This window comes from Pleurodeles waltl, chromosome 1_2 (assembly GCF_031143425.1).
Source record: "Pleurodeles waltl isolate 20211129_DDA chromosome 1_2, aPleWal1.hap1.20221129, whole genome shotgun sequence".
NCBI lineage: Eukaryota > Metazoa > Chordata > Amphibia > Caudata > Salamandridae > Pleurodeles > Pleurodeles waltl.
The window spans coordinates 1,294,326,664-1,294,437,540 of NC_090437.1; the positions used below are offsets into that span (position 1 = coordinate 1,294,326,664).

Sequence of the window (110,877 nt, forward strand, 5' to 3'; positions counted from 1 at the left end):
CACCTGTCTCACACCCGACACCAGTTACACAGGCTGCTACCAGCCTGGACACCTGTCTCACACATGACACCAGTCACACAGGCTGCTACCGGCTCAGCCACCTGTCTCACACCCGACACCAGTCACACAGGCTGCTACCAGCCCAGCCACCTGTCTCACACAACCGACACCAGTTACACAGGCTGCTACCAGCCTGGACACCTGTCTCACACCCAACAGCAGTCACACAGGCTGCTACCAGCCCGGACACCTGTCTCACACATGACACCAGTCACACAGGCTGCTACCGGCCCGGGCGCCTATCTCACCCCTGACAACAGTCACACAGGCTGCTACCGACCCCAGCACCTCACTCACACCTGACACCAGTCACACAGGCTGCTACCAGCCCGGACACGCGCCTCACACCGACAGTAGTCACACAGGCTGCTACGAGCCCGGACACCTGTCTCACCCCTGACAACAGTCACACAGGCTGCTACCGGCCCCAGCACCTGACTCACACCCAACACCAGTCACACAGGCTGATACTAGCCCGGACACCTGTCTCACACCCGACACCAGTTACACAGGCTGCTACCAGCACGGACACCTATCTCACACCGACACCAGTCACACAGGCTGCTACCAGTCCGGACACCTAGCTCACACCGACACCAGTCACACAGGCTGCTACCAGCCCAGGCACCTACCTCACCCCTGACAACAGTCACACAGGCTGCTACCGGCCCAGACACCTGTCTCACACCCGACACCAGTCACACAGGCTGCTACCAGCCCGACACCTGTCTCACACCTGACAGCAGTCACACAGGCTGCTACCAGCCCAGACACCTGTCTCACACCCGACACCAGTCACACAGGCTGCTACCAGCCCGACACCTGTCTCACACCTGACAGCAGTCACACAGGTTGCTACCAGCCCGGGCACCTAGCTCACACCGACACCAGTCACACAGGCTGCTACCAGCCCGGGCACCTATCTCACCCCTGACAACAGTCACACAGGCTGCTACTGGCCCAGACACCTGTCTCACACCCGACACCAGTCACACAGGCTGCTACCAGCCCGACACCTGTCTCACACCTGACACCAGTCACACAGGCTGGTACCAGCCCGGACACCTTTCTCACACCTGACACCAGTCACACAGGGTGCTGCCAGCCCCGACACCTATCTCACACCTGACACCAGTCACACAGGGTGCTACCAGCCCGGACACCTTTCTCACACCCGACACCAGTCATATAGGCTACTACCAGGCCAGACACCTGTCTCACACCCAACACAGTTACACAGGCGGCTACCAGCCCAGACACCTTTCTCACACTCGAAAGCAGTCACACAGGCTGCTACCAGCCCAGACACCTATCTCACACCCAACACCAGTTACACAGGCTGCTACCAGCCCGGACACCTGTCTCACACTGACACCAGTCACACAGGTTGCTACCAGCCCCGACACCTGTCTCACACCGACAGCAGTCAAACAGGCTGCTACCAGCCCGGGCACCTATCTCACACCGACACCAGTCACACAGGCTGCCACCAGCCCCGACACCTGTCTCACACCGACAGCAGTCAAACAGGCTGCTACCAGCCCGGGCACCTATCTCACACCGACACCAGTCTCACAGGCTGCTACCAGCCCCGACACCTGTCTCACACCGACAGCACTCAAACAGGCTGCTACCAGCCCGGACACCTGTCTCACACCCGACAGCAGTCACACAGGCTATTACCAGCCTGACACCTATCTCACACCTGACAGCAGTCACACAGGCTGCTACCAGCCCAGACACCTGTCTCACACCTGACACCAGTCACATAGGCTGCTACCTGCACGGACACCTGTCTCACACCTGACCCTAGTCACACAGGCTGCTACCAGCCCGGGCACCTATCTCATCCCTGACAGCAGTCACACAGGCTACTACCGGCCCGGACACCTGTCTAACACCTGACATCAGTTACACAGGCTGCTACCGGCCCGGACACCTGTCTCACACCCGATACCCGTCATACATGCTACTACCGGGCCAGACACCTGTCTCACACCAGGCATCAATCACACAGGTTGCTACCGGGCTGGATACCTGTCTCACACCCGACATCAGTCACATAGGCTGCTTCGGGCCCGGACACCTGTCTCACACCTGACACCAACAACACAAGCTGCTACCAGCCTGGACACACTTGACACCAGTCACAGAGGCTGCACCAGCCCAGTACAGACACAGGCTGAGGTACACTACTTTAAAGCATGCATCATTCACAAACGAAGGTGTTGTCCTCGGGTGCCCCTGGCTTCACCCAGTGTCTCCAGGTTGCCCCACATTAGATGAGAGTATACCCTCCTGTTCTGCGTTTTCCTTTACATTCTGGTAGTTTCACTTTTTAAACACAGAACTGTAAGCACCACAATGCACGGGGGACCTCAGGGCTGGATGAGCTGATATTCCAGAAAGAAGGAAGCTCAATTTTCAATTTTAAAAAGGGTCTCTCTGCCCCTGATAACACAATTGGAACAAAGTTAATACTTTTTATTGGTAATTTGCCTGGTTCCATAAGACAAATAATGCTGTCTTCATTTCCAAAGGTATTAATTTATTTAGAGCTGTACGTGCTTCATTGAAAATGAATGTATGCTCAACATGAGGTTATCTCTTAGGAGGAACGTGTTCTGATTTTTCATCAAAGGTTGGGGTGATGGGCATTAGCTTCAAAGTAGCAAAATGGAGATAACTATAGCATAAAAGTGATGTCATTAAAGCAGACAATGCAAAGGGAGAAAAGCTCCATTGTCAATGTGTTTTAAGATGCACTCCTGTCCACAACATTTTCAAAGATTACAACCCTCCCAGTTGGAACTGGTCCATATTGCTCTAATTGGGCAATTTGCCACGCTTCCAAAAAACTCCTTCAAAGGAGATCCCTCTAGTTCCATATGTTAGATGTATGCACTATCAGTTTTGGCCAGTGTTACTGGTCTGATGAGCTTTAAACTACACAATTTCACCCAAAAAACTTCTATAAAACCTGTTGAGGGGAGATTTACCTCCCTAAAGAGATTTTCAAATCATCACATGGCTCCATGCAGTGCTTAATTTGTAAAAGAATAGTTTTGTCCAGAAGCCTGTGAAAGATCGGTGTGCAAGGCTGGGTTGCATTTTTGTTTTGAATCATTAATTTAATCATTTTAATAATGAAGCAACAACAGTAGCTAATGCCAAACAAGTGGGTCCGTGTCAACATGAACAAGAAACATCAGCAGGGGCACACCTGTAAAATGAACAATGAGGGAGAACAATTTTCCCCAAACAATCCCACTGCCAATACAAAAGAGATACTAAGGGAGGGGGGAAGGTTTAGGGGCAGGAGGACACGTGGTGGTGGGACAAGAAGCTGGGAATCAACTAACCCAGTGGTTCCCAACCTTTTGACTTCTGTTTACCCCCACTTTATCAATACTGGAACCCGGGGACCCCCACTGAATTATTATTGGAATCCGGGGACCCCCTACTGAGTCATAACTGAAAGCTGGGGACCTAATCTGTTAATATTATTTAATTTTCTAAGCAGTCACAGACCCCCTGAGGAGGCTTTGTGGACCCCCAGGGGCCCCCGGACCACAGGTTGGGAGCCACTGACCTAACCCACTAGCCATCTTCTCCAGAACACCCAATAACAGCAGTGGAGCCGTACAGCAATCAGAGCAGTGGCGTGACACTAGTCCCAGGAACGTCAATTCACCAAAATGCCAGGGGAAGCAGAAGTGACATCACATGCCCTTTGAACTTCACTTTCTCTCTCACACACAGACACACAATTGCATTTAAAGTCACTCGCTCTACATAATATTATCAGCAAGCATGCACACAACATACATTTAAAAGCGTTTTATTACCTCACCTGCCACGGAAGGGCATGGTCCATCTAATTGTACTTCATTTTTATTACACTAATAGTGAATAATGTAACATTATTTATGATTAATGTAATAAGAAAAATGTCGAAAACAAAAAGAGTGGAACCCCAACTGATGTCTGAGGTGCCCCTGGCACTGACTTTGCCACCTCTGAGGCCAGGGGTCTCAAAGGCAGTGCCAGGGGTTGCAAGGGGCAAGTTTGGTGTTGCAGTTGCGACCCCTGGCGACCCCTAAATGACGTCCATGATTAGTCCCCGCAGCCCCCACGGTGCAGGAGGGGCCCTGAGCTCTAGGGGCCCCCCTCAGCACAGCTGACACTAGCTTGAGAGCTCCTGACTCGGTTGGGAGTGTGGGCGGGTGGTGGCGGTCCTTCCATGTACTTTTCGTGAGGGGTTGGGGGCTCAGGTTCTATTATGCCACTGGATCAGAGCATACAGTCACACATTCAACCATTACAATGCTTAGATGTTCAGACATGCAGATGCCAGACCCATCCAGAGCTCACCCAGAAGTGGTATAATGAGACACGAAGCAAGGCAGGGCACGTCATCGCAGAGCACAGCAGTGATTGGCTGGGAGATGCAAGTAGGGCTACGACGATTATCATCCGGAGCAGCACGGGAGCCACACCTAGGGACTCCAAAGTTAGGGTGACCAGATTTTGTGGAGCAAAAACCGGGACTGACCAGAAATAAAAGAAGGACTAAAGACTTCACTCTCACTTTTTTATCTGGCCTGTCCCGTTTTTTGCGTGACTTTGTGAATCTGCACCTATACATGTGTGTGTGTGTGTGTGTGTATATGTATATATACGCATATATATATACACACACACACACACACTTACAAGACTACATATAGAGTTAGCTATGGCTTGACCTCCCACTCTGCACCCACAACCCTCCCCCACCCACCGCTCTCTGCTCCCCACTTGTCTCTCTGCTAGGAGCAGACAGGGGCCTGTGTTGCCTGACAGCAACAGATAAATTACTTTAATTATTTTATACTTTGTAGACGCCTTTAACTTGTGCTTCCCTAGATGATCTGATCTTTGTCCTAAAAACCGGGACATTTATTTAATAATCTGACCTTTGTCCAAAAAAACGGGACATTTATTTAAAATAAAGAGAAGTGTCGGGACACCGGGACAGTCCTCTAAAAACCGGGACTGTCCCGGGAAATCCGGGACATCTGATCACCCTACCCCAAGTGGGGCACCACTGCAACCACTGCTGTTCACCTCATTCCACATAAGAGAGATCCCCAAAGCTCAAGGAGGGGGTGTAATAATGGAGGTTCTATGAGAACCTGAAGACCTGGTTGTTTTAATGTGTAGGCTTGCCTCATCCTAGTTGGTCCAGCGTTGGGAAACCCTTGGGTGTAGCTGCGCGATCCACTACATGCAATATTAATAATATCACCCCTGAACCATAGCTGTCTCCAGGGAAGGGAATCAGACGAGATACGAATGGAAAAAGATGAAACTGCGAGCCAGCGGGTGTGATACACCACTCTCTTATACGTCTCAAGATTATCATTGAGCATGTGCCTTCTTTACTGGTGAAGTGCTTCTCAATGCATTTCTAGTAACCACTCCAGACCCTTGGCAGTCGTGGGTTGGCACCACTGGTGGAGTACGCACACCTTGGCCACCGCCTCAGAAGCAGTGAGCCAGAAGTGACTGCATGAATCAATGTCAGGGATGTTAGACCTGTTGTGCAGGAGTTCCAGGTGAGACAATGGAACCAGTGGCAGGGAGCTGTATCTACGTACAATATCCCAAACTCATGTCCAGTAAATCAAAGAATCAGGATTTATAAAGCACAGCAAACCACCTGTGAGGGTCTCAAGGCTCAATAGGGCTGCAGAGCCCTGCAGGGCCTCAGGATGTGATAAATGTCACAATGAGGGTTCCCGCAAGCCCAGCTCTGATCATGTGGTATGAAATGTGCCCTATGAAACTTACGTGGGGACCAATCACCATCCCTCGCTTCTGCAAAACCACCGCCGGAGGACGATCTTTCACCTGCACTGCAGCAAAGAGCTGGAACAATCTCTCCCTGCACCTCAGACAAAGCCCGTCCCTCACCATCTTCAGGAAGAACCTCAAGAAGTCGCTCTTCGGATGAGGCCCCTCCCAGCGCCTTGAGACCTCACGGGTGAGTAGCCGTGGTTTATAAACACTGATTGATTTATTGATTGGCTGAGGACCGTGAAGTAAAGGAACTTTGGGGTTCTCTCACAAATTTATCATGGTCGAGAAGCAGCTTGGTCCAGTCTTCTGGCGAGTCATCCTTACCTAATGGCATCTGCCACAGCAGCCAGGTCTCCGTGAGCGAGGGATTGGAATGCAAAGCTTGGATTGTGACCCAATGTAGCCCTCACAGCATTCTCTTAAAACGGCTCCAGAGCTGCAAACATTGATGGATGGGGGAAACAGGCGACACCACCAGTGGGATCCTCGGGGTACTCCGAAGGCTGTGTCCCAGCTTCCTAAACTTCCAATGTTTACTGGAGGGAAGGCCAAATTCTTCTCTTGGTTGCAAGAAGGATTTCAGAACGCCATCATGTAATATTGATCTAAATATCCTATCTCTGCTCTTCTGCAAGATGCTCCATAGAATGGCTTATTAGCGATACATAGTCGATGTTATATCCTAAACGTGCAATGGAGTGGAGAAAAGGGGGTGCACCCAAAAGCTTATGTGCCAAGCACTACGCCAAAGGGTCACGTTGAGGAGGCTGCATGCCTTTGTTCCACCTCAGGCCTCTTTAATTCACCAAGAGGCATCCATGCCTCTTTATCTCACTCTGGCAGGTTCCTTTGTAATTGCTGCTGGATCTCTTTGTCCCTGTGTTTCTGTCTCACTCTTCCTTCATTATTCTCCCTTTTGTATTTTTTTCTCTCTTGTTACGGATGAAAGTATGATGATCTAAATAAGTCCGGGCTCACTGAGCACTTTTTATATAAGTTTGTGGCTCTGGTGCTTAACTTGAGCCGGTGGTTTCCAGTGGGGGGCACCGGCACTTATTTTTGAGGGCCTGCAGTTAGGTTTCTGCGTCAGGCATTTACTGGAAACAAAAGACACATATGGGAAAGGCGGAGGAAGAGAAAAACGAAAAAGCGTCACAAAGGGAGAAAGCTGCAAGATTTGGCTGAAGGGGCAGGGAGTGGCTGTACATGGATTAAAGAGGCTCAAAATGGCTTCAGGATTACGCTGCTTCAGTATTCTGTGTTCGCACATTTAATTGCAGCAGTCGCGTGTTTCAGCAGAGAGCTTAGGGCACCGGCACAGAAAGAGGAGGATACACTTGTAGGTGGCCAACAGTGGTTGTGGGTCTGTAGAGATGGGTGACTGTCCCAATCTCTCTCTAGCACCCTACACCAGGATTATGCTGTGAAGGCTCCTACACTAAAATCCCATCTCTACAAGATGCCAGCCACAAATCTGAGGAACTGGCCAAGACTACAGTTCCCATGTCCCCTTGCGCCGCCAGCACGCCGACGCCGTGCGCGCACAGTTGCCATGGGGATATCAAACAACATGGCCTCCCGCTGCCCGCGGCAGGTAGCTGCACCTGTCGCGTAACCCTGGCACCCGCGGAGGAGGGCTGCTTTCATGTACCTTTGCTGCTTCGCGCCCCGTGTTAGGTGTTTGTGTAGATCAGGGATATAATTCTTAAACTCGGCGCGTAAGGCACTCTAGCGGACTTCAGCCCCCCGCACTCCAGGATGTCAGCACAGTTCGACGAGGAGACTCTGCACGATCTGTACGCCTGGGTCGACGACATCCCCCTGTCGCGACCGAAGAAGAGCATCGCCAGGGACTTCAGCGACGGAGGTGGGTATAACTGACTATAAACTGCCTGGTGCTGAAAAACACGCTGTTTTCAGTGAGATGGGAAATATAAAATATTACATTTTAAATGCTGCTTCACAGTTTTAATTTCTGAAGATGTGGACCTCTCTGTTTGTCAGATGTCCAGAACTATGAAACTGTCTTTTAGCACTACTTAAATATATATTAATTGTTGCACAGCAGCCTCTCGATTTGAGGTGCGTTTACCTGATGCACCAGCCTGCCAGGTATATACATACAGGTGATGTGCAGTTTCTCCGCCCTCCTTTTATGCCTGTGAATTGTGAAGTTATAAAGAAATAACTGGTGGGGAGATCTGTTTACACCATTGTTGAATGCAGAGTAACTTAACACTGTTGTTGCAACGACCGTGTGTGTACTTGAATTCACTGTTATTGTCTGCTCGGAGATCGATATGTCCTCAGTGCTGTATTCAAGAGGGTACTAGAAACTTTTGAAAAATAAATGGTGTATATATATACATATGTGCTTTAGAAGCTGTAAGTAGTGTCAGGCAGGATGTCAAGTTGGCATGAAAGTACTTTGACAACCTTACATACCCCAGGGCCCTGCTTTGAATAGGGGCCCAGTGCCTGAAACTCAGAGCACTCCTGCAGAGTGGAACTTGATACACTGAACGCACCTGCCGAGGTAAGCCAAGAGAGGAAGGGCCAGTGATACTTTGGGTCTGTGGGGACTTTTTGGCCAGATCTACCCTCTAAGGTACCTCGTTGGAGTAATACGTTGGATGTGTAGGACAATTCAGGTAACAGCATAATTAGAGGCTAAACAACATTAAAGTCTAAGCCAAGTTTTAATAAAAAATTGATAAAATGTACTTATTGATAGAAAATAAAGAAAACATGTTCTGTGGGATAATTATCCATTTGCCGGTGTGGGCTAGCTACATAACATAATGTCCAAAAGGCGCATTAGAAAGTCTCTCAAGTGTAACAAGTCCCTAACCAGTTACATAGGAGTCTTCATTGCAAATAGACTTTTATTGAAAGTGTCCACTAGGGGCCACCTGCACACCAAGATAAATCCGCAGAGGCGGGAGTGGCTGGGGTGAAGTCAGTTACCTTGGTAGATGCATGAGGTTTTCTCTGAGGAGATGCTTCATGCTTTCCAGGCACTGGCAACTGTCCCGAGGTGGCTCTGATGATGTCATCCCACTTGCATAGAGCTCCTGGTATACCCACGGACTGTGCATTCGTTCGAAAAACCTTACCTAACTCCCCAAGATTGGGAATGCTAGGACTCTTTCTGTGTTTGAGACCACAAGGCAAGAACTTTTAGGTGCAGGCAGTTCCGGCTTTAGGGCAATGCGACTGGTGTGGCCTCACTGAGCACTGACCTGGGAGGGGTCGGGGTTCTGTGTTGAGCAATATCTTTCAATTTTAAAACACCTGCTGCAGAGTTCCTTGTGTATTCAGCTTTCAGGCAGTAAGAAAAATATCAAGAGAACTCTTGTAATTAATGTACCTGCTTGAGAGGGATTGGGGTTTTGTCCAGTGGCAGTTTTGATTTGCCATAAAGTAGCACAGAGGGTTATTGTGCCTGCCACAAAGAACAGATCTGTATTTAATGTGGATAGCTGAGTGGACTAGTAAAGCCAGCCCTTACCAGCGCTTTAAAACAAATTAAATGTATGTAAGAGAGGGGATATGGAGGGATGAGGGGCACTTTTGATGAGTGATAGTAAGGTAATCCGAGGAGGAGGTGATGGGCAAAAAAGTTTGTCACACCGGGTGCCACAAGAACAAAAGCCAGCCCTGGGTGCCGGGGCTCCACACTCCGAGATGTAGCCTCACTTAGACAAGTGACATGTAACATTTTCCAAACATGTGTCTTCATTTAGGCTTATAAACAGTCCCAAGCCATGGACACAACTGTACCTCAGAGCCAAATGAGGAGGCTGAAGAAGTGAAGATTTGGACTGTCACTGGTGTATTGGTCTTACATAAGTGAGAGTTGATTGTAGTCCCATTGGCGGACAATTACACGAGAATTCCTTTTAGTGGGTGTGTGAAGAAGACCCTAGCTGGCTCTCTGGAACCACTCTGAAGTCACACAACATATATAAACAGGTAGGAAAGACATCCATAAAAGGCCTGGCAGCTGTTATACGTATTACGCGTGTTGCAGAAACAGTGACTAATGTCAGAAACCCACCCTGCGATACTCATGCAGTATCTCATGTGGGGATCCCAAGGCTACCCTCTCTTCTGCTTCCTAAAACTTTCTTAAACTTCAGCATATCCCTGGTCTAGGAGAAAGGGGAGGATAAACTTGTGGGTGGCCAACAGTGGCTGTGGCTCTGTAGAGATGGGTGACTGTCCCAATCTCTCTCTAGCACCCTACATCAGAATTGGTCTGTGAAGGCTACTACACTAAGATCCCATCTCTACAAGATGCCAGCCACAAATCTGAGGAACTGGCCAAGACCTATCTAGTACCACCTACATAGGACAAGAGTAGGAGACTGACTAGTACACCCACCTGCATGGCTGGAAGATGTGTTGTGGCCCAGCATACCAACCCATCTAGGTACAGTCTCCTCATCAGCTGTGGTCCGCTCTGTCACTTGGAGTCATTGGGGGACCCATTGCTTAAGGAGGAAAAATAGCTAGTGGTTCACTCTGGATATAATGTCCAACTGACCAGCTTCGTGGCGTTGTCAGTGATCTGCCCCATCCCAAGGGGATCCTTCCCTACAAGCGCCATCTCCTCAGCGCTCCCATGTAGGGTTCAAAGCACTCACCTCCTAAGAGGCCATCACACACTCTATCACACCTCAATCAAGTGACTCGATCTCTCAGAATATTTGGGCCTAGATAGACTACAGAGGGCATCTCCAGCTACCTGTAAATAGTTTTTCTGTGTGCAGCCCAGCATACTAAATTTGTAACTTTTGCTTGGTTCAAATGCTATATGCATCACAAAATTGAAAAACATGTATTTAAGACAGATATGCGTGTATTTTCAGAACTCATAAGCTGGCATTTGGAGAAAAGGTTGAATTTCCAAAATAAACATAAATCTCGTAATTGAGCGATAAATCACGCAGCACTGGGGGAGACTTGTTACTCATATTGATATATTGATGACAGGGGCATTGCAGCTATTGGTGTTGTATATTATCAATGTAGAGGCATTCCCAATTAAAAAAACATTTGACTTTACTGCTGGCAACCTTGCTTGATGCTCTGAGGGAATCGCTGCCAATACTTGCTTGGGGTGGCCACTAATGTAAACTTGTCTGGTGTGTTGACCATTACAACACCAATAATATTGGTAGCTCGGGATGACTTTCATTCAACATAAGTAGCTCTTATTACAGAAAAGGTTGCAGACCCCTGAACTACAGACATGCTAATACAATCCACCTGGTTAATCACACGCTTACTCTGTGCACACTGTTAGCCAACTCGGCCCAATGGACCAGCCTGCTCTCTTGGTGCTACAGCCTGCCTTCTTGGCGCTAGGGTCCTGGAGCCTGCAGTCCTCCCACCCGTAGAAGGAGCCCAGCACAGGCGTGCACTCAGAGCGCTTAGAGGGGCGAAGCTTGGTCAGTAAGATTGTGGGGGTGTGAGCTTCAGAGTTCCCTACAATCGCATTGGCATAGAATGTTAAAATACATTATACAGCAAGCTGGGCTCATGAGAGGGGCTTAAGAGGCAGTGGAAAAGAAGTGGAATGTGGACTGGTCAGAGTGTTAGGAGAGAAACACAATATTTTGTAAAATAATCAACATTTTCGAGTATTTTTAAAATAGAGTGTAATAAAGTGTATGTGTTTTTTTAGTGTGTGCATGCAAAAATCGCAGGTGAAATCCGGCAGGCACATCACCATACCCGATGAAAAGCTACCGAATCGAACTATTCATCAGAAAATATTTTTATGAGGGGGTATAACACCCCAAGCACTCCCCGAAGCTACGCCCCTGAGCTTTTAGCCCATTTGCATGCCTTACTCTCTACACTTTTTAGCATATGTAATGTTACTTCCTATCACTCTTGCATAGTTCAGCGAGAGAAACCGGTTTTGTAAATTATTTCTTCAGATACTCAGTCACTTTTTAAATTTTTTTAATTTTTTTTAAAATATTGTTAGTTATTACTATCTGGTGGTCCAGAATGCTGCAGCCATTTTGGTAGCTAGAAAGTATATTTGACACAGCATGCAGGGCTGGCGCTAGGAGGAACCATGTGGGCAGCTGCCCAGGGTCCCGTCCACAACTAAGGGGCCCCCCATTACCTTTCAAGAGACTTCAGTGTTACGAGGCCCCCAGCAAGCAGCCAAGGTGCAGTGCTGCAAGGCCCAGCGGAGGGAGAGAGGGGACCCCCTCCCCTGGGCCTGGTTTCCATGGGCTGAAAGAGCTTCAGAAATCTAATAACTGCATCTGCATGACAACAGTGGTTAGATGGGCACTTGAAGTGCCCTTAGGTGTGAAGTGAGCCCTGTCCCTGCCTGAATGTAAAGCAGGGTGTCCTGCAGGGCTCACAACAAAAGAAAGACCCTTGTCCTATCACCTGGGATGCATGAAAGGGACACAGCCATCATCAATATAAAAAAAAAAACATTTCTTTAACGTAGAGAAGTGTTATACCTTAGTGCATGGTATTATATCACTGCATGGCAGTGTATTTAGTAAAAATGAGAGTTGTTAAACACAAATTGAGTACACTGCTGGCCCTGCCCTGATAATAATGGTATTAGTTAGCTAAAAGGAGGGTCACAGGAATTATGTGGCAAGAAAAGACCTAATTAGGCAGTAGAGTTTACTACATTATGTGGCAAGAAAAGGCAAATTATGTGTCAATATGGGGCACATTTTGTGATAGTATTACTTCATTATTTTGTCAGTCACCCTAATACAGCTATAAGCAACAGAAAGATGGCCAGTTAACTTTTGGGACGGGCTTTCCACTGTGCAGCAGGAAGTGCTGTGTTTTAGTAACATCTGTGCTAGAAACGAAATTATTGTTTTGTTAAAAGCTGCAGTTTATGCAGCAGATTGCTTATGTGGCAAATGCGACAAATCCAGGAAAACGCAGTGACCACAAAATCAAATAATGCAAGTGGTCCTGACTAAGTGGCATGTCAGGGTTCATGTGTACCCTATGTGTGGGCTAGATTCTTATTAAATATGCAGGAAAAGGATAGTCTATCACATCAAATACAAGAGGTGCTGTACAGCACACACCCTGACTGCGCATATGTGAATGTGCTATGATGTGTGCAGCCGCAGCCTGTCCTTTAGGGTGGAGGGTGTAGGAGGCTGGACTGGCTTGTAGTGAGTACCAAGGGGTACTTACACCTTGCACCAGGCCCAGGTATCCCTTATTAGTGTATAGGGTGTCTAGCAGCTTAGGCTGATAGATAATGGTAGCTTAGCAGAGCAGCTTAGGCTGAACTAGGAGACGTGTGAAGCTCCTACAGTACCACTAGTGTCACTTGCACAATATCATAAGAAAACACAATACACAGATATACTAAAAATAAAGGTACTTTATTTTTATGACAATATGCCAAAGTATCTTAGAGTGTACCCTCAGTATGAGGATAGCAAATATACACAAGATATATGTACACAATACCAAAAATATGCAGTATAGTCTTAGAAAACAGTGCAAACAATGTATAGTTACAATAGGATGCAATGGGGACACATAGGGATAGGGGCAACACAAACCATATACTCCAAAAGTGGAATGCGAACCACGAATGGACCCCAAACCTATGTGACCTTGTAGAATGTCGCTGGGACTGTAAGAAAACAGTGAGGGTTAGAAAAATAGCCCACCCCAAGACCCTGAAAAGTGAGTGCAAAGTGCACTGAAGTTCCCCAAAGAGCACAGAAGTCGTGATAGGGGAATTCTGCAGGAAAGACACAAACCAGCAATGCAACAACGATGGATTTCCAAACGAGGGTACCTGTGGAACAAGGGGACCAAGTCCAAAAGTCACAAGCAAGTCGGAGATGTGCAGATGCCCAGGAAATGCCAGCTGTGGGTGCAAAGAAGCTGCTACTAGGCAGTAGAAGCTGAGGATTCTGCAGGAACGACAAGGGCTAGAAACTTCCCCTTTGGAGGATGGATGTCCCACGTCGTGAAGAGTCGTGCAGAAGTGTTTTGCCGCCGAAAGACCGCCAACAAGCCTTGCTAGCTGCAAATCGTGCGGTTAGGGTTTTTGGATGCTGCTAGGGACCAGGATGTCGCCAATTGCGTCTGGGGACAGAGGGGGCATCGAGCAAGACAAGGAGCCCTCTCAGAAGCAGGCAGCACCCGCAGAAGTGCCGGAACAGGCACTACGAAGAGGAGTGAAACGGTGCTCACCCGAAGTTGCACAAAGGAGTCCCACGCCGCCGGAGGACAACTTAGAAAGTCGTGCAATGCAGGTTAGAGTGCCGTGGACCCAGGCTTGGCTGTGCACAAAGGATTTCCGCCAGAAGTGCACAGAGGCCGGAATAGCTGCAAAAGACGCGGTTCCCAGCAATGCAGTCTGGCGTGGGGAGGCAAGGACTTACCTCCACCAAACTTGGACTGAAGAGTCACTGGACTGTGGGAGTCACTTGGACAGAGTTGCTGGATTCAAGGGACCTCGCTCGTCGTGCTGAGAGGAGACCCAGGGGACCGGTGATGCAGTTTTTTGGTGCCTGCGGTAGCAGGGGTAAGATTCCGTCGACCCACGGGAGATTTCTTCGGAGCTTCTAGTGCAGAGAGGAGGCAGACTACCCCCACAGCATGCACCACCAGGAAAACAGTCGAGAAGGCAGCAGGATCAGCGTTACAGAGTTGCAGTAGTCGTCTTTGCTACTTTGTTGCAGTTTTGCAGGCTTACAGCGCGGTCAGCAGTCGATTCCTTGGCAGAAGGTGAAGAGAGAGATGCAGAGGAACACTGATGAGCTCTTGCATTCGTTATCTAAGGAATTCCCCAAAGCAGAGACCCTAAATAGCCAGAAAAGAGGGTTTGGCTACTTAGGAGAGAGGATAGGCTAGCAACACCTGAAGGAGCCTATCAGAAGGAGTCTCTGACGTCACCTGCTGGCCCTGGCCACACAGAGCAGTCCAGTGTGCCAGCAGCACCTCTGTTTCCAAGATGGCAGAGGTCTGGAGCACACTGGAGGAGCTCTGGGCACCTCCCTGGGGAGGTGCAGGTCAGGGGAGTGGTCACTCCCCTTTTCCTTTGTCCAGTTTCGCGCCAGAGCAGGGCTGAGGGGTCCCTGAACCGGTGAAGACTGGCTTATGCAGAAATGGGCACCATCTGTGCCCATGAAAGCATTTCCAGAGGCTGGGGGAGGCTACTCCTCCCCTGCCTTAACACCTTTTTCCAAAGGGAGAGGGTGTAACACCCTCTCTCTGAGGAAGTCCTTTGTTCTGCCATCCTGGGCCAAGCCTGGCTGGACCCCAGGAGGGCAGAAACCTGTTTGAGGGGTTGGCAGCAGCAGCAGCTGCAGTGAAACCCCTGAAAAGGCAGTTTGGCAGTACCAGGGTCTGTGCTACAGACCCGTGGGATCATGGGATTGTGCCAACAATGCCAGGATGGCATAGAGGGGGCAATTCCATGATCTTAGACATGTTACATGGCCATATTCGGAGTTACCATTGTGAAGCTACACATAGGTAGTGACCTATGTGTAGTGCACGCGTGTAATGGTGTCCCCGCACTCACAAAGTCCGGGGAATTTGCCCTGAACTATGTGGGAGCACCTTGGCTAGTGCCAGGGTGCCCACACACTAAGTAACTTGGCACCTAACCTTTACCAGGTAAAGGTTAGACATATAGGTGACTTATAAGTTACTTAAGTGCAGTGACAATGGCTGTGAAATAATGTGTGCATTATTTCACTCAGGCTGCAGTGGCAGGCCTGTGTAAGAATTGTCAGAGCTCCCTATGGGTGGCAAAAGAAATGCTGCAGCCCATAGGGATCTCCTGGTACCCCAATACCCTGGGTACCTCAGTACCATATACTAGGGAATTATAAGGGTGTTCCAGTATGCCAATGTGAATTGGTGAAATTGGTCACTAGCCTGTTAGTGACAATTTGGAAAGAAATGATAGAGCATAACCACTGAGGTTCTGGATAGCAGAGCCTCAGTGAGACAGTTAGTCATAACACAGGTAACACTTTCAGGCACACTTATGAGCACTGGGGCCCTGGCTGGCAGGGTCCTAGTGACACATACAACTAAAACAACATATATACAGTGAAAAATGGGGGTAACATGCCAGGCAAGATGGTACTTTCCTACAGAGGGGCCATGCCCCCGCACCTTTTGCCTCTCAAGAAGAGTGTCTGCCAGACTGAGCATAGGTCAGCCTGACAGACACTCTTCATGTTCAGATCAGGCAGCCAGGAGCAAGACATGCGCGATTTGCGCAGACTCCTGGCTGCCTGAGCTGAAGAGGTCACAGCACCTATGGGCGTGACCTCCTCAGCTCAGCAAGGGTGCCTTGAGGCCCTTCCCCTCGGTGACGAGGGGAAGCATCATCGATTGACTTCAAAGTGGGCGCTTCAGGTTTAAGTACTGAAGCGCCCAGGGCGAGTGTCAATCAGTGACACCATGTCACCGAGTGGGGAGGGGTCAGAAGTCTTACTGGCCCCATCCCACTCGGTGACAAAGTTGGGACAGCTGCCTTTCCTCATTGGCTGATCTAAGGTCAGCCAGTGAGGGAAGGCAGCAGTCCCAACCCTCCTGGGACCTCCGAGCTGAAGCTAAGTGTGTGTGTTTTTTAAATGAATGTTTGCTGCGTGCGTGTGAAAGCTCAGCCCATTTTGGGATTACGGTTCCAAGAGGACATTGAGCTGAGCAGATCTAGGCCTCTGATTTGAGTTTTTACTGGCTTGCCAACCTATAATTGCATGCAAAAGATATTAAAGTTAGGAGATGCAGAATCCATACAAAAATGTAAAAAAAATATTCAGTGTGTGTGAGTCTGGAAGGAGAGAGAGGAATGTAAAGGAACAGTACAGCTAAAATAATGTAAGAGATTAGGGAGAGAAGAGTAGGAAACAGCAGCATATGAAGGCAAGATGTGAATGTAAGAGAGGCAGAACCAGCAAGAAGAGGCTGGGGAAAAGACAGAGATAGATGTAAAGAAGGGAGAACTAGCAAAAAAGTTGAGGCAAGAGAAGGTGAGAGGCTGGGTGGAAACTAAAAAGAAAGGAGTAGAGGTTTGAGTGGAAAGATGGTTGTAAGAGTGGCAGAATCTGAGAGAGAAGGTAAAATGCTTGGTCAGATATAAGGGAACAAGAGATAATGCAGAGGTGAAGTGGCTATAAGAGGGGTCTTAAGCAGAAAGAGTAGGTAATAGGTTGGGCAAGAGATGGGGAGAAAAGTAAAGGATGGATGGGAGAGTTGGATGTAAGTGGGCAGAATCAACAAAATAAAGTATAAGGCTGGAGAAGTGATAACAAATGTTGTAGATCCAGTATATACTGCTAAGGTCGTTAAGCCTTCTGCCGAAGTTTACAATTACATATATCTTTATTTTCCAGTAACTACATGTAAAAAAAAATCAGTCTTAGTTTTGATATGCTGTAACGTCCTTCAAGAAGTGTTCTGATCTTGAGCCATCCTCGATGTGTCTGCTGTCGTTGTAGTCCATTACCCCTCTTGACCTCTGTATTAAATCTCACTCCCAGTGGGACCTTTTCCTGCTCATGTTTTGACCGGAGATCTAGAGATCGTGACTCTTGTCCTGAACTGCCTTTGCCATATCTTGCTTGCCTCTTCCTATGTTCCTACCAATGTAAAAACTAAACAAGCTCTGGTTGTTCCTCTACTCAAAAAACCTTCAACAGGCTCAAAACCCCCTGCATCTTCTGACATCATATACATTCCTGTAATAGGAAAAAGGCAAAAGTATATTATGAGATCTTTACTTGGGTCAGAGGCTATAGGTGATTAAGTGGCAGCATCAGTGGATGATACAGCTGTTTACGATTGCTGTTTCAGAACTGACTTTTTCATTTGGTTAAGAGTTACTCCTTTTGGAAACCTGTCTCTCCAAAGGTGGCTATAATGAGCAGTCAAAGCTTTGTTCGGGAGCTGATAAAGGTATTGGACCTCAAATAGAGTATGTCATATTAATCATACCTGATTGCCACCTTATCCAGCCAGCCTAGCTATGCGTTTAAAAATAATGAGTTATAGCCGGTGGTTGTGGAATGTGTTCTGTGACTAATAGATCCCCAAATACCCAACAAACATCTTACAATATCTCTTGCAAGACATAAGTGCTGTGAGGCCCATGGAAGGGGCTAGGCTCAGGTAGGAAAGGCAGGGAATCTACAATCAACCAATGGGCCTATGGCTACGGCCAGCTGGTGGAATTTTATTTTTTATTAATGTGAATAAACTGGCTCCTTGCGAGGCTGGCTTAGTCTTCGTTACACAACCCAAAAGGCTGCTGCAGCCTTAAAGTTGGTATGTGCAGTCAGTCTGACTGTGCTCACATGGCCAGCCAGTGCGTTGTCATCTGCAGAAGGACAATGGTGCCAACTAGGCAATCATAGTATTGGGCCTCTTCCCACAAGAAATAATCCCAAATCTCTGGGCGTGACAGCAGGGCCTGGGGAAATGGCTGCTTTTCAGAAGCACAGTTAGAATTGGCCTCATGTTGGAGATGAGGGGAAGGAGGGAGTATACAAGAGATGGGGCTGTGGGGGAAGAGGGCAGCTGGGAAGCAAGGGGGAATTCCATAGAGTACATCACTGCTCATGGAATGATCTGCCAAATACTGAACCTATGCAAGTAGGTAGCCAGTAGGTTCAGGGAGGCAGATTTTGCATTGGCAGTTGAAAGAGCATAAGTGTTTGGTTAAGTACTTGGGGAGTGACTGGAGCAACTTGTGGATGATGGAAATGGTCTTGCAAGGGTCTTTCATTCAATTATCTGTTTAACCAAGATGCCATGGATTTTCCTAAAGGCAGGCGCAATGTGGTCATTACTTCCTAAGCTAAATATGAGTTGAGCAGCGTGGTTCTAGTCCGTTTGCAACTAAGTGTCCTCTCAAATATTAAGGACATGTAGCTTATTTTTTTAAGTGGAAGCCTCTGGTACTACTTAAGTGTAATTTTACAAGTAATGCACCATCTCCCCCAACCTATCTATTGCACATTGGTGCATTTCCTTTTCATACAGCCGTAAACTGCTCAGAATGTACTGTAGGGTCCTTTTTGTTTTGTAGCTTTAATGTATCTCTTTAGTGACTGGCTCCCAGTATAGCTTTGGCAGTCTCTTTTCCCCCGGCCACAAACTGTTTTCCCTTTTCATCATCTCTTCTGTGTATCTTTGTTAGTTCATCTCTTTGCATCTCTTACAAATGGAGTTTGAGACTAATTGCTGTGTTTAGGCGCTCAGTGTGCAGATGTAGTCCAGCCTTAAGTGGTTCTGCCTGCCAATATACTAACCACCTCTTGTCCTAAGTTTGACCATGTCCTAATCTGGAAACAATTAGTGAACACTGTAGCAATCATATCGGTTTCAGAGAGACCTAGACCTAGCTTCTTTCAGCCACTTATATTAACGTGGTGTATTTCCACATAATACGGCTTTAAAATATAAATACTTATTTTATTAGGATTAATATTTATATTTTAGCCATTTTAGTAATATCCGCAGTAGGTAAGTAGTTTCTTACAAAGCTGCTTCAACAATTCCAGAACATTGATGTTCGATTCATGGCCCTTCTTGTGATGCCACATCTTTGAGGGGCCTCGCATGTTCCTATTGTGCCCGGGGCCCCAGAAACCATAGGACCGGCCCTGACAGCATGTCTGGTACTCATAAATCACCTCTCTGGCTGCCAGGATAACCAAATGACCTTCCAGACACTGTTTTCATCCATGGAGACACCCCCTCCTTCCCTGTCGATGCTCTACACTTCTGAACGTTTCCTCCGCTCACCAACTGGGTTCTTCTCCAGGTCCCACAGACAAAGTACAGGCCAAGAGCGGGAAAACACCTCCTGGTCCAACGCAATCATGCATCCTGTGCCCTGTAAGTATCTGCCCTGAACCTCACCACCTCTGCTCATGGACGTCAGTTCACCGAAGTGCCAGGGGTGGCGGAAGTGACATCACATGCCCTTTGATCTCCACTTGCACTCACACACACACACAAATTCACACTTACACACACTCTCTCACATTAACACACTCTCACCTGCAAGCATGCACACAACATACACTTAAAAGCATTTTTTACTTACCTCGGCTGCCAGGGAAGGGCTTATTCCAGCTAACTGTACTCCATTTTTAATACACTAATCGTGAATAATGTTTTTTGTTACCTATTTATTAGTGTGATAAACGATTGACAGAAAACAACGACAGTGGAGCCCCAACTGGCGTCCTTAAGGACCAGCTGCCCCTGTGTTCCTGGCACTGAATTTGCCACCTTTAGCCCGGGGGTCGCAGAGGGCGCGCCAGGGGCCTCAGGTGACCGCTACATGACGTCCATGCCTATGCTCACGCTTCTCCAGAGGTGAAAGTTCAGAAGCTGTTGTTCTACACAGCACATGAATAAGAGATGGGAGACGCATCTCAGGTCACTACAGATGGCTGCACGGATACCGCTTGTGCACAGGGAGGGGTCTGGGCATCCTCTGGGCCCGTGGGGACTGACGTTTGCTGCTTCCCTTGCTGTGTTCATGACTGAGTGAGGTGCCCAGGGCTCCACTGCATTCTTCACCTAGTACCAGCACATCAAAGTTGCAACCGCACTCCGCAGTACTTGGTTCACTGATCCGTCTGAGAAGGAAGATTACAGCACCCCAGTGCCCTCTGCACGCCCTTCAACTTTATTAGGGCATAGATGGCATGAGCCAGCTCTCCCATCACCATTATACACATGTATTGGCACGCTGAGAGACCACTGCATCATTTCTACTGCTTACACTATCTGCCTAATTCGAGGTTTTGTAACATGCCAGCATGTATAATCTTCTATGACGTGCCAGCCTGCCATCTTCTGTAACGTGCCAGCCTGCCATCTTCTGTAACATGCCAGCATGTATAATCTTCTATGACGTACCAGCCTGCCGTCCTTTGTAACGTGCCAGCCTGCCATCTTCTGTAACGTGCCAGCATGCCAACTTCTCTAACAGGCTAGCCTGGCATTTTCTGTAAAATGCCAGCATGCCATCTTCTGTATCATGCAGGCATGCCATCTTCAGTAACATGCCAGCATGCGATCATTTCTAACGGGCCCGCATGCCATCTTCTGTAACTTGCCAGCATGCCATCTTCTTTAACGTGCTAGCATGCCATCTTCTGTAACGTGCCAGCATGCCATCTTCTGTAACGTGCCAGCATGCCATCTTCTTTAACGTGCCAGCCTGCCATCTTCTGTAACGGGCCAGCCTACTATCTTCTGGGTACTTCACATAGATAATTACGTACGCCAGTCATTCCCACCACTAAGATGGTCTACACCACACCGAGGTGACAGAGGGGACCTGATCATTGTCTTTGCACTGGTAACACACACAGGCTCCCACCACCCCTAATGAATTCCTGAGTGCCCCCAAACACCTGCATGACCAAAAAAGTATACAAAAAAGTGATGGGTGAAATGCTTGAATTAATCTCAGCCACTGCTCATTAATCGGGCCGAATCCCAGTCCATCATTATTTTGCACACCATGCCGCCTCAGTTTGATGTAAGTCCCTAAATTGCCAAGAATTTACCCAGATATGGGTACCTTACTCAGTGTGCCACTGGAACTATACTACGCCTGACTGAAAAGCCCCAATCAGGACAAAACTGGTATTGGATTGCTTATGTTCTATATCGGAGAGGACCTGGCTTGTCAGTCTTGGCTGGACTGTACCTCCTGGAGCAGGGTCAAGACTGATTTGCATATTGCTGTGTCTAATCTGAGATGGTGTGGTGGGCAAAGGAACAATGAGTGGGATTGGTCACCCGAGTGAGTGCCAGTGGTTAGACTTATTGCAAGCATCTTCCCATCACCGTTTGTGTGTGTACCTGCATGACCAAAAGCCACAATAGCTTTAATGCTAGTATGGTTGGTTCTGGGTTTCAGTAAGTGTAATCCTGAAGGAAGAGATGCTTTGCTACTGTAATCTCATTTAGGTGCTTGATTAACGCTCTCCTGACAGCATTACTATTGCTGAAGGATGTAGAACTACTTCTACAGGTCTCCTCAAGGGCAAGCCGGGAAACGAAATAGGCCCGGGCACCAAAATAAAAGTGCCCTCCATTAGTGAGCCAGCTAGCTAAAATCAGGGCAGTTTTGAACTTGTAAAGACAAGCTGTTTAGTTGGTTTGCAAGATATGAGAGACTGCATATGTTTGTGCTCGCTGCAGGCTAGAGGTGGACTAGCCAATGAAAGCTCAAGCCAGATGCCTCGCTCTTGCTGAGATCGAGGTCTTTTCGGAAGCTTGAGCCCAAAACGAGCTCAGGTTTCAAGGCGGATGATGTGGTATAGTGGCTACAGCTTCTGACCTTGCAACATGGGGCATGAGGCACAAATCCTGCCCTCAGGCCAGGATCCTGTGAAACCTCCAAATCTCAAAAAGAAAACAAGCATTTGCAATGCAATAGGTCTCGCACATTTCGAACAAGTTGATTTCCATCTTTTGACAACAGAGCCCACGAGCAAAAACAAAAACAGATTGGAAACTGATAAAAGATGACTTAACAAAATCAAATAAAGTTAGCTTTAAAGAAAACTTTGCAATTTTGTTTGTCCTGTTGGGCACGTTTTTGCCAGTCACAAGCCTTCTGTTTGCGGGGCACTGGAAGTTAGAGCAAAATAGAACCTCGATCACGTCGGGAGAGGCGGCTGGGCACTAATTAAGTTGAATCAATTAGTGCTTGATCCCTGCTCCACACAGAGGAATGAAAATTATGCCAGGCATACCTTGACAAATTACAAGGCTGTAAAGAAGAGTGCCATGCAGGTGAACAAACGGTCAGCGACAGGCGGGCTCCAAGCCCTTTACTAAACACAGTGTCTCCCAAGCACTCGCAGGCTCGACCCTAAAAAGGTGTAATGTAGTCTATCTGTTGTCAAGTCCTCATGCCTTTGGCCAAGGATTGTGATATGCATAACTACAAAAAATGCAGATTTAGCTTATCACACATGCTCTGACCTGATATGCCAACAATTAAACACCTTTGGTTTGAGAAAGAGATATTCATCTAGTGGCTGAATATCACATTGTGAAAATGGAAAATCTAGGATGAATCCCAGCTTCGTTGCTTGACCAAATTGTGTGATCCTGGCCAAATACTTTATTTCACCATGTCTCCTTTTTGTTTATTATTGTATATGTGTGAGTTCAGGATATGTGCTATACAAAAAACCTCTTGTGGTTGATTAAATAGTCTATAATGTTTCTCAAATCATAATAAGAATTTAGGTCACATATAAGGTGCACATGATAACTAACTTGTTTCTTAGTTCACAAAGAATATTATCGTCAGGGTGAGGAGACTGAGGGGGCAGGAATGTTTCCTACTTCATGTTTAAAAGTCCTTTGCTAATAAATACAACTCAGTGCAAAGATACAGTCTGATGTACTAAGGTGAAGCGTAAAGAAATAATTTGTTTTGAAGTTGAAAGACACCTTATCAAAATATAACATGATGTTTGTTACCAAATGTTCTCAAGGCTCGGCTCATGCATGGGTCCTTCGAGCCACAGCAGATCTTTGGCTCAGCTCTGGCTCGGCTCTCCCTGTTAATTTGTTGATTTGTCAAGGCAATGCTTGTGGTATTATCAGGGAAATCAGCAGTAAAACTGGCCCAACAGATGATAACACAGACCCACAAACAGCCATGAAAGCAGCCACACACTGACCTGTCAGACTAGCCCTTCTAGCTCTGCCAGATTGCCCTATAAGCCAGTCCAACCCTGGTCTTCTCAAAGGAAGGCAAACAGGTTTCAGATTTAGGAGATGTGGAAAAGTCCAAGTGTTTGTTATTTTGCTCCAGAGTGGCGTGCAACCCTTGATATCAGATACATTGAAGTCCACAGGTACTAGGAAGGTTCTCAAGTGTTTCTGTTGCAATATGGATTTCTTTGCAGACCTCTGAACTTGGAGCACCTTAAAAAGAGATGGGGATCTCATTGGTTTACTTTTTTACTGGCTACCATTGGCATATAGTCAAAGTGGTTTGGTTTAGTCACTCTATAGATGTATGTGATTGATTCATTCATGGATATATTAGGACTACAAAGGTAAATTTACTCATCTATTATCCCATCCATACGTGCACAATCGCTTCATGCACAAGACCTTAATTTATTTTTGTTAAACAAAGACATTATGGTGCTAGGCGTTGGCGTAGTATCAAATAAAATATCTCCATAGGAGGAATAGGTTAGTAGCAGGGCTTAAAGCTGGGCGGGTCCTTTGGGGTTTCAGATCTGGCAGAAATTAAAAAATTACATTGAAATGGGTCCTTATCAGGCCCTATGTTCATGTCCTTAACTTTAATGGCAAAAACACTGATAGATTTCTGAAGGACTGTAAAATAAATGTTAGGGTAATCCATGTCAGCTATACCATCCCTTTCTAGATTTAACTTGTTTTACTTTCTTGGAAAATGGCCCTCTCCAAAGGGCCACCTCCAAACCTTTTTGCCTTCCTCCTCCTCTTTTTCTCACCTTATTCTAGCTGGTTTTGGCACTTTTTGCGCACTTTACCACTGCTGACCAGTGCTAAAGTGTTTGCGCTCTCTCCCCTAAACATGGCAATATTGGCTCATATCCAACTGGCATATTTAATTTACTGATAAGTCCCTATTAAAGTGCACTAAATGTGCCCAGGGCCTTCAAATCAAATGCTACTAGTGGGGCTGCAGCACTCGTTGTGCCATCCACATTAGTAACCCCTTGACCATGTCTCAGGCCTGCTATTTTAGGGCCTGTGTGTGCAGTTCTTCACTCCCACTCCCACTTGGTATTTAAAACTACTTGCCAAGCTGTACCCATCCATTCTATTACATATGTCACTGCTAGGAAAGGCCCTTGGTAACTCACAGGGCAAAGTGCTCTGTAAGTAAAAGGCATGATAAGTACTTTTATGTGTGATATGTCCTGGTAATGAAAAACTCCTAAAGTCGTATTCCAGTACTGGAGGCCTGCTCCTATCGTAGGCCAGCAGTGGAAATTACTTATAATACCTTTAGGCTGTAATTCTGAGAGCAGTAGCTTTGTCTTGTTTCATATAATTAGAATGGTAATGATAAATCCTGTTTCCTGGTAGAGTCGGATATTTTAGAATTGGCACTTTTGGAAAGTGGGCATTTCTCTCCTCTTACTGGTCTCTGTGCCTAAAAGCCTGTCTCCAGTACACGTCTGGACTGGTCTGGGTGACAGCTACATCTGTGTATTCTGTCCAGGCAGCCATAACACTGGAAAGTCAACTGCATCTGCATACTGATGGGTCTTCCTGGGCAGGGAGGACAGGAGGGGTCCATGCTTACACCTCAAAGGTGTCCACACAAAGGACTGATTACCCCCCCACAGATAGCTTGGCAGACAGGAATGGACTGAAAGGAATACTGGTGCACTTCAAAACCACTCTTTGAAGTCTCCCCAACTTCGAAGGCACATTTGGGCATAAGTACTGGGTCCCTGACCCCGTCAAATTAAACACTTCTGGATCTTGTCCTGCTCAATGTCTCAACTGGACTGATTTGCTTGTTGCACTGCTGCCTGCTGTTCGCTGACTCAGTTGAAGGAGAGCTGGACTCTACCTTCCCTCCAAGTGATCTCTAAGGGTCTGCTGGCTTGCCGCCTGTTTCCAGAAGTCTCGGGGACACAGAAGACTTCTTGCAATTTGGTTGGTGCTGCTAGACTCTGCTATATGTAGTATAAATAAAATCCTGGAAAAAATTGTAATCCAACTTATGTCTTTTCTTGAGAATGGCAATATACTGCATTTCCGACAATCTGGTTTTAGGCCTAATCGTTCAACTGAATCGACAATTCTCGAGGTCTCAGACTCTATTAAAATGACTTTGGACTCAGGAAACAATGCAGTGCTGATATTGTTAGACTTATCCGCTTCATTTGATACCATCTCACGTGCCATCTTACTGCAACGGATCCAGAATGTCGGAATTTCCGATAATGCTTTAACTTGGTTAAAATATCTCTTGACTAACAGAAGACAATCAGTATCACTTGGACATTTTTTTCTCCAGAAAAAAAGATTAGAATGGGTGTGCCTCAAGGTTCTTCTTTAAGTCCTGCTTTGTTTAACATTTATATAACCCCACTTATGTTTCTAATTGCCTCTCATGGAATTGACACTATGGCATATGCCGATGACACTCAATTAATCTTGTCTCTGGATAAAAACTCATCAAAAAAAGATATTTACTTGCAGATTCTTAGCTGATCTTTTTCGATGGATGCAAGACAACCATCTCAAATGTTACTCTGAAAAATGGAAATACTTTTGTTTGGGAAGGCTGATTGTTTTCCCCCATACAGCGGTGGCCTCCTCCCCTCAGCCACTATAAGTGTTGCAAAACATCTGAGGGTCAAATTTGCTACTGACTTTCTTTTATGCCAAAAGCCCTGGCTGCTGCACAGATGTGTTTTAGAAACCTCCTTCTTGCCGACTAAAATCTTGTGGCAGAAAGTCTTTCGCAGTTCTAGGGTCTAAAGCATGGAACCTTCTTCCTCATAGCATGTGTTTCATTGAAGCTGAAACAAACTTTAAAAAGGAACTAAAAACTTGCTTATTTCAAGTTCCGGACTCACTGTGTCATTTATGATTTAGGGTCACCTGTTTACTGTTAGAAATTGGGTCTCTAGTTGGCAGAGGTATACACCACTGTCCAAGTAGAGACCACAATCCTAGTCACGGTAAGTCACAACACAACATAAATTATCCTGTGGCCATCCTCAGGTAGCTTGGCACAGAGCAGGGAGGCTTAACTGAGACGGTAATATGTAAAGTATTTGTGCAATAACTCATTTAGTAACACAGTGAAAACACCACAAAAATACGCCACACAGGTTTAGAAGAATAGATAATATTTATCTGAATAAAAATAATGTCAAAACGATGAAAATCCAATGTACACAAGCAAAGTTATGAATACTTAAAGATTGAACGCCACTAAAGTGCTTGGAAACACAAAAGCTCCAACTGGGGCTATCACAGCATCGGTGACAAAGTCATTCCCAATAGTCTGACGCAACAGGCGCCAGTCATGAAGTCGCATGGACCCCCAGACTCAGTACCTTTTGAAAACAAAGAAACAAAGACGTAGCATGGAGTTGTGGAGGTGATGCATCGCTGGAGCCGGTGCGGTGTCAGTCTCTTACAGCATCCGGGAAGGTGAGGCGAAGGTTCCACAATGTGAGGCAGGGGAGGCGGGGCATCGGTTCCATCTGGTTGCAGGGGGAGCTGGTGAGGCGTCGGTGGTGAGGCGTTGATTCCTTGTGACCCAGAGGGGTTGATAGATCCAGTCAGTCAAGACGTGATGTTTTGACTTCACAATGTTGCAATCACATTGCGGGACGTCAGCAGCGGTGTGGCGACATCAGACTTGCGGTGCAGGCCGTGGTCTTTGCATGCAGCAAGGACCATGGAGCCAGAGCAGGCAGCCTTGTGGTGTCGGGCATCGGTGCTGGAGTCGCTGAAGACAGTACAGAGGTGGCTGAAGTCGGAGAACTAGCTAGAAGCTAGTAGATGAAGTCTTTGTTGGCCCAGAGACTTCAGAACAGGAGGCAAGCTCAATCCAAGCCCTTGGAGGGCACTTTTGGGGAAGGCAGAGTCCTTCCAACAAAATCAGAGGGCAGCAGGGCAATAAGCAGAGTCGCAGTCCTTCTCAGCAAAGCAGTCCAGATGAGTCCTTTGGCAGCCAGGCAGTTCCTCTGACAGAGTCCAGGTGTAGATCCAGAAGTGTCTGCTTTAGTGGAGTCATAGACCCAGTATATATACCCAAAAGTGCCTTTGAGGTGAGGGAAACTTCAGAGAGTGGTTTTCAAGTGCACAAGTTCCTCTTTCAGCCTAGTCCTATCTGTCAGGATCCCTGTGGGGGGTTATCAGTCCTTTGTGTGAGGGCAGGCCACTGGCATTTGAAGTGTAAGAGAGAACCCCTACACCCTTCCTGCCCAGGGAGACCTATTCAGTATGCAGATGAATGCAGATGTGACTGAGTGTCCTGTGTTCATGGCTGTCTGGGTGGAATGCACAAGGGGAGCTGTCCACAAGCACAGACCAGATGTGGATTGGAGACAGGCTGTAAGACACAAATGGCAGTAAGTGCAGAGAGAGAAATGCCCACTTTCTAAAAGTGTCATTTCTAAAATAGTAATATAAAATCCAACTTCACCAGTAAGCAGGATTTTCTATTACCATTCTGGCCATACTAAACATGACAGGGCTACTCCTTCCTGATCAGAATCCACCACTTAAAAGTATATGAGAGGCAGTTCTAATGCTAGTCTATGAGAGGAGCAGGCCTCAAAGTAGTGGAAAAGGCATTGGTGAATTTTTCACTATCAGGACATGTAAAATGCATAAATATATGTCCTGCCTTTTACGTACAGCCCTATGAGTTACCTAGTGCCTCCTTTAGGGGTGACTTATATGTGGAAAAGGGGAGTTTAATGCTTGGTGAGTACTTTTAAATGCCAATTTGAAGTGGCAGTGAAACTACTCACACAGGCCTTGCAATGGCAGGCCTGAAACATGGTTAAGGGGCCACTTATGTGGGTAGTACAATCAGTGCTGCAGGCCACTAGTAGCATTTGATTTACAGGCCCGGGGCACATGTAGTCCACTTTACTAGGGACTTGCGAGTAAATTAAATATGCCAATTGGGTAGGAACCAATGTTACCATGTTTACGGGAGAGAGCACATGCACTTTAGCTCTGGTCAGCAGTGGTAAAGTGGGCAGAGCCCTAAAACCAGGAAAAACAGTGTCAGAAACAAGGAGGGAGAAAGGCAAAAAAGTTGGGGGATGACCACCATAAGGCAATCAGGTCTAACATTTACCTTTCTGGATCAGTAGTGCTTTTTAGCATAGCCCCAGGATACTCCTTGGAGTGACAGTTGTGCTTTACAAATACTCATCATTCATTCATTCACCTGTAAGTTCTACCCTTGTCTGAGGTGCCCTCCCCAGTTCTGGGCCTCAAAAGAGGGTCCTGCTGTTGTTTTGCTACAAAATCAACACATTGTCACGATTGCGTTGATCAGAACCGACAGTGTCCTTCTCTGACGAAGTTCACATCTGGAGACACCCCGGCATGGCTCAACGATGACGCAGAACCCGACTGCGAAACTTGACTTCAACGTATCAACCCACCTGCATCGGAACCAACACATCATCCTCACTGCGTGGAGAAGATCGAGAAATCTAGTTGCTTGCGACCAGGAAAGGTACTTTGTTCATCGTGGCCTGCGTGGGTCCTTTAGCCAACTAGTGCTCCATTGCAGTTGGCCAGAATTTTGACTTTGCCCTGGTCCAGTGCGACCTAAAGTAACCTTTTTTAGCGCTACTTGCTTTCAAGTACTTTACTGCAATTATTTCTTCAAAATTCAGCATTTCAAATTTTACACATGGGAGTTTTGTCATTTTGGTCTTGTTTTGTTCAGGATATATATAATCTATTTTCTAACCTGGTTTAGAGTCTGTTTGTGGTGTATTTACTGTGTTGTTGTATGAGTTATTACGCAAATACTTTACACATTGTCTTCTAAGTAAAGCCTGCCTGCCTGCCTGCTCTGTGCCAGGCTACCATAGGGAGAGCACAGGATAATTTAGGATTGCGTTGTGACTTGCCCTGACTAGGTTTGGGGCCAGATGTATGTCCATTTCGTTTTGCGAGCCTCTAATTGCGACTTTTTGCGAGTTGCCTTTAGAGACTCGCAAAATGAAATGTACAAATGTGTCTCAGACACAATTAGTGATTCCCAATGGGGTTTCAAAGACCTACCTCATCAATACTCATGAGGCAGGTCGCAATTTGCGACCCCATTGGGAATGGCCTCACTCACAGGGATGGTGGCCTGCTGGGGACAGCAGAGCACCATGTCTGTGACTGCTTCTAAATAAAGCAGTTCTTTTTTTAAATGCAGCCTCTTTTCCTTAAAGGAAAACGGGACGCATTTCAAACAGAAAAATGTAAAGTTTTCATTTCATTTTTTCAGAGTAGGCAGTGGTCCGTGGGACCACTACCTGCTCTTAAAAAATATTTACGCTTACATTCACAAAGGGAAAGGGGACCCTTGGGACCCCTTCCTGTTTGTGAATGGGTTACCACCAACTTGGAGTTGGTGGTAACTGCAAATGTTTTGCAACCGCATTCACAGTCTCAAAACATTCCTACATACCAATGCAGTTTGGTGTAAGGAAGGGACACCCTAAACACGCCCCTTCCTAATACTGAATCGCAAAAGAAAATGCGATTCAGTAAACAAGTTACCAAGTCGAATTTTGATTTGGTACATAGGAAAAAAAAAAAAATTCCTGTCGCAAACATCTGGTCAGTGGTTCTTACTTGCACAGGGTGCATACCTCTGCCAACTAGAGACACAATTTGTAGCATACTTATTGCCTGATTTAGATATTGGTGGATGGGTTACTCCATCACAACGGTGACGAATATCCATTCCACTGAAATCTAAATCCCATAGGAAATAATGGAATTTAGATTTCAGCGGACGGGATATTGGTCACCTTTGTGACGAAGTAACCTGTCCGCCAATATCTAAATCAGGCCCTTAATCTTGCATTTCCTAGGAGTGCATGGTTTTTCCAGGATGTTGTGTTTCTGTACTTTTGTTGCACAGTAGATTACTCTTGAATAGTTGGTGATGGGAACTGTCACATCCAGGTGTCTGGATGAGTTCAGGTTGTTGGTAGGTGTGTATGACAGGCATGATTGATCGCTCTGAAGCTGAAGGCAGTCCCAGTTTCTTACACTGCCTGTCAGGCCAGTCCTTGGCCTCTTTGCAAATCATAGATCAATGGTTATGTGTTCCAATTGTACTTGCAACTTTTAGCAAAAATGAGAGAAGGAGGGACACAGCTGTCAAAATATTGACAGGGGGAAAGTAAAAACTAATTGCAGTGCTTACAGGAAAGTGGGTGTGTCTATGAGGCAATGGCAAAAAGGGATGCAAGGAACTGCATCCAGGAGAGAGTGAAAAGAGAGTGCTGAAGAGGAAAGAAATGAGGTGTGAGATATGCAGGTGGAGTTTTCAGAAAGATGTGGGGAAAAAAGAGTTTAGGTATCTAACAAGAAGACTGCAGAGGAACGTGGTGTGAAGGGAAGAAGAGGAGCGAAGACCACGACCCCTTCCGCAGGCCTCAGTAATGTTTAACTAACCGTCTCATATTTTATTATTTTCAAACTTTAAACATTTTCAGTTCTAATTATTCACAAGAAAAACATTATTACTCATTTACCTTATAAAGATTACAAGCATCGAAAAAGCCAATGGATCTGGCTTGTTTGAGGTGAATGTCTGTTGTTGTCTTATATGCCTGGATGCAATAACAGAAACCTCACTGAAGGGTATCAAAATACTGGTTGGTTGGCACGCTATGGGAAGCACAGGATTGTAATGTACATGTTTTAGGCACACCTTAAATTACACAGGCCATGCCTCTTGGAAAGGACTCCTTGTTGAGTTGTGCAGGCCACACCCTTTTAAAGATCCCTCTCTTTTTTCATCCCACTTAAATCCCTGGTTGCCTGCCTGATAGTCACATGAGATGGGAGGAGATGGGCTAATGCCTGCAGCAACCTCCTAAAACCACTGTTGAGATCCTGCAGAGGTGCGAATGTACCTGTGGCGAGAAGGAAGGTAGCAAAAGAGGCCAGAAGTGACAGGTAAGACGGCATGGGAAGGGAGAGAACAAAGGCAGATACAAGAGCATCCCTAAGGAATGGTAGAAATTGTTTTTTTCATATGAATTCCCTGGTGTTAAAAAGGCCGATAAAAGGGAGACGAGGTTCATGTCGGCCTCCTCAATGACAAAAAAGAAGAAGCTGGGTACCGGGTACTGGGTACTGATACAGACCCAGATATGGTCCATAACACATCAGTTTCGGTTTTGTAGTGCTGTGAATAGGTAGGTGTAACTATCATCTAATGTACTAGTGCTCATCAGCCAGAGGAGGAGGCAATGCTGAGCCCCCCATTGGGATGCTAAGCTATAACCTACAGGATACACACAGGCCTGAGCAGCAAGTGCTGAACCCACTGAGCTATCTCTCTCTCCCCTACCTTCAGTTGTGAGAATACGAGCAGGAAGGCTTCATGAAGAGAGGTAGGAGGAAAGGTCAGCAGCTGGAGGTTCACCTGGCATATCATGTTGCAGCCTCCTGGAGTTGGCCACTGTGGCCCTTTTTGTTTACTAGCCACAGCTCTTAGTTGTGTTTTCACACCAATGACCTCCCTACTTACCCGCGCTCATATATTTGAAGCATTCTCTTTCAAAGCCCTCACAACCATCTTAGGTTCCAACCTTTCTAGGGGTGGGCTTGTCCTGTCTCGTCACGTTCTAATGTTATTTCTACCCCCCCTTTAATTTTTCCATCAGTGTGGGTTACTCCATCTTCTGTAGTTCCCTATTCCCTCCCTGCTTTGGTGAGATGGCCAGACACATGTAAGTAACCACTATAGTGTGGAAAAGTCCACTTTAATGAAACGGGTCCATGTGACAAAACATCTCCCAAACCACGGCAACTGCCTTACAGGCTCAACACATGGCCTCACTCTACATCAACCTACATCTAACACCAAGAACAACTTCTCCCTTCACGTTTAAACTCCTTTTTTGACTCTTCCTTAGCATCTTATTTCTAACACTCCGCGGTCAAACATGCCACCAATCTATGTAGTAACTTCATTAACTGCAGTTCCATGCCCCTAAAGGACAAGTGCACTCCATCCTCCCTGAAATGCTGCTTTTCTTCAAAATGGATCTCTGCAAGACGCACCTTGCCTTTCCTGCAAACATTGATCATTCTTTTATTTACTTTTCATTGCATACCATCAGTTGTGGGCTGTTAAATGCTTCCCTCCACACTTGTCTGGGAGTCAACGTTCTCTGGATCACTCCAGTACCTGCCATGCACGTCAATTCACCCATACGCCAGGGGTAACGGAAGTGACATCACATGCCCTTTGGCCTTCACTTTCACTCACACACACATGCTTACGCATACACACTCGTACATAAGCACACACTCACCCGCAAGCACCATACAATATACATTTAAAAAGCAATTTTTACACTTACCTCAGCTGCCAGGGAATATGGCCCCTATGTGCTGTTAACTTCATTGAACACCAGTCTGGTGAGCTTTTTAATGTGCCCCAATTAAGAACCTGAGGCCATATAATGATCCCATTTTCTGCACTGCAGTGTGTCTGCACGATTATTAATCCATCATACAGCCAGTGTTTAATTTGGGTGGGTTGCACCAGTGCTTATTTTGGGGGCCAGCACTTATTGTTTTGCATCAGGCATTTTCTGTGAGCAAAAGACACTAATGGGAAAAATGGAGGAAGAGGAATATGAAAAGTGCCACAAAGGGAGAAAGCAGAAAGCTGCAAGACTGAGCTAAAGGGGCAGGGAGTGGCCTGAGATGGTTTCAGGATTACGCTGCCCTAGTATTCTGTGCTCCCACATTTAATTGTAGCAGCCGCGTGTTTCAAAGAAAAGCTTTGGGCACTGGCAAATCTTTATTTACAAATTAACCACTGCCTTAATCTCCCCCATATTACCAGGGCCAGACTGGAAACCCAAAGCAGCCCAGACAAATTTTATCAGACCAGCTCCCATAGCGGGCATAGCAAGTGAGCAGACAGTGGGGCTTTGGAGGTTCTCTCCCCCAACAAGAAAATTTGGGAAGAAATGGCAAAAGCGGTGAATTCTACAACACATATTTCATTATATATTCAATTGTATTAGTTTTTAAAGCAGAGTAAATGATCACCTTACAGTGCATCAGCTTACAGCAATATTTACTGGGGCTCTTCCTTGATTCCCTCGCCACACCCCTCCAACAGTGCCTGTCATTTCTCCATAGCTCCTCTCTCACATTTATTTCAATTGTGTTATAGTGCCTCTCTTACCAGCGTAGGGGTTTGGGGCACTTTACATCTTACACACACTCGGGGACAGTGAATCATACATATGTATATCACTGTATAGAAAATGCTTCTTAAGACAAACATTAGTACAAGCTGTAGGATTTGTGTCATCCATACTGGTTGGCATTTTTTAACAGTGCTTGGTCGTACACAAAATAACTTAGGATTCATAACGTAACACTGTGGTTTGGGTTAACTTTACTAATAACACATTTCTACCCAAACAAACATTTTTTAAATCAAAATTAGGATCATTAAAGACTGGGGAAAAAACATAACTTACTAACCTGTAGTTTGCATACAGCTCTTTGCTTTGATGGTGGTTCATACCTCACTGCGCTAGATTATGATTGTAACTTTTGAACTGCGCAGTAACAAAAGGATCTCTGTGACAAAAGCAGTATCCCACTGCAAAGAAGATACTGTTTTGTGATCTGCATAGTACACGTTCTTTGCAGCAGGCATATTAACCCTTCGCGCTACCTTAGATGAGTCAAAACTGCCACTAGAAAACCTCATCTCCCTCCATCAGGTACATTAATCACCAGTTATCTTGACACTTTTATTGTTGCCTGAAAACTGTTGGATATACAAGGAACTCTGCAGTGCTTTTAAAAGTGCAGCACTGGTACAAAGCGACCCCTCAGTAACAAAAGCAGCCCTTCATTCACCCTTCCAGCCTTCCGGGAAAATGCCCGATGCCCGGTGTGGCCAGTCAGGGCTTGCATATTTCTGATCTCTTCTGAACAACCTCTCTCACTCGCCTCGGATGCAGCTCCTATATGAAGCGAATGGGTTCCAAAATTAATCGTTGGTAAGCCTAATTTCCTCAAAACAAATCTGAACATATACAGAATCTGACAACTTGTCAACAGCAACCTATTTTCATGAAAAAAAAACTTCCTGACATCCACCTATCCAGCTCCCCACACAATCTTGCCGTCTTTTCACAGGGCAATTGATCCCCCACTGGCTATCTTGCCATGCACATCTATGTACCCAGATCTCTCTGATCTCTGTTACTCTTCAATAACCATACCTGTACACCATTTCTCGACACCTTCATCTGCTGCATGAGTAAACCTCCTTCCAGCCTCCCTTCCAGCAATTCCTAAAACCTGAAAAATCCCAATAATTAACCCAGACCTCCTGCCAGTCCCTGTCCTCCTGGTCCTTGGCCTATATCACTAACATGAAAAGCCTGAGGGGAGTCGGAGGCTCCTACTGTTGTCGCTCCACCGACCCCCACTGGCTGCTGGGAAAGCTTGATTTCAGTCCCTTTTATCTGTGGTCAATATGTGTAAATATTCTGTGGTCAAAGGCTGTGCAGTAAACAGTCAGGGATTACGTGGGCTTAGACTCCCTATAGCCCAAAAAACGACTCTCACTGGGGCAGCAGCCAAACAGCAAACACAGAGTATACCTCCTATACCTTTCTGTAATTGCTATGTGTAAAGAATGATCAATAGAACAATCTGTTGGTTCTGTTCAGGGTGGGTAAATGGACTAGACCCAGCAGGACATCAGAAGTAGAAAAACGTAAACAAACCAAGGCCCATATTTATGGGCTTTGTGGCGCAGGGGAGCGCAGCAAATCATGTTGCTGCATTGCCCTGTGTCACAGGGAAAGGGCAGAAATGCGCTGTATTTATCCAATAGGGCGCATTACTGTCCTTTCCCCCAGCGTTGGAGCCCTTCTGGCTGCCTAGGGCCAACGCAGGCACCCTTGCACCATTGTGCAAGGGTGCAGGTTGCGTTGCATGCAGGATTGATTTTGTGCAGGAGGGGGCACCTTCATGCGCAAAACAATTCTGAGAGGCTTTTTTCCCCTTCTATGTGTGCTACAGAATGCAGCACACACAGAAAGAGGAAAAAAAACAAGGTGTAATTTTCCTCGTTACATGTCTGCTGGGGAGGTGTATCTTTTTGGCACATTCACAAGATTTCAAGTTCTCATAAATCTGGGAATGCATCAAAATCCATGGATGTTGCATAGGAACGAACACCCATGAAAATGCCTCGCTGACGCAGAGTAACACAACGTGGTGATTTGCACTGCGTAACATTACTCAAGATTTATGAAGCCACGCAGGGCCACGCAAGGTGGCCTTGTGTGGCTTCATAAATCTCACTTAAGGTTTGCGCCGCTCTTGCACCACATTTCGTGCTGCAAGAGTAACGCAAACCAGGCCATAAATATTTGTTCTGCTTTTCTTTGGCTGATTGGGCTTCTCTTTTAAAAAAAAAAAAGGAGTGGGAGGAGCCTGGGCAGCCTTCTGTGAACCAGCTGCTTCAGACGAGGGTGAAGGAGCATCACTGAAGAATCAAGCTGCTTATCCACCCATTCGTTCGAATGGGCGATTGTTACTGCTCCCTGCGCTGACCGGTGCTTCACCACAGCACACCGGGGGTACGTTGAGAGCTGGCAGCCACAGAAGGCTCCCTTTGTTGTCCTGTAATATTGGATATAGCTTCCAAAAGGGAGCATTAGAATTGGCCTACCATCTCACCAACTTCCACTCTAGGTGACAATAGGTGTCGATTACCAGACACTGGTCCTCATTTTATCACTTTCAGAGGAATGAAATCCTAAATTTGTCCTGTAATGGTCGAACTGAATCCCTGGAGCTCACGTGTCAGTCTTTGCAGCTGGTGCATAATCTACTGAGCTATTTTAGCATGTTTAGTATTTCTGCCCTGCAGGATACACTTTGTACAATACATTTCCTTAATCTAGCACTCATGCCTCCAGATGGCCGCTTCGCAGCGCTGGTGGAATAATATGGATTTAGAGACACATGGTGGACGGGTGTGAAAGAGAGTGTGTGGACTCGAGTTACGCAAATGGATGTGGTTTAACAGTTGTGAGAAGGGGCATGGGCGCCACATTATTCTTGTGATATAATGCTGAAGGGCACATGCCTGGCACAGTAATCCAGTATTTGAACAACTAGAATTCATGTGTCACAGAACGGATGTGAAAAGTTCTATTTTAGCAATTAGCTCCAAATCCTTTATTTTAATTTTTTTTCACTATGCAGCATAACTTCAGTTCAGAAATTAGCAGGAATTAACACAATGCCATATATGCATGTGCTACATAAACTGTTGATTCATTCACAGTCTATATACCCTATTGTTGCCGGATAACTCCATGTCTGAAAGTTACACCATGAAAGAGCACACGCCAAGCACTACATAGAGCATCATGTAAACGATAATATGATTAGATCCCATATTTTCCTAATTAAGTTATTCTCTCATCAAAAGAAGGGCCTGTTTATGAAATTATAAAACAAAATAATCCTGTCCTCAAGTGTTAGAACACACCATTAAATACCCCACACCTGTAACAAAGCATCTTTGCTTATTCTTTAAGCCCCGCCTCCTTTAGAGACCGCCCACCCCATCATTTTAGGTTCTTTGGTCTCACACAGGATGTGTTGAGACTCCCTACTGATGTTATGGGTTTCTAGCCACAATCCCAGCTATGGTATCTTCCTCTTCTCTTTGAGAGACCCCCTCAGCCTCCTTGGCTGTGGAGTCACTCCTGAAGATGCCTGGAGCGGGAAGGACAGGGACATCCAGCTTGCTTACTCACTCTATCTCTGTAAAGGCTAATATGGGCATGTATTATGTATAATTATTCATGTGTTCATTATTGCGCCACAGCGCGCCCTTAAACAGATGGGTCAGGCGCAAACATGAACAGTGCGCCAGATTACAAAGAATGCCCTGCCCACGCGGCAGCCATGAACTCGGGCCGTACTGAGGGCAGCTCATTCAGTGAGATATGCAGCCGCTGCTTTAATCAACCGCTCCGTGTTTCACTGTGCAGGAGGCTCCCGTCTGCCATTTAGAAAGGGGACACAGATCCCCTGCAGGCAGGTGCAGTGACTGACTGCACCTGCTTGAAGGTGGATGCCTAGAGGTCCATGGGACCACCTATGTCCCCTTCAAGGGGCCGCTTTTGGGGAGGGGGGGCATTGTCAGTGCACCTCCTGATGGCTTCTTTGCCTCTGCACCCAAATTTATAATTTTCCACAGGCGCAAAGGCAAAGAGATTTCCACGAGGCTACGCCCCCATGCAAATGAGGGAGTGCCCCCTCAAGATAGCGCTTGCACTACTTGTGCACCAGCATAAACAGTATTACAGAAGGGGCCTCAGACGCTTGTAATACCAAAGTGCCCTGGGGGCACACAAAGCGGGACGCACAGGCCCATTGCACCCCCAGGTCACTTGTGTAATACAGTCCCAGTGTACTGTTAACGTCATTGAACACCACTCTGGCAAGTTTTTGGATGTGCCATAATTAAGGACCTGCACCCGTGTCATGATCCCATTCTCTGCACTGCCCCGACGCGGAAGGGGCCTGCATGTTAATTTTCCCATCATACAACGCATACATTAGTTAAAAAAATCTCCTAATCAGTACATGTGCCACTGACAACACCGCTTGGAAACATGGCGGGCCATAATATGGCACATGACGCTATTTCTTCCATATTACTTTTTAGGTCTTTCCATAAATCGTTCACAAACCTATGGTGTGTCACTGTACCTGTGACAGTAATTTCAGGGATCAGAAATAATGTGGATTTCTATGCATGAATTAGCGTAGTAAATTCTGAATTTTAGTTCTGGCTGAGGAGATCTGCAGCTGTTGCTGTCAGAATAATTCATGTGCAACTCTGAATAAAAGTACATATGTACTAGCAGCAAGAGATGTTTGTTCCGGAATTCTGATTGGTGTTCATTATCATCTTAAAATTATCATTGCTGTCACAGAATCCATGTTGCCACATTAGAATATGTCTCGATATCATTTCATTGGTACTGAAGAATGTGCATTCAGAGTTCTTGGAACACTGCTGTGTGTCTGGCTGTGTTACCCAATATTCTACTTCCTAGGTCCACCAACCCAGTATACAGAACCTCATCACATGGATATAAACCCAACCACACTGCCATGCGCGAGGCTCTGGTACCCGGTGTCTACTTGCTAGGTGCACCAACCCAGTACACTGCACTTCATCACGTGGATATAAACCCAACCACACTGCCATGCGCGAGGCTCTGGTACCCGGTGTCTACTTGCTAGGTGCACCAACCCAGTACACTGCACTTCATCACGTGGATATAAACCCACCACACTGTCATGCGCGAGGCTCTGGTACCCAGTGTCTACTTCCTAGGTGCACCAACCCAGTACACTGCACTTCCTCACATGGATATAAACCCACCACACTGCCATGCGCGAGGCTCTGGTACCCGGTGTCTACTTGCTAGGTGCACCAACCCAGTACACTGCACTTCATCACGTGGATATAAACCCACCACACTGTCATGCGCGAGGCTCTGGTACCCAGTGTCTACTTCCTAGGTGCACCAACCCAATGCACTGCACTTCATCACATGGATATAAACCCACCACACTGTCGTGCGCGAGGCCCTGGTACCCGGTGTCTACTTCCTAGGTGTACCAACCCAGTACACTGCACTTCATCACATGGATATAAACCCAACCACACTGCCATGCGCGAGGCTCTGGTACCAGGTGTCTACTTCCTAGGTGCACCAACCCAGTACACTGCTCTTCATCACATGGATATAAACCCAACCACACTGCCGTGCGCGAGGCTCTGGTACCCAGTGTCTACTTCCTAGGTGCACCAACCCAATGCACTGCACTTCATCACATGGATATAAACCCACCACACTGCCGTGCGCGAGGCTCTGGTACCCGGTGTCTACTTCCTAGGTGCACCAACCCAATGCACTGCACTTCATCACATGGATATAAACCCACCACACTGCCGTGCGCGAGGCTCTGGTACCAGGTGTCTACTTCCTAGGTGCACCAACCCAATGCACTGCACTTCATCACATGGATATAAACCCACCACACTGTTGTGCGCGAGGCTCTGGTGCCCGGTGTCTACTTCCTAGGTGCACCAACCCAATGCACTGCACTTCATCACATGGATATAAACCCACCACACTGTTGTGCGCGAGGCCCTGGTACCCGGTGTCTACTTCCTAGGTGCACCAACCCAGTACACTGCACTTCATCACATGGATATAAACCCACCACACTGCCATGCGCGAGGCTCTGGTACCCAGTGTCTACTTCCTAGGTGCACCAACCCAGTACACTGCACTTCATCACATGGATATAAACCCAACCACACTGCCATGCGCGAGGCTCTGGTACCAGGTGTCTACTTCCTAGGTGCACCAACCCAATGCACTGCACTTCATCACATGGATATAAACCCACCACACTGCCATGCGCGAGGCTCTGGTACCCAGTGTCTACTTCCTAGGTGCACCAACCCAGTACACTGCACTTCATCACGTGGATATAAACCCACCACACTGCCATGCGCGAGGCTCTGGTACCCAGTGTCTACTTCCTAGGTGCACCAACCCAGTACACTGCACTTCATCACATGGATATAAACCCAACCACACTGCCATGCGCGAGGCTCTGGTACCCGGTGTCTACTTGCTAGGTGCACCAACCCAGTACACTGCACTTCATCACATGGATATAAACCCAACCACACTGCCATGCGCGAGGCTCTGGTACCAGGTGTCTACTTCCTAGGTGCACCAACCCAATGCACTGCACTTCATCACATGGATATAAACCCACCACACTGTTGTGCGCGAGGCTCTGGTACCAGGTGTCTACTTCCTAGGTGCACCAACCCAGTACACTGCACTTCATCACATGGATATGAACCCACCACACTGTCATGCGCGAGGCTCTGGTGCCCGGTGTCTACTTCCTAGGTACACCAACCCAGTGCACTGCACTTCATCACATGGATGTAAACCCACCCCACTGCCATGCGCGAGGCTCCGGTACCCAGTGTCTACTTCCTAGGTACACTAACCCAGTACACTGCATTTGATCACATGCATACCACCCGCCACACTGCCATGTATGAAACTTTTTTTTTTTTACCTAGTGCTGATGTCCTAGGTATACTAACCCAGTTCACTGCACTGTATCACATGGACATTAAGTTATCACACTGACGTGTATTTGTAGTCCACCACATTGCACTTCCTCCGGCCTTAGGACTTTAAATAACCACATTGCACTGCCTGGATGGGACACTAACCCAACACACTGCAACTTAGTAATATTCACCCTCTGCCCTTCACTAGACCCTAGGGAAACTAATCCACCAGAGAACACTGTATGCTAGAGACACTCAACCACCATTGTCTACTGCATCCTAAGGTCACTTACTGACTACGCAGCTCTTTTCCCAGAGACTCCAATCCAGTGCATTCCACAGACAAACTTCACATCACTCTTTCATGGTACAGCATAATCATGTACCACAAATCACACTTCACCACACAAATGAGATATGAATAAACAAATGTGCACTGCAGACTAGGGCCACAAAACACTGCAATGCTTTGTACGTTAGGGCCTCTCACACACAGTATTGGCTGAACTGTACTGGACTGCCCCACACTGGACTACACACAAGATACACTAACCCACCACACACACTGCCCTGTCCAAAACAATGCACTTCACTCCAAGAACACTATCCCACCATCAGAGCTCCCCAGTAAATGGACCCACTTTCCTGCATCAATAGAACTTCCCATGCCATAGCTCTGCATCCTAAGGACACAACCTAAACATTTACACTTGCAGTGTATCCAGTGGACACTAACCCATCAAACTGTATCTTTGGAATGCTTCCCCAGAGGCACTATGGTACCAAATAGCAATACATTCTAGGGGCATTAATGAACTGCAGTGCGCCAAGCGGACTCTATTCCACTGCGCTCTCAGAACAGTGAGCACACGCGGTGCACTGCAATCTAGGCATAGTACCCCACAGTGCACTGCTTCCTAAGGGCACTAACATATCACACTGTAGTGCATTCTGGGAGCAACACCTATGGCACTGAACTACATCCAAGGGGCAGTAACACACTGTAGGAGGCTGGCCTGGTTTGTAGTGGTACCAAGGGGTACTTACACCTTGCACCAGGCCCAGTTATCCCTTATTAGTGTATAGGGTGTCTAGCAACATAGGCTGATAGATAATGGTAGCTTAGCAGAGCAGCTTAGGCTGAACTAGGAGACGAGTGAAGCTCCTACAGTACCACTAGTGTCATATGCACAATATCATAAGAAAACACAATACACAGATATACTAAAAATAAAGGTACTTTATTTTTATGACAATATGCCAAAGTATCTCAGAGTGTACCCTCAGTATGAGGATAGCAAATATACACAAGATATATGTACACAATACCAAAATATGCAGTAATAGTATTAGAAAACAGTGCAAACAATGTATAGTTACAATAGGATGCAATGGGGACACATAGGGATAGGGGCAACACAAACCATATACTCCAAAAGTAGAATGCGAACCACGAATGGACCCCAAACCTATGTGACCTTGTAGAGGGTCGCTGGGACTATTAGAAAATAGTAAGGGTTAGAAAAATAGCCCACCCCAAGACCCTGAAAAGTGAGTGCAAAGTGCACTAAAGTTCCCCAAAGGACATAGAAGTCGTGATAGGGGAATTCTGCAGGAAAGACACAAACCAGCAATGCAACAACGATGGATTTCCAGTCGAGGGTACCTGTGGAACAAGGGGACCAAGTCCAAAAGTCACAAGCAAGTCGGAGATGGGCAGATGCCCAGGAAAAGAAGCTGCTACTGGACATTAGAAGCTGAAGGTTCTGCAGGAACGACAAGGGCTAGAGACTTCCCCTTTGGAGGATGGATCCCCCACGCCGTGGAGAGTCGTGCAGAAGTGTTTTCCTGAAGAAAGACCGCCAACAAGCCTTGCTAGCTGCAAATCGTGCGGTTAGGGTTTTTGGATGCTGCTGTGGCCCAGGAGGGACCAGGATGTCGCCAATTGCGTCTGGGGACAGAGGGGGCGTCGAGCAAGACAAGGAGCCCTCTCAGAAGCAGGCAGCACCCGCAGAAGTGCCAGAACAGGCACTACGAAGTGGAGTGAAACAGTGCTCACCCGAAGTTGCACAAAGGAGTCCCACGCCGCCGGAGGACAACTTAGGAGGTCGTGCAATGCAGGTTAGAGTGCCGTGGACCCAGGCTGGACTGTTCACAAAGGATTTCCGCCGGAAGTGCACGGAGGCCGGAGTAGCTGCAAAAGTCGCGGTTCCCAGCAATGCAGTCTGGCGTGGGGAGGCAAGGACTTACCTCCACCAAACTTGGACTGAAGAGTCACTGGACTGTGGGAGTCACTTGGACAGAGTTGCTGGATTCAAGGGACCTCGCTCGTCGTGCTGAGAGGAGACCCAGGGTACCGGTGATGCAGTTCTTTGGTGCCTGTGGTTGCAGGAGGACGATTCCGTCGACCCACGGGAGATTTCTTCGGAGCTTCTAGTGCAGAGAGGAGGCAGACTACCCCCACAGCATGCACCACCAGGAAAACAGTCGAGAAGGCGGCAGGATCAGCGTTACAGAGTTGCAGTAGTCGTCTTTGCTACTTTATTGCAGTTTTGCAGGCTGCCAGCGCGGTCAGCAGTCGATTCCTTGGCAGAAGGTGAAGAGAGAGATGCAGAGGAACTCGGATGAGCTCTTGCATTCGTTATCTGAGGAATCCCCAGAGACAGAGACCCTAAATAGCCAGAAAAGAGGGTTTGGCTACCTAGGAGGGAGGATAGGCTAGCAACACCTGAAGGAGCCTATCAGAAGGAGTCTCTGACGTCACCTGCTGGCACTGGCCACTCAGAGCAGTCCAGTGTGCCAGCAGCACCTCTGTTTCCAAGATGGCAGAGGTCTGGAGCACACTGGAGGAGCTCTGGGCACCTCCCAGGGGAGGTACAGGTCAGGGGAGTGGTCACTCCCCTTTCCTTTGTCCAGTTTCGCGCCAGAGCAGGGCTAAGGGGTCCCTGAACCGGTGTAGACTGGCTTATGCAGAAATGGGCACCATGTGTGCCCATGAAAGCATTTCCAGAGGCTGGGGGAGGCTACTCCTCCCCTGCCTTCACACCATTTTCCAAAGGGAGAGGGTGTAACACCCTCTCTCAGAGGAAGTCCTTTGTTCTGCCATCCTGGGCCAAGCCTGGCTGGACCCCAGGAGGGCAGAAACCTGTCTGAGGGGTTGGCAGCAGCAGCAGCTGCAGTGAAACCCGGAAAGGCAGTTTGGCAGTACCAGGGTCTGTGCTACAGACCACTGGGGTCATGGGATTGCGCCAACTATGCCAGGATGGCATAGAGGGGGAAATTCCATGATCATAGACATGTTACATGGCTATATTCGGAGTTACCATTGTGAAGCTACATATAGGTAGTGACCTATATGTAGTGCACGCGTGTAATGGTGTCCCCGCACTCACAAAGTCCGGGGAATTGGCCCTGAACAATGTGGGGGCACCTTGGCTAGTGCCAGGGTGCCCACACACTAAGTAACTTTGCACCTAACCTTTACCAGGTAAAGGTTAGACATATAGGTGACTTATAAGTTACTTAAGTGCAGTGTAAAATGGCTGTGAAATAACGTGGACGTTATTTCACTCAGGCTGCAGTGGCAAGCCTGTGTAAGAATTGTCAGAGCTCCCTATGGGTGGCAAAAGAAATGCTGCAGCCCATAGGGATCTCCTGGAACCCCAATACCCTGGGTACCTCAGTACCATATACTAGGGAATTATAAGGGTGTTCCAATAAGCCAATGTAAATTGGTAAAATTGGTCAGTAGCCTGTTAGTGACAATTTGGAAAGAAATGAGAGAGCATAACCACTGAGGTTCTGGTTAGCAGAGCCTCAGTGAGACAGTTAGTCATAACACAGGTAACACATTCAGGCACACTTATGAGCACTGGGACCCTGGCTGGCAGGGTCCCAGTGACACATACAACTAAAACAACATATATACAGTGAAACATGGGGGTAACATGCCAGGCAAGATGGTACTTTCCTACACACACCACTTCACTGAGGGACATTCACTCACCACACTGCACCCTATCCTAAGGATGTTACCCCTACCATGATTCACTACGTCATAGGAACACCACTCCACCACAAGGCATTACATGTCAGATATACCACCCACCATACTATACTGAATCCTAGGGACACATACCAATTGCACTCAACTGTATTGTAGTGACACTGAGATACTACATTGCATCAGACCCTAAAGACACCGACACACCTTAGTCTACTGTATCACAGGAGTACTACGCAACCACCAGGTACTGGCCATTAATGGTGACTAATTGACCACGTCACGCTGCACTTAAGGGAGTGTAAGCTATCGCTTTGCACTGCATTCTGAGGCACAAACTCACCACAGTGCAATGCACTGCAGGACAGTGGTTGGTAACCATGTGACTTCTGTGGACCTCAACTTAACTCGTACTGGAATCCGGGAATCCCAACTGCATTATGATCAGAGTCCAGGCACCCCCTTAGGGAGTCATTATTGGAATCTGGGGAGCCCGGCCTAAGCAGTTTGGATGAGTTGAACAACAAAACAATACACAAAAATACAGAAGCAAGCATTCATCAAACAAATATACAAATTATGAAATTTTGTATTAAACTCACAAACACATATGACATTTTTTACATTTTAATCATTTAGGGAAGGCTGGAGCTTTTCTAAATTCAACTGCGGTCACCTCCCCTGTCGTCCTGTTTACGTGGCACCAAATATTTGTATGAAGTCTTTCATATGGGACTCTGAGTTTACGAAAAATAGAACACACTTACATGATTTGCAGATATAACTTCTATTTATTTAGCTAGATTAGAATACACTTCAATGCCATTCAGCTTCGAGCACAGTGCTTGGATTATGGGGTACTGTGAAGCAGATACACACCATGCCAGAGTACCTGTTTATTGTAGAAAGATGCTGTTACTCTTCAATTAGAAGTACTGCACCTCTGATGGAAAGTGCTGGTTTTCTCCTTTTCAAATCAATGAACAGCGTGTACTCAGTACCCCAGAGTAACTGCCCACTCAAAGCACCGCTGTGGCCTGCACCATATCAATGTAGCAAGAACAAACATATTTAAAAACTAATGTTTTCAAACTACATTCCCTCCATTTGACTACTTTCCTGATATTCCCATGCGTGCTATGTTATTACACAGCAGGGCATGAATGCATGTTCTCGATAAAAAGGTAGTAGGCGGACTATATAAAGTAAGCTTAGATTGAAATTAATTATTACAAGCATATTTCATACTTTATTCCTTACTGAAGGAAAAAAAATGAATTATCTGTTTTGTTCCTTCTAGTTGTAAGTACTATGCATCTTACCTATATATAAAATTATTCTTAAGGACGAAAATATCAGCATTTACACCACAAGTACCACAGATTCAGATTAAACTCTGTGTCCATGAAATAAAACAAAAAAAACAAAATACTTGATTCTGTCTCTTTCACACATTCAAAGTGCATCACTCTTGTACAAAAGGCATATCTGCTGGCATTGCCAGTGCTTGTTTACATAGCAGCACCACACGTGGGACCCTGACTTCAAGCGGCTGAAAGCAGCAATGGCTGCATCTTCTTGTTACTAAACCCTGGAAGAGTGTACAGTGCCAGCCTCCTGGGATGAGTGAAACCCACTCTTCTGCAGTTTAACCAGTTCTGCAATGTTCCTCCGGGATACTTCTGGCTCAGTCTTAGCATTACACAATATTTGCAGTTTGTCCTCTTAAGTAAGAAAATACTTAATTAGGAAAATTCATTTTGCAATTATTTCTCACACTCAATAAGTGATCGCAAGTGTACAGAGTTGCCAACTGTCTGTAAAACCTTTGGGATGTAGTGTCTACGAACTACTATATCAATATACAGAAACTAGCCACAAAAAGCGTATAAAGCAAAGTTAATGAAAACAGAAGCCTTTTAAGATCCATTAGAAAGACGACGTTCCTGTGCCAGTATCCTTCGGGCCAGCATTGCTGGAGGTCCCTTAAGTGCCAGGGACTACTAAGAGAAAGTGGGATTCTTGAGGCAGAAAATATTATCACTTTAAGTCATTTGTTATAGGCGAGCACAAAGCGCTCCGTCCATTCTGTAATCTCTCTTTGGGCTTCAAACCACGCCCATGCCACGTCAGCCCCTTACATTGGTTCGTGGGCTTGCCTTTTAAAATCCGCTTGCTTTCATTTGTGAAAGGCATGCATACGTCATGCCTTTTCCGGTGTTTAGCCCAGCTACACAGCACCAGTAAACTACTGAAAACATTCGAGGCTCGATGTTTTCAGCCTGGAGTCCGGACTACTTTATCTGTTTATTTTCCACGCAGCGCGATGGCGCTGTGTTTTTTTGCTTTACAACGCTAATAGCTCTAACTCGAACAAATGCGAGACCCGTTGCATTGAAATTGCTTGTTTTGTTTGTGATTGCCGAGGGATCAGCAGCTTCCCCAGCAATAACGTTTAAAAAAAACAAACAAGCACTGACAAAAACTAAAAGCTGGCAGCCAGTGCCAGATCTACTGACCTTGGATGCCAGCCACTAATCTCTCACTTTAGAATTGACTGGATGTGTTTCAGAATCAGGTTGAATTATGATACCCATCATTTAAAAACAATGGTTGTTTTGATAAATTAAAAAAACATTTCTAGTTCTTTTTATATCTGGCGTTAGCCATGACATGTTGTTTTCCAAAACATTTCCTATGAAAATGCACACATAAGGGAGGGGGCCCTGCAGTAAGCCCTTTTCACTCATTGGTCTTCCGCCCAACACAGCATACAGCATGGAACAATGGGTCTGCCCACTTCATCCATCGGTTCCCCTTTGTGTCAGTGACAGCATTGGCCCTAAGCACAGTGTCGTCATCCACACAAAAATAGTTCCTTTCCGTGCTAGCATCTGGCAGACCACTGAGTTCTTTTCGCAAACAAGCATTCTTTGCCTTTTTAAACATTTTTGAAACACTTTGAGAGCACAGCAGCTGCCCCAGACACTCATCCAGGCCCCACAGCTGGTAGCAGTGTGGCACATCGCTCTGTACTGCAGGTGGCAGCCATCTTCATTCAAGCAGAGATTGCTGCCCTTGTGTGCCCATGCATATACATGTGCCGGCACAGGCAGCTCTCTTTCAATGCTTTACCCAACCCATTCATATGGAATAAACTTTGGCAAAGCCATTTGCTCGGCAGCCAACGCCAGACCTACTAGCTTTGGCAATGTTTGTTTTGAAGTGTAAGCATAACAAAATATTTGTGTGGTTGATAACATGTGTGAAACCTGATCCTATTTATGTGGTGCTGTGTGTGTGTGGTTTACCTGGACATATTGCGTGCCTTTGGATTTTTTTTAAATATTATATATATTTTTTTTTTTAAAGAGATGATCCAGACCAAGAGGAGAACATGAATAATAACTATCTTCGAGGAACATGTGACCAATGTAACACACAAAAAGACCACAAATGAGATAGTATGTGCAGGCCAATACCATGAAGCACTGAACCAACAGATGTATACTGTTCCCCAACTCATTTTAATGACCTCATGAGGTGAGGATAACAGGCTTAGTGGAACCAATGGGATTCATACCTGTGACTATGTGATCAAACATTGATTACTGCAGTGGATGCATTAGTGCACTGAGCAACCAAACTGGGCTTAGTGGCTCACACCCTCCACTTCAGAACTACCTCTTCCTGTTTAGCCAATATCTCTAGGCCTGGGCGAAGTTCGCAGAGCTACACAGGACTCCGCAAAGTGCTGAAAAAACTCTGCCATGCTACGCGGAGTTCCGCAAGCAGCTGAGTTTGACTAAGTTGCGCTGATTTTCAGTACTAGAAGTTTGTCTTGCACTGTAAAATCAGCACAAATGGCACCAAGCTGGGCACCAGAGGGCGCTACCTTCTTTCTGCTGCTCGAGTAGATTTTCTTCTCAAGCGCAGCTTCCTCAACGTGAGCAGCAGCTTTCTCATTTCGAGCGTTTGCAGCCTACCGAGAATGCTCGCATTCAGAAATCTCGCTCACCAGCTTAGCGATTTCTTTTTCTCACCAACTTAACATTGGCGAGCGAGAGAAAAAACTCAGCTCTGCATCACTTCACAGAGTTTTTCGGAACTCAGAACACAGAGTGGGGAAAACTCCACGAACTCCGCCAGCGGAGCAGAATTCTTCGCCCACCCCTAAATATCTATTAAATTCTCGGTTCACATTCATGGTTTTTCAAAGTCCTACTGCCTCTGTACCAGTGCTTAATTTGTGCTTGTTCTTTCCGGTGCTGAGCACCGTCACTTATTCCCGAGGGCCGGCGCTTAGTTTTCTGTCTCAAGCGTTAACTGCGAGCAAAAGACACGTGGGAAAGACGGAGGGAGAGAAAAACTAAAAAGCATCAGAAAGGGGAAAAGCAGGAAGCTGACAGAGTGAGCTGAAGGGGCAAGGAGTGGTTATAATTGGACTGAAGATGCCCGAGGTGGCTTCAGGATTACGCTGCCTCAGTATTATGTGCTCGCACTTTTAATTGCAGCAGCCGCGTGTTTAACAGGAGAGCTTTGAGCACCGGCACCTTTTTATTTACAAATAAATCACTGCTCTGTACTTTATCTTTTGGCCTCATCTATTGGAATTCCAGCTCTTAGTTGGTGTTACTTGGTCCTTAGTATAATTCCATTTATCACGAACATTGTCTGTATCAGGACAGGCATAATACTTTATTGACAAAGATCCTGAGGTAATGTACTACCCGTGAGATACTCGACATCACATTTGTGGTCTTTTTGCCTCTTACTTGATCTGCTCCCCAATCTCATGCCTGCTCTTACTGAACTGAAATCAGTTTCAACCTGGCCTTATGATAGCAAAGAATTATTTAGTATGCATCCCTTCTAAATCTGATATTCCTTTATAGCTAGCACCCCCTAGTATCTAATGGCACACAAGGAGCCTCAAGCGTAGCTTGGAACACACCTCTCCAATGAGTAGCTCACGAGCTGCTTGTAGCTTTCCAACTACCTGCAAGCAGCTCTCCTGTGTGCAGTGCAGCCTAATAATTTAGAAGCTTTTGTTTGCTTGAATTAATATATGTAGTCCAAAGTTAAAAAGTGTGCATTTAATATGAAAAAATGTGCATTGTCAGAGCCCAAAATCACAAAAATATATTTAAAGTTGATATTTGAATAATAAATCTTGCAACACTAGGAGATTTACTACCAATAGTAGACCTTGGTGCCAGGGGGCATTGCAGATGTGGCTCTTATGTATTACGCTTGTAGAGGCATTCCAAACTGACTAAGCTTTTGTTTATATTACTGCTGCCAACCTTACACTGGGGTGACCACGGCTGGTAATCTTGTATGGGTGGCCACTACTGTAATCTTGTCTAATGTGTCCAACACTAATATTAGTAGCTGAAAAGGTTGGAGATCCCTGGCTTAAAACCATTGCTGGTGCCAGCAGACATGGAACGTTTGCCATTTCCATTTATAGGAATTAAAAATGTACTGTTATCCTGAGCGAGGCTGAATCATGATTGCATAGGTTACTCTCAGTCAAAATAACATTGTCTGGTCAGTTTCATAGATTTCTTTACATGCAATTTAAAATCATCTCGAATCTTCATCAAAATGTTGTACCTTAGCTTCCATTATTTCTAAAACGTACAGCCATTTCTTTTACTAAAAACTTAATTTCAAGTACAGAACTGATAGTAAATCATTTACAGGTGTAAAGGCTCTTTCTCAGTTACTATCCTGATATCAGAAACATCTTTGTACATAATGTTCAAAATCTCCAACATGTTCATCTCCAGAACTTTGCTTCTTCAAAAATATCCTTCCCTGTAGGAGAGAAACACCCTTCCGAGCTCAATATGGCCCAGCACGTTGTGCATAGTTTCCTACCTATTAATTAATTATTTCAGTTTTTGTGGCATCCACTGCCCTGTTGTTGTAAGCACATTTTTGTGGCCTTGTTAATTTGCTATAAAATCTTAAAGACTGTCCTTCCCCCTAAAATATCCCTCTCTAAGCAGGCTAAATACCTTGAGACCATTCCCAGACCAGCTCTGCCTAGTCATCCACCTGCAAACATGTTTATTTCATAGGTATCACACATCCTGTTTTGAAGAATGTTTAAATGTCTATCTCTACAAAGACTCCCACCTGTCAACAGGTTTCTCCTATTTTTGTGCCAAAACCTGCACTAATGTTGTTAATAATACATTTTAGATATTGTTCCTATATGCATTAACAACTAAATATTTCTGTGGTAATGTTTATGCGGGGAATTAGCCAAAGAACATATATGGCTTCCAATAACAGGTTTCCTAGTTTGAGATTGGCTTGTGATCTCATCGATCAAGAAAGACAGATTGTGAGTAAATATCCCCCCCTCGTTTTTAGGTCGAGCGTAAGCGTTCAACCTCATGTATACTTTTAGTATACTTCTTATGGCTTCATTTGTTGGTTGCAGTGTCCTTTGAAAATTCTTGCTCGCTAGTGGTCAGTTCTGCCTTTTTCTCCCTCCTTTTTCTGTTTCAGAGCAGTGACCAATTACTGTATTATTCCACTTTGGTTTCTTTATCTGTTGCTGTGACAGACTATTTTTGTTATTTCTTTGGTGCTCCCCTTTCACTGTGGGTGTTTTAGGCTGGTAGCTGCCTGCGTTTTATTGCAGCATTCCGTTCCTCCCATCTTCTCCCATGTCGCTGACATTTGTTTTGGCTTTATTCCAGTGCTGACCTCGTTTACCTCTGGCTCCTAAAATAAGCTTATTTTACAAAAGAAACACACAGTCGTTTAGTTCACTGCTCATGAAAGCCACAATATGCCCTTTCTGGTTGAATGTAGCTAAACCTAGAAGCAATGATGTGAAACTTGCTTAGCCTCGCATCACATCTCGAGTCTCTCTTTCCACGGCCCCTCCCTGCCAGCACTCAGGACATCGCACACAAGGCATTGCTTATCTCCTTTTCTGGGGCCATAAATCTTCTCAGGCTGCTCTGCTTGTTGAAATGCGGGGTAAGGATGCTTGCAAGACTTTTCATTCTGTTAAAATAAAAATAAAATACTTTTCCAGCCTTATTTTCCAATTCCTGTTCAGACGTTTACAGAGGTAATGCAGTCATCTTCTCGTCTCTCCTCAATGGCTTGTGATTTCTGATGTCAGTAGCTGCCAGTGACCATCAAAACATGGCAGGAAAAGATTAAATTATGAGACAGGGTTGACCAATTTATGTGGCAATTAAAGTCCAGTTCTGAATTTACAATATCAATAGCTCTAACTCAAGAAAATGCGAGACCTATTGCATTGCAAATGCTTGTTCTTATTCTCATCTGTCCTTTTATTCTAGTTCAGATGCCCGTACAGAATGAGTATAAAGACCTTTCAGCTTGTAGCCACAGTCATCCATATTGCTACAACTTTTTGTTTTCATTTCAGTGCTGGCTGCAGAGGTTGTGAAACATTACTTTCCAAAACTTGTGGAAATGCACAATTATGTTCCTGCCAACTCCATGCAACAGAAACTCAGCAACTGGACCATTCTCAACAGGTAAACACAAGGAACAGGCTGATTTTGTTGCCATAATAAGAAAATAACATGCCTACATTTGTAAAGTCTGATACTTTAAAGGACCCCGTGGGTGGGAAGCAGAGTTGGGCCTGTGAAACACAGATGACTTGCTGTTTAAAACTTCTCGCTGCTGACACGTGGCCCCATGTCCACACTTTGAGTTTTTAGGCAACAGCTCTGTGCATTCTGGGATGTGTAGTTTTGCTTTTATCAAAGTAGGAATAGGCCAGCACCCTCATGCCAAGTACTATTAGCTTAGTAAACAAAGTGAGACTGAAGGCTCAATGGATTAATGCAACCACTTGAGGGATCATTGATTGACCCAGAGGTCACGGTTTCAAATTCCAGTTGGCCCATTCCGCCTTTGATCCTTCAGATTCTTATTAAAATTAATACTAGTGACTTAATTAACTATGAACTTATGTTATCTTTCAACAGCACCTAGGTAACCCTTTGGGGTGAACAGTTCCTTTACAAATGCACTTGTTATTGTTGATTGGTTGAAGGTGTCACACGTGACATATAAAAGATTTTTGAAAGTAACATGTGGGGCTCCCGAGACTCGATATTGGTCAGTGAGAAACCTTTATTTTCTTAAGGGTGTGTTAAGCCAATATCCTGCTTCTGTGATGACAGTCCCTAGGTATGACCCCGGATCCCACACCTTTTACATTTCTAGGTAGAAATATTCGACATTACCCGACCTGCTCAACACCAAGCCTATTTCCAGTTTGTCCAGGCTATACATTAAAGCATCCACCATTATGTAGAACGTCTCTTGTGCCGCATTGAGATACACTATAATATGGTGGCCGGTAGTCTTGCCCTCCCTAAGATGGCTGCACTTGGTGGGTTTTTTAATCTCCTTCTGCTCTGACCAAGCATCACCCAGCACTGTTGAGTATTGTCAGAGGGTATCTGGTTGAAACAAGGCAGGCCTGCAGCTCCCATGCGCATCCTCACAGTCTTGCTTCACTCTCCATAAGTCATTAATATTGTTCTTCACAAACCCAAAATGGCCACAAATTTATAGAACCGGTATAACCTTCTCAAACGATTTTAAAAGTTTATATACTTAAATACCTAGCTGACTCTTTCCACTACTGTGATTTAAAAATTCTGCAATAGGCCAGTCAGGAAGCCACGCTCGCAGGGAACAGAACAGGTTAATGATGTGAAGCCTTAGGAAGAGATTACTAAACATTTAAAGGTCCAGGCATTAACAAAAGGTTTAGAGGGCATTATTGTCACTAATTGACCCCTAGTGCACCGATTGGAAGTCATTACTTTGATGGTTGCCAGTTATCACATGATATTATCCATAGAATATTCAGGAATTCTACAGTAAATTATATTGGATTTATACTTGAGCATATTTAAAGTATAACAAGAGACTCACAAGGCCAACATTCTTATTAAATTAACTAAATTCCACATGGAAAAGAATTCTAGGGGTTCTCTCTGTCTCTGCTGCCAATATTGAATAGTAAAGCAAACAATATGGGCTAATTTCTTATGTATTGCTGGATACAGGTCAAGGCCAGTACTGGGAAATAGCTGGTTCACCCATCTCAGTGATATTGGCAATCAATTACTTCCTGGTTCTTCTTTATAAAGTGGTAACACCCAATGCCTTGGTGCATCTGACTACTCATAGTACTTCAACTACTGGAATAACGTTGGCCATTTGCAGGAAAGTTTTAAGCCGACTGAACTTCTCCGTCCCAGATGACGTAGTCCGGAAGGTGGCCCAGTGCTCGCCTGGGGTGGTGGAGCTCGTGCTGAAGACCCTGAGACAGAAAATTGAGGAGAAACAGAAGCAGAGCAAAGAGACGGGAGACACTCCTCGGGTGAGTAGTACCTCCAGGTACATTGGGCATACCTATGTCACCTACAGTCACCTACAGCTTAGAAATAGTTATGGTTTTCTGAATTGCCAGAGTCTTGCTGTTAATGTAAAATATTCTATCTTTGGTAAATATGGTTTCAAAGTAGCATCCCAGCCATCCGAGGTGCATATTGAAATGTAAATAGTGTAGCCATTAGGCAGACAAGGAAACACACAAGGCATCTACAAAATCTCAATAATGTGTGCAAGATATGCACACAAAATCAGTGGAGAACTACACCCTCAGGACAAGATAATACAATCTAATTAGGGGTATGAACATGTGGACAAGTATTGGAGATGGGGGGGTCACATGGTCTAGTTCCCCATGGGAACGCTGTATTTTTTGGCCAATTCACCACTAAGCTAGAATCAACCAAACGCACCAATGTGCCACCCAAAAGGGTGCCATATTCAGTATATAAAAAAATGTGTCACAACAGAGAGGGCTTGATGCACCTCTTGGTCTTGCCAACACAAGCTGTTAAGACACAGAGAGTTCCACTTTGAAATTCAATCTTACAGTCAAATTTGCTTAGGAGTGTCAGCACCAAGAGTCACGCAACATTAAAGCATTATTTGATGCAAGCAAGTGATATCCATTTGCAATGAGGAGGTGGTCCTTAGAGGACTGGGGACCACTTGCAGCTTGGGTTTGAAAGTAAGACGCACGTGGATGAGGTAGAGAACTCTAACCCTCCACCTCTCCTGTACCGCTAGTGATGCACAGAACCTGAGCCACTGTATTGAGGACTTTGGTCCTAAGCATGCCCTAGCATGTGCCATCTGGAGCAGGCACAGCAGGCAGCTAGTTTTTCTGGAACCATTTCATAATGATGGTGGCCCCCCAGTGGTGCCAGCTCACTGAAATCAAATATGGCTGTGAGTACACTGAACCTCACGAGAAGGCCTCCTCCCCCCAAGACATTTTTGTAACAACTTGTTATGCAATTGTATTTATATAGCGCATACTACCCCTGATGAGGCATTGAAGTGCTTTGCAGCAAGTAGCACGCTACTCCGGAACACAAAAAGGATTAGTGGTGGATTTGTATAGGGAAATATGTCATTCATTTCAGTAGTGTACATGTGAGTCTGTTATTTTGATTGGATATGGTTTTGTAGCAAACAATTCTAAATATATTGGGGACATTATACTCATGAGGAAAATATTTGGTGTGGCAGCTGATGGGCATGTACACATGCTCCATTGAATTGGCATCTGGGTACTAATCAATCAATAGAGAAGCCTCTGGGTGAGCGAGGTCTTTATTACTTTTCTCAACATATACCAGACTGTTTTTTTTTTCTGTCCTCATTCACCTCAGACTCCAAGCCAACACCATACCTTGACCTTTCGCATCCTCTTGTATGCGGAGATGACCTATGCCAGGGAGGCCGATTCTCTCTCACTCAGCCTTCTCTTAGAAAACGTGGCTGGAGAGTGGGAAAAGGCGTATAATGATTGGACTTCGTCTTTCATCCATATCTGATCCTTACTGACACCCTTGATTTCTCCTCCACTTCACCAGGGGTGCCCACAGTTTCTCCTTTTTCTTTTGTGACCCTCCCACATCTATATCGATTCTTGACGTGCGAAAAAGAGTATTAAGCCACTCTGTGTGCAAAGCAGGGAACACTGCCACACACTTTTGACAAATTTCTCTTCTAGCCAGTAGGATAGAGTAAAAAAAGCAGGTTCCTCCTGTCTCTACTCCTCAGTTCGGATTCCTGTGATTGCCAGAGTATAATCAAGGGGAGACTTACCATGATTTCTCGCCTTAATATACTCAAGAGGGTTTTACACATGTCTTCCCAGAAAGAATAAACAGCTGGGTAATCCATAAACATGTGAATATCAGTTGCACTCTGCATTCCACATTTAGCACATTCTACCCCTCCTCCTTTCTTCATTCTGGAGAGCTTGTCCGGAGATATATAAGTTCTATGTTTGGAGAATAGATGATTTTTTCTTAACAGAGCGGGATTTGTTACTTCAAAGTGCACATTGAAGCTTTCCACCACACTTGTACCCGTTCCCGGGGCATGTTATCTCCCTAAAGAGTTTCTGCAGGTTTAAAATCACTGTCCAATACCTCCAAGATTTCCCAGTACCAAACTGATACCTTCTTTGGACTAGAGCATTCTCCAAGTAATTTATCTTCCATGGGGTTCGCTGATCCCAAATTCACTCGAGTGCTCTGTGACCAGCCTTCCAACTAAATATACTTCAATCTGGACAGGCTCCCCCCTGTTTTATCCTTTAGCTCTTCGAAGGAGAGTAGGGGTCCTTCCCTAAAAAGGTCCCAACCAAGATTCTATGCCAGCCTTCCTGATTGGCACATCTAATACATCATTTAAACACTCCAGAGTTCCCAGTGATTCTCAGATGGGGGCATTTTGGCTGTAGCAGATAGCCTTCGCTGCTGATCTTAACTGATACCAACTCTTAGTGAGATTACACAGTAACTTCAATTTTACCTTTTTGAAGAATTTTGGATCTCCAAATTTGTATAGAAAATGCTTTGCTACCCCTTTCACAGTGCCTACCATAGCCTTAAACATACCACCAATTGCTGTGGAGCCTGGGGAGGCAAAGAGCATCTTCGGGTTTTTAAGTTGAAATGTCATGTGTAATATTGAAAATCCGTCAGCGCGAAGCCTCCCTTCTCTCTCCTCCTACGCAGCTTTTTCTAGGAAATCCTGGGGTCCTTATATGCCCATACAAAAGAATTTATAGCTTGCTGAAATGTATCTAAGTATCCTTTGTTCATTTGGAGTGGGATGGCTTTGTGAAGGAACTTCAACTTAGGCAAGATCACCATCTTAACCAGGTTGACTCTTCCCAATATTGTACCTATCCTTGCATTAACTTATTGCAATCACCCAAAAGTTTTTTTGGTTCATCGCTGAGAGTTGCTCAATATCCTGTGTGATCATTATACCTAGGTATCTCATTTCACTTTCTTTGCCTTTATTCCTTCTTCTGATTCCAGGACATTATCTGTCTTCCCAGCATTCACATAATATCCAGACACTCTGCCAAAGTTCTCTGCTACACCCAATAGTGCGGGGAGAGCTATTGATAGGTCAGCAGTGTACACCAAAAGGTCATCCGCATACAAGGCTACATTTTTCGCCCATCCGTTACACCTAAAAGGAGATGTTGTGGGATCCTGCCTTATTTTCCTAGCAAAAGGTTCTATATACAGATTAAACAATAGGGAACAGCCTTGCCTAGTACCTCTGGTTATCATAAAGGGCTTTGTAAGGTTTCCATTCACCAATACCCTTGCAGAGGGAGCATTATAAATCTGCCCAGTAGCCCTACAGAATTTTTCACCTACATTGCCGAATCTCAGAATCGTATTTAGATACTGCCAATTGACTCTGTCAAAGGCCTTCATTGCATCCAAAGTTATAACAGCTAGAGGGGCTTCGTGAGTAGTAGCCAAATTTATTGCCCCAACCAAGTTGAAGGTCAATTCATATAAAAATCTTCCTCTGATAAAACCTTTCTGGTCTGGATGTATCAGACCGATCACCACTCCATTTAATCTATCCGCCAGTATTTTAGCAAATAATTTGTCATCATTGTATAACAATGATATAGGCCTATATGATTCACACTTAACTGGGCCCTTGCCTGGCTTCAGAATCAATGTAATGGTTGCCTCATTTCAAGAGGTCGGTGTAGGGTCCCGTTCCCAAGGATCCCTACAAACAATTCTGACATGGCTGGTATTATCGCCTCCCCCAGGACCGTATAAAACTCCACTGGGATGCCATCTGGACCTGCAGCTTTCCCTCCCTTACTTCCCTTCAGAGCTGCACCTATTTCCCCTGAAGAAATTGGGTTGTTCAAATAGATCTGTTCCTCTTGTGTCCTTCCCTAACCAGGTTCCTACCTCTTCCTCCCCTACCTCTAACTCTTCTGTATAGAGTTGGGTAAAGAACTTCTGAAAAGCATTCTCTATACCCTCGCTGCTTGTTGTCGTTTCCCCCGGCTGGTCTAGCTCGATTTCTTTAATATGATTCTGCACTTGGTCTCTCTTGCTCTTCCAGGCTAACAATTTCCCTACACTTTCCCCATACTCAAAATGAGCCAATTTACTTGCCCCCATCTCTTTGTAATTCTAGCCTGTAATACATCCTTAAACTGCTGCCTCAGATGTCTCAACCTATTGGTCAAAACCTTATTTTCCTCCCCCTCTGTATTCATTGTTAGTTGATTCTTGCACCTTAACATATCTTGTTCTAAGTGACATATTTCATTCCTCTATTGTTTACTTCTATAACTAGCAAGGCTCGTGAATTTTCCTTGTATAACCGCTTTGAATGTGTCCCATACCACAAACGCAGGAGCAGACCCCAGATTGATCTTAAAAAACTTCTCTGCCTCTACACGTAGTTGAGAGACAACCTCATTATCTAACAATAGCGTTCGGTCTAATATCCATCTCCTGCGTCCTGTATCCTGAGCTAGACTGATTCTTAGTACTACAGCTGCGTGATCTGATAGGTGAGTTGGCAGGTAGGCTATATCCTCTACTGAGTCACACAACATCCAATCTACTAGGAAATAGTCTATATGTGAGGCACCGTACTTTTTATTGCTATAGGAAAAACCCTGTTTCACACTGGCTTTCTGCCTCCATAGATCACACAATCCTAGATTCCTCATCATCCCCCTCAGATATCGCTGAGATTTTGGGGTACCTATTTTTGTTGACCTGTCCAATTTGTCATCTAAAAGCATTTTAAAGTCCCCCGCCATTATGATTGGATCAGGAAAATCCAATAGCTTAAAGAACATCATTCTGAGTGGCTCTATATCATCACAGTCAGGGCCATAGAACCTTACCAACGTGGTCCTCCTACCGCTTATCTGTAACTTAACTATAATCCATCTTCCTCCTTTATCTGATTTCATCACCAATATCACTGCATTGACCTGTTGTTTAATCAGGATTGGCACTCCCTTAGTATTAAAGTTATGCTCGATGCAGACACAATGTTGGACCCACTTTTGTGTCTTTAACAACTCTGTACATTCAGCTCTAGTTAGGTGAGTTTCTTGCAGGATTAATAGTTGTGCTGGAGAGTCCCTCCAGTACTGTAGGATCCTATCTCTTTTCCCTTTAGTTCTCAGACCATTAACATTCCATGACATGATCTGAATTGCTCCACTCCTGGTCCCCTGACACCCACCACCGATATTATCCGTCTGTCACGGTTGATAAGAAGCTAACTGAGGTATATGAGATTTTTTTCTGATTTTCTCCCACATGCTCCCCTCCATCGTGACCCCCCTACCCTTCCCTTGGAGAACCCCCCCCCGCATAGTGGGCTGATGTTAGACCAATTTTACAGTGCCCGTGGATTTCCCAGGCATATCCATCCTTACACCGTCTGATCCTTTAATTTTTCTCGACACCCCCACCCGTGATAACCTCCAGCAGCTCATCCGCTGCTTTAATATCTCTTATATTGTACATCCTGTTATTATACATTACTCGGAGGGCGGCCTTAAGTTGTGCTGAAGCGCCTAGCTTTTTGAATTCTTCCAAACGCCTCCCTAACTCCCACGTTTTGTTTATGGTTACCCTGTACAAGTCCGATCTGATCTCGATTGAGAAATCTTCCCCTCTGATTTTTTTCAGTTTTAGTGCCTTTGTCAATATTTTTTCTTTCCACACATATGTTTGAAAATGTATCAAGATTTTCCTGGGCTTTTTACTGTTGGGGTTTCTCTTAAAAGGATCTCTGTGGATCCTCTGAATGTCGCTTGCAATCTCTCCTTTACTTTCCTCCAACAAAACAGCTGACTTAATAAGAGACCGCATATGATTTAAGGTTTTCCCCTTCCACTCCTTCCGGGACATTTAGAATTCTCAAATTATTTCTCCTCGAGTTGTTCTCCAACTGTTCCAGTTTATTTTGTACGTCCTGCTGTTTCCTTTCAGTAATTACATTTCTTCTTTATATATCCTCAGTGTCTCTTTCATAGCTCCAACAGACTCTTCAATGACCTGGGTTCTTATCGTCAGGAGGTCAGACTTCTTCTCCAGTACCTCACAGGTTTCTCTTATCTCCCCTTGATTTATTTCAGAGGTTACAAAGCCCCTTTTAATATCATTGGAACGAGCAAGGATCATCGTCTCCATTGAAGTATTTAGAACAGATCCAGAGTGGGGTATATTTTTAGACATTTCTGTAGCCTGGTCAGGGGCTAGCGACTCTGGTGCCCCTGGGAAGATTCCTTTAGAAGGGGCGTACACTTCGCTACTCAGCTGCATAGGAGCGGCCCCTGCCGCCCCCACTCTGTTCCTCGGGACCACCTGGTTTTGCGTGGAGTATCTGGAGACTACATCCTACTTCACTCTCCCCCATCTCCTTCTCTCCCTCCATTCCTTTGTAAGATAAGATCCCTCACTTCCTGTTCTTTCTCCATTAACCTGGGGGAAGTACCCGTTGCTACCAGTCTTACCTTGAAATAAGACCTCAATGAGGGGTAATTTTGGGTTTAATTTTAGTAACAGGACTTCTCTGTTTTTTGGTTACTTTACAGAATATACTCTTGTTATCTCCTTCACTTCTAGCCTTGCTTGTCCCCTGCTACTTCTCGGCAAATCTCCATTAGTTATATCAATTCTTTCCTACCTTTCCACATCGGTCTCCTTCCTCCGTTCTGGGGGGCCGAACCACAACCCCCCCTTTTCGATGCCTTACCGTCTTGTCAGCCACTTCTGTCGCATTCCTCACCTCCTCCACTTCTCCTACCATCTTCCTGGACACATTGGCACTCGCGCTTGTGCTGATTCTGCCACTGTTCCCCCGGAGGGGAACATGAGCTCTAGGGTGGCTCGACACCAGTGTGTGGCTCTGCCAGGCCTGTCGGAGCCCCTCAAATACATGCCCCGGCCCCGCGAAGCGTGCCAACACATCATCCCCACAAGCTATCGCGGGGTGTTGCCACCTTATCGCCATCTGTGAAACCCAGGTAAGCGCTCTAGCTTGCTGCTGCTGCTTCGCAGCCCGCCATGTTCTCCCTCCCCATTCTATGCAGGCCTGTTTTAAATTATAAAAATATATATTTTACTAATCGCAAACAAATGTACTAAAAGATCACAATATTCTGCAGCATCCAGAAAGGAGAATTCCTGTGATGTTCCAGCAAACTCTCTAACACCTGGAACATTTTGTGCCCCACCAGAATTCTTCAAGGAAAATGTTTAAGAGCTGAAATGCTCAAATTGTGCCACTTGAACATTGAGTCACAGTATTGCCCATCAAAACACAGGCCGGGGGAATCATAAGGAATGCTGTGGCAGGACAATGCTGCTGTCTGACATACATAGCACTCAGATGACATAATGCTCCATAGAGGTGCTGTGCAATTGAGTGATGCCCATCAAAAGACTGTGCCAGGGAACAAAGGCCTTCAAAACATTGGACAAATACCATGGGCGCTGATGATTATTTTTATGGATAATCTATATAGTGTATATTGTGCAAAAGAATAAAGCACTCTCCGGTCACAACAAAGTATCCCGTCCGCCGTATTAAGATCTCCATAGGCTATTATGGGAACGTAGTATGGCGGACAGGATATCTATCACATTTGTGCCAGAGGAACCCCCTCGGCCAAACTCTAAATCAGGCCCTAAGTCTACCGCTGATCTCAGAAGACGCCTTCTGTACAGTTCAGACCACACCGTATGCTAGATTCGTCCTGTTGCCATTATCTGTGTGGGCTCAGATGACCATCTCAGTCTTTGCAAGGTTCTGCACTATGAGGGTCTGATTTATCGTCACTATTATTATTGTTCTTCTTCTTCTTGTTGCTATTATCATCATTATTAATTTGCTTTACTACACAACAATGTCTGCTTTTGATAATATCCCGACACATGGAGAGCTCTGCCATAAAAACAGACTGTGGGCTTGATTTAGATACTGGCGGATGAGTTGCTCCGTCACAATGGTGATGGATACCCCGTACCCCGAAATCTAAATCCCATAAGATATAATAGGATTTAGATTTCAGCGGACGTGATATACGTCACTATTGTGACGGAGTAATCCATCAGCTAATAGCTACATCAGGCCCTTAACTAAAACTATGGTAAAATGAATGCCATGTTCCACTATGAAACCTTTTATTACTAATATCCGTTCCCACTCCGAAATGGCCAGCTCCCTGTAACTCCGCTGTGTAATCACATCAGTTTGCAAAAGCCACACCTAGTCAGAGCTGTTCTTCTCCGGACAATACAAGAATACACTCAGGCGTCAGCTGGGATTATACACAAGTGAACACCAAGAATGGCTGAGAATGTTCTCCTTGTTACCACCAAGACTTACTCGAAGATGAAAACCTACAGTTTTACTCAGAAGCTCTTTACATTGTCCTTACTCAGGGTTCCTAGATTTGACCATAAACAGGTATTCTCATAACTCCTTCACATACAACTGTTCTGCTCCTGACAATACACAGATTCACTCAGAGTTCTGATCTTTTTATATCCCGACTCACTCAGGGGTGACCAGCTCCTGATCATACACAGGTTCTGCTCCTGATAATACACAGATTAACTCAGAGCTCTGATCTTTTTATATCCCGACTCACTCAGGCGTGACCAGCTCTTGGTCATACATAGGTTCTGCTCCTTATAGTATAGAGAATAACTCAGAGCTCTGATCTTTTATATCCTGACTCACTCAGAGCTGGCCAGTTTCTGATCATACACAGGTTCTTCTCCTGATAGTATACTGAATACCTCAAAGCTCTGATCTTTTATATCCCGACTGACTCAGAGCTGGGCAGTTCCTGATCATACACAGGTGCTGTTCTTTACAGCATACAGATTAACTCAGAGCTCTTATCTTTTATATCCCGACTCACTCAGGGCTTGCCAGGTCCTGATCATACACAAGTTCTGCTCCTGATAGTATACAGATTACCTCAGAGATCTGATCTTTTGTATCCGACTCACTCAGAGTTGGCCAGCTCCTGATCATACACAGGTTCTGCCCATGATAGTATACAGATTAACTCAGAGCTTTGATTTTTTATATCCCGACTCGCTCAGAGCTGGCCAGCTCCTGATCATACACTGGTTCTGCCCCTGATAGTATCCAGATTCACTCACAGCTAAACTGAGATTCATTCCAGACTCTCTCTCTCAAAGCTCTGTTGCAAATAGTACTATGACTCCTAATATTAAGCCTTACTCATAACTGCATTGCACCTGACAATACACAGATTTACTCAAAGCTCATTATATTGTCCCTAAGTACTAAAAGCTTGTTGTTTTCTGGTAACGCACAGGTACACTCAGAGCTCTTGACAATACTCATGCCTACCTAAAACATGCTGTGCTGCACATAATACAGTGACTCATTCAGAGCTCTTATCATATCTAGACTGAGCAGGGAATTACTACTCATGATAGTATCACATTCTTTCATTTGGAACTGGATCTCCCCATCATTAAACTCAAAACCATACAGCTACATATAAAACCTGAGTTTGGTACAGCTCAGATGAGGATGGTTAAACATAACAATTCCTGCTAGGAGGCGGGGATACAGTGATGGGTGAAAAGTGTGAAGATTCCACAATAAGGTGATTTTATTGAATTGTTAGCTTAGTTTCAAAAAATGATTTAAGGATTTATATATTCTGTTTGAATTTGTATGTTGTTTTCACTAGTGATTGTGATAACTGTGTATTCATTAAATTAAAATACACGTCTTTCTAATGTCAGATCAACTCAATCCCTAGGCCATTATAGAGATTTATATTTATTATTTAGTTATTTATGATCTCTTTCAGAAGAATATTATAATTCTGAGAAGTATAAATTGATAAATACAGATATGGTGATGTAAGAAGCATAGGGTTTTAAATTGAATACCCTTTTCCATCTTAAGCTAATGTAGTTTCCTTCTGAGGTCAGACCAGTGGTTGAATTTTCCTAGCCCGTTACCAGTCATACCCCTGCGTTCTGTACCACCTGTATTTTTGCTGGTAGTCTTTGACAGCCCTCAGATTTAAAGAGTTGGTGTCACCCAACCTGGCACTCACAAGTGAGCCTAGAAACATAGGTCTTACTGGTGGTGCAATAAAGTGAATTGCACCTTATTGCGCATTCAGGTGTCCCACCACCCACACATCCAGATTCAGAGAAATCACCACCTCTACTGTACAGGATTTTAAAATAAGTCTTTTTAAAAACAGGTAGTCCCGCATCCATTGTATCCGTAGTTGGAAGCCATTTTCAGACCAGGATCCTCACCAGCAAAGTCGCTGGCTTCAGCACAATGACTCCTAATGACCTCTCAGTACCCACATTCTTGAATCAATGTTTAACTAGATAGACCAAGGGCCAACAGAGCTTCATATGTCTCTGTTTAAATCTTCTTTACTAGGAAGTGCAAAAACAGGAAAACCAAAGAATTTGGCAAACTAAATACTACACCTGTTTTTTGTTTTTTTTGCAGGATCCAGGCCAAACTGTGGAAGAGAACAATCATGTAGATTCAGGTGACGTGGGATTACCTCCTCTGTGTATGTGGATGGCCTTGTAATTGAGCCCACCTGGGGCCTGATAACAAGTTGTCAGGGACTCTCCTGGGCGATTCTTGGTGGGCAGAATTATCGACAGCTGCCAGCGTCTCTGCATGGAATTCCTGCAGTTATGAGTTAGACCCCCTCTGAATGGGGAGTAATCATGAAGATGTGAAATTAACAGGCACAATTCCACATAGTATTCCCTATTCCCGGTGGTTCAACACAGACATTTACCACTTACTAAATGTCTGCAATCACTCCTGGGGGAAGGGAGTGACAGATGAGTGGAGGAGTGGAGCAGAGAATGGTGTTTGGTAGAATTCATTCAGAGCCACCAGCCTACTAAAATGATAAACCTGCATGTTGCCCCTTCGCACCCTAAGCGCCACGCCCAAACATAAGATCATTCATTACGCCCCGTATGGGGCTATGTGGCTTTAAGAGTATTGTCAATGAGATTGTGCCTACGTGGGACACAGGTCTGTGCTGAGCATGAGGGACCAGAGAAGCGCTCTTGTATTAGTATTGAGGCGTTGTGATGGATAAAAGAATGTGAGAGAGACACCCAGGTTTATCATTATAGTAGGCTAGTGTGTATGAATTAGCTTTGTAGATCTGATTGTGATTGTGATTTCCTTCTTTCAGGTAGCTTCCTCTGTGGGTTGCTACTGATGGGTGCCCACCTTGAGCACTTATGTTGGTGACAGTGGAGTTTTCATGGGCTCTACATGAGACAGTTTTTGTTTCCTGGTATGGAGCTTATACAGTGCAGATTTCAATATAATGTCATCTTCAGCACTGTATCTGAATATATTACGGTCAATGGTTATAAAATAGTTTTTTTTTTTCTATAGGTTCTTCCCCGAAACAAAAAAACAATGCTCCAACCAGCAATGCACAGCCTCCCGTGAAAAGTGAACCTGCCAGGTAAGCTCTCACCACCACAGAAATAAATTGAGATACTTAAAAGCTTTTGGGGTAAAAACCTAACATGGTGCAATATGGCTCCTTTGTTGAGACAAGCATGAAGAAGCGAACATTAGGCTTATGTTGTGTGGTATCGCGATCATGTACAGTGTTATGTCACGGAGTGAATGCCGATAACAAAGTTCTCCTTTCTAAAGCCTTCTGGTGCTGTCAGAAAACACCATGGGACAGGTGGCAGGTGGTAAGATGGTCCTGGAGAAGAGCCTGGGCTTAGCACCCTTCCCGAGATGCAGCAAATTCCATTACAACTGGATCTGCTGAGATCAGTTATTTTGTTCTTCACAACTTTGTGTCATGCCAGATCAGTTTGACTGGTACTTTGGCATATCCCACAATGCACACCACCAAGCCTACATTTGAGGCTACCGAAATGTCAAAACATATCATTTTAATATGTTATTTTGTGCTGGTTTACTGAAAGATGTTCTGAGATGGAGTGTGAGGTGAGGTATGCAATGTATAGTTCTTTTCATTTAGTTTACTCTTAAATGTCCCTCGTTGTGACCTTTTTTCTGTCCCGGAAGTAATCACATTAACATGGGATATTCACTACATCCCATTCCATTTCAAAACATGCCAGCATTTTTACTGTGTGTGGAATGATACAGACTTACACAACGGATCCTCTTTTGTATTGCGTTTTAACTCTTTGTCTTAAATAAGGACCAGAATTTGAACATATTTAATTATCTGTATTGGATAACCTTAGCTATTCTCTTCTCAGTTCTTTGTACGGGATGAACCTTCATCCATATAACTCATTCTTTGTTATAATTAGCATTAATCAAAGCCTTTCAGATATCCATAAAATTCTTTCCATCAAAGGACAATCTGTTGGGGAGCAAAATCTGACCTCAGCCATTTTGTAGGCTAATTTCCTCAACTCTCTTCATGTAAAACATAAGAACAAGCACAGAGGGACATATTGAAGCAAGCTTCCGCTCCTGTTCTATACAGGAGACTCGGGAAGGGTCTTCTCCATTGACATCCAACTATTATTGCTGGCTTGTGAAGCAATCAGCTTTCAGATTATATTAATTTACTTATTTCGTGGTATATCGCTATCAAGAAATGTCTGTTGTAAGATGCTGCGCCAAGTTTGACAAAGTGGGTACAACGATATGACACTGCAGCATTTCCTAAAATTGTAAATCGTGCTCTCCTGTTGGTAACCTCCTTCGCTAGGGTTGATAGTCTTAGAAAGAGTGACCCCTGAGAAGGTCCCAGACCCAGGACAGGGACATGCTAGACATCTGAAATAGCCTGCTTCTAGCATCCATCTGGGGATGGGTCAAGTCTTGAGGCATTCAATACCCTGCCTTTGCCCTGTTGCGACGCCTTGCTCCGGGGTGCCCGAAACAGAGCCCACAATCTACCAAAACACTCTAATGGACTAAGTCAATTATTTCACTAAGTTAACGAAAGGTGCCCCATTGCTAAGGAAATGTTTAAACCCAAGTTTGACGGGATGTTTTGTCTTCCACCATGCCCTATCTCAAGTGGAAGGGCTTCTTAAGAGTTAATATTACTAACAACAAGAGAGAGGACGAACAAAAACACAAACCACGTGGACTTTTGAGATACAGTCGTGAATATCTTTATATGCTTACTGTAAATTTGACAAATAAAGACATTGAAAAAAGTGCATATTTTTTGTTTTCCAGCTCCAAATTCCATTCCAGCCCCGGCCTTCCCTGTAGAAAAAATAAAATGGTCACTGTAATCTCACCAACCCAACTCGCCCTCTTCTTTAGAGATCCACCTGCCAAAGCGGCAGATTCTATGACTCTCCTTCATTTCTCCAGGTCATTCTGAATTTCCTGTTGGTCACTCCCCGCAAGCAACACTATTTTCTGTCATCATCCTTCTCCTTCACGCACTTCATCCCAAATTATATTGTATTCTGTTCTTTAGAGCCATGTGTGTTAATTTTCATGTGGTGCAGAACTCTTACCCTCCATTGGACACTCCCATTCCTTGGCCCCTGTGATCCAGCTCTGGTTCTTTTGTTAACTCTCTGCCTTATATACCGGTGGCATCAGCCCTACCTATGATTTGTCCTTTGGCATCTCTACACATTCCTACTTCTGGTGACCTTGACTGTTTCATGTTCTGGTCTCATGAAGTTGAATCCTTGGTTGGTTCCTTATTGTCACCCTCAGAAGAAATAATGAGTAAAGAGTTAAGTTAATAAAATACACATACAAATCTCAATGTTACATCAGTCCCAACAAACTCAAAAAACTCACCATCCAGTTTTTGTTTTTGTTTTTTAAAGAAATAGTATTTATTCATAGATAGAAATCTAAAGAATCAAAAAAAAAAAAAGCAAAAGATCCTAGCACTTTCTGTGGCTGTGATACAACCCAACCCAACAGAACATGTAATACTTACATAGCATACTCAAAGACACAGAGCCGATGACCAGTGTTGTCTTATGTAGAAATGTTGAGAACAATAATGGGCATATTTATGAGAGGGATTGCGTTGCTCTTACACCACACAATGTGGGGCATGCGCGACGCAAGCCCAAAATGCAATTTATGAAGCCACGCCAGCCCACCTTTTATGACCCTGAGTGGCTTCATAAATCTAGAGTAAAGCAACACAGTGCAAATTGCTGTGTTACATTACTCTGCTCCAGGGAGGTATTCCATGGGTATTAGGTGGGTGTTCACACGCAGCATCCATGGACTTCGACGCATTCCCAGACTCACCAAAAGTGGTAGACCTAGGAATGCGCCAAAATGCTTCCCAAGTGAGGCGTAACAAGAAGAAATATCTTTATTTCTCCTTGTTACTTCCTCCTTCCATGTGTACTGCATTCTGCAGCACACATAGAAAGAGGAATATGCTGCAGGGGATTGTGTTTGTGCAGGAAGATACCACTTCCTGCACAAACACAATCCCCCTTACAACGGAGGCACCCTTGCACCATGGTGTAAGGGCATTCATGTGTTGGCATTACGCTGCCAAAACGGCACCTGTGCAGGAACAAAGGTAGGGATGCGTTATATTCTTTTAAATATGGCGCATTCCTGCCCTTTCCCTGTGACGCAGTGCAGCAGGGTGACTTGCTGTGCTGTACTGCACCACTTGGCCATAAATATGGCCCTAACAAGGCTCTCTCTTACTACTAACAGTCAATGGGGCAGCCCTGGTTTGCCTTCTGCCCTGATTACTCAGTGATCATGGAACAAGGTTGGGCAATTCAGCAGCCAAGTTTGCTGCCAATGTAGTACAATGGTGCACAAATCAAAGCTATCCAAAATGAGGTGGGGAAATCATGGGTGTGGTATATGCAGGATATACCCTGCTTTATAGCAGATGTCCCACATCCACCACACTGTAAATAATGCATTTCTGGAACCCTAAGGTCAAGAGAGAAAATTCTAACTATTCTAGTATCCGGGCAACTGGCTATAGCCAGCAGGTCTATCCTACGACATAGAGTGAGCATGGAAACATCTGCAGCCATCCGGGGCTGGAAAGGAATATATTCAAGCTAGAATCGGGGGCTCGGGATGGTGCAAAGCCACTGTTCAAACAAGTTACATATTCTCTCTGTAGGTTCCTGAAACGCTGGTCATGTAGAAGCTCTTGTGTTGGTTCTGGCCACCTGAGTACTAAGGGCATTGTGACTTACTCCTTCATGGAAACACAAAGTGTTAGGCCATGTTCTTTATCCTCCTGGTCCTGGGTCAGCTCCTTTCGTCACATAAGTACTCATTGCTTACTCTTCTTCCAGGCCAGCCTACAGCAAGAGGTCTTCTCCAGAGTTCTAGGCTTGAGGGTATGAGTGGCAAGCAGAGCCCTATTTCTGGAAATATCTCTCTGGCTGAGCTGCAGAATTTCTTTCCAAAGTCCTGAGGAAATTCAGTCACTGACTGGATGATACCAGCATTTATGCAGGATTGGGGGTGTTCAATGAAAACCTAAGATTTCTGCAAATTTGAAAGACTTCTTCAAAAGGCCCAAGTGCATCTTGACAGTTTTCCTGGGGGGCACAGGGAACAAAAGGGGAGGCTTTGTGGATTAGCTTTTGTGAGGCAAATCTAGTCCTGTCTGAAACTTTCAGAGATGAACTCTGAGGAACCCCTTCCAGGTGAATGGGAGTCACCACCTTAGAACATCTAACTAGTGAATGCTTTTTATCTCAATTTTGTTTATTCTGATTTCAGTGTAGTATTTAATAGATCATTAATCATTTTCCTTGTCTCTATTGCTTTTGATCTCATTTGCACCCTGCTGTCCTCCTCTTTTGGCTAATTTCATCTTTATCATCCTGTACAAACACTGTATCTCACTTGCCCTCCTCCAACCTTCTGCCACCATTTTAGAAGTTCATTTAGTTATTGTTGTCATTTATATTTACTGCACTATTTCAGACACAAATGTAACACTGTATCATCTATATGAACTTCTCGAGCATCCTTCTGGGTCCAGAATGTTTTATTGTTTTTGTTTTTTGTCTATACTTGGCACTTTTAATCCTTGAACTGCGTATAAGGAAGCAGTGAACCTGGTAAGATATGTAGGTAGAAATGATATAATGTTCATGTTCAGCTCTTGGGGCCTTATGGTACTGAATATGATATGGTTATTGTTATCCAGTTTGCAGCCTCTGACAATCAGGTCAAGCACAGATTTCTGGAGTGGAGTGGAGTGGAGTTAGTCCACTGCACTACTAGATCCGGTCAGGTATTGTAAGACTCGTATGGCACATATGTGATATCAGTTTCCTGAGTAACTGCATTGTAATATGTCTGTAATGCAGACGTGAAATGGGTGTTTTTGTAATATATGATAGGGCCTGGGTTAGATTTCGGCGGACGGGCGGTCTCTGCAGACCCACACTGACAGGAACTTCAAAGCTTTGCCAACTTATCACTGCAGCGCGTGTGTCACTCTCTGCTCCAATGAGAGCAGAGAGCACAGCTCTGGTGTGTACGAGGGCGGGAGGGCATGTTGGTTGTAAGGGTGAGGGGCAGGCAGCAGGTTTCTTTTTTTTTTTATTTGGATGGCTGAAGAATTGAAGAGAAGGTGATGTGGGTGGTGCCCCCAAGTGTTTCTATTCAATTTGAACAGAAACAGAGAAGACAATTGTAGCAGGTGGTAGGGTGGGTGACCAGAGGCCAAGTATTACTTTTTGTAATATTTGTGAGAATAAGTGAGAATAATGCAAATGCTGAGGGCAGTGTGGGGCACCAGGAACCTTTTTTTTTTAAATATGGGTGGTAGTGGGAAGGAATGACCAGAAGGTGGTCCGGGCAGTGGGGAGTTAGAGGGAGGGTTGCAAGACACCAGATTTAACAAGGGGCAGGTACCAGACGCAGGTGAGCCTTGCACTGGATGTCCTCATGACTCCTCCACTCCTGCACAGTTAATGTCTTCAGGGGAAGAGTATACAACAGGACCATACATAACATACAATTATAGATGAGCAAAAAGTGAAGTACGGGGATGTTTTTTTATCTTGGAGTCCTTAGTGACATCCTTTGCTCTCATTGTCTATTTGGTGTCACACAGTACCCCTTAGTAAGAAACAATTGTAATGGCAAAGACTGCCCCCGAAGGGGGCCTCAGGGGCCAGTGCAATAACAACCGCCGGGGACCCATAAAATCCAGTTTTGGCTGCCACTGCGTGCCAAACAGTGGGGGAGGCGCCCCACTTCCCTCAGGTTACAAAAAGCACGTCAATGTTGCCGAAAAAAACCCGGGCCAATCAGGGCCCAAGCAAGGTTTTGAACCCCCCATGGGGGGCATCACTGCACCCCGGGTGGGGAGGAGGAAGGGAGTTAAAGAGGACAGCGCTGCCCCTGCATAAGGTACTCTTGTAGGGCAGGGGGCAGCACACAGGAGTTATCGAGAAGAGAAGCTTCGCCCAATCTCCCCTGAGGCAGCACAGTGCACGAGGAGACTGCAGCGCTCCCCTGCCCAGCATTTCTGCAAGTCCTTCACAGTTGTTTGGTTTTCTCAACCCACCCTTTTTGGGAACCAGCTGTGTCGCTGCCGCGACTTGGTGGAAAAAAGGAAACACAGACTCGGCCCACCCTTGAGAGGTACTCCGAGGAACTGGAGGGGTAGGCCTCACCAACTCAACCCGTTGCCGGCAGAGGACCGCTGCATTGTGTGGCGATGAGACTGTGCGGCCAACCGCACGCCAACTCCCCTTGTAGCAGCAACTGGCACTGGCATGAGCAGCTCTCCACTGAGGCCGGGAAAAAGGACAAAGGTGGAGACCTGACCCCACCCACCAGGCAAGAGGTGAGCCCCCTTAAGGGGAGAGGCTACAGCACATGCAGTGGTTGAAGGGTTACGTTTGTCGGTAAAGGAGGCACGCAGGCAGGGCGGTGTGCCCGATAAAAAGCCTCTTCCCCGGGCATGCCTTACTGCAGGGTGAGTAGGCTGCTGGGAAGAGAGAGCGGACCAATGCACTCACAGCCCATGACTGCCGGGTGGCATGGCACAAAATTGGACAGACAAGGTAGCGAGTTGAGCATAACAGCAGTAACAGGCTACCCCTCCTCGCAATTGGAGAAAAAAAACACCCCAAAAACTTATTACCCCAAAAAAGCAGCATGTATGGTGGCCTCAGCAACTAAAAGGTGTCATTACTACGACAAGCAAATGTCAGTACTTGAGTGATATATGACAGAGATGATTTATGACCTGTCATATATGATTTATGAGGTGAATGACATAACATAGAGAACATACAAGTTAATAAATCTATGTCCAAGAATTCCTACGAGAAAAAACACAAACACACGGCTGGTGTATTTTTATTCGCAAATATATATGTGAGATGTGTAGTACTTGAAGTGAGCCAAGTGCAGGGGCTATTCATTTACCCATCTAAGGGCCAGGTTTAAAAGGCACTAGCGCCACTGATGCATCACTTTTTGCAACGCTCCGGTGACACTAAGTACTGCTCCATATTTACAAGGAGGTGTAAAGCCATTTTTTGTGGCTTTATGCCTCCTTCTAAATATGGGCCCCTCTGACACAGTTTTCTGCATCAGAGGGGCGTGCAATGGGTGTTGCTGTGGGTGTTGTACCGTAACACCCATTGATTTTGAAGCTGCCCCAGATTCACAAGAAAATGTAAATCTGAGGCAGCGCCAAATTCTAACGCCACCCAAGGGGTGGGGTTAGCATGGCGCAACGAGGAGGAATACTTTTATTCCTCCTCGTTTTTTGCGTTTCTCTGTGTGGTGGATTCTACTGCACACATAGAAGAAGCAAAATGCCATGGATGATTGTTTATGTGCAGGAAGGGACTCCTTCCTGCACATAAACAATCACACCTCTCAACGCAGACACCCTTGCACTATGGTGCAAGGATGCCTGCATTGGTGCAGGCTGCTTAACTTAGCACCGATGCAGGGGTGCGCTGTATTCTTGTAAATATGGCACATCCCCGCATTTCAAAACTGGAGCAGCGCGGTGCTGCTTATTTTGACGCAGCACCACGCTGCGCCAGTTTCTTGTAAATATGGCCCTAAATTTCTATATGCCTAGTGCAGTACAGGCATGTCAGTCAAAACTGTATGTGTGTATTTTGATGTGAACCAGCCACCGTACATCTTTGTGAATCTGCTTCTAGTGGAGCACACCACCTTTAACAGTATTTTTTTTCACCCGCACACCACAGCACGACCAAAGGCCAGCACGGGTACGCGCAGGCGATGAACGGCGACACCAGCTTCCGCATTCAGCTCGCAGAGAAAGAGCAGGCCCTGCTGGCGTCACAGGAATCCCTGCAGGTGCGCACTGCCCTTTCTTGTTTTCACATTACGAACAAAATACAAGATTTGCTGCTGGATTCTACTGTACTGATATGTGAACCATGCACTTGTGTGAGATAATGTGCAAACAAACTATGTTATTTCGACATAAAAAAGTATTTTACTTAAGAATGTGCAAACTGAACAAGTATCAAACAAAGTTGTGAAACTTTTCAAGCCTGGCTTAAGTGTATTTACATTCCACTTACCTACTCATGCTGAAGACAGAAAAAGGCACTTGGGTAAAGCAGGTGTAAGAGGAATGTAAATAAACCACACACTGAATTTATAGGTTTGGAAAGCAGGGGACCTCTTCCCAGGCCCATATTCCTCTATTATATCTGTAGCATAGCGCTTCGTTTCACCTGCTCAACTGCGCTGCTTTAAGCGCTGAAAAACTGTAAAAAAAAAATCGGTTATTGCTTCATTTTTTTAATTCTTTTGAAGTTATTGTTTTTAGTCTAACTCTTTTTATTGAGCATCTCTGCATAAAGATTAATGCAGTTGTATAAAGAATTGAAATAAATGGAACATTATCAAGAGATTAGAAAGAACAGGAAAATGCTCAGAGTGTTTACGCACTATAAAGTTCTCCATTACGAGTTGGCCGGATACCAACCACGTCACTACATAGACCCCCTTTAACCCTTCCTTACTCGGAAGGGTTGTAGTGCCGAACGCTGATGTAATTTACTCAGTTTCCACCATCTCTTTTGGGAGTTTGCTCCATGTATTCACTGCCCTCCTTGTGAAAACATATCTATGTGTCTGGTGCTTACTAGTCTGGAGAGAAAACAAGAGCTATTTGTGTCATCGCTCACAGGGGACTCCAGGCGCTAACAACTGCTTTGGTATAAACTGCTGGAATGGAAGGCCATTTGTTTTTGATGGGAACAGCACGGTGCTGGAGGTGAAGAATGCTGTGTTTGAAAACCTCCCCATAAAATCTTCAAATAAACAGAGACGTTTTAAGGCATTGGTGAAGTAGGCCCGGGGCCCCAGCCTTTGAGGGGGCCCCCGATAGAGCCAGCTCTGCTCTGCAGAGAGACTTGCCCTGATGACCTTGAATAGTTCTTAGATTGTTAAACATGCTGTTTTCCTTTAATGTATTTTTAATGTAAGTTATGTCCGAGAGTCTCTTATAGACATTTTGCAGAGAAATGTGTTTAGGCTTCATGCACCAACCATAAAAAAGTTTCTTTTAGATGAGAATAGGACCTCACATATGAGAAATAGGACGAGGTAACAGATTATATGCAGTCATATTACTAAACTGCTGCTGTGTTGCAATATTACAAACATATGTCACTGTCCCTGAATATAAGATGTAAACACATTTAGGATATGGACAAGTGTACCTGTGCGCCGTTAGTGACCGGGCCAAAGAGGGCATGAAAGAGCTGTAGTTAGATCATAAATTCAAAGCTGTTCCAAACTGGGGTCCCTAAAATACATTTGGCACCAGGGCCCCAAAATCCTTAAGATGCCCCTGTTAATAAATTATATTGCACGGCCCAGCTGAACGTTGCCAAAATGAGACCGCGTAGCAAAGGACCCCTTGCTCTGGCGCCTAAGGCTCACGCAGATACCACACTGGTTTAATCGTGCTGGCAGTGAAGATGTCCCACCTAGTCGATTCCATGATCGCCAGTTCACCAGAATGCCAGGGGTAGCAGAAGTGCCATCACCCATCATCTGACACCCCCAATCATAATACAGGATTGACCCCTTGTCCCGCCCTCAGACCCTAAACAGCCTCTTATTGGCTGCTTAGGTCTAGGCAACAGCAAAGAGCAGCAACTGCAGAAAATTGATGGGGAATGTTAAAGTCCCTTTGTAATTAGGTCGAGCGCGCAAGCACTTTGACCTGTTGTAAATATTGTGGGCTTTTAACCACGCCCACCGCACGCCCATCACTTTCACTCGTTCCTGGGCTTGCCTTTCAAAAATACTTTGTTATCTTTGGTAAATTGCTTTACTTTTGTCCCTACTTGGAGCGGTTTTGTTACCACCTTGCAGACTGCCCCTGTTACATGGACAATTGCACGATTGCCGATATGTTTGACTCCGAGCAAACTTCTTTTTCTTTTAGTGTCTTGCCTTTGCGCTCATGCTTATGGCGGCCATGGCGCTTTGAATCGGTCATTTATGTCAATTGTTTTACTTTTCATTTCCAATTTAAGTGGCAAGAAAAGTCCAGTTAGGAATTTACAACGCTAATAGCTCTAACTCGAGCAAACGCGAGACCCATTGCATTGCAAATGCTTGTTTTTGTTCTGTTGGTGCCTTCATGACCCCGATCATGGCTAGCAAGGGCACTAAACCAGAAGGAGCAGTCCCGGAATGACAACCACTGTTGATTCATTCCTTTGATTTAAAAAAGTAATGCCATTGAACCGGGTGATTGCAATGCCTCTTACGAACAGGAACAGAAGGCTGAAAAGTTCCAATAAGAAATGCCAAATAACTGAGCATCGTCAAAGCCAATAAGTCGGGCTTCTCCAATCATCTCAGTTGTCTCTCTATGCCTGGCTCTGAATTGAGAACACTGTCCTGTCCAGGCGCGGAACACCCATTGAAAGGGCTTATGTAGAGGAGTGCTGGTGGTCAGTCAGAATTAGATAATGGTTTTCTGCAGCAGTATTGTGTTTTAATAAAAAAAAAACACTTTAACTGATGCATTTCAGTGCCAATATATTTTGTGTTGGATTCTATACCAATCATTCCCTTAACTTGTATGGAAAACTTTGTTTTACCTGAATGACAGTGACTATTATAAAGTGCTCTGATACACCTCCATGTCTGGTTCACTCTATAAAAACCTGCAGCCATAAATAAATGACCAAGTAGAATTATGTAATGCATGATACATTGTTGCCCTGTCAGAATATGTTTCTCATCAATGTTGGTCTGTTAAAGAACATTTGCATGCTATACTATGTTTTTCTAAAATGAGTATTGGTTCTTTCCTGGACCTTTATTACATATAGGCCCTCATTCTGACCTTGGCGGGCGGCGGAGGCCGCCCGCCAAAGTCCCGCCGTCAGGTTACCGTTCCGCGGTCGAAAGACCGCGGCGGTAATTCTGACTTTCCCGCTGGGCTGGCGGGCGGTCTCCTTCAGACCGCCAGCCAGCCCAGCGGGAAAGAGGCTTCCACGATGAAGCCGGCTCGGAATCGAGCCGGCGGAGTGGAAGCTGTGCGACGGGTGCAGTTGCACCCGTCGCGTATTTCACTGTCTGCGCAGCAGACAGTGAAATACATTTAGGGGCCCTCTTACGGGGGCCCCTGCAATGCCCATGCCAGTGGCATGGGCACTGCAGGGGCCCCCAGGGGCCCCGCGACCCCCCCTACCGCCATCCGGATCTCGGCGGTCCGACCGCCGGGATCTGGATGGCGGTAGGGGGGGTCAGAATCCCCGCGGCGGTGCAGCAAGCTGCGCCGCCGCGGAGGATTCAATGGGGCCGCGGTACACTGGCGGGACCCCGCCAGTGGTGCCGGTCCGACCACGGCTTTACCGCCGCGGTCGGAATCCCCATTGAAGCACCGCCGGCTTGTCGGCGGTGCTCCCGCGGTCCTCCGCCCTGGCGGTCAAAGACCGCCAGGGTCAGAATGAGGGCCATAGTGCCCTAAGGGCACAGCCTGGGCACTTTGGCATTTCACAAGTGGCAGCAGAGACGTCTCACTATGCCTCACTGTGCCTCTGTGACGGCGCTGTACTACGGACTTGTGTGCAGAGACAAACATGCCCTTAGGAGGGGCACTAACAGTGTTCCACAAAGAGGTGGCACACTCTTGTGCGCAGAGACAAACATGCCCTTAGGAGGCGCACTAACAGTGTTCTACAAAGAGGTGGCACACTCTTGTGCGCAGAGACAATCATGCCCTTAGGAGGCGCACTAACCGTGTTCTACAAAGAGGTGGCACACTCTCAGTGCCTCAGACACACCTGTTAAAAGGTGCACCGTGGCGCACACAGGGACAGTGCCCTATGTATAATACAGGCCTGGTCCATTTTCTTGTATCTTTAGTTGCCTTCTTTAAATGTGATGTTGTGTGGATATTGTATGGATGCACAGTTCATTAAACTCAGCTCACGCTACATATACTCGGGCCGCTACACCCACTGGTCTCAAAGGACTTCACCCCCCTCCTGTGTCATAGGCTGGGCTACTCCAAGTTCAAAAGAAAGAGACACAGAGAATTGGGACTGCAGTTGGCAGAGCTGGCAGAGCTGGAGTTGAGGCCTCAAAGTCAGCCATGTTCAGAATGTGTTTTCTGGGTTTCCAAAGGGCCTTTGCAAGTTAATGAGCCTTTGCTTCATTTTATTTACTTTCCCTGCACCTTAGATTCCTTGCTCTCCCACCCTAATAAGTCCACTTGCAAGGTAGTCATCAAGGACTTGAAGTGTGGAGGGGAAATGTGGAGGTCCTTTCAGCCCCTGTGGACAATACTCTGTGGAGACCGTGTTGCTGGCAGTGTGGTATTTGTTGTAATCCTAAGTGGGTGTATTTTAGTGTCCTTAGTGGCTGACAAGACAAGTGGTTTTCTCTTGGCTTGGTACATAGCGCCTAGTGGTGTGATGGATGAGGAGGTGTGAGAGACAGCCATGCACGTCTCGGAGTGCAGGGTTAGGGGTACAAGCATAATACCCGATAGAGGGTACACGGAGAAGGGCAAAGGGCCTAAGGGTACTGGATTCAAGGTGGAGGGTCAAGTGTTCTGGGCTAAGGCTGCATGGTTATGGGGAGAGGGAAAAGGGAATATCATTCAGGGCTAGGGCTACAATGCTAAGGGAGCATGGTTATGGAGATAGGGTGACGGCTACAAGGCTATGGGCACAGGGTTAATACAGGGTAATGGTTCAGGGCTAATTGTACAACATTAAGGGCCATGTGTAGCAGGGTAATAGTACAGGCTAGAGGATACATGGATGAGGGTACACAGTTCAGAGTAGCTGTTATAATTTGTTAGAGTTGTTAACTTTAGACGTGCATCTTGTTATTTGAATTGAATATTTAGTGTATTCTGTACCACTTGCAACGTTCCGCATCTCCCCTAATAAGTGTTAAATGGTACATTCGCATGAAGCTTGATTTAGAATGTTGATCACACTGACAGTGGATAAGCCTGAGGAGAGTGGATGGCTGAGTAAAGAAGATTTCTGATGGATACAACTACCTGTGGATTCCTCACCTTATGAATTAGTCCTCGCGTCAGCATCCAACGGAAAGTCTTCTTCCTAGCTGTCCACGTCGACGAGGACGTCATAATGGCACGGCTCCACGTGACTCCGTCTGACGTCAACGTGCCAATAAGAGGTCCTCATCGGCATACTGACGTCAGTTTCCTTTTTTCCGTGCCTTCGACGCCAACCGTTTTTCTTCCTGGCTCGTTGATAACTGTAGCGCTTTTTGGTGGTTACAATGTCGCCTCCAAAAAAGTCCGGTTTCAAGCCGTGTAGAGAATGCGGGGGTCGGATGTCGGTGACCGACCCCCATTTGGATTGTATTTGGTGCCTTAGTTCGGAGCATGATGTGGAAGGATGCTCTTCGTGCCAGAGCATGAATCCAAAAGCTCTGAAAGAGCGTGAAGCAAAGCTTTTCTTGGCTAGGTAGCTAGTGTATCCACCAGAAAAAGCGTTACCGAAGGTAAGTAACTTGTTCGTCTTCCTCATATTTCTCACTCATTTATAATTACAACACTGGCACAAGATCAGTGAAAGAGGGCACTGCCAGCCATCTCCCTTTTTCATACTCCGTTTCCTACAACATCTCGTATTCATATGTTAATTGAAATAACTTTTACTGACGAAAACGGAGCCTCACCTTCAAATAAATCTTCTGCCAGCTCGCGCTATACTTCCGACGCATCAACCCAGCCTCCGATGGGGGTGGTTTTGCATGTGGCGGTTGCAGAGCAAAACGGTGCTGCTGTCATCGGTGGACCAACATCTTCCAACCGGCACTGTGGTTCGGAAGTACGCTGCAGGCCCATGTTAGCGGTGGACCAGCATCTTCTAGCTCAGGGGTCTTCAAACTGGGGCCTCAAGGGATCCCGGGGAGAGGAGGGGGCAGGCCCTGGCCAAAAAAAGCTTAAAGCTTTGTTTTAAGCAGTGAAATAATGAGCGGCAGTAAACCGCTCTGTAAAAGGCCGTCACTAACATGTTTTGTCCTTTAAATCCTAGCTGGGTGTATGCCTTGAAAGGAAAGGGGCTACAATATTCTACAAACCCCCCACCGTCATTTCTAATAATCACGCTGTGGAAACTTTACATGTTAGTAAGGCCTGTATTTGATTGCATTTTCAAAAACGATAATAGAACTTATCTGCAATGTTTAAATAAGTCTAGACATATTTAACCATTGCCAACTTAATAGAATAATTGTGAAAATGTTCCGGAGGGGGGGGTCTAATGATTTTTTTTCCCCCACTGGGGGGCGCAGCACTAAAAAGTTTGAGGACCACTGTTCTAGCCGATATTGTAGTTCGGAAGTACACCACAGGCAAGCAGAGTTTGTATTGCAGCCATGAATGAACCCACATCCGGCGTATGAAATCTCCACCGTAGGGCACCCTGCACCCCGGACACTGTGAACCAGTATATTCCAGTTGGAATGTCTTCCTTAAAATACTTTCCCTGAAAATCTGTGTCACGAATTAGAGAACCATTCTCATAGACCCAGCCATGTGCATTAGGGAGCACTCTACATGAGTATCTGCGCATCAGGAGGGAGACTCCTAGTCAGGTAACTTTCATTTGTCAGCCATAATCTTAGGATTTGGTGACATTGCTCCAACAGCATTACTCTTGAATTGCTCTGAAGTTATCATTGTAATTAACACTGCAGAGACTATCAACTTCTCCCCTTAATCCACTTAAGTGTTAAACAGCTCAGGGTTTATAGACACTGGGTATAGCACAAACCTTTGGCAAAGTCAACTTTTTATTATGGTGACACACACACCATTATTTATAGTGTGTTAACAGTTGGGAAAGTTACAGGTGACACACAGCATTACTTATAGTGTGTTACCATTTGGGAAAGTTACAGGTGACACACACACCTTATATTCATAAACAAGATTCTTGCAAGATTTAACACATTGATAGCAATTAAGAGACTGTGTATTTGATTATATATTGTTAAATAGGATTTGAAAAGTACTGTCATTAATTAAGTGTGCGTATTGTTAATTAGTATTTGAATAGTACAGCCTTTAGTTAAATTAGGAATTCTTCCCCTTCTTGTAGAGCTTGTAGGTACAATTCAGTACAAACATGGCTGCAGGGAGCATGAATCAGCCTCCTTCCTTCTTAAGTGAAATATGGGACCCTGAAATACATTGGAAGGATTGGGTGAAGTTATTTGAATCTTATTTAATAACAATAGGAGGCAAGGAGTTCAGTGCTGTGTGCTAACAGTACATACTGTTGCCCGATTTGGGTGTCCATGGTCGTAAAATCTATGAAACATTAATTGAAACAGATGTTCAAGGGGAAGATAAACAAGGGGAATATGATGTCTGCAAAGTCACTTTTCTAAAACTAGAGGCTCATTTAGAGACAAAATAATGTAGTCTTAGACCTACATACATTTTTAATAGAACACAAGGAAAACAGGAAACTATTACAAATTGCATTGCAACGCTAAGAGGTTTGATGAAATTATGCAATAGGAGAGGATATTTCCCTGTGTATATAGGGATGGGGAAAATATGCAAGTAAACATTGTTAAAAATGCAGAAGCAGACGATGATCACAAAAAATATGTTTTTCAAATAACTGACACAGAAGTGAATGGTCAAGTGAATTATTGCAAATGCGAAGTATATGTAAATGGCAATTCAGTGGATATGTTTGCCTATTTATATTCCCCTTTCAGATTGTTGAATCAGAAAGAGTTTGATAAAATATTGAAGAAAAACATGTGTTTACTAGAAAAATCAGACATATCTCATGATAGGCAATGAGCCACGACCTCAAATTTAGGCCATTGGTACCACTCAGGGGGAATGCGTTCTAACATGATTTTTTTGCAAGGTATGAATGCCAAGAGATGCAAAATATGTGATAGCAAGTCATCACTCTTTGCCTTTCATCTGATATTATTGGATTAGCAACCATAGACGAAATAAAATAATGACTTTGATATTTTTGATAAATAGCATACACATTCATCATAATATGTGGAAAAATGAATCTAATTCCACAAGATTGGTTACATTCAATATAATTATGATTATTAATTGTAATGATAACAATATAGTCCTTAAACAAGAACAATAAAACTTCAGTGTATTCCTCATATATTGATATAGATTATATGCATAGTTTTCACTTACAATTTCAAATAATAATAGTTGTCCCATCTTATATAGGCAATGTATGTCATGAGTGAACATAAACACAATTTTATCATTCACATTCGTTGTCATCATCTTCAGAATAGGTGTCATCATTCTCTGCGTCTGTTTGATTTTAATAGGCAGGTAGTCTCCACATGTCCGTGTATTTGAGGTCATTTAGACAGCAGACACATGTTGGCAGTTTGCAGGTCCTAATGCAGCTGCAAGCTAGTAGATCTAACACAGCCTGAGGGGCTGGCTGCCCCTCCATCCAGTACACAACCAGTTGCTCTGCTTCCTCGTGTTTTTCCAACTTTCCACCCTCTCCCAATTGAACTAGGTGTCTGAGCATCATTCAGAAGAAGTCTCTTGCTTATAGTGGCTTGATAACTCACGCATTCAGCATGTCTCTTCAGACAGTCCCTCCATGGTGGAAGTTGATGACTGTCTATCTCACCCTTCTTTGTGCAGAATAGGTGATATCTCAGGTCATTCACATGATGAACCGAATATTTTGGTGCATACAGCAAGCCCAGAAATTGCTCCACTTTGTCCATAGTTCTTCAGAGAGATCCCATGAGACCTATCATAGGTCGACAAATATTTTCACCAAGAATTGAAGCTATTTCCCAATGTCAAGGACTTATAAGCGTAGTTTAGTACCACATTTTAGAAACAATTTAGCCATGTTTCTTTCACGGAATCCCAAACACATAATTAACATATCGGTGTCATCTGAGCTTATCATTACTGCCTCATAAACCTCAGCAGTGTGTGCAACATGCCGCAACAAACAACCATCTGCCTCTTTGTGTGTACTTTTGAAATTGGGCACTTCCTGGTTCCCTTGAGATGTGATTTTGTAGCATTTATCTTCATAGTTCGTGAACAGTGTTTTAATCTCACGTTGTACAAAATACGCTGGTTTCTTCCATTTGTAAAGAAATGCGATGAGTTGTTTTATTCCTTACGTGGCTTAGGAATTTCTTCCATTATCTGGGAAGGTGAGATGCTGTGTAACTGGTGCCCGGGTTCTTCCCCTCTGATTGTCCTTTCGCTGTTCTTAATAGATGTCTCATTGTACGTATCAAACACAACGTCGACTCTTTGGCTCCTATTTCATTCCAGCAAAGCAATGGACAAGACAGACATAGCCACCTCACCAGAGTTTGATTCCTCTCCTTTTACTCTCTGAACAAGAACCATAATCAGCCTGGCTGAATTTCCAGGTATTTCCTCAGCAGGGGTAACGTTTCTTTGCAAGTATGTTGCTAAAACAGCTCTGTTTGTCTTTCGCAACAGACCTTCTGGAGTTGCTAAAGCCCATGGTAAAGGTCCTAAAGGATGAGAGAGTACATCCGCCATTTGAAGGTTCAGAATCTGTGCCATCACAATGATTCGACCAAATAATGCCTTGTCTGCCTTCATGCTGATTGTCTTGCCATTGCTGTTTACTGCCTTCGTCTTGGACATGTTAGTTTTTAGTTTGCTCATTTACATTGGGTCAAGAAACTTCTTTATCAGTATTTATTCTCAAGTTGCTCAAGTTTGAAGTCCATATAGCACTGTTCACCTATTTTATGCACCTTCCTTATGTCGGATACAATGGCCCTCATTATGTACATGGCGGGATGCCCCGCCGCCAACCGTGCCGGTGGTTAACAAATGACCGCCAGTGTCGGCAGTCCGCATCCCGCCAAATAATGACGCATGGTGCCTCACCGCCAGTGATGGCAGTGAGGCCCGCCATGCGCCATGTTGGCGGTCGTTGGCGGGGGTGGATGCTGCTCCACCCTCACCGCCAAGTCACTTCCTACACCCCCACACCTATAATGAGGCAGTTATAGCTGTGGCGGTGTATGGAGAGACGGCGATGGTGGCGGAGCAACATCCAAGGAGCCCTTTCCCTCCTGAAGCAGCGCGGCGGAAAAGGTAAGTGCTGTCCAAGAGGGAAGGGGGAGGGAGGTGTGTGTGAGTGCATGGGGGTGTGCGAGGGTGTCTTTGGGGGGGTGTCTGTCTGAGTGCATATATGCATGTGTGCATGTCCGTGAATGGGTGAATGTGGATGTGGGGGTTTGGGGAGGCCTGTATGTAGGGGTGGGGGATGATGAGGGTCAGGGTGGGGGCCCTGCATGGGGTTTGGGGAAGGAGGGATGAGGGGGTCGATTTTCAGGGTTTGGGGGGTGGGGCTGTTATAGGGGTTGGGGGCGTGGGTAGGGATTGTGGAAATGGGGGGGAGGGGCCAGGCATGTCACATACAGGTGACAGGAATGATTATTCCTGTCACCTGTATGCTTTCCGCCAGGGATTACCTGGCAGGTAACTCGCCAGAGAATCCTTGGCAGAAATGGGATCATAATCCCACCGGCTGTCATGCCTCCACCGCCGGGCCGAATGTGCTTAGTCGGTCCGGCAGTGCACTGTGGCCCGGCGGTGCTTTGCAGACAGTTCACTACAATGTTCAGAATTTGGCGGTCTGGACCGCCATGCCGTTGGCAGTAATGACCACCAGCGTGGCTGGCCAGACCACCATGTTCATAATGAGGGCCAATGTCTTGAGATGCCTTTTTTGCCATCGAGACATTATTGAGATCATGTGACAAATGGATTCATCCAGCTTCGAATCAGACTAACAGCTCTCATAACAGTATTTTTGTATTTTTCAATTCTTGACTTGTATGGGTCTGTGTAAGATCTGATCTGTTGTTATCAACCATTTCCCTTATCTGACCCAAAAAGGCGCTTCTGTGTTAAGCCATCATATAATATCTTTTCACAGTATGCGCCTTGAGGTTTAACCTTGTCGGACCACCCGGTGTCTGTGCGTCTTTCTTGACTGTTACCTCTATTGCATGATCTTCCGGAATGCATCCAAACGGATTAACATCTGACAGCTGAACTGAAGAACATCTGTTGATGGTGTATCTCTGGATGTTTCACTGCAAGTAACGTCATTTCTGCATAGTATATAGGAAGATATCTAGTGTAGTTCATCCTGTCATACGCAAAACACCATGGGATCACAGAGCATATGGTGTTAGGATGTAAATGCCAATTTCCTTCTCGAGCAGCATGCAGCACATCCAGCAGGACATTTTTAACAATATCCACATACGACATCCAAAATGCAGAGAGATCTCCATTGTAATGACAAAGGTGTTCCAGGAATACATCCCAACGCTGTTTTACTTCAGCAAAAGCAGCATTCTGCAGGTGGTCCTCTAATCTCTGTTAGCATAAGTCTTTTGCAAAGTCATTAACATCCACAACAAAGGAGTAGACTGCCTGAATGTTCTCTCTGTAATTCTTCTCCACCCAGGGGGTAAATTCCAACCACGCCAGTCTCCACATAGCATAATACACGCACCTGTGTACTTGAACTGCACGATTGTACATACAGCCTTCTAGTACTGATGATATTGATGGGTTATATGTCGGAACCAAAAGTGCTTCAAGCAAAAACAGCCCCAGCCCAACTTACCTCCTCCTTCACTGCGTCGACTCCAACTCCCTTCTTCTGTACCTTAACCACGCATGTACGTGGTTCAGACATGCGTGGTTAACGTACGAAAACCAGGAAGTCGTGGAAAACGAAACTGTTGTTTCACTTTAGTTTTTCACGACTTCGTGGTTTCGGAGTCGTTGTTCCGGGTGTTTCCCGATATTGATCCTTCTGCTATCATGTCTGCTTCAATGCAACGGTCGGGAAGGCCAGGGTCTTGAAAGCGTTTTCCAAGAATGGACATGGCATTGCAAGTGATGTGAATAGTACCCATTCGAAGAATGATTCTATTGTACATTGCTTAATGCTTCCACACAATCTCAGTTGCTTTTGCGTAGAGAGCTTGATCCATGACCATTACAATTTTCGCCAAAATGCAGTGATTTCCTTATCAGATCTGACTGTTTCAAAATTTCAGAAACAGATGTCAACTCAGGTGCAGGGGCATTAATGGTGGGCAAGTAGCCAATAGAATCCTGTGATACACTACCTAGGTCTTTAGTACTGATGTTAAATCCTGTCCAAGTTGGTATTATCTGTGCGAGGCTCGCTTCTTGTCTTGTAACAACTTAGATTCTTTTGTGCAAGCTTCAATTGGGCAACACATCCTGGCATGACTTCAGTACTTGACATCAGTGGCTGAGGCCCAACTCATTCACCAGAAACATACATAAACGATTCTTCAGTATTTGTGGTGGTCAGTGTTCTTTGCTTTTGTTTCTCAATGCTTGGTAGAGGAGCTTTAAAAGGTTGTGGTCCAAACAACTTGGGCTGCATAGCTATACTGTTGACTCAATGAGTTGTTCACTTACCATTAAGGGTATTTTCAAGCCTATCAATGTTATCTAATGCTAAATTAGTGAAGACATGAGGCTGAATGTCGGCTGGAAGAACAATTTGCTCATTTAAGGTAGCAGCAAGTTTCTGAAGACACAAGGCGGTATCATTTTTTTCCAGTTGTGAGTCTAAAATCTCATGACCAATTCTGTTTAAAGTGTGGCTGATTTCAACATTGCCTGTCATCGTTTTTACAGCGTATGGGATCAACAATTGCTTGGGGGGTTTCTACTGGCCGTCTGTGACTGCATATATAATGTCCTGACTGAATGATTGTATAAGTCAGGTGACTCTTTTGGACTGCTTTGTGTTTTCTGGATCTCTAGTCTGAAGTCCTAATAATAACCGTTTAATGTAACCACGCACTGTAAATGAATCATTATCAACATCTGATGGATGATATGGCCATGGTGTTGATGTCAAGTTGGTTTTAATCATTGCTCTTATGTGCGATGATGTTTGATCAATGATCTTGTTCATGTCTGTTGCCTTAACCTTTAAAACGGATAATTCTCTTTTCAAACTCTGGTTTTCTCTTACAACGTCCTGTAGCATGACACTATCAGGTTATGTTATGTTATGTTATAACTACTTATATAGCGCTTAAAACTGTCCGGAGGCCTCGTAGCGCTTTAGCTGCAAAACGGACAGTGTCACCATCTAAATTCGTAAAGAGATAAAGCTTTGAATAGCTAGGTTTTCAATGCCTTCCTGAACAGAGTCTCTTGTGATGTCGATCTAATATTAAAAGGAAGGCTATTCCAAAGAATGGCCCCTTGATAGGATAAGGATCTTCCTCCCCATCTCGCTTTCTTTACTGTAGGAACTGTGGCCAGCATAGCTGAGGAGGATCTCAGTGGTCTGGTCGGGCTGTAGACAGAAGCCAGGGTTTTGAGCATTTCAGGGCCATGGTTAAATATCGCTCTATGAAAGTGGCATAAAGCCTTGAACTGAATTCTTTTATCCACTGGAAGCCAATGTAGGGATGAAATTGCGGCCTGTATGGAATGATGTTTAGGGGTATTTAGAAGTAGACGTGCGGCTGCATTTTGCACCCTCTGCAGCCTCTGGATCACATATCTAGGTTCTCCTACAAACAATGCATTGCCATAATCAAGACGGGAGCCTATCAGTGCCTGGATAACCAGTCTCCTGGCAAGTGGTGGAAGTATTATTAGAACCTTCCTCAAAGTTCTAAGCAGGGCAAAGGAGGTTCCAGCTATTCTATTGGCATGTTGTGACATTGAAAGTTGAGGGTCTAACCACACCCCAAGGCTTTTAATGAGACATTTAGGGGGCGGGAGAGTAAGAGCTCCTATTGATGTACTTGGATTGGTGGAAGAAGCTTTTGGTAGCCCAAAAAACATTACTTCTGTCTTATCATCATTGAGTTTCAATTTACTTCCTGACATCCATGTCGCAACTGCTTTCAGACAGGGACCCAATGCTGTCCCCATGTCCGGATAAGAATTAGAAAAGGAGACAATCAGTTGAGTGTCATCTGCGTAGGATACCAACTTCAGTCCAAACAATTCAATAATTTCTGCTAGAGGTCGCATATAGACATTAAAAAGTAGTGGGCTCAAAGCAGACTCCTGTGGAACTCCACAGTTGCTAAGGGTATGTCTAGAAGTACACGATCTATCTAGAACCTGGAAGGATCTTCCATGAATAAACGAGAGAATCCACTCCAGTGCGACTCCCGAGATGCCACATATTCAGATCAACAGTGTCGAACGCCGCACTCAGATCTAATAGGATGATGGCGGTTTCCATTCCTTTATCCATCCTCTTTTTAGCTTCTTCTGTAATCGCAACCAAGGCGGTTTCCGTCCCATGCCGTGGTCTAAAACCCATCTGAGTAGGATGTAGAAGCTTTTTTTCTTCCAGAAGAGTGGATAACTGAGGGTGTATGTACTCTTCTGTTATTTTGGCCATTACAGGTAGCAAAGAAACGGTCTGTAATTGGACAATATTTTAGAGTCCAGATTAGTTTTTTTCAGGAGAGGCTTGACAATAGCCAATTTCCAAGAATCGGGTACAGTGCCAGAGGCTAGCGAGGTATTAATGAGATTTGTAATTACCAGACCTAACACTGGAATTCCCAAACAGAGAATCTGTGGGGGAGCAGGATCGAGTGGGGAACCCGATTTAGTTGAACCCAGTAATCTAGTCACTATGTCCACGCTAATCGGGATAAAATTTGCTAAAACGATTTCCTTCCTGACCTCCAGGTTGACCACCACCTCTGCTCTCTTATCTGGGTGTCAGGAAAAGAAACATTAATGTCCTGAATTTTACTTAGGAAAAAACTTGCGAGATCCTCCACATGTTGCTGCGGGGACTCTATAATTTCTGGCTCCTCCTTAGGATGAATAAGGTCTTTTAAGGCATTAAAAATTTCCTTAGGAGAGTTAGCTGCAGCTTCAATTCTGCTAGAGTAGTAAGTCGCCTGAACCTTTTTAATTTCTAAATGATATGCTCGGATCATATTCTTATATTCTTTTTTCAAAGAATCATCTAGGGTATGCCTCCATTTTCTTTCTTGCTTCCTACATTCTCTTTTCATCTCAAGTAAACTTGTGGTAAACCAAGAAGCTGTTTTCTTTCGAGGCAATTTTTTCGTAGTAGAGAGAGGTATGATTTCCTCCAGGCTATCCTCTATCCACTTGTTTAGAGAGCGAGTGAGATCGGTTATATTATTTGAATCTAGGTTTCCTGGTTTCTTCTTCTCCAATGAATTAATAAACTCTGTGGCCTTCAGTTTATGCCATTTCCTTCTATAAGGTGGGGGATTGATAATCAAGGATTTATGTCGAGAGATATTTAGTTCTAGCTCTACCAAAAAATGATCAGAACATGCTAACGGACGTGATGATAGGAATTCTAGATCTAGCATATTGGAGAATACCAGATCAAGTGTGTGACCTCTGTTATGCGTAGGGCCCTGCACTAATTGCACTGGATTGCAGGCCTTCATGTCTGCTATTATCATCTTGGTCGAGGCTTTATCTTCCATTTCTGCATGTAAATTAAAATCTCCCAACAGTAAGAAGTTGGATTTAGTGCATACCAGTTGTGAGATAATCCCTGCCAGTGAGGTCATAAAGTCTCCAATAGGACCCGGTGGTTGGTAGACCAAGACACCAGAAATTGTATAGTGGGGACTGACACTGATAGAAAAAACATGCTCTCACCTCCTTTAATTAGTGTAGGGGCTGTTGTCATCCTACATGTGTCTCTATAAACAACTGCGATGCCACCGCCTCGATTCGGTCTGTCAATTCTGCTAAGTTTATATCCAGTAGGAAGAGTCATAGCAATATCTGGGCCAGAACTTTCATCCAGCCAGGTTTCGGTAAGAAAGAGAGCCAGAGGTTTTATTTGTTCCACCAAAAGGTGGATATCCGTTATATGGGCCCCTAGCGAGCGACAATTAACTAGCAGAATCGAAAATGTATCAAATTCCCTATCTTTTTGGAGGTCCATACCTAGTTGAGGGGACCAGCCACAAGCGGGGCATCTATAGCTTTTAACACAAGGATCTAACTTTTGCATACAACTATTATAGGATTTATTGTTCAACGAAAGAAGTGTATCCTTAGCGTAGGTGATCATTACCTTCTCTGTGGAATTTGAGTCATAATCTCTTGGCTCTTGGCACGGTCTGGCGCGGACGGGTGCAGACGGGCTTGCCTTTGCCAGCGGCGCGCGTCCGTTGCGCGCCGCGGTCATGTGGGCTAAAAATAGCCCAGCAGCAGTAAAAAACTAGAGCGCTTACTCCCAAAATGGCGCTCACAGAGGGGAACACTAACCTAAAATGGCGGCGGTATTTCCGTTTTCCTACGACTAAATAGGTTCAAAGACTGACAAAGTATCTGTAAAGAACACTTTTCGTTTCAGTTTTACAATTTTAACGTGCAGATCAGCAAATGTGCAAAAAAAGTGCCTCCGTGCATTAAAACATCAGATTCAAATACATTAACTCCAACAGCTAAAAAGAATTGATAAATTGATAAAAAGGTGAACTTGCCGCTTGCAGCGAGCGTAGGTAGTCAAACAACACCTAGGACTACCTTCCGCTGCGCGCCGCGGTCATGTGGGCTAAAAATAGCCCAGCAGCAGTAAAAAACTAGAGCGCTTACTCCCAAAATGGCGCTCACAGAGGGGAACACTAACCTAAAATGGCGGCGGTATTTCCGTTTTCCTACGACTAAATAGGTTCAAAGACTGACAAAGTATCTGTAAAGAACACTTTTCGTTTCAGTTTTACAATTTTAACGTGCAGATCAGCAAATGTGTAAAAAAGTGCCTCCGTGCATTAAAACATCAGATTCAAATACATTAACTCCAACAGCTAAAAAGAATTGATAAATTGATAAAAAGGTGAACTTGCCGCTTGCAGCGAGCGTAGGTAGTCAAACAACACCTAGGACTACCTTCCGCTGCGCGCCGTGGTCATGTGGGCTAAAAATAGCCCAGCAGCAGTAAAAAACTAGAGCGCTTACTCCCAAAAGGTTGAGCCAATAATTTTCTTTGGTTGCCTGGGAATATGTGGAGGCTGTCACCGAACTTGGATTACAATTTTCTTCTAATATGGTTCTTGGTTCATTAATCTATTCCCTGTATTCCTCTGCGTGTCATGAGGGTTTCAAGCCTTTCAGTGTGAATCGTCACACGTATTACCGCTTTGTTAGGAATAATCACAGTTCTAATGAATTGAATAGTTTATCACATGCTTCATCTCTCATATTTTTGTAGTGATCATTGGTTTGAATGCTAGATACATGATCTTCCTCCTTTGCTTTAACCCTTGTATAGTGCTTATAACAAGATACATGATAATGGGCTTCTGCAGCCACTATATCCCTACTACAAACTGCTAAGATTTTTGAATCACAATTAATGGTTGCACATTCTCGAAGCCTTTTATCAACTCTAAGCTCTGTGGCCTTGATTCATTTCCCACGCGTAGATGTTCCCATGTAGCATTTTATCTTTCCACAAAATATACATTTTTCATTATGGTATTCTTCTGTTTAAACCTTTACTCGTACACTCATTCGTTCCAGCATCATCACTGACACTTGCTTCAGCTTTTCACTTAATAGTCTGTAAATCTCTTAATAGTGAACAGGCTCCTGCACTTCCTGTGGTAAAATACTTGGGGAACTGAGTTCCTTTCCTCACTTCTCGCAATGTCTTACAGTGGAATGTGATTCCTTACTTGGGCTGCTTCTAACAAAGTTTTCCATGATAAGTAGTCCTGCGGGCTAGTCAGCATAACTCCATGTTGGACATTTGACCTTAAATGAATTGTACACTGGGGATCAGAGGGCCAGGATGTGCTTGTTCCATTCTTCTTCATGGTTATTCACCACCAGCTCTTAAAAAATTAATTAATTAAAAAATGTATACATTTTACTTGATGTCCTTAATATAATCATAATTCCTATCATAATTATTATCACATTATTAATATAATTACATTTACTGTAATTGTAATTTTTAATACTAAAATTCACAGTAATAAAAATTATGAAGAAAAATTCGATTTTCATCAAGGTATATTGGGAGTTGAAACTCACAAAAGGCAAAAAGTTGTGACTTGCTATCACATATTTTCCATCTCTAGGCGTCCATACCTTGCCAATAAAGCACGTTAGAACCCATCCCCCAAGTGGTACCGATAACATGGTTGGCTCAAGGCCTATGAGGGATATACAAAAGAACCTATACCTCTGGTGGGCACTGTAAAGGTGTATGTGTGTTTTAAAGACAGGCCTAGTATTGAGAAGATTTATATAGTTGAGGGGGGTTCCAATTTACTAGGATGGCAACATGATAACCCTTGGTCCAAATAACAAGGACTCCTTGTAGACAGAGCTATAGGTCACGTAGACATATTTGATGAATTCTCAGACTTACTTCCAAACTTGGCCAATTTAAAGACTATCAGCACAAAATTAGATTGAAAAAAGGAGCTAAACCTGTAGTACACAAATCACGTTCCGTTTCCAACATGATAAAAGAACCTTTAAAGAAAGAATTGAACAAACTGTGCGAAATGGGTGTTATCCAACCTATAGAATCCTCAGAGTGCTTAATGCCTATAGTTATTGCGTCCAAAGGCAATGGAGAGGTTATTCGCTTATGCGTAGATCTATGCAGTTTGAATGAGAATATTTGCATCAAAAGACACCCACTTCCCCACATAAACTAAATGCTAAGCACAATGGGAGAGGCTATATGTTTCAGTGTCATTGATTTGTTGATCACTTATCACCAAGTAGATCTGCATCCAGAATCTAGACCATTAAGTGCATTCATAACTTCTATGGAAGCTAAAATGTTTTCAAGGAGGCGATTTGGGCTTGCTTCACCGGCTGCTATATTTCAAAAGGTTATGCTGAAAATATTGGAAAGGCATAAGTAATACTTTATTTTTTCAACATGATATAATGGTCTATGGATCATTTATCGATGAACATGACAGAATCTTGCGTGGAGTTCAAAAGGGTGAGAGATGCAGGTTTCACTGTAAAGATAAGTAAATGCCAAATAAGAGTTGGTTTGGTTGACTACTTGGGACACACGATTTCCAAAGAAGGTTTTAGCCCAAATACCAGTCTAATTTAAGCAGTAAAGGAAGCACCTTACCCTAAGAATAAGGATGAATTGAGATCCTTTGTGGGTCTTTTTGAATACATGTCAAAATTTGTGAGAATGTTCTGTGATAAATTAGATAAACTACGTGCTCTACTAAAAAACAAAATAAGGAATTTATTTGGGAAGAGGAACATAAACAATTGAGTGACAATATAAAAGAAGAAATCATTAATTCACCTGATTTAAGGACTTTGACCCCAGGAAAAAAACATTTTAACTACTGATGCAAGCAATTAAAAGAATATATTTTAGAAGTCTGGCCAGCCAAATGTAGTGAGCTCAAAGACGAATTAAGTGACTTTTGAGGTGAGACATGATATACACATTCAAGAAGGAAGAATATGTCGTTATGGGAGTGTCATTCCACTTGAAGACTGTAGAAGTAAAATTATTCACTTATCTCAGGAAGGTCACCTAGGTAGAAGTATAACAAAACACAATGAAGAGGCAAATATTGGCTCCCCAGAACGGACTCTATTGTTAAACAAAAGGTAAAAGGCTGTGTAAGTTGTGCTACCAGTGACGAGAGCAGAAGCACATGAACAGCACCCTTATCTCCAGTAGAAGTACCTCTTACAACTTGGAGTAAGTTGGCCATAGATATTGTTGTGCCGATGGAGGGTATTTAAGCTTATAAAAAATGTAAGTTAGTCTTAATTGACTATGCTTCAAATTGGATTTTCACAAAATTAATACATCACACCACCACTGCAATATTAATAAACTAACCTACCACCATTATTACTGACAGTGGCATCTAGTTCATGTCCCAAGAATTGAAGGATTTCCTACATACCATGAGTATCAAACATGAGAGAACAGCACTGTACTGTCCCAAGGCTAATGGCCAAATGGAAAGGGTTAATTGTATGATAAAAGAGCATGTACAGTTGGCTACTGTTAACAAGGAAGATTTAGAGAAATCTCTGTGTGAATGCTTGAAATCTTTGCGTGAATGCTTGAATGCTCTGCGTGGTGCACGAATGCACCTTACTTAGTTATGGGAATATCTACTTTTGTAGGACTTAAAGTCAGAGAACCCAGTACCAAAATGATTCCTAATTGGTTGGAAGGAGACAAAAGAGTGAAGATAGACTCTGTCAAGGCCCAAGAAAAAGTATGCCAGCACCAATGTAAATACAAAAAATGGTATGACAACAAACATGATGTAAAAGATCAAACATTTGAAATAGATGATTGGGTATAAGTAAGGAGGAATACCAAAGATCACCATCATCAGACCAAACGCTATCCTCCTTGTCAAGTAATCAAAACTTATTGTAATGTTGTATAATTGAACAATAGACAATTTTGGAGTAATGATAAATTAGCTAGGCATTCTGTATATAAAGTTATTCCTTGTTTTTATCCTTCTCTCATCCCCTTCAGTATGACTTATACAGTCAATATTTAAGGAAGATATATCAATTTTTTGTTTAATAAGGAGGGAGAGATGGTATAGTTAGAGTTATCTTTAGACGTGTGCGTCTTTTTATTTAAATTATATGTATAGTGTAATCTGTACCACTTGGAACGTTCTACATCTCCCCTGGTAAGTGTTAAATGGTACATTCCAGGTGAAACTTAATTTAGAATGTTGATGACACAGACAGTGGATAAGCGCAGCTGAGGTGAGTGGATGGCTGAGTAAAGATTTCTTCCTTATACTTCTGACTCTCATATTAATTTATAATTACAACAGTAGGATTGTGTGTACATGTTTCAGGGCTAGGGTTATTGGATAGCAGTTAAAAAGTATGTGGCTTGGATCATGGTCCATGTTCATGGCTACAGGCATAAGGATACAGGATCATGGATACAGAGCAAATGGGTTTAGGCGCAGAATACATGACTAAGGACACAGGATTATGGCTACGGGGCTGAATGTACAGGGATAATGGTTGAGTACAGGGAAAATATATGACAGAGCATGCAGGGTTATTGATGCACAGTGCTTGGATATGAATGTATAGTTGTGGCTAAAGGGCTAAAGGTATGGGGTTATGGACGCAGGGATAAGGGTTATGGGTCACGGACACAGAATTTTGGACACAGGACTGTGGTTACAGTGTGCAGGGTGCATGGTTCTAGCTAGAGGGCAACGGGTGTAGGAAAGTACCATCTTGCCTGGCATGTTACCCCCATTTTTCACTGTATATATGTTGTTTTAGTTGTATGTGTCACTGGGACCCTGAATGTGTTACCTGTGTAGTGCCTAACTGTCTCACTGAGGCTCTGCTATCCAGAACCTCAGTGGTTATGCTCTCTCATTTCTTTCAAATTGTCACTAACAGGCTAGTGACCAATTTTACCAATTTACATTGGCTTACTGGAACACCCTTATAATTTCCTAGTACATGGTACTGAGGTACCCAGGGTATTGGGGTTCCAGGAGATCCCTATGGGCTGCAGCATTTCTTTTGCCACCCATAGGGAGCTCTGACAATTCTTACACAGGCCTGCCACTGCAGCCTGAGTGAAATAACGTCCACGTTATTTCACAGCCATTTTACACTGCACTTAAGTAACTTATAAGTCACCTATATGTCTAACCTTTACCTGGTAAAGGTTAGGTGCAAAGTTACTTAGTGTGAGGGCACCCTGGCACTAGCCAAGGTGCCCCCACATTGTTCAGGGCCAATTCCCCGGACTTTGTGAGTACGGGGACACCATTACACGCGTGCACTACATATAGGTCACTACCTATATGTAGCTTCACAATGGTAACTCCGAATATGGCCATGTAACATGTCTATGATCATGGAATTGCCCCCTCTATGCCATCCTGGCATAGTTGGCACAATCCCATGATCCCAGTGGTCTGTAGCACAGACCCTGGTACTGCCAAACTGCCTTTCCTGGTGTTTCACTGCAGCTGCTGCTGCTGCCAACCCCTCAGACAGGTTTCTGCCCTCCTGGGGTCCAGCCAGGCTTGTCCCAGGATGGCAGAAGAAAGGACTTCCTCTGAGAGAGGGTGTTACACCCTCTCCCTTTGGAAAATGGTGTGAAGGCAGGGGAGGAGTAGCCTCCCCCAGCCTCTGGAAATGCTTTCATGGGCACACATGGTGCCCATTTCTGCATAAGCCAGTCTACACCGGTTCAGGGACCCCTTAGCCCTGCTCTGGCGCGAAACTGGACAAAGGAAAGGGAAGTGACCACTCGCCTGACCTGCACCTCCCCTGGGAGGTGTCCAGAGCTCCTCCAGTGTGCTCCAGACCTCTGCCATCTTGGAAACAGAGGTGCTGCTGGCACACTGGACTGCTCTGAGTGGACAGTGCCACCAGGTGACGTCAGAGACTCCTTCTGATAGGCTCCTTCAGGTGTTGCTAGCCTATCCTCTCTCCTAGGTAGCCAAACCCTCTTTTCTGGCTATTTAGGGTCTCTGTCTCTGGGGATTCTTTAGATAACGAATGCAAGAGCTCATCCGAGTTCCTCTGCATCTCTCTCTTCACCTTCTGCCAAGGAATCGACTGCTGACCGCGCTGGAAGCCTGCAAAACTGCAACAAAGTAGCAAAGACGACTACTGCAACTCTGTAACGCTGATCCTGCCGCCTTCTCGACTGTTTTCCTGGTGGTGCATGCTGTGGGGGTAGTCTGCCTCCTCTCTGCACTAGAAGCTCCAAAGAAATCTCCCCTGGGTCGACGGAATGGTCCCCCTGCAACCGCAGGCACCAAAGAACTGCATCACCGGTCCCCTGGGTCTCCTCTCAGCACGACGAGCGAGGTCCCTTGAATCCAGCAACTCTGTCCAAGTGACTCCCACAGTCCAGTGACTCTTCAGTCCAAGTTTGGTGGAGGTAAGTCCTTGCCTCCCCACGCCAGACTGCATTGCTGGGAACCGCGACTTTTGCAGCTACTTCGGCCTCCGTGCACTTCCGGCAGAAATCCTTTGTGCACAGTCCAGCCTGGGTCCACGGCACTCTAACCTGCATTGCACGACTTCCTAAGTTGTCCTCCGGCGACGTGGGACTCCTTTGTGCGACTTCGGGTGAGCACCGTTTCACGCATCCTCGTAGTGCCTGTTTCTGGCACTTCTGCGGGTGCTGCCTGCTGCTGAGAGGGCTCCTTGTCTTGCTCAATGCCCCCTCTGTCCCCAGACGCAATTGGCGACTTCCTGGTCCCTCCTGGGCCACAGCAGCATCCAAAAACCCTTACCGCAAGATTTGCAGCTAGCAAGGCTTGTTGGCGGTCTTTCGGCGGGAAAACACTTCTGCACGACTCTCCACGGCGTGGGGGATCCATCCTCCAAAGGGGAAGTCTCTAGCCCTTGTCGTTCCTGCAGAAACCACAGCTTCTACTGTTCAGTAGCAGCTTCTTTGCACCCACAGCTGGCATTTCCTGGGCATCTGCCCATCTCCGACTTGCTTGTGACTTTTGGACTTGGTCCCCTTGTTCCACAGGTACCCTCGACTGGAAATCCATTGTTGTTGCATTGCTGGTTTGTGTCTTTCCTGCAGAATTCCCCTATCACAACTTCTATGTCCTTTGGGGAACTTTAGTGCACTTTGCACTCACTTTTCAGAGTCTTGGGGTGGGCTATTTTTCTAACCCTTACTATTTTCTAATAGTTCCAGCGACCCTCTACAAGGTCACATAGGTTTGGGGTCCATTTGTGGTTCGCATTCCACTTTTGGAGTATATGGTTTGTGTTGCCCCTATCCCTATGTGTCCCCATTGCATCATATTGTAACTATACATTGTTTGCACTGTTTTCTAATACTATTACTGCATATTTTGGTATTGTGTACATATATCTTGTGTATATTTGCTATCCTCATACTGAGGGTACACTCAGATACTTTGGCATATTGTCATAAAAATAAAGTACCTTTATTTTTAGTATATCTGTGTATTGTGTTTTCTTATGATATTGTGCATATGACACTAGTGGTACTGTAGGAGCTTCACTCGTCTCCTAGTTCAGCTTAAACTGCTCTGCTAAGCTACCATTATCTATCAGCCTATGCTGCTAGACACCCTATACACTAATAAGGGATAACTGGGCCTGGTGCAAGGTGCAAGTACCCCTTGGTACTCACTACAAGCCAGTCCAGCCTCCTACAACGGGTGCGTGTGTAAAGGGAAGGAAGGGCAGGGGAGGAGGTGGAGGGAAGGGAAGTGAAGAGGTGGAATGAGAAAGACCAGAGGAGATAGCAAGGGGAAGGGAGGATAAGGGACGAGAACGGAAGTAGAGGGGAGGGAAGGCAAGTGATAGCGAAGGGGAGAGGTGAAGGAGAGGGAAGGAAGGGGGAGGATTGATAGGGAAGAGAACTGGAAAGGATAGATGAGATAGTGTGGGAAAGGTAAGGTAAGAAAAGGAAAGGAAAGATGAGAGTGAGAAAGGAAGGGATGGGGAAGGAAGAGAAGGGGAGTGGGAAGGGAATGCAATGGACTGGAAAAGAAAAGGCAAGGAAAAGGAAAGGAAGAGGGTAGGAATTCAAGGAAAAGGAAGGGATGGGGAGGGGAGGGGAGTGCGAAAGGAATGGAATGGAAATGAAAGGGAATGGAAAGGAACAGGGAAGGGAATAGAACTGGAAAGAATAGACAAGATAGTGTGGGAAGGGAAGAGCAGGAAAGGGAAGAGAAAGGAAATGAAAGGTGAGGTAGTGTGGGAAAAGAAAAGAAGGGATGGGGTGGGAGTGTAGGAGAATAGAAGGGTAGGAAAGAGGAGAGAAGGCAAGTGGAGGAAAGGTAGGGAAGGTAAGGTAGGGGTGAGAAATAAGAAGGTAAGGAGTGGGGAGGAACAGAAGGGTAGAGGACAGGAGCGGTAGAGAAGAAAAGAATGGAGGGAAATGGAAGCGATATGTAAAAGGGGAGAAGAGGAAAGATAGGGAAGTATGGTTAAGAAGGGAAAGAGAAGAGAAGGGAATGGAAAGGAAAGGAAGGGAAGAGGGAAAGGAAGTGAGGGAGGAAAAGGGAGGGGTCGAAAGGATAGAAGAAAGGGGAGGGAAGGAAGGCGGAGAGGCAGAAGGGGAGAGGATAGAAGAGGTGGGAAATGAATTGAGGGAATGGGAATGGAAGAGTAGAGAAGAGGAGATAGGTAAGTAAGGAAGAGAAGGGAAAGGAACGGGAATGGAATGGAAAAGAAAGAAAGAGTGAAGGGAAGGGAATGGGAAATAAGAGGAAATGAAATGGGGCAGAGAGGATAGATGGGATAGGTAACCAGAGAAGAGAAGAGAAGAGAAGGGGAGGGGGGCAGAGAGACAGGGAAAAAAAAGAAAGGAACAGAAAATAAATTGAGAGAAGAGATAGGAAAGGAAAGGAAGGGGAAGGAAATGAAAGGAAAAGTGAAGTGAAGTGAAGTGAAGAAAGGAGGAGAAAGCTGGGGAAAGTAAAGGAAGGAGAGAGTGGTTCCCAAGAGATTGGAAGGGAGAGGAAACAGAAAGGTAAAGGGCAGAGTACCTGATTGGAAAGGATAGAAGAGGGAGGGAGGGAGGGAAGGGAAATTATTAAAAGGGAAGGGAATTGAAAATTGAAGTCAGTTTCAAGTCAGTTGCAAGTTAGTTTGGAGTCTGGTTTGAAGTTCAGTTTTCAGTTCACTTTTCACTTGATTTATTTACTCACTTTATCCCCTCAGACCCCTTTTTGGAGCCTGCTGGGCCCCTCCAGCTCTGGCCTCTCACTGCCCCGCCCCCCCAACCCCCACCCCACCCGCCTGCGTTTTTTAATTTTACCAACCAGCAATTTTAATAAACCAATTCTATTACACAAAGCTAAAATTATACGAACATAGTTTGCACCATTTTTTTTTTTTTTTACAAACTGACTGCTGACAGAAGATGAGCTTTGAAGAGCCAAGCTGTAATGTATATCTGCTGTCCATGGTTTATGTACTTTACCTTGTTAATGGGTACATTACATTAATACAGTATTTTCTCTGTAGAGTCTTTAATGTAAACTTTTTGTTTCTTTGAGTTGGTTCATTTTTTTCCTATACTTTGAAAACAAATTAAGAAAGCTTCATTGTAGTTTTCTTTCAAGTTCAAATCAATATTATTTTGATCCATTGTCGCAGGGCCCCTAAAAGGAGTGGGGCCCATAGCCTGGTGCCTACTTTGTCTATTTGGTAATCCGGCCGTGGGTGCCGGGGAGAAGGCTTCAAAGAAGACACCGCTGGTCCCGCAAAGCTGACGTTAGGGTAGTGTGATCGGTGTGCCTGAACTGGGCACTGACCTGGAGGGGCAGGCATTGACCTCAGGGTGGGCGCTGTGTTTAGCAGTAAAGATTTAAAAGCACCTGCTGCAGAGTTCCTTGTGTGTCCAGCTTTCTGGCAACAATACAAATGTCAAGATAACTCTTGTGAGTAATGGTCCTGCTAGAGACAGAGACTTAGATGAATTAGCACAGAGGGTTAATATGCTTCTGCAAAGACCAGATCTGTATTTTATGTTAATAGCTGAGTGGATTAGGAAAGCCAGCCTTTACCAGTGCTTTAAAACAAATGTGTGTGAGATAGGGGCTAGAGAGAGATGAATGGCACTTTTGTCAGATGGTGGTGAGGAAATCTAAGGAGGAGGTCATGGGATCACCAATAAATATTGTGGCACCATCTGTAGCTATATGGAGTCAGTGAGAAAGAGGTTGAGTGAAGCCAGCAATTGGTACAGATGTGTGTCCTGGGTGCTTTATTTCAACTGCTGTATGCTCTATTCGCCCATGACGTTGGACAGTTCCCAACTCAAAATTTTCAGTGTTTTAAAAGCACATATATGGTATAGTTAATAAGTGTGCACTTGTAATTTTTTGCTCCACTGGCTGTCCTTAGTGGGTTCAGAGTGGCAGTAGCTCGGTCTGTGACACTGTAAGAGTTGTGGGACCTTTTCATATGCTGGATATTGAGGGCGGAAAGACGTGCATCAACATTTTGGATGCTATTAATGTACAGTTCGGGGTTAGCGTCAAAATTTTGGCGCTGCCTTGGACAGTACAGAGTGGCCCATTGTAACCAGCGGTGTGCCCCCCTTTAACGCATGCTCTGAGCAGGCATTAAGAATGCGGAAAGAAATGGTGCAAAGAAATCTTTTAGATTTATTTGCACTTTTTTTTTTGGCCCCCCCTAACGGGGGAATGCTGCCCTTGCATACATTATGACTGGCACAGGCCTAATGTAGAGCAAAGGGTTACAAAGTGGCGCAATGCATGCATTGCGCCATTTTGTAAATATGGCGCAGAGAAAAGGCCACCTTAGCACCACATTAACGTAAAAAAATTACGTTAAGGTGGCACTAATGTGGCGGAAGGGGCTCTTGCATCTGCCCCTTGGTTTCTGTCAGTATTAAGAATGTTATTGGGTTCATGCTCTTTTCTCTCTGTTTGTTATGTGGTTCAATACTGGATCACAGATGCCCCACAAGTTGGAAGTCAGTTGACTCTGAATTCACATGTCCCCTCCGGGGTCACATTGTCACCGGGTATTGCCTGCCCTATGGCAGCCTCTGAGCATGTCCTTAAGTGCATGAATAGCCCTGTTGCCATGGCACTTTAAAATATCTGCACCTGTTACAAAGTGCAAGGCTTCTGTAAACACACTAATTCCTCAAATGTTATTTTTGCATTTGGTGTCCTACATGGGAAGGGTGTGCCCAGATGTGGCTCCCATGCTCACCATGTCACCGGATTCAAGCTAGCCTGGCTGATGAGGGGTGATACCCCAAAAACGGTCCCAGGATGCTTGTTGCCGGGCCATGGAGGTCCTGGTGTCGCAGTTCTGGCTGGACTGTTCCAATGGAGAGCAGGGTCCAGACTGATTTGCATAGGGCTGGGTCCAACCTGGAATGGCTCTGTGAGCAAAAAAATGATGGATTTATGCCCACATCTCTGACTGGGGATGAATGTTTGAAATAGTTCAGCATTCCGTCCGTGATCTGTTCGTTTTGCACTGCTTCCAGTCATAGTTATAGAGCCAAGATTCGCTCTGATTGTAGGTGTAAAACAGGATGCATCTGATTTCCACGCCCTAGCGGTCACACTTCATACCATTTAGAAAACCTTTAATCCTAGGGGTGCAAATGATCATTGCCACTTTTTTTCAGATGAGCACTGTGCTGTGACCATGCATATCTAGAAAACGTTTAATCGTAGGAGTGCAAAAGGATCACTGACATTTTTTTCACATTGGCACTGTGCTGTGACCATGCGTATCTAGCAGCCACAGTAATTGTAAATATGATGCATTTGTTAAACCTTCAAGTATAACATGACGTGGTGACTGCCTTTTTTCTGTAGTTCTTGTTTCTGAATTTTGATTCTGATGTGGTTTCATCAACATGTTTAAAGCTGTCTTTATCCTTTTTTCTAACTGCATTGGTCATACAGCTGGTTGTCTTGACACCCGCCTACATTTTGCAATGTTGCTCTTAATATTACTGCTCAAGGCAGAAGCAAACAAGAATTTAATAGTGTTGATTCATCCACTCTGCTATTTAGATGCATTGAAAAGAGAATCAAACCAACTGAAAGATTCTATGTTCATTATTTTACTCTAACACATCTTGGGTGAAATAATATGGACTGGATTTTCAATTTTCAGTGTTTATTTAGAGGGAATTTAGAGGTGGTTTTTCAATATCTTTCATTCCAGTTTTTAAAATTCAGTGTTTATCAGTGTTTTCATACTCTGGGGGTAAAAATACACCGAGGTATTGTAATCATTCTTTAAATAAAATGATGTGGTGCACCACTGCATTTTTGCAGCATTTGTAGCGTTAAATGCATTTTGCGTCCATCTTAAGAAGCGACTGCATTAGTGGGAGCTTCTATCTTATTCCCTAACCCATTGTAAATACTGCCAAAGCACTGCTCTGTAGAACGCTACTTTCTGCTGCTTTTAGAGGCCAGTTCTACCTGTTAATGGTGTTCCTGTGACTAACTGTACCTTCTGGTTACAATAAGGCAGATCTGGGTTGATGCCATTCTCTCCGGCTTTTTGCTCATTCCCTTGTGCTGTCGCTTCCATCCCTCTCCGGATCCTCTTCTCACCAATCCGAGGACTTCCACATGTTCTTAATTGCTCTAGTTCTTTCAGTTATAGTGCTACTAGCCCTTTGATTTGTGTGGAACAGAGAGAATGAAGGGTCAAAACCAAAATGGAAAGTGCGTAATGATGCGGGGACTACATTGGTACTACCATGGCGCTAGACGTTAAAAAGGTTTTTAGCTAGATTTCTTTCGTATACACCTGACGTCAAAATTATTAAGCATGAATGCTAAAAAACACATTTCCTCATGTTTGTAGCACAATTGCGTTTTCACAGGGTTCTCATATGAACTGGGCATTCTCCTGTACTGTGTGTCAACTCTATCTCAGTGAGGGTTTCTTCATTTATATAACACATTCTTGTCTTGGTTGGTGGCAGAGGGAAGATTTGTTGTACCATCTAAGTTCAAGAGAGGAGTAAAGCACAAAAAAAAACAGAAAAAATAGTTTTCTTAGTTACCACTAAAAGCCTAGATTTTTATGTATTTGGGTTGTGTTGAGGTTCTTTTCGGTTAAAACCAAAATATGGATCTCTTAATGTAAAAGTGCATGATGGCCAAGATAAAGATTCATTCAATCATTATTATTCCTGTGACCCATACACAGCAGGAACATGAAGGCAAAAACAGCTTCTGCCTCTAATATTTTGCACATGTACAGAGTCACAAAGCATAGGATGTTTGGTAGCTGAACTTCCTTTTACAAGTAAACAGGTATATAACGCCTATACCCATTTGGGAAGCTATGATAGTTGATAGAGAGAGCGTTAGACTTCTGCTACTATGAAGTGAGAGACCTCCAAGTGATCCTAGTGACAGTAGCAACAGCTACTCCCCAAGCACTCTCCCGCCAACAGGGAGAGTACATTTGATACTTTAATATGTCTGTTTTCAATGAGGCGACTCTATTATTTTGATTTAAATGTTATGATCATGCCCTGAAGCTAACATGTGCCTATTATGATACACCTACTGTAGAAGTTTATCACCGTGCAAATAGTATAAAAACTAAATACCTATAATTGAACAAAATTCAAAATAACATGCAATGATGTTACAATATGTAAACTTTTGAGGTCACACCAACTGGAAGATACAACATTTTTTTGCAAATTCTCTCTGGAATTTTCTGAAAAATTACTATTTAAAGCAGTAGGTACTAACCAAGCCACAAAATTATTTGCATCTGTTTTTGTGTAAAATCAAAGCATTGACCTAATGTGCAAGAAAGTTTTTCTAGATTCTTTTAGTTTTTTTTCCCTAGATTTTATTATTAGGAAACCTGGTTAACCTTTGAAATATGATTGTCTGATACCAATTACTGCTGCCTTTGCAGATTTTGCAGGCGAAGGTCCGCAGATTGGAACAGCTTCTCCACTTGAAGAACGTCAGAATAGATGATCTGACCAGGCGACTCCAGGAAGCAGAAGAGAAATCAAAATAAGGTTCATCTGGGTCACCACTTACGCAAAAACACCCGCCATCAAAACCGATCTTTTGAAGATTGCGCTTTCTGGGATGCAGGAGCTGAATGGATCTCTACTGCTCAGCGGTCCCTGGAATTAAAAGCTATAATCCTAGCCGTGACAGCAGTGAATGGGAAAAATGGGATAACTCTGCTAAATTGACATACCCGTATTATGACTTGATCAGTATATTTATACAGTATTTTACTCTTAAATTATTGATGAGTGTTTGCTTCTAGATTTTTTTTAAATAATAGTGTTTTAGTTTTATGTACTTCACTCATATTGTATTTACAGGATGCTTTGCTATGAAAGCTTTCATTCTGGTTTCCCAAAGCTGAATAAACCCTATTTATTCTGTAGTTCATGCTCTCATTGTATAAACATCTAGCAAGCTTGTGTAGCATAAGCGATACTATTATATCTGACCATCCTGTTAATATGTATACATATTATTTGTAATTAAATATTTTGCCTTTATAACCCGTACAATGACCAGGTCTTAAATTAAATAGGATGTGGCAATGCAATTAGGTCTGGCCTATAAATTAAAAATGCCTCCACAGTCATTGGTCAGTTTAGGCACTCAATTCACCATAGGTGCACACTGTCACATTTCTAAAATAAAAAAAGAAGGAATAAGGAAATGAAACAGGGCCTATAAAAGGAGAAAGCAGAAAACAGATAATGACTATAGGACTGGCTCAAAGACCCTGGCACTGAAATGTACTTATTTTCAGATGGATGTAGTCATGGGTTCAAGCAAAATGCTGTGGCTCATGGGACCATAGAACCATTTGACCTACGATGTTTGCTGTTGTGGGCAGAATGTGAGTGGCATTCTGATAGAAGAATGGCAGAATGGCGCTGATCTAAAGGGCCTCCATGTATCCGTTTGTACGACATTTCTGTGTATTTAGGAGCCAAGCTGGCTATGTGATCTGGCAGTATGTTCCAAAGTTTAGCCACCGCTACAGACAAAGTCCGGCCACCCCATCTGATCTTCCAAAACCTTGGGACAATCACATTGTTTTGAGACGAAGACCTCAATTGTCTTCCTGGACAGTACCACTGAAACGCTGACTTGAAGGGGTATGGACCCCTGCTGGTGCAAGGCTATGTGCACTATACAAAGGACTTTGAAAGTGACTCTTTTCGTGACAGGGAGCACATTAAGGGATCACAGGCCATCTGTGACAGAAAATCGTTTAGGGATATTTAATACCAAACAGGCACCCGTGTTCTGAACACCTGAAGTTTTTTAAGAGATGATTTGTTGATGTTTAGATATAGTGCATTGCAGTAATCCAGGCGAGACGTAATCAAGGCCATGTCCACTGCCATTCTAAGTTCCAGTGGAATGAAGGGTAGAACTTTTTTCAGAATCTTAATGATATAAAACTCAAGAGCTAGCAGTCCTGTTGACCTGCATATCAAACGTAAGAATGCTATTGAATAAAACTCCCAAATTTGCTGATCCAACTGGCGAGGGAAGGGGTCCACACCCCTCTGGCGACCAGAGCTATGACCACACCGAGCATTGTGCCCCAAAAACCAGGATCTCTGTCTTTAATTTCAGATAGTTGTCATTCATCCAGATCCCAATGTTTCTCATACAATTTTTGAGCTTCCCTGCCCCAGAGAGCAGATCGTCAGAGATTAAAACTATGATCTGGCTGTCATCTGCGTGAGGCAGTACCTGAAAGCCAAATGATAGGACCAAGGTAGCGAGAGGGGCCACATAAAGATTTAACAGGGAGGGGGTAAGTGAAGACTCTTGTGGCACCCCGCAGGGGAGCCGAAATGGGGCAGATCTAAAATTTCCACAACTGACAGTTTGGGTTCTGCTAGTTAGAAAGGAGCTCAGTAAAGCCAATGAGTTGCCCCTAATTCCCACCCGATGCAGTCTTCGCACCAAGCGGGATGGGGACACTGTAAGAAAATGCTGCCGATAAATTCAGCATCACCAGTATGGCCGTGCCACCCTGGTCCAGTTGGCGCTGGATGTGCTCTGCAGTTGCTACCACGGCTGATTCGGTGTTGTGCCCGATACGGAAACTATTCTGTGAGGGGTCCAGGAGATCGTGTGTGGCAATGAATCCCACCAAAGTCTGGTTTGTATATTTCTGAAAGATTTTGGCTGGCACAGGAAGCAGCAAAATATGCCACACATTTTTTAGGTCATCTGGTTCCCCATTAGGCTTTTTTTTTAAGGTAGTTACAATAGCCTCCTTCCTGTGCTGGGGAAACACCCCTTTTATAAATATCTGATTAAAAATGTTTTCTAAAAAGGTGGTTATCTGGGGCCAATATATATATATATACATATATATATATATATATATATATATATATATATATATATATATATATTCATAAGACAAAAACAAACCCCGGAGTTCGGGTGCTCCAACACAGCGGTCCTGAACGGGCTCTGAGATACCCAAAATATCTTCCAGCACTCCCTTCAAATATAAGGAGAACCAGGACACCTCCGATATACAAAAAAACAGTTTATTCAGCAAATCATCCAACGCGTTTCGGCAACAGCCTTTATCACGGATAGATTGTTACTATAACAGTGCAATTAAATAGCCCAAGTCAAAACATAAACATAAAAAACGGACAAAACTACAGCTCCCACACCATTTGGAATTCAAAATGGCGGCCATTTTAAAATGTTCAATTTTAACATAAATAGATGACAATTCCTACAGTATTTAAGTACAAGTGAGTCAAATCAAATTCATATCTAATATTCATCATAATCCTTATAAATAATTTAATTTAAAAGACTTTGTACAGTGTAAAATACACAAATACTCATCACATGATTATATCACATATATATGTATATCAGATACTCATCACATAATTGATTCATATGTATCTACCATAATTGCATTACAGGATAGTAGTGTTTTTTAGATCGATGAGGACATCATTATTCTTTAAAATACATTTTTAAAAAGAGTTGTGCACATGCTGAATTGGGTCAATGGTGTTAGCTAATTATGTAATGTGGGTCTTTGACAGTCAGTCTTTTAATATTATAGGAGCTTCTTTGGAATGTATCTGCCCACTTGGGCGTTATTAAGCTTTAATGCAATTATGGTAGATACATATGATACAATTATGTGATGAGTATCTGTGTTCCTTATATTGGAAAATTTGAATAGAGTATATGAAATACTGAAAATAAGCCTAACATTTTGGATTCATTATTGTACAGGAGCTTCTTTGGAATACACATGCCCACTTGGGCGTTATTAAGCCTGATGTAATCATGGTAGATTTATATGATATATATATATATGATTTAATCATGTGATGAGTATTTGTGTATTTTACACTGTACAAAGTCTTTTAAATTCAATGATTTATAAGGATTATGATGAATATTAGATATGAATTTGATTTGACTCACTTGTACTAAAATACTGTAGGAGTTGTCATCTATTTATGTTAAAATTGAACATTTTAAGATGGCCGCCATTTTGAATTCCAAATGGTGTGGGAGCTGTAGTTTTGTCAGTTTTTTATGTTTATGTTTTGACTTGGGCTATTTATTTGCACTGTTATAGTAACAATCTATCCGTGATAAAGGCTGTTGCCGAAACGTGTTGGATGATTTGCTGAATAAACTGTTTTTTTGTATATCGGAGGTGTCCTGGTTCTCCTTATATTTGAAGGTAGTGTTGGAAGATAGATAGATATATATATATATATATATATATATATATATATATATATATATATGTATTTCCTCAAAGTGCACTTTTTACCTACATTTTCAGCTTTGTAGATCATTTAGAAGGTACTGTCGTGTATACTGGTGCCAAGATGGCTGCCAGCACTTCTTGGTGAAGTAGTGGCAGCCAATCAGATCTCACCATGAGATCTGTGCTTAGGCTCCGCTCAGATATCTATATTTCTTTTTTCTTTATTATCTCAAAAACTACTGAACACATTCACACCAAATAACAAAAAGGGCTCTTGCTGGGCCAAGAGCTACCTTTCTGCTAAATTTGGTGTAATTCTGCCCACTTATTCAGGCTGTAGACGTGTTGAAAATCCCTATGGGAAATTTTATGGGGAAAAATAGTTTTGGGACCCCTTCACCTTTTTCCCAGCCCCCGCTTAACAAATCACTCGGAAACTTTCAAGACAGCAGCGGAAGTGAGTGGCAAACTAGTTTTGACAATTTTGTAAAGATTTGTCAACCTGTGCAAAGTTATAGGCAAAATAAAAAACGCTTTTCCTATGGAAACTAGGTTCTAACTATAACTACCTACTGGTGACTGCCAGTAGGTAATACTTACTTATGAGTTCTTTCAGCCAGCCCTTTTCACCTATTGCCATTCACCTTTCTTTGGCCCTTTGCAGCATGGGGCACTGAGTCAGCCCAGTTCCACCACTGACTAACTTCACTGTGAGTGAAGGCATTCTGCTCTTTCACAAACAATATGTACACACACAAAGTAGTTCCCTTCCATGCCAGGCACTGTTCTGACAGTGCATGCTTTCTTAGGCTAAAAATGCTTGCTTTCAGTCAATTTTTTTCAGATTTTTTCAGAGGTCCCAGCAGCTCCCTCAACAATTACATTTTGCAAAATCCTTGACTAAAAAAAAAAAGCATTGATAAAGCTAAAAGGCTTGTAGCCAACTCCAGACTTTGTGGCTTTGCCAATTCTTGTTATGCATTTGGATGTGGGTTTGAATCAACACAATCTGGGTTCATACTGTGATGCAGATGTCATGAGATCCAAAGGGGCCAACGATTGTCGTAGGATAAAGGTGGAAATGCTTTGGTTGGGTGGTATGTGGGGTGTCTATTGAGAGTGGTCGGCTCACCTCAGTTTTGAAGGCTGGGCAGAGGAAGATGATGAGGAGGCAGTGGTCTATGAGAGAAGCTCTTCACATCCTGCTCACTGCAGACTAATCAAGTGTGCATATCTGAGACTCATTTGGGAACAACAATCTGGGTCCACCGCCTCCGGCTCGAACCATGGACATGAATTAGGGGTAGTGAGGAGTAACAGCCGCCAGCCTTAACATCTCTCTTGGTACCTTTTCCAAGAGGAACTGTCAGCAGCGGTAGGGAGTACTTTATGTAGTTTTCATTCTCCTTAGCCCCTCTGCAGCAAATGAAAGGTTAGTGAGGAGATACATGTCAAGGGACACTAGGTCAAACCTCTGATGTTACTGGGGGTGGTCAAAGGGTGCTTGATGTCACTTACAGTACCCCTGGCATTGAGCTGCACAGACAGCCTTGTCTGTTTGCTGCAATCAGGCCCAATTTAGTACTCACTACAAGTACACATACAGCAATATACATCCCCTTCAATCTACCTGTTCCTGTCCTGTCCCTTCTTGCAGCTTTCCATCTCCTGCTAGTATCAAATAACCTGTGTTGTTGCTGTTTGCGTTGAATCTGCACCTTGAAATCAGGAGTGATCAAAGTGCCTCAGTGTTCATGGACCATACATTCCTGTTCCATATGCTTCCTATGTAAGTTTCTGCAGACTGTTGGTGACATGGCCCATACTTCAAACACCAGTTAGATGGAGCGGATTCCAATCCTCTGGAGGAGTGGCAGGTGTAAGGGAGGTTTTAAGGGTACAGTGCAGAAGATCAAGACAGGAACACTTAGGCCCTCATTGTGATCTGACTGTTATTGCAAATGGGGAGATAACTCCCACTATCCGCCCCCATGGGGAACCACAGCAAGGGTGGTATTACCACACACTGTATTGTGTGGTAATTCCCATTTTTACTGAGGATAAATACTCTAGGTCATAGCTGGTGGAAACTGTGCCCTGTAAAAACATTGGATTGTGCTGTGAGTTTCCATGTGGAAATCAGTGTTGTAGCAGTTTTCTGCATGCTAATTATTCCCTATTGCTCAGGAGTCTAGAGCAGGCCTGGGTGGAATTACAGTTCCACTGGAGTAATTGGAGTAATTTGGGCAATTCGGTATAACTCTTCAACACAGAATTTCTGATAATTACTCCTCCTCTAGTAATTAAGAGTAATTTGGGAGATAAATCCTTATGCAAGACCACATTTAGCTAGCACGAACTATTTGTGTACTGTTGCATTTCGTGCTGTTTTGTAGCGCAAAATACATCCTTGGGTCCATTTTAGACGGGAAGGTACATAGTGCTAAATTGTAGGAAATGGGGTCTCTTGTTGGCAGACCACAATCCTGAGCCTGGTAAGCCACACACAATCCAAATTATCCTGTGCCCACCCTCTGGTAGCTTGGCATTGAGCAGTCAGGCTTAATTGAGAAGGCAATGTGTAAAGTATTTGTTGAATAAATCATACAGTAACACAGTAAGAACTCCATAAAAATACACCACACAGGTTTAGAAAAATATAGG

At 44.6% G+C, this 110,877-nt stretch overlaps 1 protein-coding gene across 1 annotated transcript; it reads left to right on the forward strand.

Moving 5' to 3' along the window:
* The first annotated feature begins 7,464 nt into the window (after positions 1 to 7,464).
* On the forward strand, positions 7,465 to 104,853 carry SPEF1 (sperm flagellar 1). Its single transcript, XM_069205180.1, has 7 exons — positions 7,465 to 7,771; positions 52,318 to 52,429; positions 54,144 to 54,300; positions 64,848 to 64,890; positions 65,772 to 65,844; positions 73,562 to 73,673; positions 104,362 to 104,853. Exons 1-7 carry the CDS (start codon positions 7,663 to 7,665, stop codon positions 104,467 to 104,469), a joined length of 714 nt encoding a protein of 237 aa, XP_069061281.1. The 5' UTR covers positions 7,465 to 7,662; the 3' UTR covers positions 104,470 to 104,853.
* Positions 104,854 to 110,877: the final 6,024 nt, after the last annotated feature.

What these genes read in the sequence shown, in the direction of transcription:
- SPEF1 (XM_069205180.1), top strand. Translation starts at nt 7,663, where the DNA reads ATGTCAGCACAGTTCGACGAGGAGACTCTGCACGATCTGTACGCCTGG. An exon ending in AACTGGACCATTCTCAACAG is followed by an intron (nt 52,430 to 54,143) that starts GTAAACACAAGG and finishes GGCCATTTGCAG; the next exon opens with GAAAGTTTTAAGCCGACTGA. An exon ending in GAACAATCATGTAGATTCAG is followed by an intron (nt 64,891 to 65,771) that starts GTGACGTGGGAT and finishes TTTTTTCTATAG; the next exon opens with GTTCTTCCCCGAAACAAAAA.